Source organism: Canis lupus, chromosome 31 (genome assembly GCF_003254725.2).
Source record: "Canis lupus dingo isolate Sandy chromosome 31, ASM325472v2, whole genome shotgun sequence".
NCBI classification, from domain to species: Eukaryota; Metazoa; Chordata; class Mammalia; order Carnivora; family Canidae; genus Canis; species Canis lupus.
In genome coordinates, this window is record NC_064273.1 from 21,448,715 (window position 1) to 21,565,017 (window position 116,303).

General features: G+C 37.6%; 1 long non-coding RNA gene and 1 pseudogene across 1 annotated transcript; both read right to left on the reverse strand.

Moving 5' to 3' along the window:
* Positions 1-25,510: 25,510 nt before the first annotated feature.
* Positions 25,511-104,140, reverse strand: LOC125754111 (uncharacterized). Its single transcript, XR_007407537.1, has 6 exons — positions 104,010-104,140; positions 91,095-91,191; positions 39,978-40,106; positions 34,075-34,241; positions 26,469-26,579; positions 25,511-25,941 (listed from the first exon to the last, which is right to left on the reverse strand). It is a non-coding gene; the product is annotated as an uncharacterized LOC125754111 (long non-coding RNA).
* Positions 104,141-108,468: 4,328 nt separating this feature from the next.
* LOC118353020 (thioredoxin-like) lies at positions 108,469-108,873 on the reverse strand (annotated as a pseudogene).
* Between the last annotated feature and the right edge of the window lie 7,430 nt (positions 108,874-116,303).

The window sequence follows — 116,303 nt, forward strand, 5'->3', positions numbered from 1 at the left end:
TTGGGTCTTGAGCCTAGCAACTTCATATTTTTAGACTTCTCAGTCTCCATAATTGCATGAGCCAATTTCTTAAAAAGGAAGAAATAAGCAAACAAACATATTGGTTCTGTTTCTCTGGAAAACCCTAATATAAATTAGGACTCCCACAATCCTGATGGGCAAATTGAACATTTAGCCAGGTGAATTACTCAGATCAGGTGATCTAGCCCAGTTCCTTCGCTGTGCCAACATTTAATTTATTTATTGAATGCATGAATATATAAATGTTTGAATAAATAAAAACTTGAATGCATGAATAAGTAAGTGATGGGGTGTTAAAATGATCAAGTGGTTTCTAAGAATAAAAATGGATGACTCTTCAATCATTCAGGACTGAGAGTTTTTCTAAAGCAAGTGCGCAGATGGCTAGCTTCTTTCCTATCCCATGTAAAGCAATACCAAATGACCCAAAGAGGCTTCTGGAAACTGAAGGCTGGCTGTGTCCATTTGGACCAAATATAGTTAGCCTCTCTGTGGAAGTTCTGGCCACAGGCAGCAATGAATTTGATTATCACAGACATTACTACAGGCATTAAACTGACACATATTGAGAGTCCACTGAGGTGGTTTAGAAAGTCTATGTCTAGAATTTTCTAATGCTCCTGATGAAAGCCCTAATACCTGGGATTCTTGGAACCTTATCCTATGTGAATGTGTCTCAACTCCAGGAACCATATCAGATATACTCGGACAAAATTCAAAAGGCCTCCCTCACTTTTATATGTCATGTATCTGAGTCAGGAAGAAAACAGAAAAGTGCAATCCTAACCATTTAAAATGTGTGAATTTTGCTTGAATTACTTCACTCAGTCCAGACAGGTGTGCTGGCAATCATACCACTTTATAATTTATCTTCTCCAGAAACAAAAACAGATCATCACATACCCCTGGGGTGACTTTGTATATTGCACACACATACACACACAAACTCATTGCACAACCCTTTCAAATTATTTCATTGTCTAAGTGTGTTCTCTCCAACTGGAAGACACTTTCAGAAATGTCAAGCAATTGCTGACTTCTGAGTCTTTGCTAGCAAAACAATGAAATAAACCACAATTTCCTGCCCCTAGCACTTCACCACATGGTGCTGGTGCAGTGCCTAGCCATGAAATGCCAGATGGCCCACAGACATCAATTGTTCAAGAATAACATCATACACACTTTGAATTGAAGAATATTTTAACATCTCTGCTGCTGTCTTGGGGGCAAGAAGTCCTATAGCTATGCTCACATTTGGGCTTTTACAACTAGTATAGATGACAAGCTTCTTTAGAAGCTTTCTTGGAGGGTTGTATTACCCTTAACTATGAATCCTTCTAGTAGCACTGAAGGTTCATGTCCAAAGCCTAGAACCAAATATTTATTTGAACATTTAGAAAAGCAATATTGGATGCTTACGTCATAAATCATCACCTTGACAATCCCCAATTTCATTGTGCTGTGTCACTGGAGATGTTTGTTCTAGAACATTGAATCCTACAAGTATCTCTGAAAGATGCTAACCTATCCTAAGGTTGGTGTGGACAGACTATCTAGTAGAGAAACTGACTAGGAGACAAAAGTATTTACAAATGCAAGGAACACTACTTAGATTTCAAAAGCCAAATGGAATTCATTCTTATATTTTGTCAGTTCTACAGAGCACAGGTCAGAAATTTATTTCCATGAAGGCATTGACTAAAAGTGGAAATCTACCAATTATTAATTGATTTTTATATTGAATAAAATTTAAGTAAGTGAAAATAGTGTATGCTATACTACTTAGCACAAAATTGCCAAAAGTAATTTTATGCCTTTGGGAAGTGACCAAGAGCCATGGGCAAAAAATCAATATTGACTTTTCCAGACTCTTCCACAGAAGAAAGTCTGGGTTGTGGTCTCCTTTGTAAAATGAGCTGTAAAACCAATCTAACCATCTAAAAATGTTGCCACTATAATCTCAGAGTTGTGATCACCAGACATTAACATTGCTGCCAACTAATCTGAATTTTCATCAGTTGAGGTGAAGCAATCTGTACAGAATTTTTTCCAAACAATGGGGACAAAGAATTAAGATGAAAAAAAATATGTTGAAGTCCAATGCTGGAGGACACTGACCAAATTAAAATAACCCATGTAGAGCATTTATCAATTTACTTTTTACAAGTTATATACCAAATTATAAGGTAATGTAATGTATTGTCATTATCATAAATGTTGAAATACAAATGGATTTTTTTTCCCTAAAGTTCCCACTTTCCCTTTCCACTTGCTCACCTAATTCAGGCAAATAGTCTATTCTAGATATTTCCTGAGGATGTGGGTGTGCCAGGGTAGGGTGGAAAACAGAAACTTCCTATGAGTCCCTGGTTTATATTTCTCCAAATCCTAATGTTATAAAATGGTTATTTGAGGGACAAAAATGAATCCAGGGGAAGTTATCAAAAATTATAAAGGGAGGGATTTTCCCTGAAATGAGAAAAATAATCTACTAGACTGGGGAACAGCAGAAGAAAGACAAAGTATGGTGGTTTAGAGAGACAGTATTGACTCTGCTCTCCATATTAGAACCTCAGTGAGGAGGCCAAACCCTGATGTGGTTTAGATCATAAACTCATAGAAATGATAGAGTCACAAATTAGACATCAAGGCAAATGAAGCCATAGATATATTCCAGGAGAAGTCCCTTACCATGAAATAGCATAAAAGCTACAGAATGCAGTTTCAGTTTTCAAACCTACCATGAAAATATCAGCGAGACCCACTGGACCTGAAGTCCTAGGTGGACAAGAATGAGCGTTGTCTCAATAGTTCACTGTATGGATCAAGAGCAAGGACCAAATGGATTGATCTATGATTATAAGATAAAAACTAGACAACATGATTCAAAGAAAAATTTAGTTGATATATAGTAGAATCAAGTCATGTTTCTTACATTTCTGGTTTATTTTGGACTAAGATTTGTATCTGTTATAACAGATAATACAATTAACACTTATATCATGAATTACTATTTATGAGTTTGCTTCCAAATACCCTGATCTCCCAGATTTTCCTAATATCATGAACATAAGGAAAACTGTAGGGCATCACCTATAGACCTAATTTGTTGTCATCCATCCGGACACATATTTTTTTCACTTCATATATTTGCTCACATTGTGCATTTCATTTCATTCTTTTCTCCAGTTTTTTTTATTTTATTTATTTATTCATGAGAGACACAGAGAGAGAGAAAGGCAGAGACACAAGCAGAGGGAGAAGCAGGCACCATGCAAGGAGCCCGACGTGGGACTCGATCCTGGGTCTCCAGGATCACACCCTGGGCTGAAGGCGGCGCTAAACAGCTGAGCCAGCCAGGCTGCCCCTCTCTCCAGTTTTTTAGTGAATAGCTGCTATGTGCAAACCATGATAGAGTAATTGTGTCTTTGTCATTCAAGTCCCATCTTCTATGATTTCATATGAACTATCATTTATTGTACATTAATCATAGTCAAGAAGTATCTCTTCTTCACAAACACAAAAAGTGTGAGTTGAACATCATGAGCTCTTTTTACAAAATGAAAGCAGAAGCTTGGAAAAGCTGCATATCTTGCTAAAGTCAAACTGAGTGAAAGTAAAGGAGATGGGCCTCCAAATCTCTTTTGTTTCTAAATCACCAGCCCAAGTTGATCTCTGGTTTGCTACCACCTTTTGAAAACATTGTCATTTCAATGTATGGTGCCTAATTTTCTTTTTTCTTGTTTTCCCTTTCTCATCACACAACTAGTTCACAATAAAAGTTCTTTATTATAGGATGTCTTCTTATGTCATTACTTTTGTTTTACATTTACCTTCTAAACCAAATTGGAAACAACCAAAGGTCATAGATGAGGCTTCCTTGTAAGGAAGTTTTTTCCCATATTTCTTACTTTTCCATAAACAGCAGTGTCCTTCCAACAATATCTAATCTTGCCATATTCTCTCTTCTCAAAAAAAAAAAAAGAGAGAGAGAGAGAGAGAATTCTCTTTTCCACTCTATTCACTCCCCAACCCATTGCCATCTGACCTCCTCTCCCACTAAGCCACTAAGAGCTCTTTGGAATGTCACCATTGAATTCTTTTATACAAAAACAAAATCCATTGAACACTTTTTGGTCTTTATCTAATTAGCTGTGTGGCACATAAACATAGCCAAGTAGAGAAAGAGATTGTCTGCCTTGAGCACTTTTTCCAAAAGTAAAACCTTTAAAGCACTTATTTTTGAGGTAATATGTTTACATAACAGGACAGTTGTTAATACTATGGTGTAGAGGGATGCCTGGGTGGCTCAGTGGTTGAGCATCTGCCTTCAGCTCAGGGCGTGATCCTGGAGACCCAGGATCAAGTCCCACGTCGGGCTCCCTGCATGGAGGCTGCTTCTCTCTATGCCTATGTCTCTGCCTCTCTTTTTGTGTGTCTCTCATGAATAAATAAATAAAATCTTTAAAAAAAAAATACAGTAATTCATCAATTGCCTATAACTCCCAGTGCTCATTACATCATGTGCACATCACCCAGTTGCCCCATCCACATCTGAAACTAATGATACACTATATGTTAACTAATTGAACTTAAATAAGCAAAAAGAAACAAACAAACTATGGTGTAAATAAGTAGAGGAATCAGAGTGAAAGCTAGGTAGCATGACACAGAAAGAAGAGTCAAGGGTTTGCTCCTTTCTGAACAACAGAGCTCCCCATTACCTAATGGTGACAGCCACCCAAGATTCTCTCCACTGACATGAGAACTTGAAATCTTCTTCTTAAACAGTGTCTTCCCTTGGACTTTGGGAACCTGAAAGCTTCCTCCTATACTACATCCATTGCCGGAACCTCTGTTATCTCAGCTAATTTCTACTCATGCTTCAAGTCTTCATTTAAACATCTCCTCATCATAGAAACCTTCCATGACTCTCCAGGATTAATTGAATTTCCCTTGCTTTAGCAAATTTACATCCTCCTCCATATCACTCATCACAGTTGTAATTACTTATTGAATATCTTTCTTTGCTAATCATGATCTTCAGGAGGATGGATGGTCATGTTCACTATCATAGCCTCAGGGCCCAACAGAGTGTCTGGCACATCAAAAGTGCTAGATAACTATTCCCTGAATTGAACTGAATTGAAATTTTCTTAAATTGACTTTCGAATCACATTTTAGTAGATACATTTATAACATAGGGAACATTAAAAGAAGAGTTATTATGATGCTAAAATGTCTAGAACTCTCAAAACAGACCACTTGAAGAACCTGAGAATATTTAACCTACAGAAGAAAAAAGTATTTAAAGCCTGTCATATGGAATAGATCCTAAAATTATAAAATTACTCCCCATGACCAAACTAGATCACAGAGGAACAATTCGATTCGGTATTAGAAAAGACTCCCCAACAATTGAAATTAGGAGGGGAAAAAAAGCATGCATTAAAGTGGGAGCAATTCTCTGTCCCTGCTCTAGTTTTGACAGACATGATCCTGAGAAGGGATTTCCTCTCACTGGACAGGTAGTTGGAGGATATGAGTCCTGAAGATATTTCCATACTCTCAAGTTTCCTTTAGAGGTGAAGGAAAAGTAAAGACAATATATCATCCCTCTTCCCCTTGAACCATCCTAAGTTTAAAAGAAAAAAAGATGCATAAAGCAGACAAAAGGTAGACGTAAACTCTTCAGGGAAAAAATTGTGTTTAATATATACTGTTGTTAAGATTTACTTTTCCCCCCAGGTATATTGGACTTGTTCTAATGCTATTTTCATGTTCAATTTGTTTTTAGTTGAGGTTTGTTTGGTTGACTGGTTGGTTTATTTGTTTTTTAGTATCTATGAATGCACTATCCATGCAAAGAACTTCTTGTACTTTGCCCTTTATTCTGAATTTTGTAGCCCAAGTTTGTGGTTCAACAAGGAGCAATTGCTCAACAAACATGAAAATAATGATTGCTTATTGTGAGTATTTAATGCAATTATTCAAAAATTTAATAAACACTTTTATAGAAGCTCAAAATTTCCAGTCAGTACACATCCCTTGAGACATGGCTGGTAGCAAGAAGTAGCTTGTCCAAGACACTTTAGAGAGGGGAAATTATTTTTGAAAGAAAATCATGAAGCCATAATATTAGTTTAATTGATAATAGGGTTCTAAGGTTAAACACATTTTCGGCATTAGTAACCATTTTATTTCACGTACTTTCTGTCTGGCCTTTCTTGATTCTCAATGCCAGGGGAAAAAAGATGGCAAATATGGAGGCTTTTGGAATTAAAATTACACAAGCAATTCTCTAACAAGACAGAGACAGTATTTATGCTGGTTTTTTTTTCCATTTACTCCATTATTAACAATATTATTTAATATTTCTCTACTATTCAGCAATATAGCACACACACAATAGTCTTCTTATAAGGAGTATCAAACTTTTTTCTTTTGAGAGAATAGTTGTCTTGAACAATTCAAATAAGTCCATTTAAAAATAAAATCACTAAGTGATAAATTTAAATTTGACTTAAACAAATATTGGAGCATGTTAAATTACAGCATAATCAAGATTATTTTTATCCCTTTTGGTACCCATTCTCCTGACTGTAGAGAATTTCCATTCAGTTTTCAATGAGTACAGATATAGACTAACAGTAAGAAGGACCTAGAAGAAGCAAATGAAAAGATACATAAGGATATCAGGGTGGAGTGGGAGAATGAGTTTAGAACATAATAGCGGCCTAGGCAGGAGGAAGCACACCTCTTATGCAGCCAGATACTGCTCAGAGTAGTTCAGCACTAAGATCAAAGCAGGTTAGAATTCCTGGGCGGCTCAGTGGTTGAGTGCCTTCCGCTCAGGTCATGATCCCAGGGTCCTGGGATGGAATCTGACATCCGGCTCCCCACAGGGATCCTGCTTCTCCCTCTGTCTGTGTCTCTACCTCTCTCTGTGTGTCTCTCATGAATAAATAAATAAAATATTTGAAAAAACAAAAGAAAAGAAAAAAAGACCAAAGCAGGCCACCAAAAGTGAGAGTCTTGAGAACCCACTGAGCCTCTAAAACCTCAAAGATTGGCTGGATAAGGTAATGTTGGGCAAGGCCTCAAAGCTATTCTTGACATCAGAAAGAGTTCTAATTCTGGAAAACTGGATTTGGAGTACTTTTCCCTATTCCTTCTGCTAACTAGAGCATAAATAAATAAACAAATAAATTGGGACGTTATGCATAAAACCAAGCAGAAGATTCTGAAAGGTGAAGTGAACAAAAAGTCTAGCTAGAGATTTTGAGACCTATGGAAAGACACAGTGGTAATAGGTTCTCTAGGTTTTGGGTTTTTAGTTTCAGGGTTTTCTTTGCTTCAGGTGTTCCAACTGCATTTTGGAGACCCCAGTAATCCATAAATACCAATAGGTACCAGAAAGAAAGAAGAAGAAAGAATGAAAGAAAGAATGAAAAAATGAAAGAATGAAAGAAAGAAAACCTGCTCACATTACCCAAAAGAAGTATCCAGCCAGATAGAAAACTTTTATAAAATAACCATCCTATTCTAGCTGAATACAAGCCCCTAACCTTACTCTCACCAGCAAAGGCCATGTGGGGTACACAGACTTCCACCCTTGCCAGGCTATAATGAAGCACCCCAACTCTTCTATCAGAGTGGAATCGGAGAAGACTTAAATGGGAACAGGGCTCTTTGCTTGTGCCAGGTCCCATCCCCCACCCAAGCCATTCCTGCAGTGGCAGTGGAGAAGCTTAATTTCCATCCCTGCCCTCTCTTACCCCACTGGGTGGTGTCAGAGGGGGCCTAGAAGAAAATCAGAACTTTCATCACTGTCTAGTGATAAGACGGGTATCGTCATCCCATGGTGTTGGTGGAGGCCATGTGACGGGCAGTAACAAGGCACTCCTGCCCCTCCAAGCTATGGTAGTATCAGCAAAACCTAGCAAAAAACCTGACCTTCCACCCACACCCATATCCAGCAGTAATGAGGATCACCTCTTCTCCAGTTGCCAGTGGGAAACATGGATTTCTACCCCACCTGGCAGTCATGAGGCAGTGCCCCCCTTCATCTACCAGATCTAAATCAAAAGAGGCCTACTATTAACAGAAGATTTAGATAATATCCAGCCATCTATATATGTTCAAAAATTATTCATCCTACCAGGAACCAGGAAAATCTCAACATGAATTAGAAAACATAATCAATAAACACCAACACCTAGATGACATGCGTTTTAGAAATATCTGGCAATGATTTTATTTTTTTAAGATTTTATTTTTATTTACTCATGAGAGACACAGAAAGAGAGGCAGAGACATAGGCAGAGAGAGAAGCAGGCTCCCCGTGGGGAATCTGATGCAGGACTCGATCCCAGGACCCAGGGATCATAAGCTGAGCCAAAGGCAGACACTCAACCACTGAGCCACCCAGGTGCCCCCGGCAATGATTTAAAGCGGGAATCCAACAAACATGCTCCAACAAACAATTATAAATATGATTGAAATAAATGAAAAAAAAAAGAAAATCTCAGCAAAGACAGAGAAAATATAAAGAATCAATGGATTTTTTTAGAATTGAAAAATACAATACAAAAACAAAAAAATTAATAGATGGTCTCAACAGCAGAATGGAGAGAATAAAGAATCTGTGAGCTTGAAGAGAGAACAATAGAAATTTTCCATTCAGAAAACAGAGAGCAGATAGACTAGGGATGGGAGATGAGGGTAAGGGGGAGGGAAAAGGAGACACGTCAGGGATCTGTGGAACTATAACAGAATATCTAAACTGTGTGTCATTGGAGTTGTAGAAAGGAAAGAGAAAGAGAACGGTACTGGAAAAGTACTCAGAAAAAGTATTCAAAGATCTGAATAACATCATCACCTCTCTGCTTTTCCCACCTCACTCCTGCTTAGACACTAGAATCTGGCTTGCTGAATTTTGGGAAAACGATATTAGCCTCATAATGCAGCACCAGAGGGCAGTCAATGCAGCATTCCAAGCCCAATTGGAAGATACATATCTTGGCAGAAGTTGTGTAAATTAAAAATTTCTGTTCTGACTCTAATAATTTCTCAGTTCACTCCTAATTCTAGTCCTTTCCCATGATGTGAACCTGAGACATCCTCCAGAGACATAGCGTAGGGTTGTCAATAGAACCACAGCCCAAATTAGGCAGTTCAAGTTGGATTTGGCCAGGAGGAGGGGCAGATAGGGTAAATCTGACCTTTGGATTTTCTACTCTGGGGAAGGGTAACAAAGTTTACTCCTGTCCTGCTTCCTTTAACAAAAGCCCCTGGCCAAGGAGCTATTAAGTAATACATCGACCTTAAAACCGCCTAAGAACTTGATCTTTAAACAGCTAAAGAAAAGCTGCAATTTTCAAAGTTTCTAACAATTCTTGGATTGCTAAATATGCACTATAAACTGGCATTTTGTTTGAGAGGACAGATTGGGATTTCAAAAGGCAAAGTCTGGGGGAGAGTCTGGACTAAAGAAGTTGTAAAAAAGGAAGCTAAATTCTTCCATTGAACAAATTGTCAGTAAATTCTACATGCAGTGATAATGTCTGTTTTGAAAAGGTTTTCTTTGAAATGGCTGGGAGGTAAATTTGGGGACTAGGAGTAAAGAGAAGGGGAGAGAAAAGACACTAAGTGAAAGAGTAGACCCACAAAAATGGCAACAGGCCAGAGACCCAAAAAGAAGTACAAGAAGATAGGAGTCTCCCAGGGCAGACATGGCTGATGAACTTAATGAAAGATTATTCACTTATTCGAATTTAGGTAGTTTACTGATGTGTGATTCCTTGCCACTTTCACCAAGGCTTCATGCTAAGCTCTCTGTAGCAAGTCTGGGCCTGTGATACCATAGAGAAACAAAGGACGGATGGCTGTGGCTTTGAGTTAACTGATGTGGGCAGGAGGCAGGTACAGCAGGACGGCAGATCCAGAGTGAATGAGAGGGAGACAGGAACAGCAAATGAGAGAATCCATGAGAAGAGAGCATCTGGTACCCATCGTCCTCCATTCCCTGACCTTATTTAGGAAAATAAGAGACAAGGTTTTAGACTGACTTCATCATTTAGTGCATTTGTGCAGGAGGGGCTCAGTTATCGGATTTGTATTCAAAAGGCCAGAGTTTAACTCCAGAAGGCTGAAGTTCTTGGGAACTCTTAGCTCACACATTCTTTCTTCTTCCTGAGGATTCTTGAAATCTTGCAGCCAATAGTATCGGCCATTGATCATTATAAAGGATTCCAAGTAGAGCTGGGTGAGCTTATCCCTTAGGCTATGACATGGGTTTGTGCATGTTTCCTTATCCAGGGTTCCCCATCAACAAATAAGACAAATATTAAAATGGTATAAATCTTACATAGAAAATAGAAGACAGATATCCTAAAACAAAAAGTACCAGCCAAGTTGTCCTTGGCTGAACCTAATTATAAATAAGGAAGTGGTGGAGAAATCGTGTTGGGTGCTATGTTAGAAACCTGGAGAAGAAAAGCACTGGCCATTTAGTGCTTAGTGACCCCTGCCACTTGCTTATGCTGGCATCTTGGTTTGAGTCTCCCTGAATATATAGAGCCTTGGACCTGGGAACAAGTGGCTTATATGGGAAGGGATACCAGGATAGAAATGAGGGAGTGGGAGAGTGAGAGGAAAAAGAGCAAAGGAAATATAGAGCTGCATTCTTATAGAGGACCTGATTTGCCAGACCCTCCAAAAAGCAAATCAGCACCCCTCCTAATCATCCCTTCCAAGAGAAAGGAGGAAGAAGCATTTCTCCCAACAACTTTCCATCATCTTTGGTTAAGGATTGCTCCCAGGAACAGAAATCCCTGTCACCCCGCATCTGTACTTCTCTGAGTCAATTCCCAAGAAAACAGGACATAGCTGCCAGTGTGTGAGTCTAAACTCCCAGGGTATGTCCCTCAAAGCTGCGGCTGAAATCAGAGGTGGGCTAAGAGGAAAAATACAGGGTACAAAGAGCGTCCGCCACAATCCAATGCCCAAAGCAGCCACCCAAGCTCATGCCATGTCCTTTCCAGGGCCCACAACGAATTTGTTGGTGGCAACTCAAGTGAATTCAGTTTCCTGTTCTCCCAAAACTAAAGCTGTGCCTCCTCCAAAAAATTCAACCTTCAGTGATCAATTAACCTGTTTATACAATTAAATTGCTACCAATTGAAAGACAAATAGTATCTGTCATTGCTCTTGTGAAGTATATGATTCACCTACAGAAACAAATACATGAAGAGATCATTTCTGATAACATGGTGAAGACAACTAAGGAACTACAAACAAGGACAGAGAATGCTAGAAGAGGGCAGCCATGGGGCCCTGAGCCCAGCCAGGGAGTGGGGCTGTGGTCAGAGATGTTCTCCTGAAAGGGGCATTCTATATGCATGGAATAGCTGGGAAACACACACACACACACACACACACACTCTTGCACACTGGTACTTCTGTTTTCCCTATTGGTTCCTTTCAAACTTTATATCTGGTGACAGTACATCAAGCTTTTCCTTCATAGCAACTTTTTTAATGTACAAGAACTTTTTCATGTTTATTCCATGAAGACAAAATGCTTCTGGCTTTATTTGTTTTTTTATTTAGGTGTGTGGGGTTTTGTTTGTCTGTTTTACTTCTCTACATAAAGTGCAAACCTATTGAGACTCTAGATATTTGGTAAATGATTTAAGGAGTGAGTGAATGCGTGATATTTGTAATCTCCTTGAACATTTAGAGCATTCTATAGTAGACAAGTCACAGGCTCATCAATTAATGGAAAACAAGGAATCCAGGCAATGTAATACTGCATCTCTAAGACATTTGATTATTTACCCTCTCTGAAACAGTAGATAATGTTCCAGGAAAAGTTGTGCATTTCCATATTCTAGAAAGTATAAGTTTTAAATAGCTTATTGTTACTTGGATTTAAGGCTTTATTCATCACAAACATCACCTCTAAATAGAAATAAAGGAAAATATAGGAGTCCAGTTGCTCCTTTTTAAGTTAATATCCTCTTTGATATGTATCTAAGTTCCTTCAAACCATAAGCATTTTATGGGGTGGATAATGGGTATGTCCATCTAATCAGCACTCTGGGTACACTGCTTGTGGTATTGGCTGTTAATTGAACCTGACCTTGGTAAGGTTCTGCATTCTCATTTCAGCAAGTCATGTGTAGTAAGGTTGGATATTTTCACTTTTAATTTTACATTCTTTGTAAAAGGTTTTAATTTTTATGTGTGGATTAATATTTACTTTGAATATCAGCAAATATGTGATATACTTATCCAGAGGAATAATCTTCAGACAACCTCTTCAATCATTTTTGTAGAATTGGTGATGGATTGGTTCAGGTACAGCAGTACTTAAGATACCTAGGTTTAGTTATGACTTAAAGCAGAAAGTTACAAAATAGTATATAAGTGTAGAAAAGCAGTCTGTTTTCAGGGAGCAATTCAAGCTAGACAATCCATCTAGAAAAGTCAGTTTGAAATTTTCATTCTTTCCATAAACATTTATTGAGTATCTACTATTGTTGCATATTAAACCCAAACTTCAAAGGACTCACAAGTAAACTTGTAATTTATATTAAATTTAATTAGAAAACATTGCGAAGCCTCAAAATTCATGCTCGGCATAAGACTATGCCGGAATCAATCAGCAATCAGTATGAAACAATTTTTTTAATTCAAGGGTTAAACTAGAAAAGAAGAAAAATTATGCCTGACTTAACATATTACATACCTATGGGCATCAGAAAGGAGGTCAGTTTCATGCCCTAATAGCTAACTCTTTAAAAATTAGAAAAAGAATTATTCTGGAAAATTGATTTTCCTATATGAAAACAAAAGTATTAGTGGATATTTCAATATAAAGAGAATAGTTTTACATTTTAAATGTGCCTACCTTGGTACCTGCCCTTTAACCAGTCTGTTTTTCATTATTTTATGCCAAAATATTTGAATAGATTTAATTTGGGCTACTTTAAAACCTTTGAGAGGATGATTCTGGTCTAATTCATTGATCTAATATTATTAGAAATAATTATCTTAATTTTACTGAATCCTTTTTAGGAACAGAGTGATCATCTTGACACTTAGATGAAGGGAAACCATTTGAAATCAAATTTAATTCTAAATAATAAACTGAGTTAAAAGTTTGTGACCAGGGATCCCCGAGTGGTTCAGTGGTTTAGCGCCAGCATTCAGCCAAGGGCGTGATCCTGGAGATCCGGGATGGAATCCCAATTGGGCTCCCTGCGTGGAGCCTGCTTCTCCCTCTGCCTGTGTCTCTGCTTCTCTCTTTGTCTCTCTCTCTCTCTCCCTCTGTGTGTGTGTGTGTGTGTCTCTCTCTCGAATAAATAAATAAATTCTTTTTTAAAAAAAAGTTTGTGACCATAACTTTTTTATGGACTATCGCAAATAAAAACATAGCAATAGGATTTTTTAAATTACTATGACACCTATCCCACCAAACACCTCTATCTTCCCTTCTCTCTCTCTCTTTCTCTGTCTCATTCACTCTTATACACCCACATACCTACTACACACAATGGGCTTGTTGAGCCCAATAATCAGTGGCTCATGAAGCACTTGTTCTTTGTCACTTCCCTTTTTCACTTTTTAGAAAGGGAATATGATGGTATCTGTTTCTACATAAGATAGTCAGTGGAAATTTGAAGTACATTTCTAGATAGCTGTTCACAGTATACACTTTTTTTAAGTATTAAGCAAATTGAAGATTGTGTTGATTTTATATTCTTAAATACTCAGATTTTACCTTCATTACACAAACATACATGTATGAATAAAAAGCAACATTTGTAGTTTTTCTCCTCAGTTATATTGAACATATATTTTATTGTGAAGCCACTGGAGAAAAAAATGAATGCTCTCCCAAAATCAAGTTCACTTTTCCAGAGAACTGCTTCATATTTGTTCTGAAGGTAGTAAGAGTTCCTCACATCCAAATGACATACAGGAAAAAAAAATCACATAGTTTCCAGGAAGAACTAAAACTTTTTTCAAAACTTTTCTGGGTTCTCCCATTTCTACTTAGAAAGTCACTGAAGTGACAAGACTTCAAATAAGGAAATTCCCCTCTGATTGTAATTTACACTACCCCAGAGAAGCCTAGAGAAGTAGGTATGGCCTGAGGACACACCCTAGGAGGTTACCAGTTGTATAGCAGTCTCCTCCCTATGTAGAAAATATCCTTCAGACATGACCAGTGCCTATGGAAATAACTTGGACTTTATATATCATGTGAAAACACCATAGAAATTCTCTTCTCTTCTGCCCCTTCATATCCTAGCTTCATAGAATCTATTTCTTACCAAGTCATTTTCCTCTATATACTCGCAAATCTAACTATAAAAGGAGAAACCATCCTATTGTTTATTTTTGTGCTTCTTTTTTTTTTTTTAAAGATTTTATTTATTTATTCATGAGAGACACAGAGAGAGAGAGGCAGAGACACAGGCAGAGGGAGAAGCAGGCTCCATGCAGGGAGCCCGATGTGGGACTCGATCCTGGATCTCCAGGATCACGCCCTGGGCTGAAGGCGGCGCTAAACCGCTGAGCCACCCAGGTTCCCCTATTTTTGTGCTTCTTTATAAATCTCTAAAGTTCTTAAATTTTTTACAAAGAAAATGAATTAGATCTTTGAAGATACACAGAGCATAACAATAAAAAGGAAAAAGGAGAGAGAGAAAAGTACAACTGGAATAAAAATCTCTTCTTGAAAAGAATGGACCTATCTATAAACCCATTCCTTCTGTAGTTGTTTAAGGATTACGTCATGAATTGAAAGGGGCAAACACAGGTGATTCATGAGAATAGGGAAAAATATTAAACCAAGGTTGTGCCTTCTTTCTTTTGAGTCTCCAATCTTCTAAATCTCAGCTACCACTTAAACATGTATCACAAACTTGTTAAGCATAGTCTTGGCAGTAGATTCCCCCAAACACATGAGTGGAACTCACACTGGCCATCTCCTCCTTCTCCAAGAGACCCAAAGTTACTCAAAATAAGTTTCAGACTTTCCCAAGTTCTACCTGTTAGTCTTGAATTCCTTGCTGTTTCCAGTGATATAAGGGCAACAAAGGAAATAGGATGATAGGTTCAAATGGTAAAAGCACATTTTCCCAGCACAGCAAATTCCATGGATCCCACAATCCCCAAAATATTAACCCACATCTTGTAATTCCTGCAAATGGCTCCCATCTTGGAATAAAGCCTGGGTGACAATAAAAGAGAAGAATTTCGCAAGGGTAAGGTCTGCAACATCATCACACACTTTACTGGTGGCACCAATCACTAGTACTCTCATAGTTGGTATTTAATTTAGTACACATCTGTTTGAAATACTAAAGGAGTGAATAAATGAAAGCACTATAGCAACACATCAAATAAAGCTGGTACCTGAGGCCAGAAATATGCCATCTTGGAAATATATTTCTTTCAGACAGACTCACGCAAAATGCTGGTATTGTCCAACTGTCTCAGTTGTTAACTTACCCACCTTTGGCCTTCATCCCTTACTTAGCTGGCAAAATTCCTAAGAAGACTTTATTAATTTTTTTATTTTTCTCTTTTTTTGACTTCAAACTTTTCTCATTATTAAGCAACTTACTATATTTCCTGATCAAAATTTCCCCTTTGAATTGTGATAGAGAAAATTGAGGTGCAAAAATAAAAGTCGCTTGTGGGGCCCCACAGTGACTCAGCGGCTAACAAGAATTCAAATTGAGCTTTCAATATTCCAACATATAGCCCCAAATAGTATCATAATTATTATTTTACCACCACCAAGAGGCTTTCCAAATGACCCTGTCCAGAATAGAATCTTAGTCATTTTTCAACCAGACAATACACAAGCAAATCTATGTACTTTCTGACATTGGCAACAATATGCTATCTAGAAGTAAGGGGAATAGTCCTTTTGTACAAAGTAATGAAAAATTGCTTCCTTTTTGTGTGAATTGGATCAGGGAGGTCATTTCATTTGTTTGTTTGTTTGTTTGTTTGTTACTAAATCTACAGTTTGAGATTTAGTTTGGATCTTTTCAAATCAAAAACATGAAAGTTTAGGAAAGCTTTGCTCAATACCACACAAAACAAAACACTTTTCACCATAAAACTTACCACCCATGGATTTTCTCTAATTAGCTACACAAACCAGATTGTAGTGGATTTTAATTAAAGTAATTATATTGAGAATTAATTGCAGTATCCAAATTGTGAGCCAGAATATGTTTGCTAAATATCCCATTCTAATGTTCCAGAAAAAAATTCCTATTTGTTTCTTAACCAGGGTTATGAAGAAACATGACATTAAGTTCCAGTGCCAAATGATTTTTAAAAAGGGGAAAAACATTTGTTTAGTATGTTTGTTTCATATGACCCTCAATATTTAATATACTTAAATCTCATATTCTAATTATGCCTCTTAATATTATTAAATATACTTAGCTCGACAATAAACACAAATTCCTAAATAAGTATTACAGCACTCTAGGATGTAAAACTATCTCTACTCTGATGTTCACCTATGTTTTGTGTTTGATCCACAACACTGATATTTGCAAAAGGTAGACACAGTAATTAATTATCAAGTACTTAAGTTTGACACAAGAAATAGCAACTCAAGTACTATCCTCAAAGTCCATAGAAGCTATATATAATAGTGGTTTTCAAACAGTTTAAGGGAGATACTAATCTGAATAGTACTGCCTAAAAGAAATATAAAAAAGGGAGAGATCTTTATTGGCTAGACAATAGTAAAGCCCAAAAGAAGTGGGACAATTATAATTACTTGCTGAAGGACAGGAAGATAGCAGTGCTTCTAGGTATTTGGAAATATGGAGATGGGATAGAAGTTAAAAAGTCAGAGCACAAGGTAATGGTATGTATGTATATACATACTCTACTTAGATAAAGCTCTATGGAGAAATTATATAAAAGAGAAGAGAAAGTTAAAGACTAATTCTTGAGAAACTCCAAATACTGGGATGTGGGAGGGAAAAGAACAAAAAGTGAGGATGTTGTAGTACTACAGAAAATAAGGGTAAGAAATTTTACAAGGAAGGAGTTCTCAACAGAATCACATGCAGCTGAATAGCCCAAGTGGGTGAGGGTTTTTTTAAAGTCCACTGATTTTCACTGGAAATAGGTCACTAATGATCTTCCCACAAGCCGATTCAGGAGGCTAAAATTCCCTTTCAAAGTTAACAAAACAGATAATGGAAAAATGAGAGTGAGTGTAGACTATTTATTGAAGAGTTGGTCATGAAAAAGAAAAAAAATTTTATTAAATAAGCATCAGAAACCAGAGGGAAAAAAGCTGATTGGTTTAAAGTAGTTGACCTCTAGGTCAAGAAAAAAAGTTTTAGAAGGAAGGATTAAGGAAGGAAGGAAGGAAGGAAGGAAGGAAGGAAGGAAGGAAGGAAGGAAGGAAAAGAAAAAAGAAAAGAAAAGGAAAAAAGAAAAAAAGAAAAGAAAGAAAGAAAAAAAAGAAGAGAAAAGAAAAGAAAAGAAAAGAAAAGAAAAGAAAAGAAAAGAAAAGAAAAGAAAAGAAAAGAAAAGAAAAAAGAAGGAGGAGGAAGGGAGGGAAGGAGGGAGGGAGGGGTTGGAAGGAAAAGAAGAGGGAAGGAAGGAAGGTGGAGAACTCTAAGGATAGTGGGATGTGGTCAGGTGTGGGAGCAATGCCTGAAAAGCCTCAATCAGGGTTATGTCCTAAAGCAGAGAAGAAAAGTTAACTAGAAGAGAAATAATAGTGGTTAACATTTATTGAGGAAGTGTTATGTGCAAAGAACTGTTATCAATGCTTAATGTACATTACCTTTTTAACTACTTAAAAAATCTTAAAGAGTGGATATTACCATTCTCACTTCACCTATGAGGAAATTGGAACTAAAATAAAGTAATTTGCCCAAGATCACCCAGAAAATATGAGGCAGTGTCCAAACACACACTTACCTGACTTAAAGCTCAACCATTAAAAGCTTTTATTCCTGATTCATTGCAGTGTCACAAAGGTATAAAAGCATAGTCTCACTCACTATGATTGATAGAAGTTATATTCTTGAAACTAATTTACACATTCACGTAATATGGACCCCCACAATTTCTGATACGCAAAATACAGTTTCTTCATACAGTGTTTGCTGCATGGATTATACTTGGAGAGGCTCTGAAGATAGAAAAGGATAAACCCTTATTCCTGCAATAGTCTTCTTCCAAGGAGCAATCCTTAGATGTCCATGGACGGGATGCACAAATAGAGTCTATAAATTTGATTTCAGTAATTTTACTTCAAGGAACCAAAAGAAATCCTTTTCTACCATGCTACCTTTTTGTGGATATTACATTGATGTGCAAACCCCAAGCTAACACCTCTTTTCCTAGCCACTTCTTACCACTTCCCTATAGAACTTGAAGCTTTTCCCCAAATACTTCTTTTGGAGTTCTTATCTTCTTTTGTTTTATTGACAATAGTTAGCCCTGGATTACTTTCAACCTGCCTAGGTTTTCCTGCTTTTTTACTTTTCACAGGCTCCTCTTCCTCTACCCATCCTTTAAATGTTGGAGCTTCTCCTACTACCCATCCTCTTTTTTCTCTTTCTTCATAGTATCCCTTAAAAAAAACTCATCCTCTCTAATGACTTGAATTACCTTTACGCCAATAATTTCCAAAGCATATATTCAACGTGGGCCTCCCTGCAGAGTTCCAGATTCATGTGTACAAAAGCCTCTCCACCTACCTGCTCTGTAGAGGTGCCCCAACATTTCCCCAGTAACCTCTTCTTGTGTAGCCACCCCTCTAATGAAATAGTCGAGACAGCAAACTAGCAACCATCTTTGCAGTTTTTCTTCTTTATTCATCTCCTCTTCACATTCTAGCCAGTCACCAAATCCAGTAAATTCAATTCCCCCAAATCCCTCATATCTCCTCTTTCTCTTCTGTATTAACACTATTATATGTAGAGACTCATCTTTTCTTGCATAGATTACGTCTTAACAAAATACTTTCCCTGCCTCCAATCGTAGTCACTTCAAACCTAATCTCCACACAATCTCCAAAGCGGTATTTTTAAAATTCAAATATGATCATGTAACTCTTATTCATGAAATCCTCAGTATTTCTACTGATATATGGGTAAATTTCAATTCTTTAAGGGTGTTATACAATGGCCTTATATAAGGTCCCTACCCACCTCTCCACTCCCATCCAAGGTCACTCCTCAATTTCCGCCTGGGGTCCCAACTTCACAAAAGCAATGAGGCATTTTCAATATATACACATACCCTTCCCAATGCCTGAAATATGGTTTTCTTCCATCATTGTTGACCGACTCTTACTCATCCAGCATGATCACTTTCTCCAGAATGCCGTATTTCATCTCATCAGTCAAGTTTAGGTGCCTGTTGTCATGTTTTCTTAATGTCTACACTTTCCTCCACAATAACCTGCTTGACTAATTAAGCAGTATACTGGTCCACCAGTATAACTAAAATCTTAGTACCGTGAATGCAATTTTTTAAAAATGGCATCTGGCAGCAGTAGCCTGTATTACTTAATAGCACCAGATCTACAATGAAATAAACTTGGATTTGAATACTGAAACTTAAACTTATTTAATAAGTGTGTGTGTGTAGATGGTGGACAGGCTCACTTATTTAAATTCCATCCTCTGTATCTATAAAATATATTCAGCATTGTTTTCTTTTTAGGATGCTTTTTAGGAGTAAAATGAAATAGTTGATAGTGAGGCTTTGACATAAGGCCCGAAATCTGACAAAATGGTATTATTTTACCTATTTTGTCAAACTGGTAACTGATACATAGCAGATATTTAAAAGGTATAGATATTTGCTACTAGTACCCCCTTGTTAATAGCAATGCTTAATGAAGTCTGGAAGCAATGGTGAGCAGACAGAGAATCAGTGGAGACTTCGGAATCTTAATACATATTACTAATCCTAGAATGACTGAATGATTGCAAGCATTCAATATGGGCTACGTAAAATCTCAAGCTTAGCTTTAAGGAATATACTTCCAGGAAAGTTTATGCTTTTATCCCATAATAAATAGTTTCCTCCTAGCCCAGTCCCTCTCTAATCACCATTAAAATCTATCTTCCATTGTACACAACATGCTGTTTGTCAGGGATAAGAAACATTCCTCAAATGCGTACTTTACTCCTAATTCAGAGATATTGTCCGCAGCTCTCTGAACCGAGACATTAATCTTCTTATAGGCTCTTCCTCACACTCACCATTTGCCCTTGGGAAAGTTCCAAAATGGGTCTATACCCCCACTGACATCTGGTACCAGGGATAATACATAAAAAAGATAAAGATATCTGTTCTAAATAACTGAACAAGCATTACAAAAGAAAATGTAGGTCAATCTCAGATCTCCTTCTGCATAGATAAAGAAAAACAAGATATTACAGAGAGATGAAGGAAAGAAGAAAGAAGAAAAAGGAAGAAGGAAAGAGGGAGGAAGGGAAGGCAAAAGAAAGAAAGCAGGAAAGAAGCAAGAAAGAAAGACATTTCTTCTGATTTCGGATCTTTACTCTTCAAGTTCACTTCAATCTTTGTTTGAATGAGCCCCTCTGAAGGCCAATAAAAAGTTATGAAATAAATAAGAGAAATACATCTGTAACATTCTCTCTACACCTTAGCAAAAAAAAAAAAATTCTAAAAACACTTGTTCATACAACTACAGTGATGAAAACTTTTCATAAGAAATGAGACTTAAGGCCTAGACCAATTGATTTCATAGCTGTACAACTAAATTTTAAAGCGTAGCCAGAGGTGATCTCTTTGGTTGTCCATAAACAGTAGAAGCTCAGATTAATCCTTTCTGAAGGAAAAAGGGAAAATCCAGCTGAATGACTTTTAAAAGTCTCTGAATTGCAAATGAATGATGTTTGCTTGTGCATTTCTGCTATCTTAGGATAAAACCCATATAATAACATGCATTTCGTATTTCATTGAGGCAACGTCTTCTTCTGCTTGGTTTTTCACAAATAGTCTAATTGGCCAACATGAAATAAATTTCCATTCTGAAAACCAAATTTCACTAGAGAAAGAAAGAATAGCTGCTCCTCATATTTGTCTTTATAGTTTACAAAGAAACAAAAGAAAAGAACTCACATATATGATCCTATTTAATTCTTGTCTTGGTCAAGGATTATTTGGTGGTGAGGAAAAGTTTTCCTTCATAAGGGCAAATAAGAGCTTTATTAGAAAGCTACAGAAAGAAAAAATTCATGGATATTCATAGGTGAGAAATAAAGCATAGCAGGGCCTCTTAGAAACAGACTAGGAACTGGAAATTCAGAAAATGTGGTCATCTCTCTTGGTCAACATGATTACTGGCCTCCTCTCTAACAGATTATCTCCTGATCCCTGGTCCAATCCTCTGTGCCCATTATTTCCATTCAATATGAGTAATTGCCATGAGTCACATCAAAGTTTGTAGGAAGATACTGCTTCAAGCCATTTTCTCTCAAAGAGAGTTATAATTATGGTAGATTTTGGATCTCCATGAGCTCCTCTATTCTTTTTATTACATGAGGCCTCATTACTCTTGATCAAATAGAAGATTCCTTCTAACTGGTCCATAGCTTCCAGATGAAAGATAGAGGTAGACATAGTCATGGAGAAGGAAGGAGAATCGATGTTCTAGCTCACCAAAGTCAACCAAAGTTGACCTCTTTTCAATGGGCTCATGAGAAATGAAATGTTTTTCAGGATATAAAGAAAAGATAGGGCAATATCTCTTTATGAGAGAACTGAACATGTCAAAAAGAAAATGCTGTTTTGTGGTAAAAAAATGGTCAAAAATCAGCAATTTTATGTGGTCCAAGTTAATAAAAAGAGTATAACCAGACAAGTCTATATTATTTCTAATATAAATGGTAAAATTTTGTTGATGTATTATTCATATACTTGATTAAATCATCCTGCTTTTTACCTCAATATATTTGTTTCCTTTTCAGTATATCTGGACCAATTCTTTTATTCATTAATGAAGATGTTTCTCAATATTCTGAGTCTATATTAATCAAAAATATCTAGAGTTTCTGGTTTAGGGGCCATATGAGGTTACTTTTTCTTAACCACATTCCATTAAAAATGAGTCAACTTATTTTTCCAGAACAAAAGCGCATATTCAGAAATAAGTACATCACTAAGAGTCTAGATATCCAGTATAACCCAGCAACAAAAAAAGGGGGAGATGGACATAGTCACTTGATTCCTATGATTTCCCAAACTTCAGGAACAAGGAGGTCTTATCTATGGTAGAGAAGAGCAAACACAGCATAACCTGTTTTTAGTTCCAACTCCTTCTACCTGTCAGTGCTGTAATCTTGGGCATGCTGATAAACCAACTGAATCTGTCTATCTGTACATGTAAATTGAGGAATGAAAATCTCACAAAGACAGAGTTGATATGAGCACTAATTGAAACCTTGCATTTATTTGTCAGGCTTCTGTTATGTGCCAGCACTTTGCTAGGGCAGAGATACAATAGGAAAAAAAGAAAGACATAGTCCCTTTCTGACTTCATAGTACTTATAAACTGGGGGAGGAGGGTGATACAAAGACAATAATCAAAGGATCACATGAATAAATCTTCAGTAAAGAAAAAATCTTTCTGAAGGAGAATAATTTTCTGAGAATGCGGTAGTTGGGTGCAGGTAGAAAGAATAGATCCTGGCCATAGGAACTATTCTTTGATTCTATGATTAGAACAAGGAGACGACAAAACATCCAAGTGGCTAAATGAAGGGAAGACTGATGTGAAATGGGACTGGAGTGGTAGTTAGGGTTCCAAGATTTTAACTTTATCCAATGAACAGGAGAAACCACTGAATATTTTTTAGAAGATAAATGATACAATGAGATTTAACATTCAAAAATACCAGCCTGGCTACCTTGTGGACAAGAAAATGGAAAAGAGTCAAAAAAGATGCAAGGATATAAACCAGTGATCCAAGTGAGATCTGATGGCAACCTTGGATTAAGTGGATTAGAATTGGTAAATTGTAATGTCCAGTCAAATTTGGAGAATAAAGGAGAGGGATATGGGATAATTCATAAGTTTCTGGCTTTGTAAGACACAAGTTGGGAACACTGAAAAAGAACAAGGGATGTGTAATGAGGGGCAGGTGAATACATTTTAGGACATGTTGAATATGAGACGTCTCTGAGACATGCAGTGGAGGTAACCAAGTAGGCATTTGAGTATTCAGATCTGGAGCTCAGTGGGAAAGTCTGGGTTATAGATGCAAACTTGTGAGTCATGTACAATATCTGCAGTAACTGAGGTCTTGCATGAGTGTGTATGGGACGTTCTGGGGTGGGGTGGGGAAGTATAGAATGAAAAGAGAGAGAGCAGGATTGAGCTTGTCCCAGAAGAGTACTGACTGTGTAAAGGACTCAAAGGTGAAGCACCCAGGGAGATGGGAGCAAACCAGGAGACAATCATGCTAAAAATCCAGTATTCTGAAAACAAGGCTCCAGTCAGCACACCTGAGTGCTGCTGAGATCAGGTACGATGAGGACCCAAAGACACCTTGACAAGTATGTACCAGTCATTCACCAAATCACGTAAAGAGTCAGAGCAAGTTGGCCAAACTCTAAGCCACAGAATATACTCATTCGACCCTGAGGCTGACTTCTCTGTGGTCAAACAGTAAATGAAGCCCAAAGAAGAGGGTTTGATGTTCCCCTCACTGGAAATTCATCCCTTTTCAATAAGCCCTTCGGGATCCATCCAGCCCCTCGTCTGTTCTGATTCTGCTCAAACACTACCTGTAACTTATATTTGCTGAGATTCCCTGTCTCAGGCACTGTTTTAATGATTAAATGTATAAATTCATTTAACCCTCAACAACAAAGCACAGAGAGAGAAAATACCTTACATTGGGCTCTAGTAAGTTGGCAGACCAGAGATTCAAACTGGGCATCTAGGCTCCAGAATTAGTGCTTTAATCATCTCACCACCTCTGCAAAAAATGGATGTCAGTGGATTTCTTCCAGGCCCCCATGACACTCTGTGCATGTATCCTTTATGAAACTTGCTATCAATTTTCACAAATGTCTCAAGCACTGATGTCCAAGAGAAATGTAATGTTAGTGACAAATGTGAGCCACATACACAATTTAAAATTTTCTAGTAGTCATATTTTAAAAAGCAAATGGAAACAGGTGGAAATGATTTTGATAGTATATTTTACTGAGTCAAAGTATGATGGTTAATTTTATGTGTCATTGTGGCTAGGCTTTGGTGCCCAATTGTTTTGTCATGCACCAATCCAGATGTTGTTGTGAAAAATTTTTTAAATATGACTAAAATTTAAATTAGTAGATTTAAGGGTGCCTGGGTGGCTGGGTGGCTCAGCCATTAGGTGGCCAGCTCTTGATTATGACTCAGGTCATGATCTCAGAGTCCTAGGATCAAGACCCACATCCAGCTCCAGGCTCAGTAGGGAATCTGCTTGAGGATTCCTTCTCTCTCTCCCTCTCCCTCTGGCCCTCCTCTCACTCACATGCTAACACATGCTCTCCCTATCTCTATAAAATGAATAAATAAATCTTTGGCAAAAAAAAATCAGTAGATTTAAGTAAAGCATATTATCCTTCATTCTGCGGGTGGGCTTATACAATCAGTTTAAGGCCTTAAGAGAAAAGACCAAGGTTTCCCCCCAAGAAGGAACTTGACCTCAAGATGGCAACATAGAAATCCTGCTTATTTAGTTTCCTAGAGCTGCCATAATAAAATATCACAGACTGGGTGGCTTAAACAATAGAGGTAGGTGAGAAATAAATTTCTATGTTGCCATATTGAGGTCAAATTCTTTCTCTGAGGTAGATACTATTACCCCTCATTTGTGTATGAGAACACCTAGGCTCAGAGAGGTCCTCCTGTTAGGAGAAATTATAGTTGTTGTGAAGATTCATTGTAAAGCCCTTAATGATACTACTTGCCTGATAAAGCATAGATGTTCAATAAACATCAGGTACTTTCTTTCCCTCTTAGCCTGTATACATGTTTTCTTATCTTCACTCTTGAAGGAAAGGGTTTGTGTTTATTTCATCTTTGTTTCTCCAGTTTGGTACATTGTTAGGTACTTAAAAATGTTAGTGGAATTAATGAATGGTCTTATGCTGCTGTGGTAGAGTATATCTAGTTGTTGATATATATTTTCCTTTAATAAATCATTCTTAAAAACACTTTAGAAAGACTTGCAAGTTGTGGAGCTGTTGACATTGTAGTGGGTGGTTCAGCGGAGAGATGAGTCAGATTTGAGTTTGGGGATTTGAGGGAAGAGACTGTTAAGCTAAAGGAAATGGGGCAGCATCACAAATAAAACTAACCAGGCAAGATATACCACAGACATCTCTGACATAAGAGTACACCAAAATTTTAAGTTCATTACTGTATATAATTTTCCATTACTGAGGATAAATTTGACAAGTGTTAATGAGACAGGATGTATCCTCATTAAAGACAAAAAAAAAAATAGGAAACACATTTACACCAAGTCACAGAAAATCTAGTTTAGATGAAATATTTTTCCCTGCCAGTAAATACATTAAAAGACCTAATTCATATGCAAAAGTAAAAATTCCTGGTAGTATGCCATCTGATGAAGACACTCGATTATTTAGTCAGTGTTCTCTCGAAAGAAACAGAACCAATCAGGTGTATACAGACAGAGAAAAGGATTTAGTACGAGGAAATGGTTCACATGATTATGAAGGTTGGCAAGTTCCAAAATCTTCAGTCACCATGCTGGAGACATAGGAGAGCTGATGATAGTGTACGTAGTTCCAGTCTAAATACTGGCAGGCTCCAGTCCCAGGAAGAGCTGATGTTTCAGTTAGAGCCTGAAAGCAAGAAAAAAAAAAAAAACTACTGCCTCAGTTCAAAGGCTGTCAGGCATAAGGTGTTCTTTCTTCTGCGGGAAGGCCAGCCTTTTGTTCTACGAAGGCCTTCAACTGATTGGATAAGGCCCATCCACATTGGGAAGGGCAATCTGCTTCACTCAGTCTACCAATTCAAATGTTAATCTCACCCAAAAACACACCCACAGATACACCCAGAATAATATTTGGCTAAATGTCTGGGAACCCTGTGGTCCAGGTAATTTGACATATAAGATTAACCATAACATCTAACAAGGCACAATATACCATCGCAGGAGAGATTTCTATCAGAGCTTCATATGTCAATAAAGTATTCCTTTGGCAAACTGCTCTCTCTTTCCTCCTCCTCTGCTTCTTCCTTATACAAGCTGTCAGAGAAAGCACTTTGGGATGGAAGCTAAGGTTTTTGGTGCACCACTCTGAACCACACATTTTACCGAGTACTCTTTCACACTGTCCCCACAAGTGGGGAGGCCCAGAGGACTCACCCAAGTGGCAGCAGTCTTGGGGAAGTCACTGCAGCCCAAACTCCACTGCTCAGTCCTGTCTATTTGAAAACTTCATCTTTTCAGTGTGCCAGGCATAGTCAAACTTGGGAACTGTAACATACAAACTAGATTCAGGAGACTTCTACACAGGCCAAGGGGGAAAAACATTAATTATGATGAGAGATACAACTGCCAAGGGGTCCACTAGCCAAAGCATTCCTTCCTTGTAAAGCTATATCAGAAATCAAATCATAATCAAAATATTGCTTAGTGAAAATGAATTCAGAGTAAGTGGGGGTTGATTTAAACAAGATGTTCAATGGCATCAAACAAAGAAAAATGCTATAATTTCAACAACTAGTATCAGACAGGACAAGACTTGGGAACAAATTTCTCTAGAACTCTCTGCCAAAGTGTACTTCATGAAATCTTTGCTACATTTTTTCATATGCCAGGTTGACCAACTCCCTTTCTGTTTAACACATTATTTATTTTAAAAATATTTAACAGGTTACAAATCAAGTTTTAATGATTTATAAACTATTTTGTGTCAGTAAGATGATTCCCATATTTCTCCTCTTAATTTCCTTAAGTTTTCAAGGAGAGTCTCACCGCTTGACTTTGTGTTCATTAATACCCATTTGATCTTCAGCAATTCCATTCTGGCAACCTATTGCTGATCACAAAACGTAGTGGCTTAAAACAAAAACCATTTTATTAGTGTCACTGCTATTCTCAGCACATTCTCGGTTTTCAGCTCAGGTTCTTGGTATAACTGACATTAGGCTGTTCTAATATTTTTAAATGGTGTTTTGGGAAGGAGTAGCTTTTATATTTCCTACTGAACATTCTTCATTAATATGCTGCCTTCTAAGCATAATTTTACTTCTTACCATTATACAGTCATATCTCTCCTGTGTTCTGACCTCTTAGAAATCTGAGGAGTGAGTGGCTGACCAGTCTGTTAGACTACCCTATCTGAAGGTGTTAATAATGGTTAAAAACAGGTGATTTTGGGGCGCCTGGATGGCTCACTCGATAGGGCATGCTACCTTGATCTCCAGGTTGTAAGTTCAAGCCTCATATTGAGCTTAGATATTCCTTAAAAAAATAAAATATTTAGGGGCACCTGAGTGAGTATCCAACTCTTTATTTCAACTCAGGTGTTGATCTCAGGGTCACGTGTTCAAACCCTACAAGATCTTTTTTTAAAAAATCTTTAAAAATATAAATAAGTAAATAAATAAAAACAGGTGATATTAAGATCACTCTTGAATGCCTTAAGCAAAAGTAGTTGGTAAATCTGAAATACAAGCATCAAAGCAGTGTAGATAGGAAAAATATTTGGTCTGGGCAGGGGAGATTTGAAGGTGAGGAGTTACTTCATTTATAGGAAAACACATGTTGATCCATAAGACCTAATTATTTGGTAGGAACTTCCATTTGGTGACAGGTGGCCCAAGGAGGTAAATTCCAATTTAATAGAAAGATTTTTAAAATTACATTAATCTTTATAAAGGGTTTATGATCTCTAGCAAAATTCTCATTCTACAAGTAATGTTAAATAATGAATCACCAACCTTGAGGCATCTAGTCTTCAACTTCATACCTCATGATGGGAGCATGAAATATTTTAAGGATCTTATAGGAGAAGGATCTCATTAGATTCCTGATACTTCATGGTCACTAGAATGCTGTGACCACAGAAGACATTTCTTTTTCTTGTGGTTTTCCACAGAAAACAGTGAGGGACAAGAATTTGCTTTTATTCTGTTGTGTTCATTTATTCAACAAATATTTGTTGAATGTTGCCATATGCTAGGAACTGACACAGCAATGAGCAGGTATGACCCTGCTCTAAGGAAACTTGAAGTATCAATAAAGTCTCTCAAACCTGGAATCATGTTTGAACTTTCCATATGATCCTTCCTTCCTTCCTACCTTCCTCCCTCCCTCCCTCCTTTCCTTCCCTTCTTCCCTTCCTCCTTCCCTTCCTTCCTCCCTTTCTCCCTTACTTTTGCTTTCTCTTTCTTTTTTTCTCTCTTTCTCCTTTCCTTTCTTTCTTTCTTATTTAGTACCTACCTATCTAGCTAAGTAGCTATCATCATCTTTCTATCATAGTGTACTGGTTAAGAGAACAAATTCTAGAGGTAGAAGGCAAGGACTCATATAACCCAGTTCCATGAAAAAAAAAAAAAAAGAGTTTTAAAAGAATTACAGACAAATGAATGGATAGGTAGATGGATAGATAGATAGATAGATAGATAGATAGATAGATAATAAATAGGTAATAGATCAATAGAGATGCCAAAAAAATCATAAGTTCCTATTTAAAGCAGAACTCCAAAAATAATTACTGTTAAGTCCCAAAATAACTCTCTAAGAGCATTTTTGTCATAACTACATTGTTTTTTCCTTAAGAAATTATTCTCACAATATTTCCAGACAATAATTCCTAAATATTTTGTGAATCATTACATTCAACCTCATTTTTTCTTCTCCCTTGTGCATTGTTGGGCAATTAAACACAGTTTCATTTTCACTTTTCAAAATGATAGCATAAAAAAACAGAAGTGAAAGTATGAATCATAATATAATCAGGAGTTCATAGTAAGATGGCCATTTATAACTCAGAAACCCACAGGGTATTTCCAAACTGATGTCATTCATAGAAAGAATGCCATGTGTTGTGGAAGAATAAGAAAAATTACCTAGGCCACCTGGGGGATTTAGAATACATGTGGGATATTCCCAGCTAATTATTTTAATTTATTTTTAATTTTATTACAAATATCAATCTATTTCAAGCACTCAAATTGATACTCATCTTAGACGTTACACTGTATTCTGGGCTATGCTTTTTAATTTTGACACTATTCTTTTACTTCAGAAATCATCAAGATAAGTACTTTATGTAAGTCAAGGCTTTCTTTTATTTTCTTTAATTAAATTTATTAAATATATAAATATCCAGATTACCATGAAATTCTGTCTAATTATTTTACTTTTTGGAAAACTATTGGAATTAATCTCTGTTCAAATTATTAAAATTGATTTTATTTTATTCTCTTTGGAAGTGGAGGGAAGTAATATAAATATTATTTTTACTTTTTCCAACTAAATAATCAAAATAGGATTTTTCCTTTCTGCTATGTTCGGTTTTTTAAGAACTTGAAGAAGATTGTAGTATATGCTAAATATATTAGTGATACTACAAAGAAGAAACATTACCCAGAAATTAATTTCCTCTGGGTTATCTACATTTGCTTCAAAGAATTCTCAGGATACCTTAGTTCTGCCATATTTGTTGTTTTGTTTGCTAGTTGGTTGGTTGTTTTGATCCAGACCTTGACATTCAGTTAAGGACAGGCCAGTTGTATGCTTTTTTAATCAGTGGATGTTCCTGGTTTCCCATTAGCTAATGTCCACAGCATGGGAGACTCCAAGGAAGCCACACTATTCTCACCCAAGGAGCACCACAAGTTTGCTATTGGTGTCTGAGGTTTATCCATGAGCCCAGTGTTTTACCCACAATGTCTGGTCCTGATGCCTGCTATGAGCTGCTTTGCTGTCCTGAGTTTTTCAGTAAAGCTATAGGTAAATCTGCCAATAGGATGGGATGACCCCATGTAATTAAGGAAGAAATTTAAAAATATATCTGAAGATTAAATTCTTCCCTATTCCATAAGCAAATAGAAAGTCCACATGGATTAAAGACTTAAAAGCTAAAAGCAACCCCTAAAAGTTCTAGAAGATAATGTAGGAGACTATCTTATAACACTGAAGTAAGGAAAGATTTCTTAAAACATGAAAAGGTCATCAGTTTTAACACATGTACAACTCTGATAGGGATGTTGATAATGGGGGAGGCCACACATGCATTAGAGCAGGAGGTATATGGGAAATTTATGTATCTTCTGCTCCATTTTGTATTAGACTAAACTTTTAAAAATAAAGTTTATGAGGGGAAAAAAGGAGTAAACTATTAAGTATAAACTTAAGTACATTTGATAAGGTAAGTACATTTGATAACAAACATTTTAAATCTTTATACATTAGAAACATTTGTACATTTGATAACAAACATTTTAAATCTTTATACATTAGAAACCAAAACTAAAATTTAAAGGCAAGCTACAAATATTTACAATGCATTTGAGGAATAATCTAGAATAAAGAAAAGTATCCTAGAAGTAAGGCAAAGACAAAAACCCCTGAAAGAAATTAATATAAACCTTCAGTTCACAGAAGAGAATCTGTAAATGACAAATGATGATTTAAAAAAAAAAAGTAACTTGTTAGTAATAGGAACATGCAAATTAAAACAAGATACCCTTTCATGTCCTCAGATTGGAAAAAATTCAAAAATAGGTAGTGATGAGGAAGTAGGGGAAACAGGAACTTCCAAATTCTTAATGTTAATTCCTGATGATTAACGAACAATGAAGTTTTACTATAGGGAGTGTAGTTTAAATTTGAGAAGAGAAAGGTAAGAGATTGAGAGAGCAAAAGTGTGTAATTTTTTTAAAAGATCTATTTATTTATTCATGAGAGACACAGACTGACAAAGAGAAGCAGAGATAAAGGCAGAGGGAGAAGCAGGCTCCTTGCAGGGAACCTGATGCAGGACTCAATCCCAGATCCCGGGATCACGACCTGAGCTGAAGGCAGGCGCCCAACCACTGAGCCACCCAGGCACCCCTAAATGTGTATAATTTTGAAAGCATTTTCACAATATTTAGCAAGGTTTAAAGGCACTAACCCAGCAAGTCAACTTCTAAAGTATAAATTACAGAAAAACTCTTGCACAAGGACACCAGAATATTCACTGCAACATTTCTTACTTTTTTCTAAATATTTATTTATTTGAGAAAAACAGCATGCATGTGGGGGAAGGGATAGAGGGAGAAGAAGAGAGAGAATCTCAAGTAGACTCCCCACAGAGTGCACAGACCCCACGTAGAGCTCGATCTCATGACCCTGAGATCATCACCTCAGCCAAAACCAAGAGTCCGTCAGTCAACTGGGTGAGCCACCCTGGTGCCCCACAACATTCTTTATAATTCCAAAATGTTTGTTGTTGGAAGAGTGGATCCTCTTAATTTCATTTGTCTCAATTCCAAGCATCTATTTTCTCTATGGAGTTTTACTATTCTCTTTTTACATAGTTGGAAATCAGGCAAGGACCCTACCTCCTTGGTCCCACAGACTACTCCCGTCTCCTCTCTACACTGCCTTATTCCCATGGAAATATCCTAACTTGGAAAATTCACCTTCCATCATGTTTCTGGCCCAAACACTTGGCCAATGCCCACAAATCCTCCATTTGGCCTTTTCTGGCAATCTTGCCTGATTTCTTCAGACTTGCATTATTGGAAATTAATAGCTAGAAATATTATCCTGGCTCACACTCCCCCAGCACCAACTATTTGCACAAATAAGGAGGAAAAGACATATATATAGGGAGAGGGAGAAAGGAAGAGAAAGAAGAAAGAAGAAAGAGAAGGAGGAGGAGGAGGAGAGATTAATAACCTCAAATTATTAATTGTGCTATTAATTATTAATTATTATTAATTATTATTGTACTATTTTCTTCTCCTAGAAAATCTCTAGACAGTGACACCCACACACAAATTGGTGCCTAGCTCTGTGGGTGGGGTGAGGAGAAAAGTATAGATGTCTGACAAATTTCTTGTCTCATCTAGAAGTTTCTATTCATACCTCAAGTAGAGGTACCTTCATCCATCAATAAACTTCTGCTGACTATCCTTCCCATTCTAGGAACTTGAGCTTGACACAGGTAAGGGCAGAACTTCTGAAGCAGGATATTATTGCATGGGTGTACTTAACTAAGAGGAGACCTGACCTGGGCAACCTAAAGACAACTCTACAGAGAAAGGCCGTTAGTAACTGCAGACAACTTGGGTGGTCCAGTCATTCTCTTCCTCCTGAATCAACATCCTTCTTCAAATCTCTGTGCTCACAAAGTTAGAAACAGCCCTCTGTCCCCATTAGTGGAGAGATAATGAGGCTGGCTGTCATACTGGTATCCAGCCCTCCTCTCACCTAGCATCCATCACCAGAATGGTGATCCACTTTTTCTTTTCTCCTATCTGTGTCTTCCCTTTCCTGATATAATGAAGGGAGGGAGGGCGAGAGAGAGAGAGAAAGAGAGAGAGAGAGAGAGGGAGGGAGGGAGGGAGGGAGGAAGGAAGGAAGGAAGGAAGGAAGGAAGGAAGGAAGGAAGGAAGGAAGGAAGGAAGGAAGGAAATCCCCCCCATACCTCCTTTAAGTCACAAATCTGAAGAATTGGGTGAGTACTTATCCCATTTTCTCTTTGATCAATCACAAAACCTGGGGTTCTTGGGTTGGGGAGATGGTTGTTTGTCTTACATTGCAATTTGAAAGCAGTCACTGTTTATTAACTGATTAGTTTACAAAAATAATCATGATAGATATCTTAGTTCATTCTTCTGTTAAAAAGAAAAACCACAGACCAAAAGTGGTATTACTTGGGTTAAGGCCCTAGGTTAGTAAAGCAAGACTTAACACCTAACTGAATTGCAGTTTCAACTCCCTAAATAAGTAACCTTTAACCAATTGACATGAGAATTTCCTCGTCAGCACTAGGAAATTTCCTGATAGACCACTTCGTTCCCCCTAGGAAGACAACCTTACCTAGAACAATGGATTCTTTGCTTATAACCTCCTTTCTTCCACTCCCTTTCTGCCTTTCAACCTTTTCTTTTCTATAGCCCTTTGGAGCTCTCTTCTACTTGTTGGATGGAATGCTGCTCCATTCATAAATCAACTAATAAAGCCTTTAGATCTTTAAAATTTACTCGGTTGGATTTTCATTATTCAACACTTTTAATAAGCCTGTTGATTTGGTCTTCCCATTACTAACATCTCTGCCTTCTATAAAATGAATAAATAGTCTTTTTCTTCAATTCACCTCATACAGAAGATAATTAGAAGAACCAGTTGAAGTCGTTTGCTAGTTTGAAGCATTTGCCAGTAGTGTAGGTCTCATGAACAAGATCCTCCACTCAGACAATGCCATATTTACCAGGAGATTCAACAATCAATTCTTGTAAATTTGCCATAACTGTGAATGAAAAAAAATCATTTACTGACTTCAAGTGTGGATACCCCCTTGCAATATATGGTGCCACAATCCTTAGCATGCTAACTGAAATGTTGAGTTTAACGAAGATACCACTGAAGGTATGGTGAAGACAAAGAAACTGCAACACCTTTCAGGCCTTTGGAGTCACGCCATGAATACTGATCCTGATGATAAATGCCAGTGTGAATTCCACAGGTACATGAAGTTCAGCTTTTCTTGCCATCCTAGCTATTCTTTTCTCTCTTTTTTTAATTTTTTTAATTTATTTATTCATGAGCGATAGAGAGAGGGAGAGACACAGGCAGAGGGAGAAGCAGGCTCCATGCAGGGAGCCGGACATGGGACTCGATCCTGGGTCTCCAGGATCACACCCTGAGCTGCAGGCAGCGCTAAACCCCTGCACCACTGGGGCAGCTCCATCCTAACTATTCTTGTAGCAGTTCTTTACATCTGTCTATATTCTTTGTGATAGCTTACCTTTATCACAGGTAAGTTTTTCCTTGCCTTTCAAAACATCTTTTGGGCAAACTTCTTTCTTAAGTTGAGGTTCAGTTCTGTGAGGGGTTTTTTTTTTCTTTTTCTTAAGGGTTCTTGGCATAACAGTGACCATCCATTTTTCTCTTCTGCACCTTCCATGGTTCCAGCTGGAAAAGAAAACCACATAATCTGCTTTTTACTTTTAATTTTTGTATCAGACTGATATCATCCCCTTTACTTTGAACTTGCTTTTGCTCCCCCTCACTATGTATTATAAACATCTCTCTTGTATGGGACACTGATAGATCCCAACACATCATTTTCCATCGTGTGTGTGTATGCATGTGTGTGCACACATGCATGTGCCATAATTTATTTAATTCCCTATACAAAAGCATTCAGATTGTTTATGGTTTATTTATTTTAAATATTTTATTTATTTATTCATGAGAGACGCAGAGAGAGAGAAAGAGAGGTAGAGATATCGGCAGAGGCAGAATAGGCTCCATGCAGGCAGCCCAACGTGGGACTTGATCCCAGAACTACAGGATCACACCCTGGGACAAAGGCAGGTGCTAAACCACTGAGCCACCCAGGTGTCTCTGTTTATGGTTTATTGATGCAACAAACAATGCTACAAAAAGCATTATTCTATATATGTCCTTTATCACATGTACTTCTTTAAATGTAATTAGAATTCGTCAACTAGAGTTTCTATATGACATAGAATCATTTTAATTCAAATAATCACTGCCAGATTTATTTGCCAAAACAGTAGAAAAATTCACATTTCTATCACCAAATACTGGAATGCTCAGATCCTTGGGTATCTGCCAGCAATAGTTGTTATTGTTTGCTTAAAACATTTGCCAACTGGACAGGTGAAAAATATTGTCACAATTCAGTATTCTAAGCCAGAGGCTAAAAAGTAAATCCAAAGCAAAATATGCCTGAGAACCTGAAATTCTTAGTTGCACCCACTGATATCTCTTTCTCCACCTGACGCTGGTTTGAGACCTGCTTCCCTCTTTGCAGAGGTCTGAGAAAGTTAGAAATAGTCAGTGTTTTCCTTGGTAGTGTTTTCTTAAAGCTCAACAGGATTATGTCAACTGTTATTACAAGGAAAGGCCATTGACACACTAGTTTGAAAGGAAAAGGTGTGTCCACTGGCTAAAATAAATAAAAGGGCAAAACACATAGTAGCAGTTATAAAATTTAATAGTTACAATAGCATTGAGGAAGCAGGTAAGACAAAGCCAGGCTCAATGCTTATAAATTCAGGGTGTCTCCTGAACTTTCACAGCCTAATTTGGGAAATGAAATGTCAAACATCCTTGAAAAGTTCTGATAGTGGCATTGATATTAAAGGTTTCCAAAGCGTGGTAACTGTGGTCCTACTTTTGACCTCACTTGATACCAATGATTTCAGAATGATTCATGACTAATGAAAGGGTGACCAAGCGTGAATTACATAACATACTGATAAATGGACACACTCAATTTCGTTTTACAACAAAACAGAAATTGATGTGATTGTTAAACTTCAACATTTATTTCATTTTAATTCAACGTCTGGATGAAATTATTCTTTATAAGTGGCAAGTGATTCCTATTAATTGATAGGGGCAAAGTATTGACTTGCAGAGGATGTGAAAATCATCTAACGCTCCAAATCATATTGATCGTACATCGAGGGAGAGAAAACACTATGAGGAACGATACCACAAGGGCAAGTTTGCTGCAGTTCCTGAAACAAGTAGAAAATTTTGGCATGAGATCCGTTAGGAAGCTCAGGAATAAAATGTTCTATCTAAAACATAACATAGTGTGGGCATAACTCACCGGGCAGTATCTGCTATGTCAGAGATCAGAGAAGGAAATAATGGATTTTTTTAATGGATTATATTAACACAAAGCCTCAAATGAAACCACATTTACATGAAAGCAGCACAACTAGGGGAAGAAAATTCAAAAGATAAAATAATAAAATTAAATTTCAAATAGACCACCCATGGTCTTAAGTTGCTTCACTTCTACAAGTCTTAATTTCCTCATTTATTTTTTTATTTAAATTCAATTAATGAATATATAGAGTATTCTTAGTTTTAGAGGCAGAGGTCAGTGAGTCATCAGTCTTATATAATACCCAGTGCTCATCACATCATGTGCCCTACGTAATGTCCATCACCCAGTTATGCCATCCCCCACCCCTTCCCTTCCAGTTACCCTGTTTGTTTCCTACAGTAAGAGTCTCTTGTGGTTTGTCTCCCTTTCTGATTTTGTCTTGTTTTATTTTTTCCTCCATTCCTCTATGATACACTGTTTTGTTTCTTGAATTTTCCATGGATGACTGAGATCATATGATAATTGTCTTTCTCTGATTGGCTTATTTCACTTAACGCCCTCCAGTTCCATCCACGTCATTGCAAATGGCAAGATTTCACTTTTTGATGGCTGAATAGTATTCCAGTGTGTGTGCACCACATCTTCTTTTTCCATTCATCTGTCGATGGACATCTGGGTTCTTTCCATAGTTTGGCTATGGTAGACATTGCTGCTATAAACATGGGGTGCAGGTACCCCTTCAGATCTCTACATTTGTATCTTTGGGGTAAATACCCAGTAGTGCAATTGCTGAGTCATAGAGTAGCTCTATTTTCAACTTTTTGAGGAACCTCCATAATGTTTTCCAGTGGCTGCACCAGCTTGCATTCCCACCAACTGCTTAAGAGGGTTCACCTTTCTCCACATCCTCACCAACATCTGTCATTTTCTGACTTGTTAATTTTAGCCATTCTGAATTAACGGACTACTACTATGTAAAAAAATATATATATATATGAATTCAGATATATTTATGGTAAAGATAGTGAAAAGAGACATTCATGCTTAAATAGCATGTACACATTTCCGTTTGCTTCTCACATGGTATTATGATGTCTGTGGGTCTGCATATCAGTCTCACATATTCATCTATAAGCTGACAGACAGAAGACTCTTTTATTCATCTTTCTAATGCCCTAAATCTAGCACAGAGTCAGGTACAGAGTACATGCTCCATTAAGGTTAAATGTAGAAATTGAAACACTGTTGCTAAACTACTGGAAATATTGGTAGTTAAATCTGTTGATACCTCAGTGTTATGAACTGAATTGTGTCCCCCTCCATCCTGGCCCTGAAAATTCATATATTTTGTTTTGCTTTGTTTTTCTTTTTAAAGATTCTACTTATTTATTTCAGACAGAGAGAGAAAAAGAGAGTGAGCAGAGAGTAGGAGGGGCAGAGAGAAAAGCAGACTCCGCGCTAGCAGGAAGCCTGATGGGGGGATCATCCCAGGACCCTGGGATCATGACTTGAGCTAAAGGCAGATGCTTAACCAACTGAGCCACTCAGGCACCCTTACAAATTCATATATTGATGTCCTAACCCCCAATGTGACTGTAGGAGGTAATTAAGCTTAATAAGATCATAAAATAAGATGATAAGATCATAAAAGTGGAGTCCTGATCCAATAGGATTGATGTCCTTATAAGAAGAGGAGAAGAGAACTCCACACGAACACACCAAGGAAACCTATGTGAGTACACATGGAGAAGCAGTTGTCTGCAGGCCAGAAAAAGAGCCCTCTTGCCAGGAACAGAATTGGATAGCATCTTGATCTTGGGCTTTTAGTCTCCAAACTATGAGAAAATAAGTTTCTATCATTTAAGCCACCCAGTCTATTGTGTTTTGTTATGGCAGCCCAAGAAGATCAAATCAATAATCCAGTAAAAATGCTAATGCTTTTCTTTGGCTTTATGACAATGAACAAGACCAAAGAAAAAACTTTTTTTAAAGTCATTATAAGGACCCTCTAAGAATGAATTTTCGCACAATATTTGACAGTTGTGAAATTAATGGTAGCCTAAATGTTTAAAAATAGTATATAACAAAGTAGATTAGAGGGGAAAAATTAAAAATATAAGTTGTAAATGACTTTAACACAAAAATACTTTGTCCTATGAAGAACCAGTTATTCAGCTTGCATGTCACTTGCCAGAGGACTCTTTGATTATGTTTGATTAACTAATAAAGCTTGAAAATCATTTTAACCTAATGTAAATGCCCTCTCTCTTTTTAGATTTCATCAAAGATTGGTAACACATTTCATAAGTGTTACTTTCTCTTTTTTTCTAGAAAGCATCTTTTTTTTTTCATTTAAATCTAATTATCTGACATATAGTACATCATTAGTTTCAGATGTAAGTATTCAACAATTGTGTACAACATCACCTACATTTTCTAATTTGGAGAAATGCTTCAATTGTTTCTTATGAAGCATAGTATCCCACACAAAAAGAAATATCATTTATTTCTCATATTTGTCTCATGATATGACATATTTTCATGTAAAGTTGGTCATCAGAAATGGGCAAACCAAAATTAGTGAGATAACAAGCTGGCAACTCCACCCTCACTATAGAGCTCCTTGAATGAAATTTGCCTTATGTAGTCAGGGAATGGACTGAGAAATGTAACACATGCTTTACACATTTACCATGATGATGTCCCAAATGGCCATACTAACATAGGTTGAAAAATCCTGATCTAGGTTACTTTCACATCTACCAACTTCTAAAGCAATAAATAGAAGGACATTCTAAGCCATTAGCACAAACATGCTTGACATTTTCATAGCAACGCAAACAACTTAAGAAGGACAATGGTTCGGTTGTTCTGAAGGTCACGGCTTTTGCTTTTTCTTTTCTTTTCATTTTTTTTTTCTTCAAAAATTGTACCTACCACACTGAGTTGGTGGCCTGAAGACAGAACTAATTTCTAGGGCATTATGACATGTTTGTTATGTTTGTTATCAAATCTCCCCAACAATTTTAGAATTGTCACAGTGATATGTGAATGTTTGAAAACTAAAACTCAACACTGTGTTCTTTTCTACTTCCTGTGACTTTTTATTGATAGCTATGAGCCTCCTGAATTGAATTTGTTACTTTTTCCTGTGGCAAAAACTTTGAAAGTAAAATTCTGAGTTTTAATTCTTTTTTATATCGTTTTACTCTAAAATATATGTCCAAATAGATTTTCCGTACTGTATAGTATTGCACCATGTGGAGAACATTTGTAACTAGGTCAACATACACTGTTTCTAGGCACCAACAGGGAGGCAATTTGTTATACCATATTAGAATATTACCAGAGTAACAGGACTAAAATGACTCACTGAGTTCTTGGTTGCAGGGCTCAGTGCTGCAAATGGTGCTAAATTAGGGCTCAGAAGACTTGCTGTTATGAGAACCTCCTTGAGAGACTTTGAGAGGTTATAACTGACTCTTCAAAAACTCAAAACACCACATAGGAAAATATGTTGGATGGAGAGAAAAAAAATATGGAAAGCATAGGAGAAAAGACCTAAGGCCCTTCTTCCCTGAGAATGCACGCTCAGGCTAATTCTCATCCAGGAGTTTTAGAGGAAGCAAAAGGAAGCTGGCCCACATGACAACACCTTGCCCTGCATGATCTAGAAGAATAAAAGAATAACCAACTACCGACTTACAGGGCTAGAGCCATGGGTGTCAAAATGACCAGAGGACATTCGGAAGAGACACCTGGATCTGAAGAAGAAGACTCTGTACATCTTCAATCACTATGCCTGGAGAAAGACTGTCAGAAAGAACACCTGAATCTTAATGTTCTATACCAATTTTATGTCAATTAAAAAAAATCAAGAATTTGGAGGCATAGAAAAGAACTCTGCTTCATATACAAGCTATTGATATTCATTCAGTCAGTACTTATTGCTTTCTGTGAATGAGATACTAAAGAAGGATATAACACTTGAACAAGCTCATATGATTCCCATCATCACACAGTTTACAATCTAATGAGGAGATGGATTCCACACTCACCTGTCTTCTCTTCTTTTCTGCCTCCTTTGCTGATTCTTCCTTATCTCCTGGCTGCTGGATTCTGGAGTGCTCCTGAGCTGCTTCTCTCTTTTATCTACATGCTTCCTCCGGTTGAACTCAGTCTTGCGGCTGTAAGTACCATCCACATACCAATGACTTCTAATTTACATCTCCAGTCGGAGCCATTCCTCTGAATTCCCAATGCTGACCAACAAATCCACTTGGAAGGCATTTCAAACGAAATGACTAAAATTGATTTCCGATCACCATCTATCTGCCCCAAGCCCCACACGTGCCCCTTTCTAGTCTTCCCCATCAGATACAATAGCAACCCCATCCTTTCAGTTAATAACCAAAATTCCAGGGATCATCCTTGATGTCCTTCCTTCTTTCATACTCTACACAAATACGTCAGTGAATTCTTTTGACTCTATCTTCAGAATGTATCCAGAATTTGGCTGTTAATCACACAGCCCACGACACAACTATCTGTGCCCAAGATGATTGCAATCACCTCTTAACTATGCCCCCATTTTGTGTTTGTCCAGCTTCATCATATTCCCCAAAGTGCAGAAATGGAGATTCGATTAAAATGTAATCTTACTCCTTTACTCACAACCTTTCAGCAGCTCCCCAGCTCATTCAGAAGAAAAGCTAAAAGTCCTTACCATGATATATGGGGACCTATGTTATCTGGTCCTCATTACTTCTCTGACCATGTTTCCTCCTACTTCCCCCTTGTCATTCCACCTTAACTAAACTGGCCCCATAACCCTTCTTTGATCAGAGCAGGCAAGCCCTTGCTCAAGGCTTTGCACTTAATGTTCCCTCTGCCTGAAAAGTTCTTCTCCCCAAATAATCTTAGAAAGCAGTGGGGGTACACTCTTAATGTTTAAAATTTGCATTTCTTTGGGATGCCTGAGTGACTCCGCAGTTGAGCATCTGCCTTTGGCTTAGGGTGTGATCCCAGAGTTCTGGCATAGAGTCAGTCCCACATTGGGCTTCCTGCATGGAGCCTGCTTCTACCTCTGCCTGTGTCTCTGCCTCTCTCTTTCCCTAAATAAATAAAATCTTAAAAAAAAAAAAAAAGAAAGGAAAGAAAGAAAGAAAGAAAGACAGAAAGAAAGAAAAGAAAAGAAAAGAAAAGAAAAGAAAAGAAAAGAAAAGAAAGAAAAAAGAAAGAAAGGGAAAATTTGTATTTATTTTAGAATATTTTAGAACTCAGACCAGTCACTACTTTGTACTTACCTCATGCCCAATTTGGTGATATAAGCAATATTTTTTATATATAAATATACAAATGCTTTAAGTCTTGCTTTATGCCTTTTTCTCCACTCAGAGAATTCAAAATGATACACTTGACATTCATTTTTGTCAGCTCCAACTTTAACATAAATCATAGTATAATGTATATCATAGTACAGCCTAGCAAGTGGCATCAATTATTTCACAAATGCCAAAGTTGAACTTGAAAAGTTAAGCAGGAAAGGATTATTTTCCGGTTTTTAAAATTCTGTCGATAGTAGACTTTACATACATATCTTTCTCTAATACTTCACACCGTGCTGATAAAAATAAAAGTATAAAAAGGAATAAAGTCATTACAGAGAAGATAAGGTGATAGACAGTTGGGGCATAGAGTGTTTGTTGTCTTACCAACAAATAAGAAATATCAACACATTTCTGAAAGATAAAAAAAAAATGAATGGCACTGTGTTGATGGATAAAACAAGTCAGTAAAGTCTTGGGTAAACGGCTCAGTATTTGCAAAGTAAGAAGCAAATCATACGGATAGGACATTTATATCATGATTTTCCCAGGACAGTCTTTAACCCTAAAAACATCTTTGCTAAGTGAAAGAAGCCACAACCTATCACATGATTCCATTTACACAAAATGTATAGAACTGTTAAAACACAGACCCAGAAAATAGATTTGTGCTTGTCAGAGGCTAGGAGAAGGGGGAAACAGGAGGGATGGGCATGGGTTTCTTTGGGGAATAATGAAAGTGTATTGGAACTGAATAGTGGTAATGGTTGCACAGTTCTGTGAATATATTAAAACCACAAAATCTTATGCTTATGAGAGTGAATTTTATGGAATATGCATTATATTTCAATAAAGCTTTTATTTACAGAAATGTAAAGACTAGTAAGTTTTAAAAGACATTATTATAAATAATCATGAAAAAGCAAGAAGTAGTAAGAAGAATACCCCCAAAAAAATCCTTATCAGGATTCAGACAAAGGATCATCACTTTCAACTGGGATTATTATGGGGGCCTATGAAAAATAAGACAATAAAGCTAAATACTGAAAGATGGATAGCACTGAGATTTGTTTTTTAATAAACAAAAAGGTAAGGAAAAATATGAATGAGGGAGGAAAATACATAAGCAAAGATCAAGAGGTGGGAAATGGAGAAAAGGAACAATTATAAAAATCCCATGGGGTTGTAAATGAAATGTAGAAGAAAATTAAAGTGCCAAATTAATTATTTGCATATTCTCTAGCCCAGGGTTTTGCAGCTTCCACTATTAACGTTTTGGGTCAGATAGTTTTTTTGCCATAAGAAGCTGTCTTGTGTATTGTAGGATGTATAGTATCCCAGGCACCCCCTGCCCTAGTTATGGCAATCAAATATAACTGCAGACATTGTCAAATGCCCCCTGGGAGGCAAAAATCATCCCCAGTTGAGAACTACTGTTTTAAAAAGAGAAAGTTATTGACAATTTGAAGCAGAGGATGACACTAAAGTCAAGAAAGGTTAAACTGGCAAGACTTCTCATGCCAACTGGGTAGAGCAGGAGAGAGAGAAAAGTTAATGTATTTTTGCAATATTCCTAGTCAAAGATAAGAGGGTTCTGAAACACAAAAGAGGTTGTGGGTTTGGAAATGACAGATTACATGATATTTAGTTAGAGAGGAAAGCACTTGTTCTGGGTAGAGAATCAAACAGGTTTATCAACATTTGTTGCTTTGACAAGGGGAAGGAAAGACAGGAATCAAAGATGGTCTTCATGGGTTGAGTCTAAATGACAAGGCAATGGTTGTAATGAAAGTTGGGAATAGTGAGGGAAGTAGATTTAAGAGGAAGATGAAGACTTCAATCCTTTGAACTGCTCAATAGAACACTCTAGAAGGATATCTAGGTAGAAATGTCAAGCCAGAAATTGGAAAACTGAGACTGAGCTTTGGAAGGAAATTCAGGAGTGTAAACATGGGTTTAGAAGCCATTTACAAGGAAAGTAGAGTCTAAGTCATGGGCTGAGCTTGCCCAGGAGGAGAATACAAAATAGAGAAGGTAGCAACAGGGGACAGATGCTCCATTTAAACACCTGTATCTAAATGAAGAAAAGAGAGTAGTTGGAGGAGTAACATAAGAATCAGAAAACAAGAAAATGTCTAAAGAGACACAAAGGAGAGATTTTGGCAAAGGGCGGTAGGTCGGTTCAGTTCATGGTTGTCAACTAGTACAAGAGGTTAAAGAATATGACAACTAAGAAAGTGGCTATTGGATTCAGTTGAATAGTAAGTGGCTAGGACTTGTTCCAAGCACAGTGTAAACACAATGTGGAACAGAAAATAAGTTAGGATGAATTTAAAAACACATAGGTGCTGATAAGGTGGGTATTTAATATTTCATTGGTAAAGGGGAAAAAAAAGTAGAGTAAGTCTTTCAGATAGGAAAGAAGTTGTGTCTATTTGTAAGTTACTGTAAAATGAAATGAGAGTGATTGAGAGTAGAAGAAAAGTGGATAGAGACCAAAGAAGTGATATTTACTGGAACATAATTCTAGAGGAGATGAGAAAGTTTGGAATAACAGCACAAATATTCAATATTGTAAAAGAGGAATGTGTTGGTCTCTAAAACCAGGGGGCGGGGGGGAAGAGTAAGAGATAATGGAGTGTAATAAATTACAAATCTGAGGATGCTTCTCCAAACTAAATATTTTATATGTAATTTAATCTAAAAATGTTTATACCAAGAAGCCCTTTTAAATAGAAGAGTTGAACATAATTTTCCTATTCAAAGAAACACTTGGAAAAAGGAATCCTTTCACCAGTCTCAAAGCCAGGTGTTCATAGACCGAAGCCAGATTTTGATGGTATACTTTATTATTCTTTTCAAATGAAATTCCCAGAACATCAGCACATGCTCAGTTAAATACGATATGAAAACACACTGCAAATACAGAAATGTTATTTTTGGATTAGCCATGGATTTTGGTCTATATATAACTCCATACTCTCCAGTGATGGCCAGTAATCATGTTATAATAATAAAATATCTTAAGTAAGTTTTATTACTACTTACCCTTCACATATCCAAGGCGTGGCATCAAGAGAAAAAAAGAAAATAAGAAGAAATGTCATGCAGCTTGGGTTTCATTTCTTAAATTCTCTGAGACAAGCTGACTACTTTAAGCATATTCTTTCACTCAGTTATCCCTTATATACCAGCACAGAATGAAATAAGAGAATCCTATATGGTAAGACAGTTATCAAGAATGTCAATGAATCACAATGGCAACTATGTAAGTTGGGCAAGATTTCAATACTCCACACCCTATTTCCCATTCACTAAATGAGAAAAAAGGCACTAGTATTCTTTTGCCTGCATTAAATTATTACTGTTTTGTTCTTTAATTTGTATTATATGAAACTATTATGAGTCTCAATAAAATAAGAAGTTTAATTGGTCTTTGCAAATAAAGATATTTTTCCACCAAAAGATACGTAAAAACAAAAGCACGGTGAGACAAATAGCTATATCAAATTAGCAAAATATTGATAATGGTTGAAGTTGTGTGATAAGTACATGGACTTCTTTCTACTGTTCACTCTACTTTTGAGTAATTTGAGTTTGTTCATTTTTATTTATTTATTTATTTTATAATTTTTTTTTAATTTATTTATGATAGTCACAGAGAGAGAGAGGCAGAGATACAGGCAGAGGGAGAAGCAGGCTCCATGCACCGGGAACCCGATGTGGGATTCGATCCCGGGTCTCCAGGATCGCGCCCTGGGCCAAAGGCAGGCGCCAAACCGCTGCGCCACCCAGGGATCCCCCGACTTTGTTCATTTTTAAATAAATAAGTAGTACATAATTCTTATTACAAGTTCCAAAAGACAAAAGCCTTATGTTCTTGTTTTAGAATTGATGAATGCAGTAGGCAAACCAAACCTTTGGTGATGTGGTAGGCAGAATGGCCGCCCAAAGATATTCACACCCTTACCCCTGAAACCAATAAATATATTACCTTATGTGATGATTAATTTTATGTGTCACTTGACTGGCCATGGAGTGCCTAGGTTAAAAATTATCTCTGGGTGGGTCTGTGAGGTTATTTCTGAATGAGATCAACATTTGAAAGGATAGACCCAGTAAAGTAAATTTATCTTCCCCAGTTTGAGTGGGCATCATCTAACCCTCTGGAGGCCTGAATAGAACACAAGGCACGAGGAAAGAGGAATTCACTCCTTTCTCCTGCCTCACGGATTAAGCTTGAACATCTCATCTTATCTTCTGCTGCCATGGAACGAGGATCCATACCATGAGCTCTCCTGCTTCTTAGGCCTTTGGGCTTAGACTGGAACTACATCACTAGCTTTCCTGCATCTCCAGCTTGCAGACAGCAGATTATGAAACTTCTCGGTCTCCATAATCATATAATTACATAAGCCAATACCTCATAATAAATAAATATGTATTTTAAATAAATATGTTTAAATATATATGTATATAACATACATTTATAATATATATAAATCATTCTATATTTAAACATGTTCAAATATACTCAAACAGGATATATATATATCCTATTAGTTGTTTCTCTAGAGAATACTAAATAATATACTATCTTATGTGGCAAAGGGGACTTTACAGGTATTAAGTCTCTAGGCCTAAAACAGGAAGATTAGTCTGGATTAGTCTAGCCAAGAGGCCCCAATCTAATCACATGTGCCTTTAAAAGCAGAAAGACAACAAACAGTAGAAATCAGAGAGATTGGACCCCTGGGTGGCTCAGTGGTTGAGAGTCTGCCTTCACCTCAGGGCGTGATCCGAGACTCCTAGATCGAGTCCCACATCAGGCTCCTTACATGGAGCCTGCTTCTCCCTCTGCCTATGTTTCTGCCTCTGTGTGTGTGTGTGTGTGTGTGTGTTGTGAATAAATAAAATATTTTTTAAAAAAAGAAAGAAATGATAGAGATTTAAAGCATGAGGAGTATTCAACAGGAATTTGCTGGTTTGAAGATGCAAGGACGACATGACAAGGAATTCTGGTGGTCTCATGGAGCTGAGAGAGGCTCCCAGTTGACAGCCAGCAAGAAAACCTCGCCTCTGCAGCCTAAATAACTGAATTCTGTCAACAGCTTGAATGAGCTTGAAACAGACTCCCTTGTCAGAGCCTCCAGATAAGGGTTCAGCTTGCCAACAAGTTGATCTCAGCCAGTGAAACCCAAGCCAGAGGACCCAGCTGAGCTCACCAGACTCCTGACATATAGGACTGGGAGATAATATATTTGCATTATTTTAAATGGCTATAATTCTAAGGTGGCAATAGGTAACAAATATATCCTACTTAACATTTTAAAAAGACCCAATAGCTGAACATTTTAATAGCTATTCCTAATGTGAAAGGTAAGACAAAGAGAAATAATTATAATTTAATGTCTTACTTATTATATTGGGAAAATATATAAAAAGAAACGGGTAGGGAAATGCATTACATCATGTGTGATAAACTGGTCCAAAGTTTTGGGAGCAAATTGGTGATGTGCATGAGAAATCAGGATAACATGTGGAGTTTGGGGGTTTTTTAAATATTTTATTTATTTATTCATGAGAGACACAGAGAGATAGAGAGGCAGAGACACAGGCAGAGGGAGAAGAAGGCTCCATGCAGGGATCCCAATGTGGGACTCGATCTCCGGATTCCAGGATCATGCCCTGAGCCGAAGGCAGACGCTTAACCACTGAGCCACCCAGGCGACCGAGGATAACATGCTTGACCTAAAATTCCCCATCTATTTTTTAGGCAAATAATTCCAGTAGTATTTCTTACCTTTGACCCAGTAACTCCATATCTACATACCAAAAAAATAATTTAGATGTATTTTAAATGAAAGTAATTATTAAAATGAAAAGAAAAATTAAGCTATAAAGGTGATCATCATAGCACAGCATAGAATAGCAAATTTGGTAACAATCTAAACGTCAATAAAAAGGGATTGGCTAAGTGAGAAGACACCTACACAATAAAATTGTAAAGCCAGTTCAAATCATGTGGTAGATAGTGCTTGTGGCATGGAAAAGTCTTTTAAGGGAAAAAAAAAAATCAAGCAACAAAATAGCATTACAATAGGATGTCTGAAAGTATATGCACCAAAATGTCACCAATTTCAGATCCTTTCTGCTGGTCTGCATCTTTTGATTTTTATCTTTTGATCATAGATCTAGTAATACACTAACAAAAGAAATTTTATTTTTAATAAATTTACATTTCCATGCTTTTCTATAAATTTCCAGAAAATTATTTACTCAATTGGGACAAAAATGATTGCATGTGTTTCAAGACAAGTGACTAAATATTTCTTCTTCATTGGGAGCAAAACATTAAGACAAGGATGTTCTCCTATTCCTCATATGTTTGCAGCTAGTACATAAGAAAAGGTATCACTAGTTTTATGCCATCGAAAATATACCCACTACCCCTCTACCATCATTATATCCTTTCATTGTGTTTAAATTCATACCAGATTTCACTGGTCAGACTCATTCCTCTGAACCCAACTAATAGGAGGTTTAAGAGCTTTCGCTAAATGTAAACTAAAACAAAAAATACTCTCCTGCCCTCGGTCCCCATCTCTTCCTGCTCTACCACAGAAACTGTATCTGAGAATTTTGTGTCCACACATTGGCTGGAGAATGAAACATGGTTCTATTGATTCTGAACATATCAAAGATTGTGGTAAAATTTAGCTTCAAGGGAGAAAGGAAGTGAAAAATTAGTTTTTGGAGATAAGTACCTATCTGAGACAAATCTGAAATACACAATTAAAGAGATTTTTCTCAATTTCAACCTTCAGTTCTTGTATTGACTAGCATAGGATGACGTTTTAACCAAAATCAAAATATTATATTTGAAATATGTTGTGTAATAACTTGTTGATAAGGCCCTAATTGTTATTAAAAGCATTGTAAGCAAAAATTGGGGGGGGAGGTTATAAATTTAAAAATCACTAATAAAAATCCATTTCCATATACCACTAATATGCTGGAGAATTAATTGTGCACATTTTCCTGTTGATGACTTGAAATCATGCTGAGAATCATGGATGTTAGCAACATACATTGCATCCCATCAAGTTTGTAGGGCCAAGGAAGCTGCAATATCAAGTACTTCTTGGCTAGTACTTTTATCCTGTGTAGAAGCTGCTTGGTGAATGGAACAGCACATAATCATTACAAGCCCGTGGTTCAGACCATGTATGCAGGAGTATACTTTAGTACAAGTACAAACAAGTACAAATATGACAAACTAGACAAAAATGTCACTTGAATACATCAGGGTCTGTCTATCTTTATTATCTTTTATTGCTAATGAGCTAATTATCTTATGAAATGACACTGGATACAGATAATATTAAGAATTAATATTAATAATGGACTGGAAAGGAGGTAGACAATAGAAAGTAATAGCATTGTCAAAAATGTCTTTATTTAGTTCATCTTAAGTCAGTCCAGCATGTGGCCAATCTTCCATTATTCCAAAAATGATTATATATTTCTTAGACTTCCCAGTTTCCTTCTTTATACCTCCTCTTTCCAATGCCTGGGCATTTTAATTTTTTTTTTTTTTTTTTTTTATGATAGTCACACAGAGAGAGAGAGAGAGAGAGAGGCAGAGACACAGGCAGAGGGAGAAGCAGGCTCCACGCACTGGGAGCCCGACGTGGGACTCGATCCCGGGTCTCCAGGATCGCGCCCTGGGCCAAAGGCAGGCGCTAAACCGCGGCGCCACCCAGGGATCCCTTAAACTGTTATATATTATCCTTCAATTTAATATATTTAGGAGTTATCTGAAGATTTTGTTATATAAAGTAATATAATGAGATCTTCCTCTCTATTGGGAGCTAGCAATAGATCAAAATAAATATATGCCAGACTGAAAAGGGATAAAAGCATTAGTTTACATATATATGATATATATCACATATTAAATATATATCATATATATAACATTTCAAAATATATACATATCACAAATTATTCTGGTTCAGAATTTCAAGCAGAAGGAACCAAATAGAGTTTTTCTATAAATAGAAATCCATTCATAATCCAGCAAATATTTATTGAGCAAATAGTGTATAGGAGGCACTTCCTATTGCTATGCTGAATCAAACTAATGAAAGATAGCCACAACCCTGAAGGAGATGAATAGTGATACTTTACATCGACCACAGGATGATACAAGCAAATGGCAGTGACCAAGGCAAAACAAAATAAAGCAAAACAAAAACCTTTATGGAGGAGGTGAGATTTGAAATGGGCCTTGGAAGATGGGGAGGTTTTCCACACAGTGGCTTTGAGCCACAAATTGCTGTTTTGATGCTATAACGTGTCTAATGAATATTGTTCACATCAACATAGACCCAATATTAACATGGAAACAACCTACTCCACTAATAAGTAACTAATTACCTATAATTTCCTTTCTTATACTTACTTAGAGTAGTGATTCTTTCCTGAAGCATGTATCAGAATTTCCTGGGAAGCTTGCTGAAACACAGATTATTTGGGCTCCACCCAATGCTTCTGATTTAGTAGGTCTGGGTAGGACTTAAGCATTTGAGTTCCCAGGTGATGCTGATTCCACTGGTCCAATGATCATGATTTGAGAGTCACTGATTTAAAGCACGTGTGATGGATCCCTGGCTTCACAACATGCTCCTCAATCTTCAGGAAAGTCCCAAACTCCCAAAACTCAATTCTACCATTTGTAAAGGTAATGATATTGGTAATGATGATTCCTATCTTCTAAGCTTGTTTTGGGAATTAGAGTAATGCATATAATCCAGAGCCTGATATAGTAAGTGCTCTGCACTGGATAGCAATGATAGCTTCCCTACCAGGGGAAGCTAGGGAGTAAGGGTATGCCAAGCGTTATGGGCTAAATATTTGTATTCCCCCCAGATTCACATGTAAGGCCTAAAGCACAAGATGGTAGTATTTGGAGGTGGGCCATTTAGGAGGTAATTAGGTTTTGATGAAGTCATGAGGTAGTGTCCTCATGATGAGATTCATGCCCTTAAAATAATTAGAACACCAGACGCCTGCTCTCTCCTCATCTCTCTCCCTCTCCTCTCCTCCTCCTCCCCTCCTTCCCCACCAGCACATACCACCAAGGAAAGGCCATGTGAGCACACAGCTAGAAGGCAGCTGTCTACAAGCCACGAAGCAGGTCCTTACCAGACACTGCATCTGCCAGCACCTTGATCTCAATTGCCCCAGCCTTTGTAACATATGAGAAATAAATTCTTGTCATTTAAGCTCCCCAGTCCGTGGTATTTCACTACGGCAGCCCGAGTAGACTAAGACATCAAGGAAACAATTGGGACCTATGGAATGGAGGTGTGAATGGATCCTATTGTGTTCAGAGAATGGCACAGTTAAGACAAGCTAGGAAGTATGATTCATGTTGGGGAAAGGAGGGGAATCTCAGAGGACCTCAGTGAGAATGGGGAAGAATCCTGGAATTCTTTAGGCACCTCTTTCTTCATAATTGTCTGTTTCTGGCAGTTATTAGCCTCTACTATCTCTTGAAGTGCCTATTACTTCCATAAGAACAACAGGAGTACTCAATAACTAGCCAGTAATCATAAAAAAGTCATAAAATGACTTTAGCTGCTCATTCAAAGCATGTGCTAAATATAATTGAGCAAAGAAGAGTTCAATATTCCCAAGACAGAAGAGCAGTGAAAACTCCACATTACAAGAACTCTATTAACGTCCCAAGAGGACCCTCACAATGAGGCTGTGCAGAGCACAATATTACAGGGAGGCACTTAAGCATCCTTCTCATTAATCTCAGACTGCAAGCTACTTATCCTTTTGCTTTGAAACTGACCCCTAATGATTTGCAGTTGAAGTTGAAAATTTTATATAATTCAATTTCACAACTTACTGTAAAACTACAGTAATAGACATTAGGTGTTGGGTATTAGTATGAGAATAGATAAATAGACCAATGAAACAGAAGCACAGCGGGTTGAATGGTAGCCCCAAAAGGGTATGCCTGTGTTTTAACATTTAGAACCTGTGAATATGGTCTTATTTGGAAAAAGAGATGTGATTAGATTGTATAAGTAGTTAAGGTGGGTCCTAAATCCAATGACAGGCATCCTTATAAGAGAAAATCAGAAGGACAGTTGAGACTCAGACTCACTGGGGAGAAGGCAGAGATTGGAGTCACGCAGCTCCAAGCCAAGAAATGTCTGAGGTATCAGAAGCTGGAAGAAAGAATGATTTTCCCCTTCAGCCTACAGAGGGAGCTTGGTCCTGCAACATCTGGATTTCAGACTTCTACTACCCACAGCTGAGATGTATTTCTTTTGTATTAAGCCCCCTAACTTATAGTAATTTCTGAGGGCCACCCTAGGAAAGTAAGACAAAAAGAAACAGAAGAAATTTCAAACCCAGATCTACCTTTGCAGAGTAACTTGAACAACACAGCAGTGCAATTCAGCTGAGAAAAGAAGATCTTTTCAATAAATGGGTCTGGGTCCACTGAATATTTATGAGTGGAAAAAATAACCCTTATCTTTCATCATACACACAATTAATTTGATATAGATTATAGATCTTAACATGAAAGCTAAAATAAATCAAGTTTTTGGATGATAACATAGGAGAACTTCTTCATAACCCTGGGACAGGCAGAGATTTCTAAAAAGAATACAAAAAACACTCAACATAAAAAGAAAATATTGATAAATATGATGTGGGAGGCAGAATAATGGCCCACAAATGATATCCAGGTCCTAATCCCCAGAACCTGTGGATATGTGAGATTACATTGTGAAAGGGAATTAAGGTTGATATGGGATTAAGGTTGCTGACTTTGAAAATAGAGGAAGGAAACACAAGCCAAGGAATGCAGAAACGATATTCCACAGTTGGAAAAAGCAAAGAAATGAATTATCTCCCAGAGCCCACAGAAAGTAATACTGTCCTGCTAATGCCTTCATTTCAGCCCAGGGAGAGCTGCATCAGACTTCTGATGTACAGAACTATATGGTAAGAAACTTGTTGTATTAAGCCACTAAGTTCGTAGTAATTTGTTACAGCATCCGTGGGGGGAGGGTGGAATGCATATGACCTCATTAAAATTAAGACCATCTGTTTATGGGGAGACCACTAGAGACTGAAAAGGCAAGACATGGACTGGAAAAATGTATTTATTATAAATCTATCCAACAGTAGACTAGTATCCAGAATGTAGAAGTAACCCCCACAAATCTATAATAAGATGACAGACAACTCAATTTTTTAAATGGGCAAATGACTCGTAAAGGTACTCCACAAAAGAGGAACTGAAATGAGTAATAAAAATAGAAAAGATGCTCGCTATCATTACTCATCAGGAGAATATAAAATTGAGCCCTATAAGATAAACCTATATGCCCATAGAGTATCTAAAATTTAAAAGGCTGTAATGTAAAGTGTTGGCAAGGACATGAAGCAAGTGGAACTCTCAAACCTTGCTCTGGTGGAGTGTAAATTGGCACAATCACTTCGGAAAGCTATTTGGTAGAACCTACCGAATTTAGGCATATTTCTTTTTCTTTTTCTTTTTCTTTTTCTTTTTTTTTTAATATAGGCATATTTCTATCCACAATCCTACTCCTAAACCAACTGTAATTAGAATCTTCAAGGCAGGTCAATACAAAAGAACCAGATACTGGAAACAATCCAAATGTCCCAAATAAGGAAAGTGGATAAGTGAATTCAAGTATACTAACACAATGCAATACTACATTGGAATAAGAAGAACAAATACACACTCAAGGCATGGATACATCTCAAAGCCCTTATGTTGAGTGAAAGCAGCCAGACATAAAAGTGTACAGAATCTATGATTCCAAGTATATGAAGTTCAATAATAGAACTACTAGATAATAAGAGAAATCAAAATAATGGATGTTGCTAAAGAGGGGGTGGCTATTGTCTAAGAAGATATAGGGGAATATGAGATATTTGAAATATTCCTTATACTGATATGGATAATTTAAAAGCTCAGCAAGCCTTATGGTTAGGATACTATTTCACCCACCTTACTCTGTGTATGTTCAATTGCCCTAAAGTTCCTAAACCAATAGATTAAGAGGAGAAATTCGTCCAGTTTTTTTATCAAAAGATAGTCAAGTGTCTAAATTCTATCTTGTTTAAACCACCTGCTCCGCTGATAGAGTAATCTTCAGAGATTTCTCTGTATGACAGAAAACATGAAAGGCACAGGTACTCTATTACTGGCTAGGACTTTGACCTCCAAATGTTGCTTAGCACCACCTAAACAGCCACCTAATTTGTAACCCTGTGACCCAAGGCATCCTGCTCCCCTCCCTTTGCTCTGAACTCTTAACTCCGTAAAAGCCCAGGATTCTTCTGAAGTGGAAGGTGGTCCAAAGCCAGACATCTTACCTGAAAAGGAAAAATCTCCGAAAGAGGCAATGTAAAACAACAAGGAAAATGATCCAAATTGGAAGTAGGGAAAAGAAATGGAAAGAGATCAAAATTAAAAGAAAACCCTATGCTGAAGGAAAACAGTAATTCCTTTACTGCTCCTTCCTTCCTCATCACCCAAGTCCAATTACGTGGCCTTGTTTTACATCCTGTATCACGCATCTTTCTCCTAGAGAAGGGGTGAGAGACAGCAGAGGATTTCCTCCTAGAGGGGATGAGTTCCCTCTAGGAGTTAGAATATATGGCCAATGGGAGCTATAAAAAAATGTTTTTTTATTTAATTTTAAAAAAGGACAGCCGGGGGATCCCTGGGTGGCTCAATGGTTTGGCACCTGCCTTTGGCCCAGGATGCGATCCAAGAGACCCAGGATCTAGTTCCGCGTCAGGCTTCCTGCGTGGAGCCTGCTTTTCCCTCTGCCTGTGTCTCTGCCGCTCTCTCTCTCTGTGTCTATCACGAATAAATAAATAAAAATCTTAAAAAAAAAAAAAAAAGGACAGCAGGAAAGCAAGCTAGCATGTTATAGAGTCAACCCCTCAACTCTTAACCTCTGTTTTTACAACCTTTATTTTAAATAAGATACCAAGTATTGACCAAAGTTATATAAATTGCCTCAACTAAATCCTATTACATATCACCAAGCTTCAACCTACCTTTTCCAAACTTTTTCTTTTATACTCCTTCTACACTTCCTAAGCTCCAATCACATGATGCCCTCAGTAAATGAAGCCCATTAAACACAGTAGAGGCTCAATACAGATTTTCTGAATTAAAAAAATGGCTGCCTCAGGGTGGCTAGCATCATCCCAGATTATTGTCTTCCCCACCATCACCACCACCACCACCACCTTTAGAAATTTTGCTCCTTCTCCTACATTGCAGGTGCATACATCTTTTCTATGAAGTATTTTCCGACGTCCTGAGTTAACTTTCTTTCTTCTTTGTGCTCCCATAGATACTCTTTTCAATCCTATTTCAAAGCTTGCTATATCCTTCTTCATGATCCACACTCACTTTCTCTCCTCTGATGAGGAAAATCAGCCCCCACCCCATCATAATCAACGGACATTGACTTCATGTGTTCGAAAGTTATCTCAACCTACAGACAATATCTTACATGCCTTATCCCCTGAATGTCATAATTCCCTTTGTTCTCTGCAACAAATATGGTGGCTCAATTGTTTTGGTTTGACTTTTAAATAAACCTGAACACCTTTTCACAGGTACATTTTGCATTGCTTACTACAACTCCCCTTGTTTTCAAAAAGTAAATTTGAATCTCTTCATATGTATTTTTGACCTCCATTATACCTTCTCCACCATGTTTTCAAAATATATACTTGAGTCTCTTTGGAAACTATAAGTTTATTTCTTTGTGAGTACAAGGGCCTCCCTTATCTTTGGATCCAAAAACAATGCCCAGAAAGGTGAGGGGCATCTTGGGTTTTATTCATATATAAAAGCAGAACTAAAATATAATACTCCTTGGCTCCTGGCTGGCAGACCATCCTCCTCATTTCTCTCTGTGTGCAGATTTTTAAGTAAATGTTCAGTGTGTGGGTTTATTTTCCCGACAAGCTGGTGTAGCTAACAGGAGCTAGAAGAACACAGATCCTGATGATAGTGGAGTGGGGTATAGGATGGGAACTAAGTGAATGTAGATAAGATCTCTATCCTCCTTTGACAGGGTAGGTCCCCTCCTTATCTTCCCTCCAGCACCAAGAGATTCCAGCCTTAGCTCCACCCCTCAGCTGCTTTCAGTTCAGAATGGCCTTTGTCCTTTAGGTAGGAATTATAGACCTGAGCCATGTGTCCAGTCTCTGTGTCACGTCTCTTTAAAAAAAAAAAAAAAAAAAGATAAAGGAAAGAAAAAGAAAAGGGAGTCAAAAATTTAGCATGGATTTTTTTTAATATTTGAAAGTCTTGAGCATAGTCACTCTAACAGAGAAGCTCCAATAGCAAGAAAACATTTAAAGAAACAGCAAAGAGAAGAAATCAACCATGTGCCCTTGGAGACTCTACCAAGGCACAAAATTCCCCCTCTATGACACAACTTGTATATGATAGACTTGTATATGATAGACTCCAGAAGAGCAGGGAGCCTCACTTGCTAAACATCGATTGCCAGTACTTACCATGGTGAGAGCACATGATAAGTGTTCAAAGGAGAGGAAGGAAAGAAAAGAGGAAGAGAGAAAAAGAGGGTGGGGAGGGAGGGAGGGAGAGAGGGAGGTTGGACATGGAGCATTAGTTTGCCCTGTTTTGTATTGCAAACAATCTTTTCCTTTCGAGTAACAACCACAATCGAGAGATTGGGCTCAGATAGCCATTACAGAGGTATATGAGTGTCTTTCCTATCATAAGTCTTAAATTTATACTGACTTCAGTCCAGTCCCCCTTTCTTCTTATTTTATATTTTCCTTCAGATAATCTTCCCTTCTTGGAACATTTCAATATGCTTGGTCATATTTATTGATAGTATTTCTAGGGTTACTTCAGTTTTTTACAGGGCCTCTCAAAAGGCCCCTAGAAAGTCTTCCCTTCTCACTGTAAAGTTGACAGGAAACAGTTAAAGAATATTCACGAATTCTTCCAATATGTATAGATTCTTCTTTAATAGTTCTTGGACTTAACAGAAAAATTTAGTTTTCAGCACATCTTGAGTCCATGTTATTATGGTTTGGGACCTTATGTGTTTAGAAAATACAACTTAAAAGGCTACTGATTGGAAAAATTTTGTTTTGAAACAAAAATTACATCAATCATCTAGAATATAATTAGTATTACTACATGATTACCTATTATCTTGAGGGCAAAAAAAAAACTTTCTCCTTGTTTGTAATTTTAAATTTAGTAAGTGCTAATTATGAACATCTTTATGTGTATGGTCAAGTGATGTAAAATTAAATCACTCGAACAGAAGGAGGTGTGAAATTCAGTGAGGTCAATTTTTTTTTTCCTTTTGATCAGTGAGGCAATTTATTTGAAGCAATCTAAAACCTTACCATCAGTTTTTTTTTACAGCTCAACCATGTCAACTCATAAATTTGTTTTTGACTCCGTTTTGAATCAGCACAGGAAGATTTTGAATAACAACATGGACCAAGACTTATCCTGAAGCCCATAAATCATTTCTGACATATATGTTCATAACAACAGGCTTCAGAAGAAAAGGGAACAGTGAAAGTTCTAAGAAACTGGGCAGGAATACTTCCTAACGTTCAGTGGTTTAGATGAATTGCTAAATTCTAAGTTGCAAAAGTATATGTAGTTTGCATGAAAAATAATAATTGTATTCACTATTCAGACAAAAAGTCCCTTTGAACATGCTCTATTTGGGGGTAATTTTGTGACTCAAAGAGTTCTTCACATTTCCCCAGGGATGCTTTAATCATTTCTCTCTTTTGCCTTTTAAAGACATCAAAAAAATCCAGTTATGTGTCATAAATGTACATAGGTACCACAGACATTCAGAACATATATTTCCTGCCAAGTAATTAGGAGTGGAAGAGCTGGTCTCTGGGAGCTGAATGATGGTTTTCCCTATGGTTGAGGACAAGTCTCTTAAATCTCAATGTTTCACAATCACTCTTTAATACTCATTAAGGGATCAATGTCCAAATCAAAGTATTGTGGTTCTGAGAGATTTTCTACATTTTCCAGTTCAGCCAAAGGGCGCCTTTTGGAGAAATATCTGAGATTTAAAGAAATTTGATGGAAAATATATATATAAATACTTAAAAACAATCTAAGCCCAACTCTTTACAGTAAAGCCAAGCCAGGAAATGTCTGAAATTAAGCCACATTTACTATAATCCAAAAGGGTATTCTGGAGGGAGTAAAACCAATTTCTGTGTGCTCTGAAACCAGAATTAAGTGCAATGTCCTATATAAGTCATTCCTGGGTAGGGCAATAATCTTTTTCTTCTGTACTTGCCATTATTCATTCTCATATTTCCTTCTCTCATTCTCCATTATTTCAGAGAAATAAGCAAATCTCTCCATTATTAAAACTTTCAATTATTTCATTAACTTAAATGTATTTTCAGTCTGGAAGCATAAACTCCTATAAAATGGCACTATTCTATCTTGATCTTTATTTCCTGCTGCATATAACACTTCCAGTCTGAAAATATGTGCCTTCTATCAGCTATTATGTTACCTTCCATGAGTGAGGCAAACTGCCTCTTCATTATTGGTTTGTATTCTTTTTTTTTTTTTTTTCTTTTACTGAGGGTCTGAAAGTCCTTTTTAGCTTTAGAATTTTTTGAAGCTGCAGTTCTTTCTGGCTTCACACAATTCTTAATTCATCCCACTTCTCCAAGAGCCCCGGTCTGTCAATATTCTGTTCATTCTTCTATCAAAACCTAAATATATCCCAGAGCCTCTTAGATGCCCCCTTCTTTCTTGTTAGGGACTTATTGTTTAGAAAAACTCCTCTAATCCCTCTCCAACCACACTATCTATGGGCTAGGACCCCTGCTATGGATTGCACCACTTTTTTGTTTTAGTTGTATTTGAAATTTGTTTCACAAAAGGCCAGAATGACATTTTCAAGTGCCTGGAGTTGCTCTTCCTTCCTTGTTTTGATTTTTAAGAACTGGCTCTTCACACACTGTTCCCTCTGCCCAGAATGTCCTTTCTCTTCTTTCTCTGGCCAATTCTCTGTCATCCCCTACTTAATAATCACTTCTTTTCTAAAGCATTCCAGTCCTCCATCTCTGTTCTTCCAGAATATTTGCACGTGCTTCTACTAATACCTGGCATGTTGCACCAAAATTAAGTGCATAGACTGTGAGCCCTTGAAGGAAACGCTGTTGACCTCGAAGTCCCTGGTGCTTATCCAGTATATCCATTCATCCACTTATTTATTCATTCAGTCATTCATTAAAAACATTTTTCAAGAGCCTACTATATGCCAACAGTCTTCTGGACTCCAAAATTCAGCACTGAGGGACACAAACAAGATCCCTGTTCTCTGAAGGCTTTTTATTTTTATTTTAGTTGGGATGAAGCTTGACAATGAGCAAGTAAACAAATAAATAAATAATTTCCGTTGTTAACTGCTATCAATAAAATATATAGTACAGTCCAATAAAAATGTGATGGGAAGGGTAATATAGATAGGGTGGTAAGACAAAGCCTTTTTGTGTGGGGATACTTGAACTGCAGTCTGCATGGCATGAAAAAACAGCATTAAGAACATTTGATTAGGGAAATACAAATCAAAATCACAATGACATAGCATGGTACACTGTTAGGATGGCTATTATTAAGACAAGAGGCAAAAAAAAAAAAAAAAAGGAAAGACAAGAGGCAAGTGTTGGTGACAATGTGGACAAAGGGAACCCTTGTGTACTGTTTGTGGAAATGTAAATTGGTGTAGCCACTATGAAAAACAGTTTGGAGTTTCCTTAAAAAATTAAAAGTAGTGGTAAATATCAGAAAGGGAGACAGAACATGAAAGACTCCTAACTCTGGGAAACAAACTAAGGGTGGTAGAAAGGGAGGTGGGTAGGGGGTGGGGGTGACTGGGTGATGGGCACTGAGGTGGGCACTTGATGGGATGAGCACTGGGTGTTATTCTATATGTTGGCAAATTGAACACCAATAAAAAATAAATTTATAAAAAAATTTAAAATAGAACTAACATACAATCTAGCAATTCCACTTTTGGGTATGCATCTGAAGGAAATGAACGCATTATCTCGAAGAGATCTATATCTGTATCTATACACACACATAAACACAGACAATGGAGTATCATTCAGCCATTAAAAAAAAAAAGAAGAAGAAGAAGAAGGAAATTCTACTGTTTGTAGCAACATAGAATGGACCTTGAGGGCATGATGCTAAGTAAATTAGGCCAAGGAAAAATAAATACTATATGACCTCACTTATATGAGGAAGTAAAAAAGTGAACTCAAAGAAACAGAGGAAAATGGTAGTTGCCAGGGCCTGAGGGATGGGAGAAATGGGTGAAGATGGTCAAAAGGTACAAACTTTCTAAAAAAAAAAAAAGAAAAGAAAAGAAAAGAAAGAAAGAAAGAAAGAAAGAAAGAAAGAAAGAAAGAAAGAAAGAAAGAAAAGAAGAAAGAAAAAGAAAGAAAGAAGAAAGAAAGAAAGAAAAAAGTACAAACTTCCAGCTATAAGATAAATAAGTTCTGGGGATATAATGCATAGCATGGTAACTATAACAATACAATTTCAATATATATTCAATAACAATTTCAATATATATTTGAAAGGTGTTAAGAGAGAAACTTTTTAAAGAGTTATTTATTTATTCATGAGAGACAGAGAGAGAGAGAGGCAGAGACACAGGCAGAGGGAGAAGCGGGCTCCCATGCAGGGAGCCCGATGTGGGAATGGATCCCGGGACTCCAAGATCACACCCTGAGCCAAAGTCAGGAGTTCAACTGCTGAGCCACCCAGGCATCCCAAGACAGAAAATTTTAAACATTATCACCACACACATGCACACACACACAGACACACACACACAAATGGTAATTATGTGAGAGGATGGATATGTTAACTAACCTTTTGGTCATATCATTTTGCCACATGTACATGTATCAGGTTATCATATTATGTACCTTAAACTTACAAACGTCCATATGTCAACAATATCCCCATAAAGCTGGGGATGGGAACGCCTCTCTGTGTCTCTCGTGAATAAGTAAATAAAATCTTTAAGAAAAAAAAAAAAGCTGGGGATAAAGAGATTCTGAATTTTTTCTTTAAAAAAAAAAAAAAAAGAAGAAGAAGAAGAAAGAAGATCTAGATGCTGTGCCTATAGGCCTTATTGCAGGAGCAAGCTTGGCATGTCCAAGGAAGAGAAAGAGGCCTAAGTAAGAGAGAAAGAAAGGTAGGCAGAGGTCAGATCAGGTATGGCCTTGAAAGCCATGGTAAGGGATTTGGATTTTATTCTCATGGAATTGCAAGCCACTGGATGCCTTTAAAAACAGTGATACAAAGTGGCTTGCACTTGAAAACACACTGTTGCATATTTGTTGAATGAATTCAATAAATTATTTTCCCTCCATTTCTATATCATCAAGTTATCATCAAGTAATTTTTAAATCTTGACTTGCTCCTTTAGTATTGGAAGAAGTTGGAAGAGAAAGGTGATGCATCACTCCTGATTTGCTGGTACCCCTCCTCCGAGAGTCTGCATTCAGTTCATTGTTTTGAGCTCCAGGAGTGACTTATTTACACTGTTTCTTTCTCCCAGAATGTCTTTTCTCCCCTTCTTTTTCTGACCAACCCTTGGTCATCTCCCAGAGACTGCACATAATCGATCTCTGAAGGTAGACCACACTATCTAATTGGTAGATGACGGTCATTGGTCCATATTTCTTGACTGAACAGAACTAATATTTCAAAACTTCTATACAAGGGGGATTTGAGATCTTTCTGCCTTTCTCCCCCTCTGCTGTATTTTTCTTCCCAACAAGACAGCAGTTTTAGTTGCTGATATATTTTCCTTTAGGTGTACTCTACCAAAGTTTAAATTAGGGCAAGTGGGAAGAGGCAAGGAAATTGGGCAGGAATTCAATTGTTGTCCTATATCTAAGTCATAACCTCCAATCTACTTTTAAGGAGTAAGAGAATTAGTTATGTCGGTCTCATCTGCCTGACCATCGTGTCTACCCCAAAACTGGTTCTGAATTCAGAACAAGGAAACAGGGCTTCTGAGATGCCGGCAATGTGCAGTGTGATATGGTTGGATGACACTAAATTGGAAGTTTGAGCACCTGCTAGACTTGGGGTCTAGTTACAACTCAACTCCTAATGAGCCATGAAAATTTGAGTCACTTAAAACCAGTAGCTCTTACTCTATGTCAGACACTCATTAAGGACCACAGAGTTTATGTCATTTAATCTTCAAAACAACTCTGAGATAGATATAATTATTATCCTGTTTTACAAATGAAAATTGGGCACAGTGAATAAGTCTGATAGCTGCCATTTGAACCCAGACAGCCTGACCTGAGAGCCTGATTCAGCCTCTTCAAGTTTCCATTTTACTTATCTATAAAATGTGCGGGTTAGGCCAGATAATCTCTAAGATGTCTGTTAACCCTAAATTTCTTTGACACTGTCTCTGCCTGGTCCACCTTCTTTAAGATGGCATGTCCATCTTCCATGCTATTATTTGGGCAAAACTACCCCCATTTCTGCTGGCACTTATTTTTGAGTGTAGTTTGTCGAAGGCACACTTTTTAGCTTAACAGTTGTGGCTATTTCCCCCACCCCTTAAAATAAATGTAAAGCTACTTTTATCGGGTCAACAAATCTGACCTACATATTTTCCCCAGTACTTTTCATTTCAACTCTGTCTCTTACGAGCAGCTAATGACTCTAAAACTTGAATCTTACATTCTGGTAATATCTGTATTCCAGCTAATTTCTATCCATTACCTCTTTCTCTTCCAAGTTGTAACCTTCAGCTAGAGGAACCTATTAATACCCCACACTTAGTTTCCCACCCTGGACTTTTAAATCACATTTAGAAGCACACCATGCCCTGTTTCCTATTATGGTGTTTGTTCCCATGTGACATACATGCAGACTATATCCAACTGTGATTATTTGGGACCATAGTCACATACTCCCTACCAACTGCTCTTGTTTAAAATTACTCATCCTGTTCTCCACTTAACTCTTTGTTCTGTGGGGAGGGGGTTGATAAGCCTTGACAGACTCTCCTCCTAACTCACATGTGGCACCGAAAAAGAAGTACATCTCCTGAATGACCATGTGGAATCTGTTGTGAGTAATCATGGCCCTCACCTCAAAGGCACTATCACACCTCTCATCCTTTTAGAAACTCTAGCAGAATCCTCCCACGGTCTAACAGCTTTGGTCTTCTTTTCATCTGTGAGAAATGGAGCACTTGTGATTTTTTTGAAGGCACAGATTCGCACAACATAGTTTCAACCAGAGAACTGATGGTCAGCTGATGGCTCTACTGAGTTCTCGCCATTATTTTTTAATTTATGCTTTGTCATATTTTCTTACTCTTGACGTTAGTCTTTAAGATAAACAAGCTTAACTACATGGGTGAATCTCACAAATGTAATTTGAGTGAAAAAGGCCGAAAAGCATAAAACTATATGCTTCCATGTATATGAAGAACAAAAGCAGATGAAAGCAATCAATTTTGTTGGACATCAAGATAGTGGTTATCCCTGGGACTTGAGGGGTGTGCCTAGAAAGGAACAAAAGGAGTCTCCGGGTATTAGTCATATTCTGTTCTTGATCTGAGTGCCAATTACATAGGAGTGGTCAGTTGGTGAAACAACCCAATGAGTTCTACACTTTAGGGTATGTGTACCGTCTACGTATTTAAAGACTAATTAAAAAAAAAAGTTTAATAAACTAAAAAAAAAGAAGATAAAAATGTTTAAACTGAAAAAAAAACTAATTTATATTCTATGTGAAGGGCTTGCTTCTGTTTCAATTAATGTTTATCTCATGTTTATGTGTTAATTTATGTCATCTACACTACTAAAGCCAAATCCAGGATTCTACTGCAGACAGTCTGAGTGCTGGTTTAAATCTCGGCTCAGCTTACTTCTAGGTATTTTGTTTTGTTTTTGCTGCCTTTTCTTCTCCTGTTTTTATTTTCTTTTTTTAGTATATGTGCTGCCGAAGCGAGCACTGTTTTTACTTTCTTAATCCTGTTTTCTCGTTCATAAAATGAAGACAGTAACAGTAGCTACTTCAGAGGTTTGGGCTAAGCATGAAATGAGCAACTCCTGGTAATGTACTCAACATAATACCTATCATGTAGTAAGTGCTCAATAAACCTGTAATGAATTATAATTTCTAGTTTATCTTTCCTAGAAATACTCATCTCTTTTAAACTGAAGCGCTGTGAGATAGTCCACAAGTCCTTCCACCTTCAGATACTAGTGACTAAAAAAAGGGAGCGGCTCGCCATGCTGTACACAGAAATGAATGAATCACTTAATGGGCAGAATGAAGGAAGAAGGAATGAATGAACTAGGGAAGAATGCCATGCTAGCATGTAAAGATCATAGCTCAATAATAAGACTGGAAGCAACTCTAAAACCATCAAGAGGGGATCCCTGGGATCCTTCTGCCCAGGACATGATCCTGGAGTTCCAGGATCGAGTCCCACATCGGGCTCCCTGCATGGAGCCTCCTTCTCTCTCTGCCTGTGTCTCTGCCTCTCTCTGTGTGTGTCTCTCATAAATAAATAAATAAAATCTCAAAAAAAATAAAATAATAAAACCATCAAGATACATCATCCTCCCCAGATTTTCTAAAAGAAAAATTCAGGTGGAGGTGTAAGTGCAATCTGCTTCTCCAGGAATGCTGACATGCATGACTATACTGTACATGCGTGGGCAGTTTGCACAGTGATAAGATGGCTAATTCAGAGACAGAACACCTAGATTTAAGCCATGGCTATTTAGATCCCCTGGACAACAACCACCCTTCCTCTGCTTCCTCACCCGTATGATAAGGGTGGCACTCATCATAACCACCTCATTGTTTAAGGCTTAAAGCAGTTAATATCAGTAAATAACCTGTAATAGTTGGCATACAGAAAGCGCTAATAAGGGCTCGTGATAGGCAATAAATAAACATTCAAGGTTTACTCCAGAAAAAATTATGAAGTCAAAATTTGGATCTATTCTTTGTTTTCTTTGAAGTATTTCCACCTGTTCCTTCCAGGCACTCAATCCACACAAGCCAGCTCCTGGTAATGCAAAGTCCTCCCTGAAAAATATTCCACCCAGACCTGGTTCTTCCCCATTTCAGATCCTCTCCCTGGGATCTTTGTAAAATGTACTTGTGCTGTCCGACTCCTTCCACTCGATCTTGAACAAAAAGCAACCCTTTCTAAGAGATAATAATGGGTGACTTTTTCTCAGATAATATTTCTGATTTTACCAGAGCTTTCTGAAATCTGCCTCATATCCCAGTGAAGTGAGACAAATGGTACAAATTTCCAACCCCATTTCCTGCTGCCTGGGATATATTTTCAATCAGAAAAAATCTTGTCATTTTAAATACGTGACTACCCACTACACCCTGACTTTTTTTGAGCTGTAAATTGCAAAATAAAAATAATTTTCTCTTTTCCACCCTGTTGTGTCCAAATAAAGGGGGAAATGTGGAAAACTAAGAGAAGGAACATGTTCTGATTCTTCTATTGAGTTTCAATGTCCCAGGGGAGCTACTCTGTGCAACTCGTTCTCTCCCATGTTGACAAACTCTGTATTTCCTAACGTTCTGCAAGCCTGGGAGATAGCTCCTTCCTCAAGCCCATCCTGAATTTCCCCGATTGATTCTAGGTGCAGCCGCAGGGCACATGGACCCAAGCATGGACACATACATGTACAGTCACATGTACACATACACACATACATAGGACTACCTTGCCATCCCTTTTCTAGCCCGCAGGCTATTTTCACAAATGAAAGAAAAGGGGGGGGGGCGGGAATCCCTGGGTGGCTCAGCGGTTTGGCGCCTGCCTTTGGCCCAGGGCACGATCCTGGAGTCCCGGGATCGAGTCCCGCGTGGGGCTCCCGGCATGGAGCCTGCTTCTCCTTCCTCCTGTGTCTCTGCCTCTTTCTTCCTCTCTTTATATCTATCATGAATAAATAAATAAATCTTTTTTTAAAAAAGAAGATAATAAAAAAAAAAAATCTGATGATTCGACATGCACTTCCTAGACCTGAGTGGTAGCTCCGGAGTCAAAATTTAGTTAAAAAACAAGGCTGGCCTGAGTTGCAGAAGCTCAGATTTTTATTAACAACACAATGCTTAGGGATTACAGATGTATGAAAAGTGATAACTCACGTTCAGTTCAGAAGGCCAGCTGCCCATGTAATACGCTGCTGCGGCCTTCAGAATGGATCACTTGGGGCCACCCGGGTGGCTCAGTCAAATGTCTGATTCTTGATTTAGGCTCAGGTCATGATCTCAGGGTGATGAGATGGTGCCCTGCCTCACGCTCCATGCTGAGGGTGGAGCCTGCTTTGGATTCTCACTCTCCTTCTCCCTCTACCTCTCCCTGCTCTCTCTCGCTCTTAAAAAAAAAAAAAAAAAAAAAAAAGACTCACCTAATCCGCATATGTACTTTAGTCCAAAATGGCATTGATAGTGTTATCAGTAGGCAGAAAGGAGTCTTAAACTTTAGGAAATGGTTGAGTGGTGGTTAATTCCAGAGGTCCAAACCCCTAAACCTTACACACACACACACACACACACACACAGCTCTAATCACAAAAAAATCACTAGAAAACCTTCTGTAGATTGACTTAAAGGTCTATCTGATGATGTGAACCTGCACTAAGCAATGAGTCAGAAAGTACAGATATAAATAATTGTCTATGTACATACAGAAAGCAGTTCCAAAGAAACTGAATCAGGTCAAGCCTGAAAGGTAGTTTAGGACATCCAGTACAGAACCTTCTGTACTGGGCAGAAAGGACTGCTTGAAATGCCTTTTAAAAACCCTTCAATATTTGGACTTCATATGTATAGCTTACACATGGGTATTCTATGATCACTAGGCTATTTCAAAAATCTAAGCCCTAATAGTCCCAGTGAGGCCATCTACCCAAGGTGACCTCAGTAGACAAGAATCATATGCTACCGAGGTCACATGGCCCCGTCCAGTGCCTCCACCCTGATTCAGCATCCAATTCCCTCCTAGTAGAAGTCCATAGGCAACCTCAGCCCCCTTCATTCTCTTGCTCACCTCCAGATTTTCCAACCATTCACAGTCCAACCCAACCCCCAACAGTCTAGTCCTTCATGGATTTCTACAATAAGAAGGAAAGCGCAGGGTGGGACTCTGGCTGTTGTACCTGTGGGGGGAAAAAATAGGTTGAATGTTTGCATATCCACGGCTGAAAGCACTGTTGCCCTTGACCTGGATGAGGCCCCTGTGCTGAGACCTAAGCTTTAGAAGGCTCGTTCTGGCCCCTTCCCACCATGTCCCTCCCAAGTCAAGAAGCTCATGGAACGAAACTTGCTCATGCAGAACCTATGTTTCCTTATAGACCAGGCTCTGGGTACCTGGGACCCTGAAATTCCTTACCCAGACATCACTGAGCTTTCTTCCAAAGTGAGAATGAAACTCTTCATTAAGAAGCGTTATGTCATTAGCCCTGAAAAACTTAACAATTTATCATGAACACCAAGGCAAATGAGTAAGGAAGAAATAAATACCGGATAAACTGCAAGTCTAGCTGGGTCAGCACTGGAAAGGGCAGAGGTATGCTAGAGGGATGAATTGTATGGGTTGGAAAGGAAGTAGGAAGGAAGTGAGAGCAACAATGTGAGAGAGTTGGAGCAAGGCAGGTCTGGACAGAGTTGAGAGGGAGAGAGGAGAAAAATTCAGAAGCAGCCGCCGTGTGAGTGAGATATTAAGGAAAACAAGCTAAAGCAGATTAAAGGTGGCCACAAATGCTGCCACTACACCTACCAACAGGGAGAGTCTTCTTCAATTCCTTTGACTCTGTGACTTGTTTTGGCCAATAGAATGCGACAGAAGTGATACTGCATAACTTCCAAGGTTGAGCCCAGAGAGATCTGCGGAGGCCTCTTACAAAACCTTGGAACGGTCCCTCTTAGAACCTGGCTGCCATGCTGTGAGAAGCCCAACCTCAGAGACTGGCCAAAGTGAAGAGAACCAAGACATTCTGACTGAACATCTCAGTTGAGCTCTCGGCTGACAGCCAGCACCTACTGCCAGCCCTGCAAATAAGCCATCTTGAGTGTTCCAGCCAGATGAGTTTCCAAATGACTGTGGTACCTGCCAACAGCATGAGAAGACAACTACCATCCAGCTGATCTCATCAACCCAGTTACTGATGTCAAGACATTAAATTTGGGGGTGCTTTGCTATACAGCAACAGATAACTAAAATATGGGAAAAGAAGATTTTTCAGACACTTAACTGGACATCATGAATGTATTCTCTCTCTGTGTCCTCAAGAGCTTGAACTGAAAAAATTAATTTGCTTTTCAGTTATTTCTAGGTGTCAGCTCAATGTTGAGATGGAGCAATGAGCAATAAACATCTTGCATTGGGACACCTGGCTGGCTCAGTCAGTGGGGCATCCCACTCTTGATCTGGAGGTTATGAGCTCAAGCTCCACATTGAGGGTAGAGTTTACTTAAAAACAAAACAGTGGGGACACCTGGGTGGCCCAGCAGTTTAGCGCCGCCTTCGGCTCAGGGCATGATCCTGGAGAGCAGGGATCGAGTCCCACATCGGGCTCCCTGCATGGAGCCTACTTCTCCCTCTGCCTGTGTCTCTGCCTCCCTCTCTTTCTCTGTGTCTTTCATGAATAAATAAATAAAAATCTTTAAACAAAACAAAAAATAATAATAAATAAAATAAACCAAGTAAATGAATGAATACATAAATAAATGCCTTATATGAACTATATATGTAATACCAACCAAAGGCTCTGAATAATTAGCACAAAAATCATTCCTTTCATACCCATGCAGAGAGTACTGGATTTTCATAATAACAACTCAAAAATTAAAAATGCACCAAGATGTGCTCGCTTCGGCAGCACATATACTAAAATTGGAAAAATGCACCAAGATGAAAAAGAAAATACAATTTTAAAAAAAAATCTCCAATGATCTATACAATTCATAGTGACTATAAATAGTCAAAATTCCATGGTTATATCAATAGTTTCCTCCAAAGACCACCACCCACCAACCATTTCACTGTAAAGGATGTAGACACTGAGAATCCCCCAAGTGGTGTACTATCCTTAACAGGACACCCAGTTCTCAGCATGTACACCATGCCAATAGTATGGTCTGTTAAAAAAAAAACTAGATTCTGGGATGCTTGGGTGGCTCAGTGATTGGGCGTCTGCCTTCGAAGGGCTCCGGTTGTGATCCTGAAGACCCGGGATCATCATGTCCCACATCATGTCCCACATCAGACTCCCTGCATGGACCCTGTTTCTCTCTCTGCCTATGTTTCTGCCTTCTCTCTCTCTGTCTCTCATGAATAAATCTTAAAAAAAAAAAAAAAAAAAGAGTCTCTCCAGGATATAGAGGTCCCTATGTGCTGCTGAGCCATGATGTCTCAAAGGAATACTCATTGGTATATTTGAGACAGGTTTAAAGCACTCCAGGAGACATACCAATCCAATTTAGGTGGGATTACTGTTCCTTCACCCCATCCTTCTGACCACTTGGAAAGGACCATGGCTGCTATGAGTCAGGGCTATTTAACAACAGTGTACAATATTGCCAAGTTTGGGTCAGAAGACTTGTTATTTTCTCTGTGCAATTCAGATCCTTGGCTTGTTTGCCTCCTGAACTGCCACACCCACATGTTTAAAGATATTCAGCTTTAGTCAGAGCAGAATCAGATAAGCACTTAGCCCTGTCTGCTTTCAAGCAGGAATTAGGAGTTAATGGCTGATTTGACGTAAATATTTGCCCACCCTTCAGATAAACCACTTGGAGGTTTACTGAAAACAATCTGCCTTCTCCAGAGCAGAAAGGCCAGCATTCCCAATCCCAGTATGGTCTCTCACCTTCTCCTTCCTCAGCCCAGCTCCAAGGCCCGTGGAAGCAGCTGAAGTCCTGAGAGAGCCAGATACAGCCCCAGATGCTTTTCCCACAACTGAACAGAATCCCTGCCTCAGTCAACTCCAGGAGAGCCGGCTCATATGTCACCCAAACACAAGCCCAAACTGTTTCTTGCACTATTAGAAACACCTCAGTCTGTAAAGCAGGAATTACCTAGAACCTTTGATCCAACATCAGAACAAAGGAGACTAATATTTTGGTTCCCCTTTAAATCAAAAGCATTTAAATATTTATTCACTATTCCTCTAGCAAGAATCTGGCACTGATTTTATGATTCTCAAAAATCATATGCAAATTTTAGACTTGTTTGTTATTTATATTAATCCAATGAGGAAAACCTAAGAAATATATGCAAACCCTTTAATAGGTAAATAAAGTAAACCAGTGTTAATCCAGTTTGTTCCTGGCAAACCCAACTAAAGTATGCCTTAGTTGGCAAAGACATATAAAGCACCATCTATATGATCCAATCTGAATAGTATTTCACTCAAGGACAGCAACCAAAAAGCTCACTTGTCACCTTATCAGCAAAGATTACATTTGAATGGCTGAATTATCCTATATTGGCTTTTTTTTTTTTTTAACTAACTCAATGAAGTTATTTCTACAAATAATGAAGTCACTATTTACAGAATGGCTTAAATTAAAGTGTTCTGGTGAATCTTAATCTCCCTTGCACCAATCTCTGAGCTACTCAGTGTCCCAGGAGGCTGACCTGCATGGACAGCATCATCCAAGCTGTACTGCTCCCTGGCTTAGGTAGGAAGAGAAAGGATGACGTACTTATCTCCCATAATCTCCACCCCCACCCCCCTACTTGCACAGCTATAGTTCTGGCAGAGTTGCTCTCCTTTGTAGTCACAGGTCATATGAGGTAGCGCCTCTTCTCTGACTCAAGTTCTGGCTCCACTCAGTAGCGTTCCCTCCCTTAATCTATCAGAGTCCCCACTATTTCTAGTCTCTGGGTATTGTACCATCTCTTGTTAGTTCCTGTGATGGTCAGTTTTATGTGTCAACTTGCATGGGCCATGGGGTGCCCAGATATTTTGTCAGACATTATTCTGAGTGTGTCTGTGGAGGAGGTGTTTTTGAATAAGATTAATGGCTAAATTGGTAGACCAAATAAAGTGGATTGTTGTCTCTAATGAGGGTCGGCTTGATCCAATCAGTTGAGGACCTGGATAGAATAGAAAGATTGACTCTTCCTCAAGTAAAATAGAATCTTCCTGCCTGGGGCAGCCAGGGTGGCTCAGTGGTTTATCGCCACCTTTGGCCCAGGGCATGGTCCTGGAGCCCCCGGGATCAAGTCCCATGTCAGGCTCCCTGCATGGAGCCTGCTTCTCCCTCTGCCTGTGTCTCTGCCTCTTTCTCTCTCCATGTCTCTCATGAATGAATAAATAAATTTTTTTTAAAAAATCCTCCTGCCTGATGGCATTCAAGCTAAGCCATCAGCTCCTCTTGGCTGTATAGCAACCTGCTGGCCTTTGGACTGAGACTGAGACATCAGCTCTGCAGATTTTAGACTTACCAGCCTCCATAATCACACAAACCGCTTCCGAGAAAGAAAAAACAAAAGGAAGAAAGGAAAAAGGGAAGAGGGGGGAACGAAAGAGGAAGGGGAGGTGGATGGTTGAAGGGAGGAAGGAAAGAAGGAGAGGAAGAAAGAAGGAAGGAAACAAGGAAGGAAGGAAGGAAGGAAGGAAGGAAGGAAGGAAGGAGCCTATTGGTTTTATTTCCCTGAAGAGCCCTAACACATTTCCTTTAATCTTTCTCACATCTCTGTAGAGCCTCTTCATTAAGATATTTTCAAGGTCTTTGAGTCTACCTTTTATGTCTGCCACGCCCCTATCTGATACATAAGGTTTTTCTTTTTTCTTTTTTTTTCACTTCACAATGTCCAGAGGTAGGCAATCCCATTTCAGTGCAGGAGACCCACCATGTTTCTCCTTCTTTCTCCTATCTTGCCATCCTTGGCAAGTGACATCCTTGGCAACATCATCATGTTTGCAAGATAGTCCATGTTGTAGAGGCACAACAGGAAATGGATCAAGAGCTTTCTCCTAGCAAGGCTTTATTCAGAAATTTCATTTTTGCCTCCTCATATATCCCATATATTGCTAGCCAAAAATGATGTTTAATGACCCGCCTACCTATAAGGGCGCTCAAGACATTGAGCGCATTGCTTTCCAGGCTCTATGTTAGAGAAAGGCAAAGGATGCAGGGGTTAGATAGCATCAAATTTCTAAACCCTCAGTATCTGCCATGTGGGCTCATGAACCCCATAATCGTTTTCCTCATACACCATAGCTGCTGTCATATCTCTTATACATAGTCCCTAAAAGGTAGAAAAAAATAAACTTTTCTTCCTTACCTACCTGCAAGACTCTTATCCTGACTCTTCTCCTTTCTGTCTCATCCTGTGTTTTGTCTCTGCATCATAAGAGACAAAAAAGAATCCTTCTGTCAACACAGCTCCCCACAAAGGCTACAGAGAGGGACATAATTGACCCACAGAAACCAGAATCCTCTTGGCAGACAGAGGACAGCAAAAGTCTGGAAACACATACATGAATAATGTGTCCAAACAAAGAAATCATGTATATCATTTTTTTCTCCCAAGATTTCTAATATCATTATGGGCACAAAATAGCTACCTCATCCCCAAGCATCACATCTATGCTCCAGATAGGCTTAATTGAAAAGGAGAAGCCTTCCCCAGTTCCCAGAGAGACAAGCGTATATTTATTATTTTTATATGCTAATTATTATTTATTAATAATTATCTAGAGTGTGGTTTGTAGAAAGCTAAGTTAACTGGCACCAAGCTTCCAGCTTATTTCTCTGGCCCTTTAGTGACCTTTATAATCAGCTCTCTGGGCAGTTGCTTCCTATCACAAAGAAATAAAGAAATACACTGGCACAAAAAGCAGTATTTAGGACAAAGGATTATAAGACAAGCAAGGAAGCTGGACCTTTGTCAGTGAATTCAGCTCTTGGCTTGTGGTGTTCTTCCTAAACATCTTAGCCGTACTTAAGTATTCCTCCTTAAGGGCATCCCAAAGTTAGATGCCAAGGTGGATAGTTCAGCAATACTGGCCCAAAATTTTCTGAGGTCAACACTCCAGAAAGACTTTCTATATTTTCAAAGATCACTGCATTGCTTCTAATATAATGACCAAGGAGATATTTGGAAATGAGTTTAGAGGATCAGAAGTTTCCTAGAAAAGGCAAAGCTCTAATTTCAACAAAGTTACGTTGGTTTTTCCCAATATAACACCTTCAGATAGAATTGCCTTGGTGTTTTCCAGAACTATTGCTCTATGTAACGGAACATATTAAATAAACATTATATATATTAAATAAATACTTCACGAGAGAAGTACCTTTAATAATTTCTGTCACTATTTCACATTTTCAGTCATTTCACAAAATTGATCACAACCTTTAAATTCAAGCAATGATGATTATTAATCTGCTCAGCATAATTCTTGGTACTTATTAATTAATATTGCTATGTTACATACGTGGCATTATAAACCAAAAGAAGAGAAGTCACGCAGTGAGATTTGATTCCTTCAAATCTGTCCCTTTGTTTATTGTTTTTACACCTGCACACTTTAACTGTTGCCAAAATCCAGCTGTTTTCTGGACATACTACCATGCCATGCCTCCTTAAAGCAATTGCTAACTTCTCTTGATTAACCAAGAGTAGAATGACTCACTATGTCAATAAATGTTCTGAATCATTGACACAATATCTGCAGTGGATATAGCAGATGCCAGTGGAGTTGTATGGTATTTAAAAGGCATATAACCTAAAATGTGTGTCAGTCTCTGGACAGCAAAATTACAAAGGTGTAATTTATCTCACTTAAAATTTACATTTTAATGGAAGCACTTTCATGTAATAGTAGGTAAATTTCTTCAGGCCACTGGCAAGCCTCATTACTTGGCAATCTTTTGCTATCTTAAAGACCCTGGTCAACTAGCTCAAATTGTACCGTAATATGTATAAATGATATACCTTAGGTATATTTTAAATAATCAGGGAGCATTTTCTCCTTAACAAAATTGCTCTCAATATTTATAAATCATTTGTAATTTACACAGAAAAAAAGAAGTGAGCAACAAGAATAACCAGAGAGAGAGTTTTCAGCTGATACACAGAGAACATTCTAGCCTCAAATTTAAGATGGTGACCCCTGTGAATTATGATAAGAATCATTAAACTCTTCCTTACAACATAGATTGATTAGGACACCAAAACCAAACAATAACAAACTCCTATTTCTCAGAGAAAGTAGCTGTGAAACTTTCAGCACACATGTTACATGACAAATACTCCCCAACTGTAGCCAACTAATCAGCTGTGACAGTGAGTGCACCCAATGCAAAGAACAACATAGCATCATCTAACACCAGTAACAGTAAACATGCTTAATACAGCTGATACCTACGTAGCAATTCCTTTGTGCCAGGTATTATTGTAAGTGCTTAACATAAATAACTCACTTAATCACCACAATAACCCTGTATGGTAAGACCTAATATTGTCCCTATTTAAAAGATAAAGGAACTAGAAACAAGGAAGTTAGGTACATGAGCTAGAAATTAGCAGTCTGTCCCCCCACCCCCCAGCCTGTGATCTTACCTATTATGCTGACTTAAAGGTATGCATTCCATCATCAAGAAACTTATGATCCTACTAAAGAAATATACATATGTATCAGATGAAAAATGTGAGAATAGTCCCAAGGAAAAGGATTAGATTGAAAAGTAAAGGACTTTAAGTGGCCTGCTATATTAACAAGGAAGGAATTTTATTCAGAGAACACCCTAATTCTGCTTTCATTAGAGGCAAAAAAAAATCTATCCTTAATTAATAGTTTCTTTAACTTTGTAGAGTCCTGGAGTGTGGTATAATGTTTCAAAATTGTGTCTAAGAGTTCTACACTTATGCTAAAAGTTAGGATGGATTCATAAAGAGCAGCCTTAATTCTTCCTAATGTGTCAAGAGCTGGCCAGCACAGTTTTCCAGCTGTTCCAGAAGGCAGTTCTCTGAATTTTATCTTACTGGTTAGAGAAATAGCCTCATTGGTGCAGATAATTTAATAGGGATAAGAAGCTTCTGATAGAACAGCATGGCCTTGCTGACAATGCACTTTCTACCTTAAGCGCATGCTACTGATAGAGAGGGTTTGCCCAAGACTTTCTCAAGCTTAGCATTAAAAGACCCATATTCTTGGAATCCCTCTTTCCTGGGAATCCTGGGACCGTTGGTCATCCCTAAGAGCCAGAGCTATCTTTGGCCTGGGGAAGGCAGCTGAAGGTTGCGGCAAAAAACAGGGTCTTCAGGAAAAGACACTTATATTCTAATTCTGCCTCAGCCGTTCACAGTATGATCTGGGACGAGTCACTTAACCACTGAGACCTCATTTTCTTTAACTGTAATATGAAGATAATTGCCCCATAACTTTTTGAGAATTTAATGAAAAAGTATGAAAAGTTCCTGGAAAAAGTATCTGGCATAAAGTAGTTGCCCAGCAAATGGTAGGTGTAATTACTATATTCCAGGAATCCTAAAAGCAAACTGTCTAGACAGGTTTTGTTTGTTGTTTTTTTAAGAGTGGAGGAGGTGTATCTATGACCATGATTATTTCAGTTTTTAAAAAGTTGATTCATTTGACGGGATTTATTTGTCAAAAATCCATGTTGACTCATGCTCAATTGTTGTAAGATAACTAACACTTTCAAAACTCATTTATGAGTAAACTTCAAATCATCTTTTCTAAAGTAAACATTTAAATTAAGAATATAATTGCCTACAACTTCCAGAACGCTTTTTCCTTCAGTGGAATTTTAGGAAGAAAGAGGTTTGCAGAAAAATAATTATCCAAAAGGTGCAATTATCTCAAAAAAATGATGTTTTACACTAACCTAGGTTTTTATCTAACAGAACTCTGGTTTATACTAAACATATTTTAAAGTGTTAATTAGAAGAGAACCAATATATAGTCCTATGCTTTGAATTCTTCACATTGACAAGTAATGATAAGTTTCCCAGAATAAGATTCATTAAATCCTATGATTTTTATTTTTGTATTGATACAAATTCATTTTTCACCAATTACTTTTGTGTCCTATGCTGTTCTCCAAATGCCTAACACAATTTTCTGTACCTGAATTTTTAATTACATAAATAGGAGGCATTTATATTAATTAATTTTAAAATTCAATCTCTGACTTTCCATCTTCTCCTGCATAATGGCTTTAAGCATGTGTGCCCTTCTATCTATCTTATCGACATGGGAAGTCTTTTCTCTTTCATTGAATAGGACACTGAATCTGAATTTTCAAATATCAAACCAAAAAGTCTTATTGTTAAAATGGTTTTTCAATTTTATTTTTGAGAATCATTTTACAATTGAGCTCGTAAAATTTACAGTTTGTAACATGATACAATTCAAGCTAAGCAGTCAAAAGATTCTGAGAAGGAAACTTGAATTGCTCAGAGAAAGTGTGAAATCCCATGTGTTACTAAAATTAAAGGACTGTCTTGATCAAAATTTTCTGAATACGTTGCAAGTGGATAATTCATTTTAAAAACTCCCCACCCACATTGTTCTCTGAAGCATGTCTCAAAGTCCCAACCCTCTCATTCCTTAGCATAGAATACGTGTTGGTTTCTTTTTCTCAACATGTGCTTTTTTTAAAGTCAAATATATAACATTCGATCTCAGGACATTACAGGAAATGTGATTTAGATGCTTCTCATTACTGCAACATAACACATGCACATGGATTTAAAAAAAAAAAAAAATCCCCTCTCCATACTGCTCCAGTTTTTTTTTTAAATACCAGCTCTTCAAGTAGACTCTGTCAATATCTGAAAAAATAAAGGACTATATTTTCTATTCTTTTTATATATATATTTCATATCATGTCTTAGTTGTTCTCTGCTCCCAGATTTCTGATAACTCTGATAACATCAATGACCACTTGAAGCATGTTCAACCCAGAGCTCTGAAAATTTGAGCATGTTTCAAGTGGTGTTTCAAGTAGTCTTTCTCTTCCTAATATATATATATATATATTAATATATATTAATATATATTATACATATAAAAAGGCACATTAGATGTGTCCAAGAATATTAAATAAATAATAATAAATATTCATTAATTGAATTTATTGCCAATGTTACAAGCAGATTACTTTACAATAGTTGATTTGGATCTTCAGGAGCACTAAGATTTACTAAAGTGCCTTATTTACTCAGATACTTTTAAAATGTATTGTACTGGAGCACCTGGGTGGCTCAGGGGTTGATAGTATGCCTTCAGCTCAGGGTGTGATCCCCGGGGTCCGGGATCGAATCCCGCAACAGGCTCCCCGCATGGAGTCTGCTTCTGCCTCTGCCTGTGTCTCTGCCTCTCTCTGTGTCTCTCATGAATAAATGAATAAAATCTTTTTTAAAAATAAAATAAAATGTATTGTATTACCATGTCGAAATTCCATCTACTCAACTGAGCCAGGCAAGCAAAAACAAAGTGCCTAAGAGCCGCTCATAAATCTATAGCTCAATTTTGATCTTTAGGAGAAAAAACAAAATTAATAACACAGATTGCTCCAACTACTCTGCAGTACCCTCAGGATTTCAAACTTCCATACTATCAAACACCCAACACCACCACCACCAAACAGAATTCATTTGCTGGAGAGACAAGGGCAAGAGGGTAGGTTTCTGAGAGGTCATGTTGAAACATTCCATTTTCAAGTTTAACTTAACTCTTTTCTGAACTTCTGTTTATTGGCAAAATGAACTGAAAGCCCATTAAAGATTTTCTATCCTTCCACCTCTCCTGGTTATGAAACCTGGCTTTAGTCGCAAAGACAGATAATTCAGCCTGAAAGTCATCAAAAAAAAAAACCAAAATTACTTTTTTCATCTAGTACTTGTTACAGTATGTACTTCACTCCTGTTGATATGCTGATATGTTTTTTTTAAAGGAAATTTTTCAAAAACCATGAAAGTACATATTATTATTTTTCCTCATTTATCACTTTTCAATGAAATATTATTGTACATTTTAGAGAACCCTAACTAGTTTCTTGTAGAAAGAAAATTTAAATATTTCTAAGTATGTTTAATGCTTGTCCACAGCAAATTTAAGATTTAAGACTTAATTTATAAGAATGAATAGTGCTTTGCCTGCTGAAAAAAAATAAACAAAAATGAGTGTTAACTGTAATTAAAATAGACTATAACCAAGCTAGTCAGGTTGCCATTTCAGAAAGTGGGTATCATCAGTGTCCTGTTAGGCCATTTTTCCCATTTATAGTAAATTTATATTCCTAATAAAATTAAATAAAATACCTAAATTGTATAACAAAATATTTTCATACCACTGAAAACCTCTTCAGCCATGAACTCAATAGGTTTTTATGATTTGTTGTGAAATTTTCACATAATTTGTTGTTTGTAAATGTAAGCTACAAGCTTCTTCACTGTTTTCACATTGTTAATAGTCTATTTGAGGATGCCTGGGTGGCTCAGTCAGTTAAGTGTCTGACTTCAGCTCAGGTCATGATCTCACGGTCCTGGAGTTGATTCCCACATCAGGCTCCGTGCTCAGCAGGGAGTCTGCTCATTCCTCTGACCCTCTCCCCACTCGCTATCTCTGTCTCTCAAATTAGTAAAATCTGTAAATAATAATAATAATAGTTTATTTGGGTGGCATTTTCTCTTTAAATTTTTTTCTCTACTAACCTGTCCTCTAAGTACAAATAGAGATAATCTCCTTGATTCTAAGATACTTTGCACACTTTACAAATCTAAAATGATAATATGGGGGCAGCCCCGGTGACTCAGCGGTTTAGCGCAGCCTACAGCCCAGTGTGTGATCCTGGAGACTGGGGATTGAGTCCCACATCGGGCTCCCTGCATGGAGCCTGCTTCTCCCTCTGCCTGTGTCTCTGCCTCTCTCTCTCTCCTCCGTGTATTCTCATGAATAAATAAATAAAATCTTAAAAAAAAATGATAATATGCCCTGTTTCACATTCTCTCTGGCTCTATAAATCCTTCTTCATAATCCATCTCTAACATGGTTCCTACTGTGGTAAAGCTAACTGAAAATAAAGCAATGAATGAGCTAGCATTGAAATTTTAAGAACAGTAGCTATTATTGTATAACATCATGCAGAAGGGCAGTATCTATCATTTCTCATAGCTAAAAACCATAGGAAACCTCTTTGGAATCACTTACTGCGATTAACTCTCAACATTGTACTATGCTATTCTCAGCATTAGGAACAAGTTAATAGGGCCACTTGCCCAAACCCAAAGCATAAGATGTGCCTAGAATGTAAGACTGTGGTTAATAGTAGATGATGGGGAAAATAGACCAGAAAATGTCAGGACTGGGAGTTAGCTCAGTTGATAGGTATGGGAGTGTATGAGATACAGAAGGATGAAGGATGGGGTAAGGGGGCCACAGACAAGAGATCAACTCATCTAGAGAAATATCTAAAGGGAAAAAAAAATCAAGAAATCAAAGTTTATTATCACCCAATAAAAAAAGACAAGAAGATTCCAAGGGATCATATGGTAAAACAGAATAATAGCCTCCCAAAGATGTCCGTGTTCTAATCCCTAGGACCTCGAATATGTGACATTACATGACAAAAGGAATTAGGTTGCAGATGGAATTAAGATTGTTGTTCAGGTAACCTTAAAATAGGGAGATTTCCTGGATTATCTGGGTAGACCCTGTGTCATCACATGGATCTTTAAAAATGGAAAAAACAGTAGGAAGGAAATCAGAGAAAGAGATGTAACAAGGGAAGTGGAGTCAGAAAGATGTCATGTTGTTGGCTTTGAAGATGGAAAGGAGGCCCCAAGCCAAGGAATGTGAGCCTCTAGAAGCTAGACAAAGCAAAGAAACAAATTCTCCCCTAAAACTTCAAGGAAAAAATGTAGCCCTACCAACTCCTTGATTTTAGCCCAGTGAGATAAGAGTCAGATTTCTGACCTATAGAACTATGAAATCATTAATTTGTATTGTTTTAAGCCACTAAGTGTGTGGCATTTCGTTAGGCAGAAATAGAAAACTAACATGGAACTGTGCCCAAGAATTAAGGACAAATAAAAGGACAAACAGGGTGTTCAATAAATGTTTGTTGAAAAAATAAAAAAATAAGTGAATAAAGGAATATGGTGCAGATAGCAACCACATTCTGGGGCCCACTAAACACAAGAGTCTTTACCAGGCACACAACATCATGATAACAAGTGATCTGGAGGCTCATTTTAACATCATCTCCTCTGAGCTTTCCCATTCAACTGAGTGTGGATAAAACATGTCTGATGAAGATTACACATTAAAAAAAAAAAATGGAGAGGGGATCTGGGTTTGCTCAGTTGGTTAAATGACTGGCTCTTGATTTTGGATCAGGTCATGATCTCAGGGCCTGGAAACGAAGCCATTGTCAGGCTCCATGCTCAGTAAGGAATCTTCTTGAGATTTTCTCTTCCTCTTCCTCTGCCCCTCTACCCATTCACGTTCTCTCTTTCTCTCCTTCTCTTTAAAATAAATAAATAAACCTTTAAAAGGAAGAAAGAAAGGAGGGAGGGAGGGAAGGATGGACAGACTTAAACAAGTATGTGAAGAGTTGCTCAACATCACTAATCATCAAGGCAAGGCAAATCAAAACCACAATGAGATATCTCTGCACACCTGTTAGAATGACTACTATCAAAAAAGATAAGAAAGAGGTAGCAATGCTGGTGAGGAGGTAAAGAAAAGGGAGCCCTTATGCACTATTAGTGGGAATGTAAATTGGTACAGCCACTATGGAAAACAGTATGAAGATTCTTCCAAAACTTAAAAACAATGACTATGTGATCAGCAATTCCATTTCTGAGTATATATCTGAAGAAAATTCAGTGACTACCTTAAAGAGGCATCTGCATCCCGTGTTCATTGCAACATTATTTACAATAGCCAAGATATGGAAACAACTCAAGTGTCTATCAGAATGGATAAAGAAAATGTGATATATATATATATATATATATATCACATTTATTATATATAATCTCCCTTACAGGTTTCCTAAAAGAAATATCGATTTGTCTACTGAGTGGCACATAGTGCCCCACTGCATATTCCCATAGACTCTCATGACATTTATTTAGTGACTGATATTTCCCAGTGTATGCTAAATCAGGAACTCTGGTTCAGTTCAAGAATCTAGAAGAGTGCCTAGAGAATCTAGAAAATTGATTTTCATATCAATACAAATCCACCCTTGCTGATTTCATGGGACCAAACAGGCTCTTCTGGGCTGCCACAAATTCTCCAAAAAGGCCGGCATAATGTCTACCTTGCTCATCACTGACTTCTCAACATTTGGCATTGCACCTGACACGAGATGGGTGTCTAGCACATTTTCATGAAATGAAAAAAACTCAAAGACCAAATAATAAAATTTAGGTCTTTTTAAGACATTTATTCTTGTATTCCAATTTTCTTTCTTATCAGCAAGATGAGTGTTTTCATTTCTGTCACCAACAGGTCAATATACTACTGATGTTCTCTTCAAAGTTAAAGTTATACTGCCTTTTATACTTTAATATATGAGTAACCTAAAATTATATGATGTCATATGTTTGTGTACATATAAGTATATACATACAATGTATCGGTCAGGATTCTCCAAAGAAACAGAACCAATTGAAGATGATAGATAGATGATAGATAGATAGATAGATAGATAGATAGATAGATAGATAGATAGGTAGATAGATAGATAGATAGATAGATAGATAGATAGATAGATAGTCATAAGGAATTGGTTTTTGTGAGAAGTACCACAATCTGTCATTTGCAGGTTGGAGACCTCAGAAAGCCAGTGGTATAGTTCCATTCCAAGTCCAAAGGCCTGAGAACCAGGAGAACTGATGGTGTAAGTCTAGTCCAAGGGCAGAAGAAGACCAATGTCTCAGGTCATCAGTCAAGCAGATAGTGAATTACTCCTTACCCTACCTTTTATTCTACTGAGGCCCTCAACAGATTGGATGATACTCACCCAACTTGGAGAGAACAATCTGCTTTACTCAATCTATGAATTGAAATGCTAATCTTTTCTGGAAACACCTTCAGAGATACACCCAGAAATAATTTTTAAGATATTTACCTGGGCATCTGATGATCCAGTCAAGTTGATACATAAAAGTAACTATCATACACATATACATATATATAATTCATTTTATTTTCAAATAGCCCTTATTTTACCAATGTATTTTGATTCTAGACTCATGGAATGCTCCTTCACTCTCATTTCTAACAATTTGATGAGCAAGAGAGCCAAATAAAACTATATTGCTTCTCTCTCTTGCAATATCACATAAATCAAAGCTCACTTACATCAATATTAACAAAAATTCACCAGTAGTACTCAAAAAGAGGGGAGCAGCAGAGTCTATATATCAACTTCCAAAGAAAAGGTGTCCAAGAAGAAGAAACTAAAGCAAAATCAAGTAGTACAGCATGGTGAGTCCTACTTTTACCCCTCCCATGCTGATCACAGACTAGTCAGTCATCAAATTCATGACATTTCTTACTAAATATCCTCCCTGTGTTCATTTTCTGTAGCTGCCATAACAAATTAGCACAAATTTAGTAGCTTAAAACAACACAAATCTATAACTCACAGTCCTCTAGGTCAGGTCTGGTGAGCTCAGCTGGGTCTTCTGGCCTGAGTTTCACAGACTAAGATCAACTTGTTGGCAAGCTGGACCCTTATCTGGAGGCTCTGACAAGGGAGTCTGTTTCCAAGCTCTTTCAGGCTATTGACAAAATTTAGTTATTCAGGCTGCAGAGGCAAGGTCCCTGTTTCCATGCTGGCTGTCAACTGAGAGCCTCTCTTAGCTACATGAGACCACCAGAATTCCTCATCATGTTGCCCTTCCATCTTCAAACCAGCCAGCAAATTCATGTTGAGTCCTCCTCATAGTTTGAATCTCTTGGACTTCTTTTTTTGCCACATCTCTTCTGCCTCCAGTTAGAGAAAGTTCTCTGCTTTTAAATGCTTATGTATTTATATTGGTCTATTTTGGACAATCCTGGATAATCCCCCTATTTTATGGTCATCTGCTAAGACGTCTTTGCCATGTAACATAACATAGTCGTAGGGTCCAGGGATTAGGGCATAGACATATTTAGGGGAGAGAGAGAGGTAAGAGGGACATTCTCTCAGTCATACCAACATTTAAAAGGAACTAATGCAAAGAGGTGGAGATATCATCTTTCCCTTCTTCTAAGGCAAGAATACTACAAATGATTTCTAGAGAGAAATTTGTGGAAAAATGTCAGAAAACAAGATCCAGAGCTACATATATCAAATTGAGGGTCTCACCTGAAATAAAAAGATATTCTCCCCCAGGAAAGGGAAACAACCCTCAGCCTGGTAGAGTGGATCCTGGAGGGCTCTACTGGCTTACACAATTTTGGACATGATACCAGAACTCAGGTGTTCCGATAATGGCTAGAGTTTAACTGAGGGCTCCTCTTGGCCACCATTGTGTTTTGGTACCACAGAAAGAAGAAGGATCACCAAAAACCCAGTACTCAAACTATGAAGCAGTGGAGGAAGTACATATGTCAAAGGTGAAGTGGAGAGAGAGGTAAGAATCCTCCCATACTCTACCAGATTAAATAAAATGTCGTGGCAGAGCCATGTAACCATGCATAAGCCAGAAAAAGGAATGGCATGGCATTCTACAAGCTACACAGAAGAAGTCTGCAAACTACACAGAGGAAGGATGAAAGAAAGAAAGGAAGGGAGGGAGGCAAGGGAGAAAGGACTAAGGGCAAGACAGGGAAAAAATTGGCATATAGAAGACAGGAAAAAATATATCTAACCTAAGGGGGAAAAATCCCCACAAGTGCTTTAAATTATTTATAACATTTTTTTAAAAATTGCTCAAAGATAGATTTTTTTAAAAAGAAGAACATGAGGGATGCCTGGGTGGCTCAGTGGTTGAGCATCTGCCTTCAGCTCAAAGAGGGATTCCGGGATCCGGGAATCGAGGACTGCATCAGGCTCCCTGAGAAAAGCCTGCCTCTCCCTCTGCCTATGTCTCTGCCTCTCTCTGTGTGTCTCTCATGAATAAATAAATAAAATCTTAAAAAAAAAAAAAAGAAGAAGAAGAACATGGGAATATTTCAGGTTAAATGAGACTATTTGAGGACTAAATACTATTATCAAAGACCTGATGGATAGATTTTGAAACGGGAAACTATTACACATGGATACAAACAGAATAACTGACATGAAGGAAGGATGGAGACAGTCATGCTGAAGACAGATGAAAAAGATACTAAAGCAATCAGAAGAGAAACTAAAAATGATGAAATCTAGGTAAACATAGTGTGGTGTAATTGGTGTCCGAAGCAGAACCCACCCCACCCCCCCGCCCACTAATGCTGAAGTAAAACTTTTGTTTTGTTTTGTTTTGTTTTGTTTTTTGAAGTAACACTTTTATTGAAAAAAAAAACTCAGTGACCCTCATTAAAGATAGTAAAGCAGACTTTATTCAGGGCCATCATGACAAGCATCGGGACCACTACAATGAGATTTTACAGTGAGGGAGAGAGATTCAAATACAACACTACCAGTGGGAATTCATACCCAAGGAGCAGGATGGGAGTCGGTGGATAGAAAATTATTAAGAGGAAATATCAGGAGTGAGGAAAGATTCTGGCTAAAATGACCTGACAGGATTCTTTGCTGAAGACAGGCTAGGGTGATCAGACACTCCCAGGGGGAGAGGCAAGGGGATCCAGTTCAGACATTGAAGGTGTTCATATATTGAGGATAGGAATTCTGGTTAAACTAATTCAGCATTGTTGTTCTAAAACTGGATTTTAAAAGGAGGGGCAAAGATGGGTCTAGGAGAAGGTTTAGGAGCCTGGCTGAAGTTTGGCCAAGGACAAAGCCTGTGTCAATCCCCTATGCTCCTTGCCTCATCTTCCTACTAAGAGGAGGGAAGCTCTACTCAATCTCTAGGAAGAAAAAATGTGGAACAACAATTTCATCTTTCCTCTGTCCTTTCATTCCTTTTTCCCCAGGGACAGGGTGATTTATCTGACAGGTGAATTGAGAATAAGAGTGAAAATGGGTGGATGGGTACCCTTTGGCCCTCGCTTCTGGTCTGCCTATTTGTGGAGAGGTAGAGGCTGTCTGAGGGGCACAAGACAAGGTGAGTACATCTGTCTGATTCAGGAGGAATATCATAAATCCATTTGACCTCAGCTCTCAAGTCATATTTTCCAGTGATTCACTAATAATATTAAGTTCCATTAACCTGTCTCCTAGGTTTGCTTGCTTGATTTCAAATTTGAGAAAGAAATGGGTGATATTTCCCATCCTCCTAAATCCAGCAAAATATCTTCTATAAAAATATTCAAAGATATAATACAGAAAAATATTTCTAAAATGAAGAAAGAACTTCAATATGCCATGCAAAAGAGTGTGTGTTGTAGGGTGCCTAGGTGACTCAATCGGCTAAGCAGCTGGCTTTGGCTCAGGTCATGATCCCAGAATCCTGGGATGGAGCCCAAAGTCAGCCTCCCTAATCAGCAGGGAGTCTGCACCTCCTTCTCCCTCTGCCCTTCCCCCACACTTTTACTTGCTCCCTCTCTCATGCTCTCTCTTAAATAAAGAAAATCTTTAAAAAATAAAAAATTTTAAGAAGAAAGAAGAAGAGTGTATGTTGTTTCAGGTACATCTGTTGCAAACTATAGCTCACTCATAACTACCCTTTATAAATGATTGAATGTCAAAGAAAAATAAAATATTATTCATATATCCACAACAATGAAGCAGATCTATTAAAAGAGGTCATAGAAATCAGGCTGGGCAAGACTTCCTGAAGGCAACTATTCACAAAATCCTAAGGGAGGGACGGCATGCTCTGAGATACTGTTTAACAGAAGAAGCAAAACTCAAAAGCCTTTTTGTTTACTTCTGTGACATTAAACCTAGAAAGGCTTTCACATTCTTCTTGATTATATAAATATCTGCCCATATTGTTTTTTGAAATCTCCATGTTTCTCTTTTATATTTAAGGTTAATCCAACTGGAATTTATTTTAGTTATTAGGGAAGCAAGGAATGGAATTTAATCTTTTCCTAATTTTTTAGTGATCATCTCAAGATAATTTGTAAATGGTTATTATTCCTTACATTTGATTTGAAGTATCAACTTAATGAAGATAATACAAATATGATTTGAAAACTAGATGGGCCAGGATCACTATGCTAAATTCTCTTCAATACATCATTTATCATAACTAATATACACAAATATACACGCATTTATTTTTGGACTTCAAATTGTGTTTCTTAAAAAAAAAACAAATTGTGTTTCTTTAGATTGTGTATCCCTAGACTAAAAGTAAACTAAATTTATTACTGTACTTTTACAATATATTTTAATGCCAAGTTTAAATCCTATTCCTTAGGGGCACCTGGATGGCTCAGTGGTTGAGCATCTGCCTTCAGCTCAGGTTGTGATCCCAGGGTCCTGGGATGGACCCCCTGTGGGGAGCCTGTTTGTCCCTCTGCCCGTGTCTCTGCCTCTCTCCCTGCGTCCCTCATGAATAAATAAAGTATTTTTTTAAAAATCCTAGTTCATAATGGTCTCCTACCACACACACAATTATTCTCCCACCACACACACAATTATTCTATTTAAAGTTTTCTTTAGCTATTTCCTCATTAAATGAGTAAGTTTTAGGTGCATGAAATAGGATTAATCATAATTCTTGGTCAATCTTAGTTATTGGAATAGACCTATTTTGTTTTTTTTTATTTAGTTAACATTTATTCATTGATTGTTGAAATAGATACCCATTAATCCATCATCCATGGAAGACCTAGCTGGCTCAGTCTGTAGAGCACACGACTCTTGACCTAGAGATTATGAGTTTGAGCCTCACATTGGACATAGAGCCTACTAATAAAAAAAAATAAAATAATTTAAGAAATTTTTAAAAATCTGTCATTAAAGCCAAGATCAGGAACATTAACATTAACTGACATTTTCCCATATCTTCTCCATTCTATTCTCCTGCTTCTCTTTTCCACACACACACCTGGAGGCAACCACTGTCCTCAATTTTCTGTTGACCATTTTCCCACTTTTTAAAATAATTTTTACATATCATTATATTTAACCAAACAATGTCTACTTTACTTGGTTTTTAATTTTAGAAAACATTACTTTTACAGATGACTATAGCATCATTTTGTCAAATCTGAAAAAAGTTTTTCAACTTTAACTGAAATGCATCACATTTATAAATGATTTGAGAAAAATCATCTCTATAATAATGAAATTTTAATTTATTAGTGGTTATTACCATTTTCATTTATAATGTCTCTCTCTCTCTCTCTTTCTCCTATTGATCTGATTGTTTTCTTTGTTTTGCTTCAGATTTGCCTAATAATTGACCCTTTCAATGGACTGTGTTCTAAATATATACCCTGGAAATTTGTTTTTAAATTAATAATTTTCTGCTTTAATCTTTTTTGTTCTATCCTACTGATATTCTTATACTCCTTATACTACCCTCTTTTAACTTCTTATATTAACTCAGCCTGTTTAATCTTATTTTTCTTCTTTAATAAATAACACATTTAAAAGCCTCAAGTGCAGTCTTATGATTCTGGCTGTCATGCTATTTTCATTATCTTATAATTGCAATTTTGTTTTACTCTAGACCTGGAAGCTACTCAGAATATTTTTTTTTTAATTTCCAAGTAATTGAATCTTTTTTTTTTTTAAATGTACTTATTTACTTAAGAGAGAGAACATGAGCAGGAGAGTGACAGGAAAAGAATCCCAAGCCGACTTCCCATTGAGCATGGAGCCTGATACAGGGCTCCATCTCACTATCCTAAGATCATGACTTGAGCCTAAATCAAGAGCTGGACATTTAACCAACTGAACCCACCCAGGGGCCCCTCCAAGTAATTGAATCTTTAAGTCAAACTTATAGTGTTTATATTTCCTTTTTTCCTACTTACGTTCAGAGGTTGTGTACCATAAACTTCTGTTTTTTAAATAACATTTGGAGCTTATGTGTTCTAATATGTGATCATGCTTTAATGTTTTATGAATATGGTCTCTTTTTATAGAATACAAAATTTTCTAATATCTATGTTATTTAAGTGGTTATTAGTGAAAAAATAAGATATCTAGAATATGCTTCAAAATAAAACAGCAGGGACTCCTGTGTAGCTCAGTCAGTTAAGTACCCAACTCTTGATTTTAGGTCATGATTTCAGGGTTGTGAGATCCAGCCCTACATAGGGCTCTGTACTGGGTGTGGAGCCTGCTTAAGATTCTCTCTCTTCCTCTCCCTCTAACCCTCCCCCTCAAAAAAAAAAAAAAAAAAGACACACACAACAGCAATAACTCATTAAATAAATATACACATCTACATAAACAGAGATAGGTGAAAAAGGGATGGCAAATGTGAATATTACCGTTTATCAATATAAATTGGTAATGCTTTTGCTTTGGATGCCAGCGTTCTTTTGGTTTGCATTGACCTTTGCTTATTCTTTAACTTTTAATATTTTAGGTGATTCTTCTTGAAGGTATCTTTTTTCAACATTATCTTGATGACTTTTAAAAATCCTACATGAGGGGCTCCCAGGTGATTAAGCTGGCTAAGCACCCAACTGGTGCTTTCAGCTCAGGTCATGATCTCATGGGTTGTGGGATCAAACCCAGAGTCGGGAATCTGTGCTCAGCAGGGAGTCTGCTTGGGATTCTCTCCCTCTGCCCCTCCCCGACTCATTCCTTTTCTCTCTCTCTCTCTCTCTCCTTAAAAATAAATGAATCTTTTTAAAAATCCTACATGAACTTGTTGTTCTTTTAACAGAGGTGTTTAACCCATTTATAAATATTGTTATTAATTCTATCCTTTAATGTTGCTTTTTATTTATTTCTTATTTATATTCTTTACCATATCATTCAACTGTCTATGCTTGTCTTAATATATAGAAAAATATGTCCTGTTTTTAGAAATTCTATAAATAGTTATGTTTAAGTTGTTTTTAAATAATTTCTAATCTATAAATCCAAACTTCAGAATCAAAAGTGAAACTCATATATTCAGTCAACAAATATATATTGAGCCCTTACTCTATGCAACTACTGTGATAAAATTTGAAAACCCAGTGCCAAAAAAGATAAACCTAGACTTTGTCCATATGCAGCTTAAAACCTAGTTGAAATATAAGCAATATAAGTTGAACAGGTATTTACAACTCAGTATTTTAAGGACAATTAAGGGAAAGCAAAAGATGCTACAGATGCCCATAGAATTGACCACATCTTAACTAAAATGTTCAGAGAACATTTTATGAAAGAAGCTATGTCTAAGTGGAGACCATAAGACCAAGTGGGAGACAAAATCTTTTAAGCTATCTTATTCAATTTAGAAGATGTTTAATCCTCAGCCTTACTATCATTACTTGTTGGTTGTTATTAGTAATATCGTACATTTTATGGAGGCCTGGGTGGCTCAGTCAGTTAAGCATCCAACTCTTGGGTTCAGCTCAGGCAATGATCTCAGGGTTGTGAGATCGAGCCCCAATTCAGTCCATGGGCTCAGCATGGAGTCAGCTGGAGATTCTCTCTCCCTCTCTCTGTCTCTCACTCACAGGCTCTCTTGCTCTCTCTCACTCTCTCTCTCTAATAAATAAATAAATCTTTAAAAAATAACAACAATAATTATATCTTGCATTTTATATTTATTTTTGCAAGAACATCATGAAAGACATTCTTGTTGCCAGATTGAAAGAAAAATTTTTAAAATTCTATGTTACTGGACTTCCCTGCCACACCTGACACTGGAGGGCATCTCCCTGTGTCATTCTGTCCTCCTCAGTTGGCTTCCCTCAGTTGGCTCCCCTCAGTGGCTCCTCAATTGGCTTTTAAGACTCTTTCATGGTTTTTCTCCCTTTTGTCCCTCTACTTTATCCTCCTTCAATCACTTCTTAAGTAATGAGGTTCTCAGACTTTCAAACAAACCTCTCTTCTTAGCTCTTCCTCTCACATGAGTACTTTTCCTAAACAGATATTATATCATCTCCAGGACATCAGTTCATACCTATATGCCAGTAATTCCAAAATATATATACCTGAAACTAAAATGAATGCTCTGGGCTCCAAATCACTATATCTAATTGTGCATTCCTATCTCCAGTTGGATGTCCAAAGAGCATCTTAGTTCAGTGTGATCATCTTCTTTACAATATCCTCTTCATATATTCCCTGTGTTTTTCTCTTCTACCAAACTAGAAACCTAAGAATCATCTTTGACTCATTTTTCTCCCTGACCCACATGGTCAGGCATCAATTACTACTATTTCTACCTTTCAAATTTATAGCTTCTACTCTGGCTCCCTGCTACTGACTTAATTCAGGTTCTCATAATTTATCAGGTGGATTGTTGTCAAGGTCTTCCATTGGTCTACCCAATCCATTCATTAGATCCCTTCCTGAATTATTTCCCTAAAACACAAATATGATCATGCTACTTACACACTTACACCTTTCAATAAACCTTCACTGCCTTGAACATAACATGAAAACCCCTTAACCTGGTATGCAACATAGTTCCTGATCTAGCCCCTCCTAGTAATTGCAGTCTTATCACTACCAACTCATACACACAGTTTCACACAACCATTTTTCCTAACAAACAAGGCACTTTCTCTCTTTGCATATATAGTTCCCTCTAACTGGAAAAAAAATTCAAACCTTATATTTCCTTCTTTACCTGACCAATTCCCCTTCATCCTTTCAGATAGCTCCTACCCAGGAGTCTGTGTCTGACACTTCCATCCCCCAGTGAGGGTTTCAAATGTTTATATCACTGTTGTAATCAATTTTACTGGAATGGTTGTAATATTTAAAATTACTTCTCTGATATGCAACCAGGAATTCAATAAGGATAGGAATCATGTCTTATAAATCTCCCTGCCCCAAGAGCCTATCACCAGTGCTCTGTGATCAAGATACAGATATATAGATTTACATGAATGAAAACAAGTAGCTCAGCACAGATGTATTATAAGGACATACAGGAAAATGGCCTAATCATGAAAAATCTTGTATGTCAGATAAGGTCTTTGAAAGAGTCATCAGAGTCATTTTAACAGGAAATGATATGATCAAATGTACATGTTTAAAACCTCATCCTTGTGGCCATGTGGTGAATAGACCATAGAAGGATAGAACTGGAGGAAGCAAGAGCCTTTAAAATGGTACAATTATGAAAATCAAGTCGATGACAGTGAAGATGGAGGGTGGAAAGCTGATACAAAAGATATTTGGAAAGTAAAGTGAATTGAACTAAGTAGCCAATTAAATATAGGGGTTAATGGAGCATTTAGAACTGAGCATGTCCAAACCCCCTGACTTGTGTGACTAGGAAGATGGGTCATTTATTTTGTAAATCATCAAATTATATTAAGCCTATACTGTAAACAGGCAATATGCCAGGTGCTAAGACCACAAGATAAATAAGCAACACACAGTCCGTGTCCTCCAGAGTGTGTAGTGAAAGAGACAATAATGTAATAAAACATAATAAATGTTATTATAAATTGATGGGAAAGGTCCACTGGGGGGGGAAAAAAAGAAACAGTGCTTACCTTTGCTTTGGAATGAATAGTGCATAAAACTAGTCAAACTCTAAGAAGAATGCCATAGCATCAACTGCAATAGGGAATTCTGGACATTTGGCAGAATCTGAGAAAAGAAGGCATAACAGTTTTCTACTTGAAGTCGAGATTGAGTGGCTTGTTGGCTAATTCAGGTGACCACCATTAGTCAGGATCCAGAGTTCATGGAAAAGAGCTCAGGAAGAGATCGCTTGCACCAGCATTATCACAAGGGCCTGTAGTCCTTTGCTGTAGCTACTGTATTGAATTACATAGTACACATGGTGAATGGCTTAAAACAAAGAAATTTATTCTTTGTACGGGTAGGGCCTCTCCTTTCTGGAAGTTCTAGAGGACAGTCCTTGCTTGCCTCTTCCAGCTCCTGGAGGCTGTCAATATTCCTTCATCTGTGGCCATGTTACTCCCTCTCTGCCTCCTCTACTGTCCTCTCTTGTCAGTCTCAAATCCCCCTCTGTCTTTCTCTTGTAAGGACACTTGTCATTTGATTTTAGGGCCACCTGGATAATACAGGATGATCTCCTCATCTCAGGCTACTTTGCCCAATTATATCTACAAAGACCCTTTTTCCAAATAAGGTAACATTCACATCTGGAGATTAGGATCTGGATATACTGGGGGAAGGGGACCCCATTCAACCCACTACAGGCATCCTAACCGACCTCTCTGATCTTGCCATTGCTTTCTTCAGTCAGTACTCAATACTGCAGCCAGAACTCAATATTTAAATCAGATCAAGACTTCTCTGCTCAGGTGCGACTCTTAATCTCAGGGTCATGAGTTTGCACCTCACATTGGGCATAGAACTTACTTAAAAACAAAAAACTTCTCTGTTCAAATCCCTCTTATTTGTTCCCACACCAAGTAACAGCTAAATGGCCTACCAAGCTAGGGTATATCTGTGCCTCCCCCCCCCATTACATCTCTGGCTTTCATTTCTTCCCTCTCTCCCCTAAATTCACTCCATTCCAGACACATCATCCTCCTTGCTATTACTTAACATGACAGACACACTTAATATACCATATTGTGATGGCTAATTTATGTGTTAACTCGGCAGGGCCATGGGGTGCCCAAATATTTGGTCAAAATTATTCTGAATATGTCTGTGAGGGTGCTTCTGGATGAGATTAACATTTTCTATTCTTTTCTTAATAACATTATTGTAAAAAAGACTGGCTAACGGTGGTTTTCAATAAAAACCTTTACAAGACCATTGCACCAAAAATATACAGACACCATTAAAAGTCTGTTATGATCATTTTGGTTTATTAATAGGTATGCAATCATGTCTCTGCCTTTAGGCTAAGATCAAATGATTAATAGGTATGCAGAAGGTTAAATTATACTTTCCAATAATGAAAAATGTTTACAATTCTAAGATACAGCAATTCATTTAGGACATGTCTATGTATCATATATGAGTGAAATCCTATGGTATTTGTCCTTCTCTGATTTATTTCATTTAGCATAATATACTCTAGTTCCATCTATGTCATTGCAAATGGCAAGATTTCACTCCTTTTGATGGTTGAGTAATATTCCATTTTATGTATATACTACTTCTTTATCCATTCATCAGTCAATAGACATTTGGGCTCTTTTCATTGGTTATTATTGATATGCTGGATACAAATATCAGGGTCATTATGCCCTTATGAATCAGCATTTTTGTTTTCCTTTGGGTAAATACCTAGTAGTGCAATTGCTGGACTGTAGGGTAGCTCTATTTTTAACTTTAACAAAAAAAAAAAAAAAAAAAAAAAAACTTTAACAGTATGGGAAACTCCATACCATTTTCCAGGGTGGTTGCACCAGTTTGTTCTCACCAACAGTGTAAAAGGCATCTTCCCTGATATCTGTGGTCTCCTGTGTTAATTTCAGCCTTTCTGACAGGTGTGAGATGGTATCTCATTGTGATTTTGATTTGTATTTCCCTGATGATAAGTGATGTTGAGCATTTTTTAGGTGTCTGTTAGCCATTTATATGTCTTCTTTGGACAAATACCTGGTCATGCCTTCTGCCCATTTCTTAACTGGAGTATTTATTTTTTGGATGTTGAGTTTGATAAGTTCCTTATAGAGTTTGAATACTAGTCCTTTATCTGATATGTCATTTGCAAATATCTTCTTCCATTCTTTAGGTTGCCTTTTAGTTTTATGGACTGTTTCCTTTGCTGTGCAGACACTTTTTATCTTGAAATCCCAATAATTCATTTTTGTTTTTGTTTCCCTTGCCTCTGTAGACGTGTCTAGTAAAAGGTGCTCTAAGTGAGGTCAAAGAGTTTGCTGCCTGTGTTCTTCTTCAGGATTTGGTGGTTTCCTGTCTCACATTTAGGTCTTTCATCCATTTTGAATTTATTTTCATTTATGGTGTAAGAAAGTGTTCCAGTTTCATTCCTCTGCATCTCACTGTTGTTTTCCCAATACCTTTTGTTAAAGAGACCATCTTTTTTCCATTGGATATTCTTTCCTGTTTTTTTTTTTTAATTTATTTATGATAGTCACACAGAGAGAAAGAGAGAGAGGCAGAGACATAGGCAGAGGGAGAAGCAGGCTCCCTGCACCAGGAGCCCGACGTGGGATTCGATCCCGGGTCTCCAGGATCGCGCCCTGGGCCAAAGGCAGGCGCCAAACCGCTGCGCCACCCAGGGATCCCTCTTTCCTGTTTTATTGAAGATTAGTTGACCATAGAGTTGAAGGTCCATTTCTGGATTCTCTATTCTGTTCCAATGATCTATGTGTCTGTTTTTGTGCCAGTACCATACTGTCTTGATGATTATAGCTTGAAGTCTGGAATTGTGATGCCTCCCACTTTGCTTTTCTTTTTCAACATTACTTTGGCTGTTTGGGGGTATTTTCTGCTTCCATACAAATTTTAGAATTGTTTGTTATAGCTCCTTGAAAAATGTTATTTGATAGGGATTGCATTGACTGTGTAGGTTGGTTTGGGTAGTACAGACATTTTAACAACATTTGTTCTTCCAATCCATGAGCATGGAATGCTTTTCCATATTTTTATGTTTTCATTTCTTTCACAAATGTTCTATAGTTTTCAGAATACAGATCTTATACCTCTTTGGTTAGGCTTATTCCTAGGTATCTTATGGTTTTTGGTGCAATTGTAAATGGGATAAGTTCCTTAATTTCTCTTTCTGCTGCTTCATTACTGATGTAAATAAATGCAACAGATTTCTGCACATTGATTTTTTAATGATTTTTTAATTTACTTACTCATGAGAGACACACAGAGAGAGGCAGAGACATAGAAGGAGAAGCAAGCTCTCTGCAAGGAGCCCAAGGTGGGACTCGATCCCAGGGTCTTGGGATTATGCCCTGAGCTGAAGTCAGACAGACACTCAACTACTGAGCCATCCAGGTGCCCCCTGCACATTGATATTGTATCCTGTGACTTGGCTGAATTCACGTGTCAGTTCTAGGAATTTTTTGGTAGAGTCTTTTAGGTTTTCTATATATAGTATCAAGTCATCTGCAAATAGTGAAAGTGACTTCTTCCTTTGACTCCTTTTGGATGTCAATTTTTTTTTTAATTTTTATTTATTTATGAGAGAGAGAGAGAGAGAGAGAGAGAGAGAGGCAGAGACACAGGCAGAGGAAGAAGCAGGCTCCATGCACCGGGAGCCCGATGTGGGATTCGATCCCCGGTCTCCAGGATCGCGCCCTGGGCCAAAGGCAGGAGCCAAACAGCTGCGCCACCCAGGGATCCCTGGATGTCAATTTGAATACCTTTTATTTCTTTTTGTTGTCTGATCACTGAGACAAAAACTTCCAGTACTATATTAAATAGTAATAGAGAGAATGGACATCCCTGTCGTGGTCCTGACTTTAGAGGAAAAGCTTTCAGACTTTTCCCTGTTGAGGATGTATTAGCTGTGGATCTTTTGTAAATGGACTTTAGGATGTTGAGGTGTGTCCCTTCTACCCCTACTTTCTTGAGGACTTTTACCAAGAAAGGAAGCTGTATTTTGTCGAACACTTTTTCTGTATCTATTGAGAGGATCATATATGGTTCTTGTCCTTTCTTTTATGAATGTGGTGTATCATGTCAATTGATTTGTGGGTATTGAACCACACCTGCAGCCCAGTAATAAATCCCACTTGACTGTGATGAATAATTTTTTTAATGTATGATTGGATTTAATTTGCCAGTATCTTGTTGAGAATTTCTGCATCCATATTCATCAAGGATATTGGTCTATTCTCTTTTTCAGTGGAGTCTTTGTCTGGTTTTGAAGTTAATATAATGCTGGCCTCATAGAATGACTTTGGAAGTTTTCCTTCCCTTTCTATTTTTTGGCACAGTTTCAGAAGAATAAGTATTGATTCTTCTTTAAATGTTTGGTAGAATTCCCCCTGGGAAGCCATCTGGCCTTGGACTCTTGTTTTTTGGGGAATTTTTTATTACTGATTCAATTTATTTGCTGGTTATGGTTCTGCTCAAGTTTTCTACTTCTTCCTGTTTCAGTTTTAGAAGTTTATATGTTCCTAGGAATTTATCCTTTTTTCCAGATTACTCAATTTGTTGGCATATAATTGCTCATAATATTCTTATAATTTTTTGTATTTCTTCAGTGTTAGTTGTGATCTCTCTTCTTTCATTTGTGATTTTATTTTGGGGGCGTCCTTTCTTTTTTCTTTTTGATAAGTCTAGCTAGAGGTTTATCAATTTTGTTAATTCTTTCAAAGAGCTAGCACCTAGTTTCATTCATCTGTGCTGGTTTTTTTTTTTCTTTTTTTCTTTTTACTTACGTATCACATACTTCTGCTCTAGTCTTTATTACTTCCCTACTTCTGCTGGTTTTAGGCTTCATTTGCTGCTCTTTTTCCAGCTCCTTTAGGTGTAAGGTTAGGTTGTGTATTTGAGACTTTTCTTACTTCCTGGAGAAGGCCTGTATTGCTATCTACTTCCCTCTTAGGACCACCTTTGCTGCATCCCAAAGGTTTTGGACTATTGTGTTTTCATTTTCATTTGGTTCCATTTATTTTTAATTTTGTCTTTAATTTTCTAGTTAACCCATTCATTCTTCATTAGGATATTCTTTAACTCCATATATTTGTGACCTTTAATTTTTTTTTCTTGTATTTAACTTCAAATTTTATAGCATTGTGGTCTGAAAATATGCATAGCATGATCTCAATCTTTTTGTACTGGTTGAGGACTGATTTGTGACCCAGTATGTGATCTATTCTGGAGAATGTTCCACGTGAACTTGAAAGGAATGTGTATTCTGCTGCGTTAGGATGAAATGCCCTGAATATATCTGTTAAGCCCATCTGGTCCAGTGTGTCATGCAAAACCATTGTTTCTTTGTTGATCTTCTCCTTAGATGATCTGTCCATTGATGTTAAAGTGGGATGCTGAAGTCCTCTACTAGTATTATATTACTAGTAGTGTATTATTATCAATGAGTTTCTTTAAATTTGCTAATTTTTTAAAGATTGATTGATTGATTTACAATGAAATAGAGAGGCAGAGATGTAGGCAGATGGAGAAGCAGGCTCCCTGTGGAAAACCCAATGTGGGACTCCATCCTAGGACTCTGGGATCACACCCTGAGCTAAAAGCAGATACTCAACCATTGAGCCATCTAGGTGTCCCTAAGCTTGTTATTAATTGATTTTTACATTTGGATGCTTCAAAGTTGGGGGCATAAATATTTACAATTATTAAATCTTCTTATTGGATAGACCCCTTTATTATGATATAGTGCCCTTCTTCATTTCTTATAACATTCTTTGGTTTAAAATCCAGTCTAGTCTGTCTAATATAAGTATGGCTGACTATTCCAGCTTTCTTATAATATCCATTAGCATGATAAATGGTTTTCCAAACCCTCACTTTCAGTACGGAGGTGTCCTTGGGTCTAAAATGAGTCTCTTGGGATCCCTGGGTGGCGCAGCGGTTTGGCGCCTGCCTTTGGCCCAGGGCGCGATCCTGGAGACCCGGGATCAAATCCCGCATCGGGCTCCCGGTGCATGGAGCCTGCTTCTCCCTCTGCCTGTGTCTCTGCCTCTCTCTCTCTCTCTCTCTCTGTATGTGACTATCATAAATAAATTAAAAAAAATAAAAAAAATAAAAAAATAAAAATAAAATGAGTCTCTTATAAGCAGAATATCGATGAGTCTTGTTTTTTTTTTTTTAATCCATTCTGATACCCTATGTCTTTTTATTGGAACATTTAGACCATTTACATTCAGAGTAATTATTGATAGATATGAATTTAGTGGCATTGTATTACCTATAAAATCAACATTTTAATACTGAGAGTGAGTAAGCAGATCATCCTCCCTAATATGGATGGACCTTATCCAGTGAGTTGAAAGTCTGGTAGGAAATATCAGAAAGGGAGACAAAACATAAAGACTCCTAACTGTGGGAAACAAACTAGGGGTGGTGGAAGGGGAGGAGGGCAGGGGGTGGGGGTGAATGGGTGACGGGCACTGAAGGGGGCACTTGACGGGATGAGCACTGGGTGTTATTCTGTATGTTGGCAAATTGAACATCAATAAAAAATAAATTTATTATTAAAAAAAGAAAGTCTGACTAGAACAAAAGGCTGATCCTCTCCTATGAGAGGGAACTCTTGCCTGACTGCCTTTGAGCTGGGATATTGGCTTTATCTTGCCTTCAAACTCAAACAAAAACATAACTCTTTCTGGGACTCAAGCCTGCCAGCTTTTGGACTGAGACTATACATTTGGCTTTCTTGGTTCTTTTTTTTTTTAAGATTTTATTTATTTATTCATAGAGACAGAGAGAGAGAGAGAGAGAGAGAGTCACAGAGACAAGCAGAGGGAGAAGCAGGCTCCAAGCAGGGAGCCCCACATGGGACTCGATCCTGGGTCTCCAGGATCACACCCTGGACAGAAGGCGGTGGTAAACCGATGAGCCACCCAGGCTGCCCAGCTTTCTTGGTTCTTAAGCCTTAAGATGCAGATTGGAACTAAACCAGGTCTCCTTGGTTTCCAGCTTGCTGACTCTTCTAGAAGATCTTAGGACTTTCCAGTTTGCATAATCACATGTGTCATTTCTTTATAATAAATATATATGTATATACACACATCCTATTGGTTTGTTTCTCTGGAGAGTCCTAGTACACATCCTTAACCTATTTATCCTGTTTATCGTCTGTCTCTCACTAGAATGTAAATATCATGAGGTCAGGAATTTTTCTGTCTTGGTCAGTGGTCACTTGGTCACTTTTAGAGCCTAAAATATTCTGGCACATTGTATGCATTCAAAAAATCTCTTATTAGATTGATTCTTGGGTGTATATAGATCTGAGAATACTCAGAAAAACACTACATTTTCCTTTCAGTTTAAGTAACATAATACACAATATTTCTTATAATTTTCAGTGGATTCTGGTTCACCTAAAATATCAATGATATTTGGCAGAAGAGTGAAGAGTCATAAGAAAAGAATTAAAAGCACAGTATAATTTCAAAGAAAGACAGGGAAATTTTAAATCATACAGTATCAAGGAGTTAAATATCCAACCAAAAGAGGAAGGGACAGATAAGAATATCTTGTGAGAAGAAAGTAAGTCAAAAATGGAATGTAACTGATAAGAAGCTTGAGATCAAACTCCAGAATCAAATATGTTTACAAAGAAGTTAATTAAAAGCTTCTGTAAATGTGTGTGCATAATTGTATTTTTAGAGCACTTTTTCTGAAAGCTTTCTGATGTATAGACTATGAGGATTGTATTAAGAAAGAATATACTATTTAATTATATCACTTAAAAATGTGGAAGTTGCAGCTTCCAGATGAAAACCGTTGATTAAACATACACATTTACTTTTCTCCCCACCACAAATCCCTTAGAAATGACAGGATAAAAAAAATATTAATAAATAAGGCTTGGACAGAAACAATGAGGAATTCCTTAAAGATATAAAAGAGTTTAGATGGGTGTTGAAACTCAAAAACCATATGTCCTCCAAGAGAAGATATCAACAAGTGAGGGTTTGCTCAAAAAGTGAGGTTGTTTTTTGCTTTTTGTTTTCAGGAGAAATCTTGAAAAAAAAAAGAAAGAAAGAAAGAAAGAAGGAAGGAAAGAAAGAAAGAAAGAAAGAAAGAAAGAAAGAAAGAAAGAAAGAAAGAAACCCTAAAAGCAGAGGCAGCAAAACCTGAGCCATCTAGTAAGCTGTAAATTGGCAGGTGAGATTAAAGCCCCACAAGATTCCATATTCAAGGTGAAGTGAGGTACACATTAGTCTCTATCTGCCAAGGCCCTCATACACTCAAAGAGCATACAAAACTCCAGCTGAGAGAACAGGAGGTGACTATTAATTAATAAGGGATTTCAATGAATTTCTGGAAGACACAAAGCATGAGGAGGAATAGTTATTGATGATGTAGAACAGAGCAAGTTGCAGCCTAAAACACACAGACAAAAGCTATACCAATGGAAGGAGACTGGTCTGCTGGCGGAAGTGAAATATGGGCTGAAGCATAAGAGGTTGCAGAGGAAATAGTCCTTTCCTGACAGCCACATGTTCCTCCCAAAGGAAGAAAAAATGGGGAATTCTTCTCTTTAAAAATTGAATTAATTCTAGTTAAAAAAAAAAAAAATGAATGAATTCTTTGGGAGAATGAAGGCAGCTGGGGATCAGTACCTCAAAAATCCCCCTCCAGATTCCCTAAAGGAAAACCTTTAGGTCCCACTCATGTTTGCAGACCCTATAGTCAGCTTTTCTATTTTCTCACTTCTATTTATTTTTATTTTTTATTTTAGAGAGGGAGTGGAAAGGGGAAGAGGGAGAAAGAGAGAGAGAATCTTAAGCAGGCTCCACTCTCAGCATGGAGCCCACCATGGATCTCACGACTCTGAGATCACGACCTGAGTTCAAATCGAGCCAGATGTTTAACCAACTGAGCCACCAACATGCTCCAATTCACTTTTAAATAAGAATGGAGGTTAAGCCCGGGTGGCTCAGTGGTTTAGCACCGCCTTCAGCCAAGGGCCTGATCCTGGAGACCCGGGATCGAGTCCCACGTCTGGCTCCCTGCATGGAGCCTACTTCTCCCTCTGCCTGTCTCTCTCTCTCTCTCTACTCTCTGTGTCTCTCGTAAATAAATAAATAAATAAATAAATAAATAAATAAATAAATAAACAAATAAGGAAAACCAAGGATCACCAGACATTTGTGGGAGCGGGGGGCAGGTGGGGAACAGTATACTAACCACAAAATTTCCTCAAGGAAACATAAAATGCAAACAAAACAAAACACAATAAAGAACCTAGAAAAATCATAATTAGTACCCTCAGAAAAATTAAACTAAGATAAAAAAAACCTAGATTTTGCCTAACTCTGAAGCTTAATCAATACCTAGGGCCTTCTTAAAAATACAAAATCAAATACAAAATCAGAATGTAAAATTAGGTACAAAAAAATAAATATTTATATATGAAAAAATATCACAATTTAAATTACAGAAACTTAGAGGTCCTAGTCCCTTTCTTTTGAGATCTACTTAGCCAGAAACACTTTCACAGCAATGCTTCCTGATTGTAACCTAGCTGTACCTTCCCACTGAGAACACTCTACTACTCCCAGAAACTTCTGGTGGTGCTCAAGTATGGAGTCATGAGCTCCGTGGCAAATCTACTCTGGCACACACAAAAATGGGGGAGGTGGAGAAAGAGAACAAGAAGTAGCATTTTCAAAAGTTACTGCCAAAAAACAAACATCAAGAAAAGTTCTTAGAGATATAGTTGAATATATCTCAAAAAATAAGACCGAGGGCCTCCCCCTCCAGAAAAGACAGAAAAGATTAGACACAAAAGAGGATAAATCCAGGTGGCCCATCATCAGAACAACAAAGGACCCGAGGAAAAAGAACAAGACAACAGCCAAAAATTAATGAGTAAAGACTGTCACCTGTACATATTATAGTGAAATTTTAGAATGCAAGAATTAAAGATTCTAAATGTTCCCAGTTAGGGGGCAAAAAAGGAAAAAGGAAGCCACATACAAAAGAACAAGGATCAGTTCAACATATTTAGAGTACAATGAAAATATGGTCTTCAAAGTTCTAAAGCAAGGATTGACAAACTCTATCCTGTGGGCCAAATCCAGCCTGCTGCTTTTTTTGAAAATAAAGTTTTACTGGAACACAGCCAGGCTCATTCATTTACCTCTTGTCTGTAGCCTCTTTTATGCTACAAAATGAGTTGAGTAGTTGCAACATAGGCTCTGTGGCCCACAAAGCCTAACATATTGATGATCTGGCCCTTTTCAGACATTTGCTGACCCTTGCTCCAAAGGAAAATGATTCTCGCAACCTGGACTCCTACAACCTCCCAAATCATCATGAAAGCCTGAGCATGTAAATATTTACATGCACGGAAGAGTTAATGAATTAGTCTATCATGCACTTTTTAGGAAGTTATAAGAGAATGGAATACACAGAGCAGGGACAGAACACAGGAAAGGAAGGAACATGATCCAGGAAACAATGGCTCTAACCCAGCAGCGCAGGGAGAAAGGTGTCGGGATGACAACTATACCAGGAGTCAGGGACACTTCGACCCAACCACACTGGGAAGGCAAAAGAACCATGTCTTTGAAACAGAACTTGACAGAGCACACACCATGCTCTGGAGATTGGGCTGGGGGGAAATGAGGCTGCGGGGGAAGCAAAACCATTTGAGGAGAGAACTCTATTATCTCTATAAATGTACAGTAATAATGTAAATACTGAATATTGCATTTCAATTTGAGGCATCAATTTGTAAGCAGACATGAAAGATTTAATCACGGTTGCAAAACAGAAAGTAAATGTCATTATTCACTACAGTGTATAAGTAAAAATACAGAGAAGTTGAAAGGTTAAGGGGAGAGGAGACAAAGGAAAGGCCTCCTCTCTCGTTGTATTATCCTCATTCTACAAAGCGGAGCATGGCTCTGATAGAACAAGCAATAAGGGGTGTATGGTACCGAATCAGAACGCAAAAGTGACAATGGAATCACATGGAAAAGACAGGAAACAGGGAATGTCTGGTGTAGAGGAGCTAAAATGTCCAAATCTGATCATGTGAAGGATGATGTGATATGACTATGTCACTCAGAAACACGGTTGAAACCGCTTGGAAAAAACAGGGAGACGTGTTTAGAATGACTCCCTGGAGGGGTGCCTGGGTGGCTCAGACACTTAAGCATCTGCGTTTGGCTCAGGTCATGATCTTGGGGTCCTGGGATTGAGCCCTGGTGGGACTCCCTGCTTAGCAAGGAGCCTGCTTCTCCCTCTGTCTCCGCGCCTCCCCCTGCTTGTGCGCTCTCTCTGTCTCTTTCTCTCCATCAAATAAATAAATAAAATCTTAAATTAAAAAAAAAAATTGGCGGGGACACCTGGGTGGCTCAGCGATTGAGCATCTGCCTTTGGCTCAGGGCATGACCCTGGGGTCCAGGATCGAGTTCCACATCGGGCTTCCTGTGTGGGGCCTGCTTCTCCCTCTGCTTGTGTCTCTGCCTCTGTGTATGTGTGTGTGTCTCTCACGAATAAATAAATAAAATATTTTTAAAAAATAAAAATAAAAAGATTAAACAATTTTTAAATAGCTCCCTGGGAAGCAGAAGAGGGAGTGGGAGGCCTGGGGCAGAACTGTTGTTTTGAACTTGAAGTCTCTGCATGTGATCTTGTTTAAGCGATGTGCTTGCTAAATGTTTAAATAAGTCACAAAGTTATTAGTAACTTTCATATTGAAATGAGAGAAAATGAAATGAGATGATACGAAATGAAATGAACTATGTACAGAATAGATTCACCCCTGCCACCCTCAGGGCAGCTGACTGCCACAGTTGCCTCTGGGGTAAGTAAAGCAAATTCATCCCAATATTGCTTCATTAACCCTTTCTGTACTAGAATTATTAAATATGTTATATAGTGTCAAATATATATTTTTCTCAAATGTGTATCTTTTTTATATAAAATATATACTCAGCTATATGGGGCTATAATTATTTAATTTATGTATGTATACATAATTTATATATTTTTAAATATATATCATATTTATTGATTTAAACATCTCTAGGTGGGTTTTTTTTTTGAAGAAATGGAGAAAAGAGGAAAAAATATATATGCAGTCTTTTATGCATACCTATATTTAATATTTTGTATGGTCTTCATCTTTCCTGTGGATCTGAGTTACAATCTCGTGTCATCTCTTCCCCTTCTGGTGGACTTCCTTTAGCATGTCTTGCAGTAAAAAAAAAAAAAAAAAAAAAAAAAAAAAACTGCTAGCAATGAATTCTCTTAGCTTCTGTTGATCTGGGAAAGTCTTTATTTCACCTTCATTTTGGAAGAATATTTTTGTTGGCTATAAGCAGGTTTGTTTTTCTTCAGCCCATTTATTGTCGCTTCACTGCCTCTGAGTCTCTGATGAGAAGCCAGCTGTTTACAACAGTATTGTTAATGCTCTGTGTGTGGGGAGTTGTTTTTCTCTTGCTGATTTCAAGATTTCCCTTTAATTTTTGGCTTTGGGATTATGACATGTCTAACTGTGGCTCTCTTTATGTTTGTAATAGTTGGGATTCACTGAGATTCTTAGATATGTAGGTAAAAGATTTTCATCAAATTTGGGAAGTTTTTTTGTCTATACCCATCTCTCTTTCTTTCCTCTCCTTCTGGGACTCCCACTGTATGTATATTATATACTTTATGTTGTCCTAATGTTTCCTTTTTCTTCCATCTTTTTCTCTATACTTTTCTGATTGAATTATTTCTATTGATCTTCCTTTAAGTCTCATTTTTTCCTCCGCCATCTCAAATCAGCCATTGGGCCTATCTAGTCAGTTTTTATTTCAATTAAGTAGTCCCCCCAACACCACTACCACCACCATCCACAGCTTCCTCACCATAGTTTCAGTTACCCACGGTCAACTGCAGTCCAGAAGTAGGTGATCCTCTTTCTGATGTATTGTCACATGGCCATAGTAGCCCAACACTATGTCACAATGCATGTGTCATTAACCTCACTTCATCTCATCACAAAGGCATGTTATCACCTCACATCATCACAAGAAGAAGGGTGAGTACAGTGCAATAAGATATTTTGAGAGACAGAGAAAGAGACCAAATTTACACAACCTTTATTACAGTGTATATCATAATCGTTCTATTTTGTTATTGGTTATTGTCCTTAATCTCTTACTGTGCTAATTTATAAAGTAAATGTTGGGGCACCTGGGTGGCTCAGTCAGCTAAGTATCTGCCTTTGGCTCAGATCAGGGTCCTAGGATTGAGTCCCAAGTCAGACATCCTGTTCATTGGGGAGTCTGGTTCCCCCTCTCCCTCGGCCCCTCCCCACCTCATGTGCTTTCTCTCTCTCTCTCTCTCTCAAATAAATCTTTAAAAAAATTAAAAATAAAGTAAATATTATCATAGATATGACTATATAGATAAAAACATGGTGTATATAGGGTTTGGTACTACCCAAGGTTTCAGATATCCACTGGGGTTCCTGGATCATAACCCCCATGGATAAGGGAGGACTACTGTATTACATTTTTCAACTATAGAATTTATATTTGGTTCTTTTTATACCTTCTATTTCTCTCCCTATATTCCCTGTAAAATCATTGTCATCAAATTTTCCTTTTATTATTTGAAAATAATTTCTTCTAATTCTTTGAACACATTTATAGTAGCTTCTTTGAAGTCTTTGTCTACAACCCAACATCTGGACTCACCCTGAACAGTTTCTATTGACTGCCTTTTTTTTTTTAATGGAGTATAGGTTATATTTCCTATTCCTGGTGTGCCTAATAAATTTTGTTTTAAAAATAAACATGTTTAGGCAGGACCTGGCTGGCTCACTGGTAGAGCGTAAGACTCTTGATCTCAGAATTGTGAGTTCAAGCCCCATGCTGGATGTAGAGATTACTTAAAAATAAAATCTTGGGGTGCCAGGGTGGTGCAGTCAATTAAGCATCTGACTCTGGGTTTCCATTCAGGTTGTGATCTCAGGGTCATGAGATTGAGCCCTGCATCAGCTCTGCACTCAGAGTGTAGCTGCTTCAGACTCTCTCTCCCTCTCCCTCTACCACTCCCTGCTACATGCATTCTCTTGCTCTCTATCTTTAAAATAAAATAAAATCTTTAAAAATAAACATTTTTAGATAAATATAATAGCAATTTTTTTCTACTGATGTGGATAAGGATATGAGAATTGGGGAATGAAACAGAAAAATCACTGTGATTCTTTTAGCCTGACCTCTGAAAGGCTGGTTGGGGTTTCTCTTACATTGTATCTTTTCCTAGAATTTCATTATCAAATGGGTGTTACTTTTTGATTTTGCTTTATTTTTCTTAAGGCTGTGGGGTTTTTAAGTAATTTTTTAAGTAACTTACCTATATTTAAGCTGTGGAATCACTGATGTCTCTGCTCAGTTTTTTTATTCTTATTTTTGTTTTTAGACTATTTTCCTAAAGGTCCCCCTTTTCTGTGCATAGCTTAGTGGTAAGCCAATGATTAGGGAGAGCTTGAGGTCAAATACCTCGTTCCCACAAGGCTTCCACCTCTGTCAGTTGGTTTTCGTGTTGCTTGCAAAATGTATGTAGAGTGACAGCCAGTTCTCAAGTCTCCCTCAACTTTTCTTTTTCACCAGCCTCCCTCAGGTCTTCTCCAAGCATGCACAGTTTTCTAGTCATCCATGGAGAAATTATCTCAGCACTTCCATGGATCTCTCACTTCCAGAATCTCCGCATTAAATTTCTGGCTGATCCACCATTCACCCCAATCGGGCTTGCGAAGCTGTGCCTTTCTTTATTTGTCCCCAACTATGTCCATACCTTTTAAACAACAAATCCAAATATTTTCAGCACCACCTCCACACACACCCAAACTGAGTACATCCCTTCTGGCAGCAAAGCTATTAGATTCCATGATCATCCCCATGCTGATAAAACTATCATTCTTGCTAACCGAGTTGGGTTGAGGGGAGAAAGGAGAGATGGGTGCAGTTTGAGTGCAAAAGGCCATAATCCTACTGTTCTTACCTGAAGTTCCAGTAGCTTTTCAAGAATGAAGCTCCTCAATTTGTTATCTGCTTCTGGTTGACTTCCAGTGTTCAATCCCTTCATGGCTCCATAACTAGAAATACCTCCCCTCAAAGATATTTGGGGGAAAGATTCTGTCTAAAAACACAAGAACAGACTATCATAAAACAAACCACACAAAAAATGATAATCACCTAGAAATATTTTTTAACCATTTACAAAATACTCGAATAAAAGTGAATCTAAACTTTAATTATGGGTTAATTAGAAATTAATAAACTGATGACAATACATATAAAAACTAAGAAATTGTTTTAAAGTGGCACTCAAAAAATGGTTTTAACTTTAAGTTTATTTGAAAGAGAAAAAAGAAGGAAGGTTAAAATTCAACTTAAGGAATTAGAAAAAGAAGAATAAAACAAACCAAAATAAAGTAGAAGGAAGCATAAAGCTAAGAAAAAGAAAGAAAGAAAGAAAGAAAGAAAGAAAGAAAGAAAGAAAGAAAGAAAGAAAGAAGAAAGAAAAAATACAGAAGAGAAAGTGAATCTTAGAGAATAAATCCAAGAACTAGTTCTTTGGAAAAGACCAATGAAATAAATACACAGACTTCAAGCAAGTCTAATAACACACACACACACACACAGACACACACACATACACACACACATACACACACAAGAATTTAAGTTCCATTGAAACCTTGTTGTGACTGCATTCTCAGCACCAGAAATTTTCCTAGTACATATGGGTACTCTGTAGATATTTGTTAAATGAAAAATAGTAAAATGTTTAAAGGCTATAGAAATTTAAAAGAATGGGGGGATGGGGTGACTGGGTGACGGGCACTGAGGGGGCACTTGATAGGATGAGCACTGGGAGTTATACTATATGTTGGCAAATCAAACTCCAATAAAAAGATACAAAAAGAGAAATTAAAAAGAAGAGAATTTTTTAAATATTATATGACAATACTACAAATCTTATAAAGCACTACACTCCTCAAAGACACAAAAGCAGGGATCCCTGGGTGGCTCAGCGGTTTAGTGCCTGCCTTCAGCCCAGAGCATGATCCTGCTTCTCCCTCTGCCTGTGTCTCTGTCTCTGTCTCTCTCTCTCTGTGTGTGTGTGTCTCTCATGAATAAATAAATAAAATATTTTTAAAAAGACACAAAAGCAGACTTAAACTGAAGAAATATGCATTATTAGTCAGTCATGGCATCCATACTGCTGATAACAAATAACCTCAGCACCTTAAAAATAGTAACCACATGTTTCTCACTACAGGTCTTCAAGTCGGCTGAAAATATGCTAGACTACCTTAGGTTCCAGACTCTAGGATTCAGGTTCTAAGTTCCAGGTTTGCAAATCCACTTAAGGCACACTTAAGGCGTTTATATGCATTTGTCCACTAACATTCCATTCTCCACAGAAAACACTGGAGCAGTATCTTAGTTCGGGTCCTGCTGCTATAACAGAATATCAGACTGGGTGGCCTACCACAACAAACAGTTATTTCTCATAGTTCTAGAGGCTAGAAGTCCAAGATCACGGTGCCAGCATGGCTAAGTTTTGGTGAGTATCTTCTTCCTAGTATATATATATGGCTGCCTTCTTGCTATTTTCTCACATGATGGGGAGAGAGATTCTCTATCTCGTGTCTCTTCTTACAAAGGCACTAATCTCACTTATAAAGGCTCACCCTTGATGACCTAATTACCTTCCAAAGAGCTTATCTCCAATTATTATCACATTGGGGAATTACAGCTTCAAATACACATTTAAGGGGGGGGGTACATAAACATTCAGCACATTGCAGGCAGGAAAATAGATCACATCTACTCTAGTGTACTACATGGTTCTATGTCAGAAGCAAGTGGTGATGGATTAAGAACAGCAATCTAACCTACTACAAAGCCCAACTTTATACATAATAAAAGAGACACAAAATAAGACTGTCCAGTTGAGAAAACCCATAAATCTATTTTCTTGGTGAAGCTGTAGAGAAATAGGCATTCTCACACATTGGTAGTTAGAATGCAAAACAGTACAATCCTTCTGGAAAAGAATTTGATAATCTCCAGAAAAATTGTATATGCATGTATCCTTTGACCCAGAAATTCCACATTTAGAAATAGATCCAAAAGACACACTGGCATGATTGTCAGTTTTATATGTCAACTTGGCTAGACTATAGTCCCCAGCTGCGAAAGTATTTTGTAGATGTCGTTAAAGTCCATAATCCACTTAGTTTTTTTTTTAAAGGAGAGAATTAATGTTTTATTTTCACTTATATTCAGATGGCAGTAGACAGTCTTCATACCTGACCTTTCCTTTTGTAAACAACAACAACAAAAAAATACAAGTTTTAAACAGCCAATGGCTGGTTGTTATCAAAAAACATAATTAGATTAATTCATTCATGGTGGCTTCAAGTTTTTTCTTATTAGCTTCAGAAAATTCACCCACCCTTTGTCCCCTTTTTGGAAAACTGGAAAGTTGGCATCAATTTGACTTCACACTCTATGGCAACACCTTGCCTGTCATCCGTGTCAACTTCAAGGAACACCATGTTGGAATATTTCTCAGACAGGCAATGAGAAAAAAGGCTTGATCATTTTGTAAGGCCCACACCACGTGGCTGAGAAGTTAACTACCACAAGTTTATCTTCTGTACTGTTCACCTCCCTGAAAAGCATACTTGTTCTCCATCTGCTTCACCATTTTGGTGGCTGGGGTCTGATGAGTGACTCATGAAGGTGGCTTCAAAAGGCAGGAGGGAGATGGAAGAGCTCACAGGTGAATTCTCTTTATAGCACCTGGGTGGCAAGGGGTGGGGGTGGAGTGGGTTTCCACGCATGCATGTTTGAGCACCCTAGCCAGGCCCCGCCTCCTGGACCATAAAGTAAACTGCACCAGTTTACTTTAAGTAAGAAAAATTATCCTAGATGATTTGAGTGGGCCCAATTCAGTTGGAAGTCCTTAGAAACATAATTGCTTGTGCCTAAGAATTCCAGTCTGCCTTCCTGCCAGCCTGCCAGCCTGCCAGCCTGCCCTGTGGATTTCAGACTTACCTAGCCAGTCTTAACAATCACTCAAGCCAATCCTTGCAATAAAGACCCTATTGATTCTGTTTCTCTGGTGGAATTCTGACTAGAAAAATTGGTAAAAATAAAATAAAATAAAATAAAATACCAAATGACATAACACAAGAGTATTCATTATACCACTATTTATAATTGTACACACTGAAAACCACTCAAATGTCCATCTCTGTGGGGATTGCAATGGAATGCTATTGCTATGGACCAAAAGCTTATGTCCCTCCAAAATTCATGTTGAAACCCTAGCCTCCAATGTGATGGTATTCAGAGATGGGACCTTTAGGAGTTAATTAGGTCATGAGAGCCCTCATGATAAAATTAGAGCTCTTGTAAGAAGAGACAGGAAAGAGCTTGCTTCCTCTCTCTACCTTGTGAGGACACAAGGAAAAGATGGCCATCAGACACTGGATCTGCTGACAACCTTGATCTTGAACTTCCAGCCTCCAGAACTATGGAGAAGTTAGTTTCTGTTATTTACTCACTTTGTCTATGGTATTTTGTTATAGAAACTGGAACTAAGACAACCATGCACCTGTAATAAGGACTATCTCAATGTTCTGCTATGGTATGATACCCAAGACATATTAAGAAAAACAACATGAAGTATAGACAACACATTGACATTTGTCCAAGAAAGGGAAGATGAAATACATATTCACATAGATTCAAAAATTGAAGAATAAATTATAAAAATATTTTTAAGAAAAAGGAAGAAAGTAGTCTTCTCAAAATATACCTTGTTTTGCAAATTTGACTTTGAAACCGTGCAAATTAGTTATAAAAATAGATAAAATGAAAACAACTCAAACTAAAAAAGCAATACTTAAAAATTGAAAGTAAGTTAACTTTTGTATTAAGTTAGTAACAGACAGAAATTATTTCAAGTGACCTTAAAACAAAAGAGTTAGATTATACATTCCACACGGGCTATATTCTTTGTGGGACAAAAAGAACTGAAAAAAATTATAAAGTATTAAGCTGTTTTCAGTGGTAATAGAACCATCTATAATACTGGTTTTATACATTGTGTGTGTGTGTGTGTGTGTGTGTGTGTGTGTGTGTGTGTGTTAAGATAAAGCAAATGTAGCAATGTCAATGCTATTGGGAGCCACAATATTTCACATGGGAAATAAGAGGTGCAGGTCTAACATCAAAGTTAAAGTAATACTGTGTGTGTACATATACACTTGAATTAGAAATATTAGGGGGCCTGTAGGTGGTTCAGTTGGTTAAGTGTCTGCCTTTAGCTCAAGTCATGATCCTGCCGTCCTGGGATGGAGCCCCACATCAGGCTTCCTGCTCAGTGGGGAATCTGCTTCTCCCTCTCCCTCTGTTCCTCCTTCTGCTCATACACATGCGCTCTCTCACTCTCTCTCTCTCAAATAAATAAATAAAATCTTTTAAAAAAAAAGAAATATTAGTGAGAGGTAACAGTTCATGATAAGTGTTGCCTTGAACAAGAACAATCACCAGCAAGGGGACCTCTGCAATGTTCTGTGACAACTGGCTACCACCCAGCCTCTTAAGGTGATAGATACTGGCCAAGCATGAAGTTTAAACCTCAGTGACTCCACCTGTATCAGCTTCCCTTGCTTCTATAACAAATTCTCACAAACTTAATGGCTTAAAATAGCATAGATTTATTATTTTACAGTTCTGGAAATCAGAATTCTAAAATGGATCCTCAAAGCTGTGTTCCTTTTGGAAGCTCTAATGGAAAACTGTTTTCTTGCCTTTTCTAGGTTCTAGAAGTTGCCCATATTCCTTGGCTCATGACCCCCTTCTATATTCAAAACCAACAATGGCCAGTTGTGTCTTTCTCACACTGCATTACTCTGATATTAACTTTTCTCCTTCCCCCTTCTACACTTGTATGACCCTTATGGTCACATTAATCCCACTGGAAGAATCCAGTATAATCTCTCTATTTTAAGGTCAGCTGATTAGCAAACTTAATTCCAACACCAACTTAAATGCTCACTTGCCATGTAACATAACATATTCAAAGGTCCGAGGAATTGGAACAAGGACATTTTTGAAAGTTATTATTCTGCCTACCAAACCACTCAGAAAACACCAGAAAAGAAGTCTATGCTTCCCCAACTATGAAGGGAAAAAGGGTGAACTTTGTCACTAGCTTGTTACATTATACAGCTTCAGAAGGTTGGGACCCTGGCCCTAATCGCAACAAAATGGCAAGTGCTTCCTTAATCATCATGCCTAAAGGCTTCAAGCCCAAGGATCAAGGTCACTCTCTCAGAAGCTAGCATCTTACCCCATCAGGTTGCTGTGACCCGCTTGAGAGTAGAAATGCCAACAAGGAACTGTCACATCAGCTCCTACTCTTTTCCCAATGAATTTTCCCCAATAAACTCTAATCCAGCAGGTTTAGTGTTAGTAAGCTCTTTGATCCATGGAAACCAACTACATCCTACAGCTTAGAGTGATCAATCGTGGTCAACCACAATGTTGGACCAGTACTGCTAGATAATTTCCATGAGAGCAAATGAAAGCACTTAACACTCAGTAAATTTAAGCAAAATTTTATTATATAGTAATGCTGCAATGAAAAAGGAGAACAAGGACAGAAAAATCCACAGTGCATTCATAACTCATTCACACAACTTAGAGACACAGGAGCAGTAAAACCGAATGGGCAACCAATCGTAGCAAGAAGGGACCCTTACAGCTTCTCTCACTGGGATGAGACAAAAAATTATTTTACCTTCATGGTACTGGGCTTCCTATACCCCCCAAAACCCCATAATTAGTTACATGAGTAGCTACTTCTACAGCTAAATTTCCCTGTAGCATAACAGATTTTTTAAAAATTTTAGAATATGCAATATGCGCAAAAATTAACTCAAAATGCATCATAGACCTAAATGTAAAATGCAAAACTATAAAACTCCTAGAAGATAACATAGGAAAAAACCTATATGATCTCAAGTATGGCAAATGACTTTTTATATACAACACTAAAGGCACAATCTATGAAAGAAATCATTGATAAGCTGAACTGCATTAAAATTAAAGACTTCTGCTCTGTAAAAGACAATATCAAGAGAATGGAAAGACAAGTCACAGATTAGGAGAAAATATTTGCAAAAGACACATCTGATGAGAGACTGTGATTCGAAATATACAAAGAACTATTAAAGTTCAATAATAAGAAAATAACCTGATTTAAAAATAAGCCACAGACCTTAACAAACACCTCACCCAAAAAGATATACAGATGACAAGTAAGCATACGAAAAGATACTTCACATCCTATGTCATAAGGTAAAGGCAAATTAAAACAAGAATGTGATACCACTACACACCCATTAGAATAGTCAAAATCCAGAATGCTGGTGAGGATGAGCAGCAACGTGTACTCTCATTCATTGCTGGTGAAAATGCAAAATAAAACAGCCACTTTGGGAGACAGTTTGGCAGTGTTTTACAAAATTAAACATACTCTTACCATACAATCCAGAAATCATGCTCCTTGACATTAACCCAAAGGAGTTGAAAATTTATGTCCACACAAAAATCTGCACACAGATGTTTACAGCAGCTTTAGTCATAATTGCCAAAAGCTGGAAGCAATCAAGATGTCCTTCAGTAGGCGAATGGATAAACTGTAGTACATCCAGATAATAGAATATTATTCCCCACTTGAGCTATTAAAAGACACTGGGGAATCTTAAATGCATATTACTTAGTGAGCAAAGCTCATCTAAAAAGGCTGTGATTCCAACTATAACTACAATTACATGGAAAAACCAAAACTATGGGAACAATACAAAGATCAGAGGTTGTCAGGAGTTGGAGTGGTGAGGTGGGGATAAACGAGCAGACCACAGAGGATTTTTAAGGCAATAAATATGCTCTTCATGATACTATAATGGAAGTACACGTCATTATATATTTGTCCACCCACAGAATGTACACCCAAGAGTGAGGCCTAAGGTAAACTATAGGTTTTGGATGACCATGATGTATCAATGCAGGTGTATCAATTGTAACAAATGTACCACTTTGGTGGGGAATGTTGATAATGAAGGAGGCCATGCACGTGTAGAGACAGGGAGTATATGTGAAATCTCTGTATCTTCCTCTCAATTTTGCTATGACCCTAAATATGATCTTTAAAAGATGAAGTCCTAAAAAAAAAAAAAAAAAAAAAAAAAGAATATGCAACTTGTCTGGATTCTCTTGTTCATCCTTGGACACTTTCCCAGTAGGTGCATGATCCAGGATATTTAACTCCCTGAAAGATATTAGTATTTGCACACAATTTATTCCTCCCAAAAGGCCAAAGTTGTTTAGAGATTAGTAATCCATATACATCTTTTCTCCAAATGATATTGGATCTTCTGTTTTCTACAAATTGACCCAATGGGGGTAGAACTTTTTGAATTCTTTTGTATCATTTCTCAAATAGGATAATTTGTGAAAGCTACTTCCTTGGATCCACTTTTTCCCATTTCCTAAGGCCAGCACTGGAGTCCTTATTAAATTATACCCAACAGAATAAACATTAGAAACTGTTCTTAAAACAGGCATTTAGGGGCACCTGAGTAGCACAGTTGGTTAAGCATCCGACTCTTGGTTTAGGCTCAGGGTTGTGAGATGGGGGTCTATGCTGATTGTGGAGTCACTTAAGATTTTCTCTTCCTCTGCCCCTCCCTCATTCCTCTCTCTCCCTCTCTAAAATAAATCTAAAAAAAAAAAAACCAGGCATGGAGATGCAGAAGAAGATGCAAAAGAGCCACTGGGAATATTTAAATAATATTTAAAATATAATTATAATGTTAGCAACAAATCTCTGTAAAGAGACAACAGGGATTAGCTGATTTATATTAAAATACAAAGAGAAAACCAAACATATCATAGTCATTATCATAGTCAATGAGTCCTATGAGCTAAACTGTGTCTCCCCAAAATTCATATGTTGAAGCCCTAACTAGCTGCCAATGTGATTCTATCTGGAGATGAAGCTTTTAGGAGGAAATTAAGGTTAAATGAGGTCATAAGAGTGGGATCCTAATCCAATAATATTAGAGGCCTTCTAAGAAGAGACAATGAGAGAGCTCTCCATATGCATGCTCTCAGAAAAGGCTCTGTGAGCACATGGCAAGAAGGAGGCCGTCAGTAAGCCTGGAAGAGAGTCCTCACCAGGATTAAACTGCTGGCACCTTGATCTGTACTTCCAAGCTTCCAGAACTGTGAGAAATAAATGTCTGTGTTTAAGCCTCCCAGTCTATGGTATTTGATTTTGTTACGGCAGCCAGAGCTGACCAAAACAGTGAACGACATCAGGGTAGTTACTGAGTTTACTGCTGTTTCCAGGTGCCCGTTATACGCCATAGTCTTCCAGAAGAAACAGAACACAAGAACAGACAGTGCTGGCATTCAAGGGAAGTCTCCCTGGTCATTTCTGGGAGGAAGGAAAAAAAAAAAGAAAGACAGTGGCGAATGATTTACTAAGAGTGATTCATCAATTCACCAACTGAAGTTGAGAACGCTGAGCCACGCCAGGGGAGATAAGAATGAGGCTGAGGTCAGATACGGATGAAGTGAGTGATGGGGGTGGGCAGAGGAATGTTCTCTATATGTGATGATGGTAGACAGGGAAGCAGAATGGTCCCTGCCAACACTGTTCATGACCCAAATTATTGTCAGCATCTCAATTCAGTCCCAAGGCCCTAACTCTTCCCTCATTATATATAATATTTTTAAAAGACTATGACAACCTGGCTTCCCAAAGCCTAAAAGAAGAAGACATGAACTTGGAGCAAAAGATCTTCACTATTAAAAAGTTTAAACATTAAGATTATGAAAGAAGTTATCTACAGAAGGGAGCATATATGCACCCAAAGGATTCTCATCAGAAAATTGGTGCATACAAATGATTAAACAATTAGGGCACAGCTAATCAGAGCCTGAAACTCACTGTAATGAACACTACTGTCCCACTCAGAGATCTGACTTCATCTCACTGTGCTTTAGGAGGGGGTGAATGGGAAAGAGAAAGTTGAAAGGTTAATTCTCTGTAATTTGTAAACTCCATCTCTGTGACAGAAAGAGATTTAAAAAAAAAAAAAAAAAGCCACTCCTTTGTCCTCTGAAGGGAAAGGCACCCCAGCATTTGACAGTGTCACATAGCACTCTCAACCAGTAACCCATTTACAGAGGAAATGTGGCTGAGAAAAACATAAGAGTTCAGATTTGAGCTTCCAAGATGTTATAAACAGTGACAGGAATAAAAATTAAATTATATTAGAAAAAAAACTTCTGATGTTTTGTGTCTGAAAAATAAAAACAAACACAATTTATTAAGTCTGAACATCTTATGGAGGCAACATTTTTAGCCTCGGGTAGTAATTATGGTTGCGCCACTAATGGGGTCTAGAGGAAGCCGATTCAACTCGCTTCATCCCCAGGGAGAGAGCATCCACAAGTTCACAGAGTCAGGCATTATCTCCATTTTAATGTCCAACGGAGTAAAGAATGAACTGAAACCTTGTGCTACACTGAGTAAGCTGGCCAAGCCTGCAATGGTGGTCTTTTTCTTCACCCACCCTCTAAAAAAGTATTACCTGCTCTGATAAATGTCTCTCTTATGTTCTTCAAGATGAGTTTAGTACTCAGCCCCTGGGCTATATTTTTTTCTCCATGATTAATTATTTAAGGAGAAAAATCTTGGCTGGTTCCTAACCATTCCCAGGGATTATTGAGTTTTCTTCAGAATCTCATGAACTTACGGTGCTTTTAGCAGGACTTCTTCATTAGTATGTAATTATGCCAGCTGCCACCATCTATTCATTGTTATTTACAATTAGTTGTATCAACAAGTGCAACTCTTATCTGGTTTGACCTGCTGGGCCTCTGGTGGACCTGAGGGGTCCTGAGGAGGGCTGAGGACCCCAACCAAACCAGCAACAACATCTGGATTCGTTTGCCAGGGCTGCTGTAACAAAATGATACAAACTGGAGGTCTTTAACAACAGAACCTTAATGCAAAGAAATGCATCTTTTCACGCAGAAGTCTGAGATCTG